This window comes from Podarcis muralis, chromosome 7 (assembly GCF_964188315.1).
Source record: "Podarcis muralis chromosome 7, rPodMur119.hap1.1, whole genome shotgun sequence".
NCBI classification, from domain to species: Eukaryota; Metazoa; Chordata; class Lepidosauria; order Squamata; family Lacertidae; genus Podarcis; species Podarcis muralis.
In genome coordinates, this window is record NC_135661.1 from 7,035,395 (window position 1) to 7,178,021 (window position 142,627).

General features: G+C 48.8%; 1 protein-coding gene and 1 pseudogene across 7 annotated transcripts; one reads left to right on the forward strand and one right to left on the reverse strand.

Annotated features, from left to right (window-relative positions):
- The first annotated feature begins 1,365 nt into the window (after positions 1-1,365).
- Positions 1,366-110,119, forward strand: RAP1GAP (RAP1 GTPase activating protein). Of its 7 annotated transcripts, XM_028741448.2 has the most exons (26): positions 17,013-17,135; positions 26,226-26,261; positions 52,763-52,862; positions 64,663-64,698; positions 66,726-66,773; positions 67,737-67,775; positions 68,833-69,018; positions 74,867-74,970; positions 77,692-77,770; positions 78,676-78,729; positions 79,849-79,932; positions 84,289-84,389; positions 84,542-84,671; positions 84,927-85,082; positions 86,911-86,982; positions 88,159-88,245; positions 88,411-88,551; positions 90,891-91,022; positions 94,802-94,879; positions 97,964-98,073; positions 99,922-100,035; positions 101,093-101,216; positions 102,458-102,560; positions 105,881-105,984; positions 106,860-106,908; positions 108,110-110,119. In XM_028741448.2, exons 1-25 carry the CDS (start codon positions 17,092-17,094, stop codon positions 106,866-106,868), a joined length of 2,271 nt encoding a protein of 756 aa, XP_028597281.2. In that variant the 5' UTR covers positions 17,013-17,091; the 3' UTR covers positions 106,869-106,908; positions 108,110-110,119. The 7 variants fall into 7 exon arrangements, with proteins under 7 accessions (XP_028597283.2, XP_028597282.2, XP_028597277.2 ...); XM_028741450.2 differs by lacking the exons at positions 17,013-17,135; positions 106,860-106,908 and adding an exon at positions 1,366-1,433; XM_028741449.2 differs by lacking the exons at positions 17,013-17,135; positions 106,860-106,908 and adding an exon at positions 1,462-1,522.
- LOC114602797 (iron-sulfur cluster assembly 1 homolog, mitochondrial pseudogene) lies at positions 57,980-58,521 on the reverse strand (annotated as a pseudogene).
- Positions 110,120-142,627: the final 32,508 nt, after the last annotated feature.

Genomic DNA, 142,627 nt, shown 5'->3' on the forward strand with positions numbered 1-142,627 from the left:
TCAAATGTTTAAATGAGAAAGTTTAGAGCGTTTGCATGCTAGATGAAAATGGATTGATTCAAATTGGGCACATTGAGTGTCCCTTCTGGTTTCTTGCCTCAGGTTGCTGTATTTCAGGGGTCAGCAAACTTTTTCAGCAGGGGGCCGGTCCACTGTCCCTCAGACCTCGTGGGGGGCCAGACTATATTTTGAGAAAAGAAAGAAAGAACGGATTCCTATGCCCCACAAATTATCCAGAGATGCATTTTAAATAAAAGGACACATTCTACTCATGTAAAAACACACTGATTCCCAGAACGTCTGGATTGAGAAGGCTATTGGGCCGCATCTGGCCCCCAGGCCTTAGTTCCCTGCCCATGGTTTAGGCACTAGGCAGAACTGAGCTCAGGTCCCCAATAAAATATTTGAGGGGGCCAGGTCCCCCAAAGTTGATGGGCCTTGTTATTCAAATGGTGTCCATGTGCCTCATCATGCGAACGATCGTGCAAGGCAGGGGTTACCCCCCCCCCAATATTTTATTCACGTTGGCAGCCCTCCTGCCGAGCCCACATAGCAGGGCTGCTGTGAAGATTAAATGATGTGGGGAGGGGAGAACCATCTACTCCACGTTGAGTTCCTTGGAGAGAAAAAAGGTGAGGTATCACGGCAGTCACGAAATTAAGAGACGCCTGCTTCTTGGGAGAAAAGCAATGACAAACCTAGGCAGCATCTTAAAAAGCAGAGACATCACCTTGCCGACAAAGGTCCGTATAGTAAAAGCCATGGTTTTCCCAGTAGTTGTGTATGGAAGTGAGAGCTGGACCATCAAGAAGGCTGATCGCCAAATAATTGATGCTTTTGAATTATGGTGCTAGAGGAGACTCTTGAGAGTCCCATGGACTGCAAGAAGATCAAATGCATCCATTCTGAAGGAAATCAGCCCTGAGTGCTCACTGGAAGGACAGATCCTGAAGCTGAGGCTCCAAGACTTTGGCCACCTCATGAGAAGAGAAGACTCCCTGGAAAAGACCCTGAGGTTGGGAAAGATGGAGGGCACAAGGAGAAGGGGACGACAGAGGACGAGATGGTTGGACAGTCTTCTCGAAGGTACCAGCATGAGTTTGACCAAACTGCGGGAGGAAGTGGAAGACAGGAGTGCCTGGCGTGCTCTGGTCCAGGGGGTCATGAAGAGTCAGACATGACTAAACGACTAAACAACAAAATCAGTGCATTCCAATGCAACAAACGTGCGCTGCTGCTGCTGCTGCTCGAAAGTGCGCGCATCTCCTGATTGCCGCCCGCGATCTCGGGATTTGCCTCCCCGCCGCCCTCCTTCCGCGGGCGGCCAATGGGAGCGGCGCACGGGCTGGTGGGCCACGTGACGCCTCGCCTCGCCCGCCGCTCACTCGGCTCGCCAGTGCGGCGGAGGCGAGCAACGGAGAGGCGCCGCTCCGGTAAGCGCATCTCGGAGCGCGGGGGAGGCTCGGACACCTGGGTCCTGCGGTCGAGGCGGCGGCTCGGGTGCCTGTCTCGCTGCGCACAGGTGGGCTGGGGGGCGACCTTGCGGACGAACGGGAGACACCCCTTACCCGGGTCTAGCTAGCTCCGTCGCTGTCCGCGTTCACACGTGCAGTGGCGAGCGCGTCCGCAGTTTCGTGTTTTCTAGGGCGAGCGGGGACTTGCAAGGGGCGCCCCTCCCTCTCTCATCTGGGATGTTTCCCTGCACGCCTCTCCTGGCCTTTGCCAGCGTCACGTCGGAACGCGCGCTGAGCGGGTCCGGTCAAGGAGACAGGCCCGCCGGCCTCTCCCGCAGCCCACTTCCGCGCTGCCTTTGAGCAGAGGAGGGATCCGCTCTGCATCACGGGGCTCATGGTTCCAGGATGGGGTCGGAGGGGGAATTGGGCGAGAGGGTTCCTGAGCTTGTGCCAAGCGCCGCGGTTGGGAAGAGAGAGGAGGGGGGGTGTCTCCGTCCTCGAGGCCAGTGCTGGCAAGGGGTTGCATTCCCCTCCGAGTGGACCTGAGCGAGTCGTGGCTCATTCCCTCCAATAGGTCTACTCTGAGTAGGGCAGGCGTCGGGTGCCACCCAGGGCCTCGCACCCCCCGCCCCTGCTAGCGATGAGCGCTTGGCCGTTTTCCCATTTGCAAAATTGCCGAAAACCAGCTTAAGACAATGTCTTGCGTGCAGAAAGGTCTTTCCGAAGCTGGAAATGCGCCAAATGAATCAAATGGCTGGCTGTGACAATGGAGGGGTTGCTTGGAGAGAATGTTTCTATTCTATGCCCCCCCCCGCCCCATCCTTCCTCGTCCCCCCCCCCCACCTTCAAGTGGTCCTCAAAGTCTGTCAAATCTCGTTAAGGCTGAGGGGAGGCCTTAAGAACGAAAGCTCCCCCCCCCCCAGCCCAGCGCCTTCTAAGCTGCAGTCTCCTTGCTGCAGGGAAGGATGGAGAGAGCTGGGAGGGATGCGTTGGGGGGGGGGGTGAGAAGCTGGCAGGATGGCAAGCACTTCTCCATCCCCTATGGGGGTCCGGGGGGGGGGCCCGACTTCGCCTGACCTTGATTTGCAGGCTGACCTGCCATGCTTTTCCAGACGTCTTTTGCTTGCAGTGGGGGTCGATGCTCAGGGGGAGACGTCTCCTTCTTGGACAGGAAAGCCCCCCCCCCCCCAGTGTGACCTCCCTTTTGTGGGGGGCGGGCAGCTGGTGGACCAAATGGGGTCTGTGACCAGAGAAGAATATTTGTTTTGGGGTGGACGCACCTGTCTTGCATACAGTTTCAATCCCAGGTAGGGGAGAAACTCCCTCCTGGAAACCCAGAGAGATGCTGCCAGTCAGTGTAAGCAGTATTAGGAGGACCCAGTGGCCTGACTCTGTATACGGTAGCTTCCTGTGTTGGGGTGATGATGGGGCAAATGTCAACAGTAGCAGGAGGACTTTATTTGTGGTCTCTAGGTGACAATCTTACTCGGGGAGGGACAACGTCTCTATTCTGCTCGTTCTGCAAAGGACCCTCTTGCTAGTCTTTTAAAGAAATGTATCATATTTCTACCCCACCTTTTCCTCTAAGGCGGCGTATGCTGTCCTCTCCCTCCTTGTTTAAATCTACACAACAACCCTGCGAGGGAGGTTAGGCCGAGAGAGGCAGCGACTGGCCCAAGGTCACACACCCAGCGAGCTTTGTGATAGTGGGGGACTTGAATCCTGCTCTCTCCCAGGTCCTTGTCTGGCACTCTAACCACTATGCCATCCTTCCCTTTAGCTCTTCCAGCTGCTGCGGCTCTTCCAGCTTCTGGTGGCTCTGGAAGGAGGCTGTTGGGTTGCGGAAGCGGCGGGAGTGGCATGCGGGATTCTTGCTGGCTCATCGAAGCCACGTGTGGTTTCTGGTGGTAGCTGCTGGCGCCTCGGGTCTCGTGAGCCTGTGTAGGCCGAGGTGGCAGAGAGGACAAGCAGGGCCAGCTGTACCAGTAGGTCTCTCGCAGCTGATTCTTAGTGTCGTGACTGGGCAGCACAATCAATTCATTCTCGTCATCGTTCGTTGCATTGGCTGCATGGGTGAGACTCCCTAGGGCACCAAGGGAACCTGTGGTGCTGTGCATGCAGAACGACCCAGGTTATCCCCAATGACAGCATCTCCATGCAGGGCTCCTGTGCATGAAACCCTGGCGAGTTGTCGCTGCCAGTCAGTGCCGACAATATTGAGCTTGGTGGACCAATAGGAGGCAGCTTCCTTTCCTCCCATTCTAAGCAGCCCGTTAAAGTTAAAACAAGGATCTAGTCCTCAAGGTTCCGCACAAAGGGCTGATTTTATTAGAAAGCTGGAAGTTGTACCGATAGCTTAGCATCGTCAGCAACAATCTGCAGTGTCTTTCTGGGGTTTGGGGAGGGGTTTTCACCCCAGCCCTACCTGGGGGGGGGGATGCTGCTGGCCCTGTTCACCCCACACCCCTTCAGCAAAGGTCAGGAGTGGCTACTTTCTGCTGCCACGGTTCCCCAAAGAGAGCCGTTTCCATACAGGTCAGGCTGGGAGCAGTATATGCCTCTCGTATCAGGCAGGTAAAGGGCTTTGCTACACGTGTGTGTGTGTCCATTGCATGCGGGCAAGCACACGCCACGGGCATCAAAGCACGTACAGCCTATATTTGGCTTCATTGTTTGGCCTGGGAATGGCAAGAGTCCCCAGTGACTCATGTCTACGACGTGGGCAGGAGTGGGAGACTCAGGGAGGGGGCGGCGTGGCGTTTGTTCGAGCCGATGGCTGTGGATGCAGGAGAGATGGCTCATGTGAAAGAGAACTGTGTCTTCCTCTGTGTGCGTGCGTGTCCCTCCATGTCTGGGTTTGCTCTGCCTTGTGCCACGATTTTCAAGTCCCCTGTCTCCAACAACCCATCATGTACCTCTCCAAGGGCTCAGCTCGCTTTCAGGCCATTGGTTGGAAGGCACAGAGGAGAGGCGCAATAGGTTTGGAGGCCCAAGAGCTCAGACAAAGGTCTGGGCAGAGGCACAGTGCTCCATTTCGAAATGGGGGTTCAGACCTGTGTCAAATCCTGGCAATCTGAGCCAGGGGCCTGATTCTTTAGTTTGCAACACCTTGGGAGGAGGAGGAATTTTTTCAGCAGCAAGGGGGAATGCATTCTGCACATGCACGGAAGCTCTGCCGTTTTTTACTAGGACATGTCATAGGGACTGATCTCGGTGCCGGAATAAGGTTCCCAAACAGCGGGTCTCTGTGTGTGTGCCAGTCAAACAGGAGGCAGTGCTTGGTCATAAGAGTCACAGGATTCTAGAGCTGGAACAGACCTCCAGGGGTCATCTAGTCCAACCCCCTGCAATGCAGGAATCTCAACTGAAGCATCCACGGCAGATGGCCACCCAACCTCTGCTGAAAAACTTCCAAGGAAGGAGAGTCCACAACCTCCCAAGGGAGACCATTCTGCAGTTGAGCAGCTCTGACTGACAGAAAGTTCTTCCTGATGTTTAGCCGGAATCTCCTTTCTTGTAACTTGAAGCCATGGGTTCGAGTCCTACCCTCCAGAGCAGAAGAAAACAAGCGTTTGCTCCATTCAGTTTTGTCTAACGCTCTTTTAAAGCTGGACAAGTTGGTGGCCATCACTGGATCCGGCGGGAAGGAGTTCCATAGTTTAACTAAGTGTTGCGTGAAGAAGTCAAGAAGTTGCTCTCGGTGAGAGCAGTGTTGCAGCCTCGTAAGAATACCGTATTTTTCGCTCTATAAGACGCACCAGACCACAAGACGCACCTGGTTTTTGCAGGAGGAAAACAAGGAAAAAAATATTCTGAATCTCAGAAGCCAGAACAGCAAGAGGGATTGGCTTCTGGGATAGCTGCACATGCCTGCATTCGCTCCATAAGACGTACACACATTTCCTCTTACTTTTTAGGAGGGAAAAAGTGAGTCTTATAGAACAAAAAATACGGTATATCAAGCTGCTTTGGATCAATTACCATCTCAGTGTTGCTCCTTTTCCACAGTTCCAGGCAAAGGAGCCTTTCCTAGACGTACCTGGAAATGCCAGGGCTGGAACCAAGGGCTTTTTGAATACTAAAGATGAGTAATGCTCTTTCCTTTTAAAAATAAACCAAGATTCTAGTCCACATGTTTCTGAACAAAGAGCTGATTTAAAGAGGAACAGGGAAGGTGTGTTAAATTGGGTCACATGACAGACCCACCTAACACAGGGTTGTCTACTGTGATTGGCAGTGGGTTTCAGGCGCAGGGGCCATTTCCAGTCCAGCTGGTGGAGGTGCTCCCAGGGATTGAGCCTACAGCCTTCTGCATGCAAAGCAGGTGTCCTGCCACCAAGTCACAGCGGCACTTTCCTAAAACGTTTTGACATTGTTGCCATTTGTAAGTGTGTGGCAAGTCTACCTGCGTTGTCCCTGGCTCTTGGAAATGACTGATGTCACAAGGCAAGTGGCTCAGATGTGGTGGCTGCCTTTCCCCTCGTTGTGTGACTGGATGGCTCGTTCATTGCAAATGGCTTCTGCTGGAGGGTTGGCCACTCTACAGCATGACTTCATCCTGGCATTCCATCTCCCCTGCCTTTCTGCTGTCTGTTTGTTTATTTCAGCGCTCGGGAGTTAGGTTTTTCTCCCCCTCTGAACTGCACATTGCAACAGCTGATGCTGTAATTAATGGCTGGATCTCTCTCTAGCTCCCAACTCTGCCAGATTCCAGAATCTGGCGTCCGCCTTAGTGCCTTTGCACCTCCCACCCACCATCCTGAGCATGGCAAGATCTCGTTGGCAGGTTTTCTTTTTCGGAGAAGCTGAAATATCTGTGCAAAAGGAATTGATGCGGCACAGTTGCTCTGCTCCGCACGAACAGAGAATGAGTGGCATCTCTCTCTGCACCTCGGTTATTCTCATCTGTGATATGGGAGCGGCAATGCTAGCCTCCTTTGCATCGCTGCTGTGAACGTGTGGAAGGGTCACGCCAGCGTAGCTGGAGAGAGTGGCGATGCTGGTCTTGCATCGCTTTGGCGTTCGCTTGGGGATCCATGCAGACCAGGGGAGATGGCGCTGTATTTGAGGAGGTTAGCAAGGGAAGTAGGTTGAAACTGCTCTCAGGTTTAAGGTGCTGGTTTTAACCTTTAAAGCCCTATACGGCCTAGGACCCTCGTACCTTCAGGACCGCCTCTCCTGGTATGTCCCACGGAGGACCTTACGGTCTTCAAACAAAAACATCTTGGAGGTCCCGGGCCACAGGGAGGTTAGGCTGGCCTCAACCAGAGCCAGGGCTTTTTCGGCCGTGGCCCCGATCTGGTGGAACGCTCTGTCACAAGAGACCAGGGCCCTGCAGAACTTGATATCTTTCCACAGGGCCTGCAAGACAGAGCTGTTCCACCAGGCCTTTGGCCAAGGCACAGTCTGACCCCCTCCTTTGGTAATCCTCCCAGAACTCTAGCCCAATGGTTGCCATTAATTTGATTTTGAATTGATTTTAGAATGAATTGATTTAGAATGTGTTACTTTTATTGTTGTTAGCTGCTGTGAGCCCGGCTTCAGCTGGGGAGGACGGGATATAAATTAATAACAACAACAACAACAACAATTATTACCGTCTGACCGGAGAAACAGCTTGCTATCAGTCCCAGATAGGCTGTGCAAGCACAAATATATATAAAAAGTAGGGGGACCGAGCAGGCAGCAATAAGCAAGGCCACCAATAGCCAGGAAGGGTTGGGTTGGCAGCAAGCCTTGTTAGAGTATGCAATGCCCTTAGTATGCCAGCCTCTGCCTCTGGTCTTCCCTTCCCATCTGGCAATGGATTTAGAGTATGATGCCTTGGCCTGTGGTCTTGGATCAGACCCTCTTTCAAGAGAGCTGAGTTGTCTCTTGATGTTTCCCATACAACGCACATGCTCTGTTAACTTGCACAATATGCATAGGAATGCTCTCTTGTTTTTCACAATGTGGTTCCCTACAGCTAGTGGTTCGAAATTAGCCAGGCGCTAGGCGCATTTTGCAGCTGGCCTTCGACCGTGTGAAGATGCCTGGGTGCCAGGATGGCGCCTGACATCTCCACCATCTGAGGATCATTGGATCTGGCCCGTTTTCACATGCTAATATTCCATCCTGTAGAATTCTATCAGTTATATTTTATCGGAATGAATTTCTGGAACCAAAATGCTTTTTTCCTGTGCAACCTGAGCAGGAGCTATCACCATTAGGAAAAAGATGTTGGAATAGGCCAATAGATATGTGGACTGTCCCTGGATCAAGTGACTCTTCTTCTTTAAGTTCTCAAAGCTCTTAACCTAGCTCAAGGCAGTCATCTGAACGAGCCAGATGTTTAACAGAATCAATCACAGTTAATCCATCATTTGAAAATAAGACTTTAGAGTCATCTTGCCCCCAGATAGCAACTAGACATTCTGTTTTGGCAACTGTAACCTTGTTTTAAGGAGCCATTTGGCGCCTTGGTTATATATCTGAGTTTCTAACACTGCCTCCAGCCCAGCTTTAGATGCATTTTGACTAATTAGCCTTCCATGAAATACTACCCATCTTTCTATGCAAGGTCCTCCATCACAGCTGTTTGCTGGTGCTCGCCAGATATTTTAGACTACACCTACCATCAGCCCCAGCCTGTGTGACTGGGAATTGTGGGAACTGTGGTCCATAACACTTGGAGGCATCTATCAGCGGCTGTACAACTGTTTAGGCAATCATCTTTCCTTGTCTTTTCCCCAGAGATGTAGATGCTTGGACCTCCAGCATGCAAAGCATCTGCTCATCTGCTAAGAACACTCGTACGCTCTGCTGCGTTAAACCTTTGAGTCCATTTGGCTCTGTGTTGTCAGCACTGACTGGCAGCAGCTGCCACTTTCCACTGTCTCAGGCAGGGCCTCTCTTCCCAGCCCTCCCTGGAGAAACTGCATTGGGGATTGATCCTGGGACTTCCTGCAATACAAGCAGGATCCTTCTCTTGAAGATTCTGAGCCAGATGTCTGGTCCATCTAGCCCAATATGGTCTACACTGACTGGCAGCAGTGGATCTTCAGGGTTTCAGGTGTTGCCAGCCCTACCTGGAGTTGAAGCCAGGCTTGAACCTGGGACCTTCTGCCTGCAAAAACAGGTGCTCCAGCACTCGACCCTCCCTTACTGAGAATTCACCTCCTTGTGGCACATAGCATTTGTCCATCTAGCCTGGCACTGCCTGCTCTGAGTGGCAGCAGCTGCCCAGCAGAGAGAGCCCTTCTCCCTCTCCTCCTACCTGAGAATGGGACCCATGCAGCCCCCTCCCCATTAAAAAAGCGGCTTGCTTGGTTTCCTAGTCAACGCGGATGCAACTTGACCTTCCAATATTGGCAGTTGAGCAGATGGTTGCGTTTGGCTTGCCTGTTCTTTTTTCGTCTCTCCCCCCCCCCCCCCCAATCTCTGAGAAATGCCCAGAGTTGCGGCATCACTCATGGAGCCCAAAGAATCTGAGAGGCTGTATGTGTGTTGCGGGGTGGGGGTTCTGTTGGCTGCAAAGTAATCAGGGTTGTGTGTGTCATTGTCTTGTGACTTATTCCAGGAGGTTCAGGCTGTGTGTATGTGTGATATACCCCAGCCATCTGACTGGTTGCCCCATCCTGATCCCCTTTTCTCAGTGGCCCCTCAGATGCCCCATTGGGAAGACCCCCAAGCAGGACATGGGTGCAACCACAATACTCTCCCCTGAAGGATTCAAGTGGCAAGGAAGGAGATTCCAATGAAACATTAGGAATAGCTTTTCTGATAATAATTTTTTTTATCATCATCATCATTTTTAATTTGTACAGTGGTACCTCGGGTTACATACGCTTCAGGTTACAGACGCTTCAGATTACGGACTCTGCTAACCCAGAAATAGTACCTCAGGTTAAGAACTTTGCTTCAGGATGAGAACAGAAATCGTGCGGCGGCAGCAGGAGGCCCCATTAGCTAGAGTGGTGCTTCAGGTTAAGAACAGTTTCAGGATAAGAACGGACCTCCAGAACAAATTAAGTACTTAACCCAAGGTACCACTGTATACCGTCTTTCTATCTTACAGTACTCAAGGCAGTTTACAAGCTGAAGAAACAAAAAAATGTACATCTTAGAACAATCTAATGCAATACAAAAATGTGACAATAAAACATAACTTTAAAATAGGCAACCTTCGTCAAAAAAGTAACATTCAACAATCATTAGAATAGTATTAAATAATAATAATAACATATAAAAGTTAAACAGAAATCCACTCAACCGTTACAATAAATAATTTCTAAACTATAATCAATAAAACAGCAACATAAAATAATATAATGCAAATTGAGAAGCAGAGACTAGAGAATGGGGCAAGGCAGGTGGAAGGAGGCCTTGCCTGACGAAGTCTCTCCCCTTAGTTTTCAATTACAATCCAATAACAGCCTCATTATAACAATACCAATTTATAATACAAATAGTTCAAATACCAAATTATATAATTTAGATAAGGTGGCCCCCCACGTGCTAGAATAGGGGCCTCCTTATCTAAATTATATAATTCAGTATTTGAACTATTGGTAGGAATAGCTTTTCTGAGTGTGAAAGCCATTTGACAGTGGAACAGATCCCCTCAGAAGGTGATGGACTCGCCTTCGTTGGAGGTTTTTTTTTATTCCAAAAAAGGTTGGATGTCACCTGTCATGCATTTTTTAAAATGTTTTGACTCATCCATTGCAGGGTGTTAGACTAGAAGACATTTGGGGTCCCTTCCAGCTCTACAGCTTCTCCCTTCGCCAGAAGCGGCTTAGTCATGCTGGCCACATGACCCAGAAGCTGTACGCTGGCTCCCTTGGCCTATAGAACGAGATGAGCGCCGCAACCCCAGAGTTGGCCACGACTGGACCTAATGGTCAGGGGTCCCTTTACCTTTTACCAGCTCTACAATTCTATCATTCTTATGCATAGCTGTCAACTTTTCCCTTTTCTTGTGAGGAATCCTATTTGGAATAAGGAAATTCCCCTTTAAAAAAGGGAAACGTTGACAGCTATGTTCTTGTGACACCCGCCCCAGCCACAGTGGGCATAGGGTGTGTGTGTGTTTTGCAATCCTAAATTGGGACACAGGTGGCACTGTAGTCTAAATCACTGAGCCTCTCTTGGGCTTGCCAATCGGAAGGTCAGCGGTTCGAATCCCTGCAACGGAGTGAGCTCCCGTTGCTCGGTCCCAGCTCCTGCCAACCTAGCAGTTTGAAAGAACACCAGCACAAGTAGATAAAGTGGTACTGCTGTGGATGGAAGGTAAACTGTGTTTCCGTGCACTCTGGCTTCTGTCACGGTGTCCTGTTGCACCAGAAGCGGTTTAGTCATGCTGGCTGCATGACCCGGAAATGCTGTCTGTGAACAAACGCTGACTCCCTCGGCCTGAAAGCGAGATGAAGCCTGTGAACGTGGGATTCGGCAGGCACCTTTTGCGCCTCCCCTACTCGCGGGGAAACCCGGTTTTGGGGATCCGGAGCGACGTGGGGTGAGCGGCGCGGTGCTTCGAATCGTCTGCTTCTTCCACGGAGCGAAGCCACATAGCTGTTGCCGGAGAGCATTGACTTTTTCCTGTGGACAATTTGACTCCAAAGTAATTACCCGTGAGTAGAGCTGAAGCGGGAGAATTGGATTTTAAACGTTTAATTTGGCATCGAAACGGGGAGGTTCAATACAGGAAGTCCGCCTTCCCTATTTGTAAATAGACTGAGGCAAGGAAGCTGCAAGCTGAAGTCTTGGAAAGCCTTTTGTAAAAGACTAAATTTCCATCGGTAAAGAGCATAAAACCCCCCCTTGGAGGCAGGAGAAGGGGGGGGGGGAGTTGCAGACTGAGTATGCCTGCAGGAGAGAGTGAAGGGAGTTAAAATACCGCCGCTCTGACCCTGGAAACGGGCTGCTAGCAGGACTGACGTTCTGGAATGTTCATTGACAGCACTCAGAACGTTCCTTGACAGCTAGCAAAATAAGAGAGATATATTGTTTCTACTGTCTCCGGCTGCTTCTAAAAAGGAGTAAAAAGTAACTGAAAACTGAAACTAACTTTGGATTGTATGAGTTGCGTTTAAAGGGGACATTGTTGACTATTATAAATAGAAACTGTTTCCCCCTAGTGGAAGTCTCTGAAATTGGTTGCTTTATAAGAGCTGGGCTAGGGGAATTTCCAGCTGCAAGATAAAAAATTGTGAGACTCTGGGATTGACCTTGAATCTCTTAAGTGTTATGGCAAATGGAAAGGAAAAAAACAGACGAAATGTCGACAGAAGAGGCCTTAGAGGTCGCATTAGTGAAAATAAACGATTCGCTGGAACAGCTTCACAGGAAAACAGATGTGATGAATGTGAAAGTGGACGCTGCAAATAATAAAATCGACTTAATTGTAGAAAGTTTAAATAATCCAGGACAAAAGGTGAACACCAACACAGAAACCATCCAGAAATTGATACAGGAATCTACCTTGATATGGCAAACTGCGGATGAAGTCAGGGAGAAAACCCTTGCTGCTGAATGTAAAACAACACAGCTGGAGAGTGAGAGAGTCCCATCCATTCAAAGGCAACTCGACGAACATAAGTTGACATTTGTTATGATGGAACTTAAAGAAAAACAGATGAATTTGAGGACCAGAGCCCTACCTGAATTGGGAAAGGAAAGCTTGACAGAGCTTCAGGAGGAGACAGAACTAACATTGGTTGAGAAAGAGAGGTTTTTGGGGGTCAGTATGACCGCCAAAAATGTGAATTTATTTAAGGGTAATTGTGAAGGACGTTGGATTGAAGAGAAGGGGGACTGGGAAATATGGACAAATCTGAAGTTGTTATTGTTGGGCCGAGTTGTTGTGGTGGGGATGAGGGTTGCTGTGTTGCCGGGGATGTTGCTTTTGTTTCAAACAGTGCAAGTTTTGGATGAAATGGATTGTTTCAGGAGGTGGCAGAGGGATGTTTCTGGATTTGGTTGGCAGGGCAGGAAGCCTCGAGTAAAATTTAAGATATTGACGGATGCCAAAGAAGGAGGTGGACGTGCCCTGCCAGACCCCTAAACTTTGTTGTGAATCATCTGCTTTTTGCTGGCTAAGAGAATGGCTGCTTCTTGAAAGCACTGAAGTGTTGGAGAATGGCAGATGAAGTTGATGGACTAGATGGAATTGGCGGAAAAGACTGGCAAGATCCGAGACCAGGGAGAAGAATCGGTGCAAGAAGACTGGGAAAAGTTTAAAGACTATTTATAGAAATATTGTAAAATTAATGAATGTTAGAAGAATGTTGGAATGAAGTTATATGGCTTCAGTAGAAATGTTATAAGGAATTAAGTATAAATAGATTAATAGAGTATTAAAGGAAAATAAGGTTAAAATGTGTTAAGATAATTATAGGATAGAAAACAGGGGAAGATGGAAAGGAATTGCTGAAATAATTAATAGAAGTGGAATACAAAAAGGGAGGTGTGAGGAGGCCGTGGAACTATGTGAAATAAAGATAAGATATTGGAAGTTTCCCCCCCTCTTTTTTCTTTTCTTTTGATGTGTTTTTAAATTGTTTTTGTCTTGTTTTGTTAATTTTTATGTAGTGTTTTTGTATTGTAATGTACTGTTTTTTCTTTGGTTTTTTTTTGTAAGTGTTTAAATTGTTCTAATAAATATTATTTAAAAAAAAGAAAAAGAAAGAAAGCGAGATGAGTGCCACACTTAACCACCTTAAACGCCCAAGGGTCCTTTAAGGTAAAGGTAAAGGGACCCCTGACCATTAGATCCTGTCGTGGCCGACTCTGGGGTTGTGGCGCTCATCTCGCTTTACTGGCTGAGGGAGCCAGCGTACAGTTTCCGGGTCATGTGGCCAGCATGACTAAGCTGCTTCTGGCAAACCAGAGCAGCGCACGGAAATGCCATTTACCTTCCCACTGGAGCGGTACCTATTTATCTACTTTGATGTGCTTTCGAACTGCTAGGTTGGCAGGAACAGGGACCGAGCAACAGGAGCTCACCCCGTCGCAGGGATTTGAACCGCCAACCTTCTGATCGGCAAGTCCTAGGCTCTGTGGTTTACCTTTACCTTTTTACAGTTCTGTCATTATTGTGTCACCCGCCGCAGCCACAATGGGCATAGGATAGTGTGTGTGTTTTGCAACCCTAAAAGGGGAACTCCCAGGATCGCTGTCCAGGGTGCTGAATGATTCCTGCTGCCTCTTGCCCTGGCGAGGTTCCTGCTGAATGCTGTCCGCAGGGGGCGCTTTCTGACCATGGCTCAACCACCCATCCTCTCCTGACAGACCTCTCTCACCCTACCTGTAAATGAGCAACCAATCCAATAGGCAAAGCTACTTTGGTAATCAACCAGGCATCAACAGGTGCTCATGTGTGTTTGGGGGCTGAATTGGACCACCATTGGTGCGTGATGGCAGATGTTCTTGGCTGTTTGCAAGGCTTGGAGATATCTCTGCCAGTCCACGACGAGCTCAATCCCAAGGAAGATGGTGGCAGTTGAGAGTGGCATCACCTGTTAGGTTTGGCTGATCTTCTTGGCTGCTCAGTTTAGCCGCAGGCTTGAATCAGGACACCTGTTATTATCTCATTTTTGGGTGATGCTCAAAGTTGGTGGCTGGCCCTGATTTCCTGCAATAAGTGGTACAGGGGCTATAGGCTGCTTAGAAGACATGCTGCCTGCCACCATCTAGATCAGGCATCGGCAAACTCGGCCCTCCAGATGTTTTGGGACTACAACTCCCATCATCCCTAGCTAACAGGACCAGTGGTCAGGGATGGTGGGAGTTGTAGTCCCAAAACATCTGGAGGGCCGAGTTTGCCTATGCCTGGTCTAGATGCACCTTTGACAACACTGGGTGCTCTATATATACTTTGGACTGCAGCTGCCATCAGTTTCAGCCAGCACACGAAGGGAGTTATAGAATTGTAGAGGTGGATGGGACACCCGAGGGTCATCTGGTCCAACCCGCTGCATTGGAGGAATCACAGTTGTTGGTAGCCATTCAATGACAGGGAAACACACTTTGTGCATTCTCAGAAAACACTTCTGCCATCTTTCATATGCCTCGATTGAATCCTGGTAGTAAACATGAGCTCTTTGAGCAAAATCCTGATCTCCTCTGACTCCAATTAGGACCTTTATAATGTTGTTTTACTTATTTGTTTATTGCATTTGTATCCCACTTAATTTTTTTAAAAAATATAATTTTCAGGTTTATGCATTTCAATACTTTTACAGTCATTTTAACATTTCAAAACTTGACTTCCTTCCCCCTCTTTCTGCAGCTCCATAAATTTGATTTTAATATCTTCTGCATATCCAAATTAACTTAATTTGCTCATTTATTCATCTTCTTTAAATATATACTCTTATGAAATGGCAGGTTAATACAATAATCATGCCAATGTTCTTATCTGTTTACAATTTGTCTGTAAATATTCAATAAACCATTTCCATTCTTTTATATAAAAAAGGTTGTTATCTTGATTTCTTATTTTTTCTGGTAAGTTTTGGCATTTCTGTATATTCCATAAGTTTTTGTATCCATTCTTCCTTTTCTGGGACCTCTGCTTCTTTCCATTTTTGGGCAAGTAACATTCTTGCCACTGTAGTTGCACACATGAATACGTTTCTGTACGGTTTGGGTAGTTCTGTTCCTTATGATTCCCAAAAGGAAAGCTTCTGGATTTCCCCACAAACGTTACTTTAAGCCTCCTTTTCAATTCATTATATATCATCTCCCAGTAAGCTTTAACATTTGTATCCCACCTTTTGCCCCAAAGGAGCTCCAGGCGGCATCCATGGTTCAAGCCCTCCTCATTTAATCCTAACAACAACCCTGTGAAGTAGGTTTGGCCAAGAGTGAGCGACTGGCCCCATCCAACCAGTGAGCTTCAGGGCCAAGTGGGGGATTTGAGCCCTGGTCTCTCCCAGATCCTAGCCCCACACACTAAGCACTATGCCACACAGTGCCCTAAAAGGTAAAGGTACCCCTGCCCGTACGGGCCAGTCTTGACAGACTCTGGGGTTGTGCGCTCATCTCACTCTATAGGCCGGGGGCCAGCGCTGTCCACAGACACTTCTGGGTCACGTGGCCAGCGTGACAAAGCTGCATCTGGCGAGCCAGCGCAGCACACGGAAACGCTGTTTACCTTTCCGCTGGTAAGCGGTCCCTATTTATCTACTTGCACTCGGAGGTGCTTTCGAACTGCTAGGTTGGCAGGCGCTGGGACTGAACAACGGGAGCGCACCCCGCTGTGGGGATTCGAACCGCGACCTTTCGATCGGCAAGCCCTAGGCGCTGAGGCTTTTACCCACAGCACCACCCGCGTCCCTACACTGTGTCCTATTGGGAATTAATAATAATCACAACTACCTTAATTTTTTTTTAATAGTTTCCCTCCTCCCTGTTTTATCCTCCCAACAACACTGCGAGGCAGACTAGACTGGGAGGCTGAGTGACTAGCCCAAGGTTGAGTGGGGAGATTTGAACCCAGGTCTCTCCCAGCTCTGAGTTCAGCAATCTAACCCACTACACCACCACTGGCTCCTCCTAATTCAGGGGTGCCCAAACTTTTTAAAGGGTTTTATCCCAGGACATTAACTGCCACGGGGGCTGGATTAAATTGACCAGCGGGCCGGATTAGGCCCCTGAAACGGATTTTGGACATGCCTGTCCTAATTGCAATGAATATACTCCGAGTAGAACTTAGTTGGGACGCGGGTGGCGCTGTGGGTTAAACCACAGAGCCTAGGACTTGCCGATCAGAAGGTGGGCGGTTCGAATCCCCGCGACGGGGTGAGCTCCCGTTGCTCGGTCCCTGCTCCTGCCAACCTGGCAGTTCAAAAGCACGTCAAAGTGCAAGTAGATAAATAGGTACCGCTCTGGCGGGAAGGTATACGGTGTTTCCGTGCGCTGCTCTGGTTCGCCAGAAGCGGCTTAGTCATGCTGGCCACATGACCCGGAAGCTGTACGCCGGCTCCCTCGGCCAGTAAAGCGAGATGAGCACCGCAACCCCAGAGTCAGCCACGACTGGACCTAATGGTCAGGGGTCCCTTTACCTTTACCTAGAGCTTAGTTGGATCCACACCCCTTCTTTGCTCTGCACAGATTGCTTTTCTGGGGCGTAGAAAAGAGGCATCATTTTGGTTCGCAAAAGCGACATTTTGGAACATCTCAGTGAAGAGACTCTGCTTCACTGTGCCCACCTGCCTGGCACCTGTTGGCAGGCTGGCACCGTGGCACTAACTAACCTGTCCCCGTGGCGGGCGCTGGCACCAGCACTGAGTGCTTCTCCTTGCGCTGCCCTGCTGCAGATGATAAGGGAGGCTGCCTGGCAGTCAATTTCCTGAGCTGCCCGTGCCAGCTTGTGCCCCTGCAAGACCTACTCGGTTGCTGGGAGCTACCCAAGTGCCCTCTGGGGCCTTGCTGGAGGAGTTTTGCTCCAGCCTGTGCTGGTTGGACAGGTTTGGTGGGGAGGAGGCGGGGAAAATACAGGGCCCCTCCCTCTTTTCCTCCCTCCTTTTCTTCCCAGCCAGATTCTGCATGCTTTTGCTCCAGCCGAGCACTGCCGGGGCATCTGTGTTCCTGCTCCATGGCCGGCCTGATCCGCAGGTGCCTCCTCTGACTTGCCCTGCCCTCTGTTGCTGCCATGGGTTCCAGGAAGCGGAGCTTCACCTTTGGGGCTTATGGAGGGTGAGTGAGTGGCTGGGGGGGGGGGCAGCTTTGAAGGCCAGTGGGAGGAAGCTGGTGTGCGGCTGGGGGCCAGTGCTGTAACTGGGAGAGGATTGGAGCAACACAGTGCAAAAGTGCATTCCAGTGTAACCTGCAGTTTCCTAGTAGTATATATTTAAAGTAGATGGATAAACGAGCAAATTAAGTTCATTTGTATATGCAGAAGATAGTAAAAATAAATTTAAGGAACCACAGAAAGAGTGGGGAGGAAGTCAAGTTTTGAAATGATAAAATTATTGAAAGGTATGAACCTGAAAATCATAAATAATTTTTTTAAAAAAAGTGCATCTCAGTGTGACATGATGGAAACTTGTAAAATGATGCACAGTGGATAGAGGAAAGGTTTCTTTCTCCCTCTCTTTTAATACCAGGACCTCCCGCAAAGCTGAACCGTGGGAGGTTCAGGATATACTTATTAATGCAGTTAAACTGTGGAACTCCCTGCCTCAGGAGGCCAGGATGGCTTTCAAAGAGGATGGGGCAAATTCGCGGAGTATGAGAAGGCCATTGATGGCCACTGCTTGCAATGGCTGTGCTTTCTCACCAGCAGCCCCCTTGCTATCTCAGTTTCTAGTGATAGAATTGTAGAGTTGGGGGGACTCTGAGGGTCATCCAGCCCAACCCCTACAATGCAGGAATGACAGCTCAGTAATTCCTGACAGGTGGCCCTCTAACCTCTGTTTAAAACCCTTCAGTGAAGGAGAGTCCACCCTCTTCTCTTCCACTGTCAAACACACTCCTTCCTTTGTCAGCCTGGAGTGCAAAATTGCTCCAGGTTGCTGGACTAAAAAGAACACTGGGCAACATGTCCCTGTGGAGACTGACCATTTTTTTTGCAGGATGCAGCAGGTGCTATGAATGGGGGCAGGTGTGTGCTCAGGTGCGGCTGTGCTGGGGACTGAGTGCGAGTCATGACCTCCACAGAGTAGTGCCCATCTGCTTGTTCCTCTTTCCAACTACCCTCTGTTTTTGGTGAAATGCAGGGTTGGCCGTGTGAACGAATGAAGACTGCCTTGCGCTGAGTCCGTTGCTTTGGTCCAGTGGAAGGAAACCTGTAGCCCCCACCCCAGGTGTTAGGATCATGGAATTGTGGAGTTGTAAGGGGTCCCCAGTGGTCATCTAGTCTGACCCCAGCAATGCAGGAGTAGAATAATTGAATATGTTGAACTCCAGCTCCCAGCAGCCACTGCGGCCAGTCGTCAGGGGTGGTGGCAGTTGTGGAGAGTCACGTGGTTTTTTTTCTCCGCCCCTTCATTAATGGAAGGCAGAGATTCCTATGATTCTATGAAATATGTTGGCTTTGGATTTGCTGATGAGAGTCAGAGCTGAGGGACTTGGATTGGGGGGGAAGAAGGGGGGTCCTGGGTTCGAATCCCACCTCTTCAATGGTCTCCTTGTGGGGCTTTAAGTGAGGTCTTCTCTCTCGCCTCCATCAGTAAAATAGACTCTCAGCTCACAGCTTCATCACGGTGGTTCTGTTTTGCTCTGTTGCCTTTAGCCTTGACCATGTCTTAGAAACCAGCTTTATACCAAATCTGTCCATCTTGATTTATGTAGTGCAGTCCTATCTACCCTGACTCACAGTAGGGACTTTCCAGGATTCCAGGAAGAGAACGTTCCTCCCTGGAGATGCCATTGGGAATTGAACCTTCTGTATGCCAAGCCGAGACCCTTCCTCCTTTTTTAGGGCAGAGGGGCTATTAATTCTTTTCTGCCAGCCATCCAACAAACGTGTGTGTTATTGCTGGGGTGAGCAGGAGCATCTAAATGCAAACCCCCCCCCTTATTTAAAAATAGAATTTATAAACTGCTTAATTGTCAAAAAGAAAATTCAGAGTGGTTTACAAATAAGAAGAAGAAAGCGATGAAATAAATACAAAGAAAAAAATAACAACAAGCCGTATAAAAAGTTAAAGTAGCAATAGACTAAAGCTCACATCGACCTGACTAAACATCTTTCTAAACGCCCCTCCCACAAGCCTTTCAAAATTGCAAAGAGAGAGACGCATTTTGCAAGCTGAAAGTCTGCATTATTCTCCCTTCTGCCCACCCTCCAAATCTCCCACCTCGGCTCAACTACATCATGGAAACATTCCCCTGTCTCCGCGGCTGCCTTGATCCTTCTGCCCACTGAGTGTGGGTTACACTCAGCTCCTCATCTGTGCCCATGGGCACTGCCTCCCTCCTGTGGCTGCAGTTGCTCCTCCAGGGCAGGGACAAGGCTGCTTCTGTCCCCCTGGCCTTTAGGCTCCCAGCTTAGGTATTTCCCTTGTGGGAGAAGGTTGTGACCTCCATGCTGCTGCAGCAGAGCTGGGAAGGAAAGCCCCCACCGCCTGGGAACCGTGGATGTAGCCGTGTCCTGGGAAGGGGCCAGGAGCGCCTTCGAATGATGGTGTCGGTGCTTCTGCAGCAAAAATCCCTGCATCATGGGGGTTGTAGTATCTTTCCCTTCCAGCTCTGCAACTCTGTAGAGTTGTAGTTTTGTGGCAGAAGAGCACAGGAGGAAGGCAGGGTCCGCATATATAAGCAGCAGCAGCAGCAACAAAGACAAAAGGCAACCATGAAATGAGAGTGATTTATCGGCTGCCGTCCAGGAAATAATTCCCTGGTTTCTGAAGAAGTACAGGGCGAGAGGAGATCTTGTCAATTATCATCGGCATTGTTTTGTAGAAAGCAGGCACAGCTTGGATTAATTCTGCACTCTGTGCATGTAGACCCCCCCCCATCTGTCCCCATGGATGTTTCAATCATCACTTTCATTGTCTCGCAACCTCACTTTGTCTCTCTGCAACTTAGACCTGCAGCCAAAGTCTTCTTCCCTCCAAACGTCAAAATTTTATTTATTTCTTGGTTGCATTTATATCCCACATCCCCCCCGCCCGCCCCCGTGCTGCAAGGAGTCAATCTGCTGTGCGCACAGTTCTCCCCTTCCTCATTTAAACCCCACAACAACAATGAGATTCCTGCAGGGGGTTGGGTGATGCCTTCCAGGGTTCTGTGATTCTACAAAGTGAGACAGATGAGAATGAGTGGCAGCCTCATGGCCCAGTGAGGATTTGAAGCCTGGTCTCTCCCAGGTCCTAGTCCGACGCTCTAACCACAACACCATCAGATCAGAGTTGGATCTTCCGCCTCCTTGCACAGCCATGACATGTGGCTCTCATAGCCTGCTCTGCATTTTAGATTTCATTTGCAGAGAATTGCATGGGGAGAGGGGTTTGTTGTTTTTCTTAGCAGGGGCTGGAAAGAGTGCAGCAAATGTGTCAATAGCATAAAAAGGTAAAGGTACCCCTGCCCGTTCGGGCCAGTCTTGACAGACTCTAGGGTTGTGTGCTCATCTCACTTAAGAGGCCGGGAGCCAGCGCTGTCCGCAGACACTTCCGGGTCACGTGGCCAGCGTGACAAGCTGCATCTGGCGAGCCAGCGCAGCACACGGAAACGCCGTTTACCTTCCCGCCAGTAAGCAGTCCCTATTTATCTACATGCACCCGGAGGTGCTTTCGAACTGCTAGGTTGGCAGGCGCTGGGACTGAGCAACGGGAGCGCACCCCGCCACGGGGATTCGAACCGCGACCTTTCGATCGGCAAGCTCTAGGCGCTGAGGCTTTTACCCACAGCGCCACCCGCGTCCCTGTCAATAGCATAGCTGTCATCTTTTTCCCTTTCTTGCGAGGAATCCTATTTGGAATAAGATAATTTCCCTTAAAAAAGGGGGGGAGTTGACAGCTATGGTCAATAGGCAGGGAGTTCCCTGGGTGCTGCTGCACTAGCAGATCCATCTTGGAGATGCATCACCACCACTGAATCCTTGACTTTCTCAATCTGCGTCGGGTATCCGAAGCCAAGCAGCATCTTGCCACCCTGCCATCGCGCTCGGCTCTAATCGCTAAAACTGCAGCAGGTGGGAAACAAAGAGTCACAGAATGTAGAGTTGGACACGATCCCATTGAGAGAGTGTGTATGTGTGTGTATGTATGGGGGAGAGCTGGGCTCCTTCTGGGCTTCCATGGCCGCTCCTCCTTCCCTCTGCGAGGCTGTTTGTTTAGATGGAATAATTCAATTAGGGGCTGGGCAGTACGTGCCTGGCACCAGGCTGGAGAGAGCCTGGGGAGGAGGAGGTGGGGGGAGCCAGCTTCAGAGCAGCCCCAGCTCAGCAGCTTCCCAGCAAAGACTCCCTTGGCGTGCTCTGATGGTTGAGTCTTCCTCTCCTCTTCGCATCCCTCCTCCGTCTCTCTCCACCTTCTCCCCACCTTCTTCAACACTACTAGCAAGTGGTTAAACTGTGAGACCGACCATCATTGCCCTCCCTGACATTTGCCTTTTGCTGCAGCCATCTTCCTCTCGAGTAAAGATGTAGGAGCCAGCTGGACCTCATCTGGCCTGTGTGACAGCTGTGTGATGTTAAGCCGGGCTCCTCTAAGTGCAGGGAAACCCATGCCTGAAACTTAATTTGCGCTGTGTTTGTGCACTTAAGGGTTTTGTAAATATCGAATTTATTCTGCGATTGCCAAATTGTTGATTTTTTTGGTCCTTTTTGGATTTGCTGGCTGTCATGGGCCGGCTGGATGCAACAGGTGGGGAACCCCCAAGGGAAGAAGGCTCAGAGCCGGGGGATTGGTGATGGGGCAATGATGAGTGGTCACAGGAAGAAGACTGGGAGGAGAAGGAGGTGTCAGAAAGTGCATAGGTAACAGGGTTTAGTGAGCAGGAAGAGGCTGTGGCAGAGAGCAGTCTGGAGACAGAGGCAGTAGCAGAGGCTGGAGAGGAGGGGGACCATGAGGCAGGCTGCTGAAGAAGCCAGGGGGTCTCCCACCCCTGCTGCGAGCAGTTCCGTTTCCCACTGGTCTCTCGGAATGCAAAGAGAAACGAAGAGGGCAGAGCGAGGAGATAAAAGATGAAGGAGCCTGAGACTAGGTTATAAAGACTAGGACTAACCGCCTGAGAAATAGTTTCTACCCAAATGCAATTTTGGTTTTAAACACAGTGTAAGGAGTCTCTGGGACGCGGGTGGCGCTGTGGGTTAAACCACAGAGCCTAGGACTTGCTGATCAGAAGGTCGGCGGTTCAAATCCCCACAATGGGGTGAGCTCCCGTTGCTCGGTCCCTGCTCCTGCCAACCTAGCAGTTCGAAAGCACGTCAAAGTGCAAGTAGATAAATAGGTATTGCTCCTGCGGGAAGGTAAACGGCATTTCCGTGTGCTGCTCTGGTTCGCCAGAAGCGGCTTACATAACATACATGCTGGCCACATGACCCGGAAGCTGTACACCAGCCAATAAAGCGAGATGAGTGCCACAACCCCAGAGTCGGCCACGACTGGACCTAATGGTCAGGGGTCCCTTTACCTTTACCTTAAGGAGTCCCTATGGGAGTATATTGTATTTAAAAATGGGGTATCAGAGTTTGTAGAGGACTAATCAGGTTAGGGTAGCTGGGATAGCGAGCTTGTTGGATTTTGAATGTTTTATGTAGATTTTTCAATTTCGTTGTTCTGTATCGGACAATGACAATAAAGATTATCATATTTTATCATATCGTATTTATTGCTTGGGAAGTGCCCAAGGGAGTAGTAGTCTTGGAGAGCTGTAGGAAACTGCCTCATTGGGGCAAGATCTACTGTGCTCACTAGGCCTGCACTGTTTTGCGTCCTTTGAATAAAGAGTTAACTTCACTGACTCCGGGTCTTTTATTGCTGACCTACTCCAGACTTCGGCTCCTGAAACTGACTTCAAAGCTGGAATCAGCCGGTCTGGACACTAAAAGGTCCCCCAAGCAATTGCGATTAAGAACATGGAACAAGCCATTGTCAGTTAAGCTAAAGAGCGTCCATTTAGCCCCAGTCTCCTGTTTCCAGGAGTGGACAGCCAATGGGGTGTGAAGGCAACAGCCCTCCCCTGTTTTCCCTCCCTGTCCCTTAGTGGCTGGCGTTTGGAGGTAGACTGCAACCATAAAGTGAGGCTCCATTTGGAAGCATCATGGCTAACCCAGGCGTCTCTGATGGATAATAATTATAATAATAATTTATTATTTATACCCCGCCCATCTGGCTGGGTTTCCCCAGCCACTCTGGGCGACTTCCAACTGAACACTAAAATACAATAACCTATTAAACATTAAAAGCTTCCCTAAACAGGGCTGCCTTCAGACGTCTTCTAAAAGTTTGCCACTTGTGTTGGCAGAGGATGTTGTTGTTTAGTCGTTTAGTCGTGTCCGGCTCTTCGTGACCCCCTGGACCAGAGCATGCCAGGCACTCCTGCCTTCCACTGCCTCCCGCAGTTTGGTCAAACTCATGCTGGTAGCTTCAAGAACACTGTCCAACCATTTCGTCCTGTCGTCCCCTTCTCCTTGTGCCCTCCATCTTTCCCAACATCAGGGTCTTTTCCAGGGAGTCTTCTCTTCTCATGAGGTGGCCAAAGTCTTGGAGCCTCAGCTTCAGGATCTGTCCTTCCAGTGAGCACTCAGGGCTGATTTCCTTCAGAATGGAGAGGTTTGATCTTCTTGCAGTCCATGGGACTCTCCAGAGTCTCCTCCAGCACCAGAATGCAAAAGCATCTATTCTTTCGCGATCAGCCTTCTTTATGGTCCAGCTCTCACTTCCGTACATCACTACTGGGAAAACCATAGCTTTCACTAGCATAGGTTCCACAAATTTGTCCCTTTCCACAGGAACCTGATGAATCAGGCAAAAAAATAAATAAATGCTGCAAGCCAACCATCTCATTCAGGGAAGCTCGCAAACTGGCAGCCCTCCCTCTCCCAGCGACTGAGAGGCCGTCTGAGGGCCACCGTCGCCCATCCTCCTGTTCACTGCAGACTAGGGGCTGCTCCCCCTAGAAATGGCAGCATGAGGGCATAGGGGATGGGGGCTTCTTTTGTCCCCTGGAGGGCCTGGAGGAGCTGTGGGCAATGCTGGCTTGACCTCTCTCTCTGGTGACGAAGTGACCTGCTGCACAAGACTTGTTGTTTCAACACCAAACACAGCAACCGGTTCCCCGGCCAGACAGACAGGTTTTGGACGGCACAGGGAGAATCCCAAAACAAGCCTTGTTTTTCAGTTGCTGCTCCTCACATTTGGCCCACTTTGGGGTTGTGGCTGTTTTTGATGGTGGGGAAGGGGGGGAGTTGGAGGCGGGGAGAGGCCGGGGAGGAGCAGAATTGGTAAACAGTAGGCCGGAGCGTTCCAAAGTGTGTCTCCGTGCTCCTCCTGGGGCCAGAAAGGGGCACGTTTAACCTCCTGTTTGCTTGTAAAAGTGAATCGCCGTGTCGCGAAATGATTCACGTCTAAAAAAGCATAGCTGTCAACTTTTCCCTTTTCTTGCGAGGAATCCTATTCGGAATAAGGGAACTTCCCTTAAAGAAAGGGAAACGTTGACAGCTATGCTAAAAAGCGTGTCACCAATATTAAAAGTTTGGAAAGCTCTGCTGCAGGTCTAAATTCAGGACAGATAAGAGAAAGTACTTCTTCGCTCAGCGCAGTTAAACAGTGGGACTCTCTCCCTTTCTGATAAGACTGTTCATGTCTATTTAGAGGTGGAAGGGACCCTGAGGATCATCTAGTCCAGCCCCATGCAATGCAGGAATATGCAGCTGTCCTATGCGAGATCGAACCTGCAACCTTGGCGTTATCAGCACCGTGCTCTAAAAGCTCTTCCCTCTGCAGGAGGCAGGAGACTTGGATGGCTTCGAAAGAGGGGGGATAAGGCTCTCAGTTATGAAGGGCAACTAGTCACAGTTGCAAGGCGGGGCACAAGAGGGGAGAGTACAGTGGTACCTCGGGTTACAGACGCTTCAGCTTACATACGCTTCAGGTTACAGACTCCGCTAACCCAGAAATAGTACCTCGGGTTGAGAACTTTGCTTCAGGATGAGAACAGAAATCGTGCTCCGGTGGCGCAGCGGGAAGCCCCATTAGCTAAAGTGGTGCTTCAGGTTAAGAACAGTTTCAGGTTAAGAACAGGCCTCCAGAACAAATTAAGTACTTAACCCGAGGTACCACTGTATTGCCATTCATTTATTCATTCATTTTATTTGCTGCATTTATCTCTCTCCTTGAACCACAAAGAGTTCAAGAGTGGCCCCCCCTCATTTGATCCCCACAACAACCCTGTGAGGTAGGTGTAGCTGAGACTGAGAGGCAGTGACTGGCCCCCAAGATCCCCCAGTGGAAGCTGCATGGCCGAGTGCGAGGATTTGAACCCCTGGTCTCTCCTGGGTCCTAATCTGAAGCTCTAACCACTATGCAGCACTGTCTCTCCAGGCGGTCCTGTGTGGACCTGGCACTTGGTGTTCCTGCTGGACTAAGATGGGCTGCTTTTGGCTTGCTCCAGCGGCTGCTGAGCCCTTCCGGTATTCTCACCTGTTCACACGCTGCATTTCCTCCCAATGAAAACCCAGGACTGTGTGCAGATGGGGAGAATAACTGGGGGCAATCATATACTGTAGCTCCATACAACTTGGGACCAGTTTACCTATGAAATCGCAGGTATCTCATTTTCATCCGCTCGATTGCTTCGATCGGTTTAACTGGCCCTGTTCCAGGTGCCACAAAATACCCGCTCCACATTTGTAAAAACTCGACTGTTTGGAACTTTGGAACTCCCTGCCCATTGACACCAGGCAGGCGCCTTCACTGTGCTTTTTTGGGTGCTTGCTTAAAAAAATGATTATTATTACTTAGGCAAGCCTATCTTGATGCTTAGAAATTCTGAGGTGGTTTTTAGTGCTTTGACTCTTTGTACGTTTTAAAGTACGGTTGTGATTGTTTCTTGGTTTTTCTTTTTCTGAGTCTTTTTTTTCTTTTTTGCATTCTAGTGGTGTATCCATTTTATGAAATTATATACACACATGCAGAAACACGCACACTTTCAGAAAGACAGCCGGCAGGAATCATGTGGCCACCCACCCCTGTCACCCTTCCCCGAAAGCTCTGACAGAGGCAAAACTGTCTTTAACTGTTGGTGACAAGGTGAGATATGCCTGCCTGGTTACTAATCTGCCCATGTCTTTTCTGTTTCCCCCTTCTCTTCTCCTCTCCTCTCTCTGTCTGTCTCCAGGGTGGACAAGACAACCGTCTATCACCGGAGCCTGCGGTGAGTGCAAATTTTGCCTTTTGCCGGGCGGGGCAGGTTGGGGAGCTTGCCGGTGGAAAGTCACTGCCAGCCAGACTATGCAGAACTGCATGGTCTAACTCAGTCCAAGGCAGCTTAGGTACAGGTAAAGGGACCCCTGACCATTAGGTCCAGTCGTGGCCGACTCTGGGGTTGCGGCGGTCATCTCGCTTTATTGGCCGAGGGAGCCGGCGTACAGCTTCCGGGTCATGTGGCCAGCATGACTAAGCCGCTTCTGGCGAACCAGAGCAGCGCACGGAAACGCCGTTTACCTTCCCACCGGAGCAGTACCTATTTATCTACTTGCACTTAGACGTGCTTTCGAACTGCTAGGTGGGCAGGAGCAGGGACCGAGCAACGGGAGCTCACCCCGTCGCGGGGATTCGAACCACCAACCTTCTGATCGGCAAGTCCTAGGCTCTGTGGTTTAACCCACAGAGCCACCCGCGTCCCTCCAAGGCAGCTACCAACATCTTAAAGGCTGCAGCTTAGTGGCAGGGCACCCGCTTGGCATGCAGAAGGTATTGGGCTTAGTCCCCTCCACTTAGCACCTCCAGGTGGGGCTGGGAGAGACCTCTCTATCAGTCCTTACCCCATATAGTTGAACCAGTGGTCAAACTCATTATGTTTCTGGTTAAACATGAGGACTAGAATCTCAAGCTTTGATGAAGGTGTTGCAGGTCAGCAGGAGAGCAACTGTCTGGCATGTAGAAGGTCCCAGGTTCAGTCCCTGGTGGCAGCATCTCCCAGAATAGAATCAAAGAATTGTGGAGTTGTAGAAATAACCCCCAAGGCTAGTCTACTCCCAACCCCCTGAAATGCAGGAATTGCAACGAAAGTATCCTTAGCAGATGTCCATCCAGCTTTTTGAATGGCCCCTGCCTGAAATCCTGGAGAGCCGTTGCTGCCAGTCAGTGCTGGCAATAGTGAGCTAGGTGAACCACGAAGGTCCGACTCTGTATATAGCAGGTTTCCTATGTTGCTCTGTGTGTGTTTCTGCCACCACCAGGCTGGTCTCTGGAACGGAGGACTCTGCCCCCCTCCTTGGCACATGACCCGTGACTCCTGGGCACCCGGCTGCAAAACAATAGGAGCCACTCAGAGTCCCTCCTGGCACCGTGCCCGCTTTGCTTGCCTCCGCCTGGCGTGCTTGCCAGTCCTGGTCTGAAAGGAGCATTTGTTGGCATGCAGGGCCCTTGTGTCTGGAGGGCTCCCCGCCCTTCCCTCAAGGGCTCTCCCACCCCAAACACTGCCCCGTGTAAATAGCAAGGCAGCAAACCTCCTCCACAGATTTAATTTTGGCCGGCACAATCCAGAATGCTGCTGCGAGAGGCCCCCGCAAAGCCAATGAGCAAGCCAAGCCACGTACTCAGGGAAGGGGAAATGGGGAAGCTTCCAGGGGCAGAGGGACAGTTCCTTCATGGTCACCTATCATAGGATTGTACTTCTGCTCCTGGGACGCGGGTGGCCCTGTGGGTTAAACCACAGAGCCTAGGACTTGCCGATCAGAAGGTCGGCGGTTCAAATCCCCGCAACGGGGTGAGTTCCCGTCAGTGGCGTAGCGTGGGGGGTGCAGGGGGGGCCGGCCGCACCGGGCGCAACATCTGGGGTTAGGGCAAATCCACAGGTTAGGGGGCGCAAATCCACGGGTTAGGGGGTGCAAATCCACGGGTTAGGGGGCGCAAATTACTTGCCTTGCCCCGGGTGCTGACAACCCACGCTACGCCACTGGTTCCCGTTGCTCGGTCCCTGCTCCTGCCAACCTAGCAGTTCGAAAGCACGTCAAAGTGCAAGTAGATAATTAGGTACCGCTCTGGCGGGAAGGTAAACGGCGTTTCCGTGCGCTGCTCTGGTTCGCCAGAAGCGGCTTAGTCATGCTGGCCACATGACCCGGAAGCTGTACGCCGGCTCCCTCGGCCAATAAAGCGAGATGAGCGCCACAACCCCAGAATCGGCCACAACTGGACCTAATGGTCAGGGGTCCCTTTACCTTTACCTTTACTTCTGCTCCTGCCAACCTAGCAGTTCAAAGCATGTCAAAATGCAAGAAGATAAATAGGTACCGCTCCGGTGGGAAGATAAATGGCGTTTCCATGCACTGCTCTGGTTCGCCAGAAGCGGCTTACTCATGCTGGGCACATAACCCAGAAGCTGTACGCCGACTCCCTTGGCTTGTAAAGCGAGATGAGCGCTGCAACCCCAGAGTCGTCTGCGACTGGACCTAATGGTCAGGAGTCCCTTTACCTTTACTTCACCAGATCTTAACCTATTACAGTACAGTCATACCTCATGTTACGTTTGCTTCATGTTACGTTTTTTCAGGTTGTGTCCCGCGGCGACCTGGAAGTACTGGAAAGGGTTACTTCTGGGTTTCGCCGCTCGTGCATGCGCAGAAGTGGTGAATTGCAACCCGCACGTGCACAGACGCGCTGCTGCGGGTTGCATTCTTTTCATGTTGTGAACGGGCCTCCGGAACGGATCCCGTTCGGAACCAGAGGTACCACTGTATTTGTAAGAATGGATTCCAAATATCGTTGGATTTGTCCATGGCAAGTTTGCGTTTATATGCAAGTTGTTCCTATGTTGTGAGTTTGTAGAAGTCTTTTATCCAACTGTAGAAGGGAGACGCATTTTTATTTTTCAGTCTTTTTGCTGTGGCAAGGGCATGGAGAGTCCACTCATAGTGTCCTTTGGTAAGGTTCCATGTGCCAGGTACATACCGTAATTCAAGGTCAAGTACCATAACAACCTTGTGAAATACACAGTTTTGGGTTTCCCCCCACTGCCCTTTGTTTCCCCTTCTGCACAGGTTCTGTTTCTCTCTCTTTCTCTTTCTTTGTTTGCGTCTCACCATGTCTGGTGCACATATCGCTATGTACTTTTCAAACTTTCAATAAAGATGTTAATTTTTTTAAAAAAAGAATTGTAGAGTTGGAAGGGAACCCCAGGGGTCATCTACTCCAGCCCCTGAACTTTTGGCCAGTTCCTGGGTGGGAGTGGAAAAGTGGGTGCAATGAGTCCCTCAGCTCACCTGGAGTTCCAAGGGCAGAGAGGAGCCGCGAAGCCTGTCCTTGGGATGGGAGACTTTACACATATGTGTGACATCCAAATAATAAATAAATTTTTATTTATACCCCGCCCTTCCCGATTCAGAAAACTGGACTCGGGGCAGCTAACAACAAATTCAAAACACTTAATTGATGCAACAAAAAACAGCATAAAATACAGTATAAAACCTGAATAACAATAAATTCAGAATTCAAAAATCAATGTAGGGGGGAAATCAATCCAATAAACATTAGATGATCACCAGGGCTAGCTGGCTAAATTAGTCCTCTGTGTGAGAGTGTAGCTCAGTGGTCAAGCACCTGCTTTGCAGGAGAAACGTCTCAGGATCAGACCCCAGAAGCATCTCCCGGTAGGGCAGGAACCGTCCCCTGTGCTAGAAACCCTGGAGAAATGCTGCCAGTCAGTGCAGACAACACTGAGCTAGGAGGATCCTCAGCAGAAGGCAGCCTCCCATGTTCCTCAAAGGCAGAGAGGGCACCTGGGCCAACTGGATAGTTCGATGCCCAGGTAGGAAACTGCCTTATACCAAGTTGTGAGCCAGGGGAAAGGGGCTCCCTCAGACTCCCTTCATTGGAGGTTTTGAAACCTAGCTTGGAGCGCCATTTGACTGGGATGCTTCAGTTGAGATTCCTGCATTGCAGGGGTTTGGACTAGATGACCCCTGGAGGTCTGTTCCAGCTCTAGAATCCTGTGACTCTTATGACCAAGCACTGCCTCCTGTTTGACTGGCACACACACACAGATGTAGCCCACCCCTGTTTGGGAACCTTATTCCGGCACTGAGATCAGTCCCTATGACATGTCCTAGTAAAAAATGGCAGGGCTTCTGTGCATGTGCAGAATGCATTCCCCCTTGCTGCTGAAAAACTCCTCCTTCCAAGGTGTTGCAAACTAAAGAATCAGGCCCCTGGCTCAGATTGCCAGGATTTGACGCAGGTCTCAACCCACATTTCGAAATGGAGCACTGTGCCTCTGCCCAGACCTTTGTCTGAGCTCTGGAGCCCCCAAACCTATTGAGCCTCCCCTCTGTGCCTTCCAACCAGTGGCCTGAAAGCAAGCTGAGCCCTTGGAGAGGCACATGATGGGTTGTTGGAGACAGGAGAGGGAGGGCAGAGGACAGGGACCCCGCTCTGATGCCCGGAGGCCGGCTGCTGTGAGCAAGAACCTCTTCCTTCTCTAGGGATAAGAATCCTGCCTTTGCAAAGTATGATGCCCTGGGGCTGAGCTTCTGCCTGGGGGCTTCTGCGTGGGGCATTGCCCTCCTTTCAGGCTGGGGAAGGGAGAGTAAAAAAGGCAAAATCCATGCGAGGGATCATTAAGAATGGAATTGAAAATAATTCAGCGTCGTAATGCCATACCTCACTCAGAATAATGCTGAGTGCAATTCTGAATTGTTGTTGTTGTTGTTGTTGTTTAGTCGTTTAGTCGTGTCCGACTCTTCGCGACCCCATGGACCAGAGCACACCAGGCACTCCTGTCTTCCACTGCCTCTCGCAGTTTGGTCAGACTCATGTTTGTAGCTTCGAGAACACTGTCCAACCATCTCGTCCTTTGTCGTCCCCTTCTCCTTGTGCCCTCCATCTTTCCCAACATCAGGGTCTTTTCCAGGGAGTCTCCTCTTCTCATGAGGTGCCAAAGTACTGGAGCCTCAGCTTCAGGATCTGTCCTTCCAGTGAGCACTCAGGGCTGATTTCCTTCAGAATGGAGAGGTTTGATCTTCTTGCAGTCCATGGGACTCTCAAGAGTCTCCTCCAGCACCATAATTCAAAAGCATCAATTCTTCGGCAATCAGCCTTCTTTATGGTCCAGTTCTCACTTCCATACATCACTACTGGGAAAACCATGGCTTTGTCAGCAAGGTGATGTCTCTGAATGCCTCACCTCAAAAAGAGATTGTGGAACTGTAAAGGTTTCCAAAAGGGCAATGGAAATATCAAAGGGGGGGGGTGGATGGACTCCCCTGTGAAGGAAGGTTGCAGCATTTGGGGCTTCTTAGCTTAGAGGAAAAGTGACTCGGAGGAGGCAATACAGAAGTTTATAAAATTGTGGAATGGGAAAAATGGAGAAGAGTTTTTCTCCCTCTCTTCTAATGCTAGAACTTGTGGGCATGCAATGAAGCTAAGTGTTGGAAGATTCAGGACAGATAAAAAGATCTCCTTCTACACAGGGCACATAATCAAATTATAGACCTTGTTCCCGCAGGATGGTTTAAAACATGGGTAGGCAACCTAAAGGGACGCAGCTGGCACTGTGGGTTAAACCACAGAGCCTAGGACTTGCCGATCAGAAGGTCGGTGGTTCGAATCCACACGACGGGGTGAGCTCCCATTGCTTAGTCCCTGCTCCTGCCAACTTAGCAGTTCAAAAGCACATCAAAGTGCAACTAGATAAATAGGTACCACTCCGGCGAGAAGGTAAACGGCGTTTCCGTGCGCTGCTCTGGTTCGCCAGAAGTGGCTTAGTCATACTGCCCACATGACCCGGAAGCTGTATGCCGGCTCCCTCGGCCATAAAGCAAGATGAGCGCCGCAACCCTAGAGTCAGTCACAACTGGACCTATGGTCAGCGGTCCCTTTACCTTTACCTTTTTAGGCAACCTAAGGCCCGGGGTCCGGATCTGGCTCAAGCGCCTTCTAAATCCGGCCCACGGACGGTCCGGGAATCAGCGTGTTTTTACATGAGTAGAATGTGTCCTTTTATTTAAAATGCATCTCTGGGTTATTTCGTTCTTTTTTTTCTTTCAAAATATAGTCCGGCCCCTCACAAGGTCTGAGGGACAGTGGACTGGCCCCCTGCTGAAAAACTTTGCTGACCCCTGGTTTAAAATGAGGTTTAGGCCAATTCATGGGGGAGGACAGCTATTGAGGGCTGCAAGCAACAATGGCTATTCCCTGTGCCTGGAATCAGAGGCAGGAATGCTTTTGAATACCAGTTGCTGGAAATCACATGAGGGGAGAGTTGCACTTGATGGTTTCTCCCAGGCATCTGGGCTGGGCAACATCTGGTTTTCAACAGTGTGATATATCACCAGCTAAACAGCAATATTCTGATGTATTACGATGTCTGAAATAAGGATGGAGCTGTGCAGAGGCAGCGGCTGGCTCTACTTTTTATTTTTATGCCAACGCTGGCTCTTGTGATTTGCTGCTCCCTGCATGAGGCCGGGGAGAGCTGAGCCGACGGGGGCTGCAGGGATCAAGAGAAGCATTGGCTGGCTTCACGCCCCCCCCCCCCATTGTGATAGCACACAAACACACACAATGATTCGTGATATGTTGCCAGGTCAAAAAATATGAAACCGGTATCACGATATGGACTTCAAACCAGTTTGGGGCGGTGTGTCGATATATTGCCCAGCCCTGCTGGTCGGCCAATGTGGGAACAAGATGCTGGATTAGATGGGTCGCTGGTCTGATCCAGCAGCCTCTTCTTATGTTAAAAGGTGACCATTGCATGGCCTGAAATAGGGGCTGTTTTGGGCTCCCCCCCCCCCCCCAATTTGCAAAAATGCACAATCCTTAATGTGCCGGGTCAAGGCCTTTTTGCTAGTTGCCTTCCTGGCTTATGCTTCCTGCCTTTTTGATCAAAGCACCGGTGGCAATTATAACCTGAAACAGCTGTGTGTGTTTGTGTGTGTCTGAGGTTGGCTATCTCAGTACACAGCCAGGTGGCTCCAAAACCAGCTTCCTCTCCCAGGAAGGAACCTAGAAAGCTGCTGTATATATCGAGACAGGTCACTGGCCCACCGAGCTCAGTAATGTCTACACTGACCGGCAGTCAGTGGCTGTCCAGAGCCTGAGACAGCACGGGTCACACCTGGAGATGCTGCTGGAAGTTGAGCCTGGGACCTTCTGCCACTGAACTTCAGCCCTCTAGAAATAAAGTAAGTTCCTAGTCCTCATAGTTCTGAGTAAGGGGCTGATTTAAACGGGCCTTCTAGCAACTCAAAGCATCAGACCATCCAGCCATCCAGTGGGTCCCAGAGAGAGGGTCTTACTTGGAGATGCTGCCAGCCTGAGACCTTCTACATGCCCAGCTGGTGCTTGTATCTACTGAATGGACTCTTGCCCAAAGCTTCTCCACTTCCTGCCCCACCTTGGGCAGGTGCAAAGGAAATGGCCTGGGCAGGGAGGCGTAGGTGGGGTGTCAAATGCTATCTTCAGAACCAAGGACAGCTCCTCTCCCAAGAGTCCCCTGTGTAGCTCATGCAAGCAGCATATACTGTATTTTCGCTCTACAAGACGCACCAGACCACAAGGCGCACCTAGTTTTTGGAGGAGGAAAACAAGAAAAAAGATATTCTGAATCTCAGAAGCCAGAAGAGCAAGAGGGATCGCTGTGCAGCGAAAGCAGGAATCCCTCTTGCTGTTCTGGCTTCTGGGATAGCTGCGCAGCCTGCATTCGCTCCATAAGATGCACACACATTTCCACAGGAGGGGGAAAGTGAGTCTTATAGAGCAAAAAATACAGTATATAAATATATAAAATTTATTGTGTTTCTGTTCTACCTCTTTCTCCAAGGAGACCAAGGTGGCACACATGGTTCTTTCCCTTCTCATTTAATCTCCACAACTGCCCTGTGAGGTAGGCTAAGCCGAGAGATAAGAGTGGCTGGCCCAAGGTCAAACAGTGAGCTTTGTGGCAGAGTCGGGATTTGAACCCTGGTCTTAGTCTGACACTCTAACCACTACACCGTGCTGGTGGTTTGAAGTATTCGGCACCCTTTTGCATGTCCACAGTCCTGAAAACCAACCCTGCAATGTAGGCCAGTGGTATTTATCTCCATGCTGCAGGTGCAGCTCCTCTATGAAAGAAAGGCGGCAGTGTTTAGGAAAAGGCAAGGAAAAGGCCTGTAGAATTATGCACATCGTGGAGAAACTGAATAGAGGAAAGTTTCCTCCCTCTCATAACACTGGAACTCGTCGACAAGTGACAAAGCTGAATGTTAGAAGATTCAGGGCAGTGATGAAAGGAAGTCCTCCTTCGCACAGTGCAGAGTTAAACTGTAAACCAGCTGTATGGCAAGTTGTGCCCTTTACGCATGAGGAGCAGTTGGGATCATTTTCAGATCGGCTCAGTGGGTTCTTGGATGCCAACTTGCATTGTGACACTCTGCCTTTTCGCTTTTGCCGATGCGGGCAATTGGCCGTCCAAGTCTCACTGCCGCGGCCGCCGTGCGACAAAATTGGCCACCCTCTCGTGCTGTTTTGCGTCGCTGGCGCACTCAGGCGCACTGGAACTCGTGTACGTGGGCCAGCCGGGTTTGGCAATGCGCAGGTGCCCTTTTGCTGTCGCTTCCGCTCCCGTGCGCATGCAGGGAGAAGCAGAGGGGGGACCCTGTTGATGCCCCGGTGGCAGCCTTGTGGCCGGGGCCCTGGGCTCGTGCGACAGAGTGGAAAAATTGGCGGCGGCTGCGCTTAGGAAACCGAGGCTCCCCAATGAATTATTCAATGCCAGCATAAATAATGGACGGCTACATGAGTCACTCGGTTTGTTTAATTTTGCAATTTGCTGCCTCGCCTTGGCTGGTTCCTCGACTGCGAGGGGCTCTGAGGCCCAGATCTTTGGCACCCGAGGGTGAGTTTGGAAGCGTGGAGAGTGGGTTCCTTTGCCCTGGGCAAAGCTGGCATAGAGGTCAGGGAGCACTGAATGATGTGAACTTAATTGGTTCAAAGAGGCCTCCTTGGCTGGGGGAGGACACCCCAGGAACAATCTCTCCCGACCCCCCGTCCAAGGTGATTGGTAAGCGTTGGGGTGAAGCCCCACAGGTCGTGAAACCGGAAGATTCACGTAGCACATAGTTAAAACCATGGAACTCTCTGCCACAGGAGGTAATGATGGCTGCCAACTTGGGTGGTTTTAAAAGAGGATTGGACAAATTTGCAGAGGAGACTAGGCCACAAAGGCTCTGCTCTGCCTCCACGGTCAGGGGCAACAATGCTTCTGAATACCACTTGCTGGAAATTGCATGAGGGGAGAGGGCCCTTGTGGTTGGATCCTGCTTCTGGTTGAGAGCTGTGAGAGCAAGATGCTGGACTAGGTGGGCCATTGGCCTGATCCAGTGGGCTCTTCCTATGTGGGTCACAATGTCAGGTGTGCGTGCAGGAGCCAGGCCCTGTGACCAATGGTACTCCGCAGGTCTGAGGCCTTCCTAAGTTTGTTCTGAAGAGGCAAGGAGCAGCCACACAGGTGAGGCTGATTGGTAACTCACAGCACCTGGTGGCAAGAGCCGGGAAGGGATATAAGGTCAGCATTTCCCTCCGGCTCTTTGCCACAGCAACACGTGCCCTGCCTTGCTGCATTTGACTCCTTGCTTCTTGATCCTTGATCCTCGGACCCTTGACTTCGTGACTCCTTGCTTCTTGATCCTCGGATCCTTGACTTCATGACTCCTTGCTTCTTGATCCTCGGATCCTTGACTTAATGACTCCTTGCTTCTTGATCCTGGGACCCTTGACTTCGTGACTCCCAGGTCTCTGACCCTCAGACTCTTGGCTTCCTGACTCCTGGCTTCTGGACTCCAGTTCCTGCTCCCACCCCGCCATCTTGCCCCCATCCCGATGTCCCCAGCCGGGACCTCAATCGCCTGTGAACCGGACCGTAACACACAAGCCCTGTTTTAGGTGCTGCCTTTGACCTGCTATGGGTGCTGCTAGTGCAAAGGGTTTGGCTTCACCCCCAGAGGCGCACTCCATTGTCTCTCGAGACAGATGCCAACAACAAGAGGGAGCTGGGTGCCTGAGGGAGGTGTCTCTCTGCAGCTTGATTTCTGCCTGCACTTGGTTCAGGTTATCAGGCTCCAAGGGCCTCCTGGCAGTTCCCTCCCTGCGAGAAGTGTGGTTACAGGGAACCTGGCAGAGGGCCTTCTCAGTGGTGGCGCCTGCCCTGTGGAACAGCCTCCCATCAGATGTCAAGGAAATAAGCAACCATCTGACTTTTAGAAGACATCTGAAGGCAGCCCTGTTTAGGGAAGTTTTTAATGTTTGAAGTTTTATTGTGTTTTTAATATTCTGTTGATGGACACGGGTGACTCTGTGGGTTAAACCACAGAGCCTAGGGCTTGCCGATCTGAAGGTCAGTGGTTCGAATCCCCATGATGGGGTGAGCTCCCGTTGCTCAGTCCCTGCTCCAACCTAGCAGTTGGAAAGCACCTCAAAGTGCAAGTAGATAAATAGTGTTGGCCACATGACCCGGAAGCTGTATGCTGGCTCCCTCGCCCAATAAAGCGAGATGAGCGCTGCAACCTCAGAGTCGTCCATGACTGGACCTAATGGTCAGGGGTCCCTTTACCTTTTTACTATTCTGTTGAGAGCTGCCCAGAGTGGCTGGGTAGAAATAAATTAATAATAATAATAATAATAATATTTATTAATCCCTCCTCATTTGGAAGCCACACTCCCTCTGGGATTGGGGCTTCTCCAGTGAAGGTGCCCAGCTCCCCCACCTGGGGAACTAGCAATGCTGATTCTCTGCAAGGCTTCAGGAGGACCAGTTAAGACCATCTTACTCTCTGTTGTGTTGTGTTGAAGCAAAGGTAGGGGGGCATCTTTAGATGCTGCTGGGCTGAAACTTTCTGATGATTGGCCGTGCTGGCCAGAGTGGGGGGCTTCTGGGAACCTGCAGATCCAACGTTCAGTCCGTTGACGTCTTGGGCAACAGGAACTTCTCCGACCATTGGTGCACCCAGCCCAACCCATGTCTTCTGATTGGCAGTCACTCTCCAAGGCACGAGAGAGGACTTTTCTAGCTGTGAAGCTGTGACTTCCTGCATGCAAAACCTGGCTGGACTGTGAGAGTGAATATTGGACATTTGCAATGCTTCAATAGAGAAAATAGTGCCTAACAGAATATGACCCTCTCACCCAGAACTAATCTGAATGTGCCATCCTGCCAGTTATTTGTACGGGGGCGGGGAGGGATTTTAACTTCCAAGCCATGAATATATTAGTATAATTAGTATATATACCGTCGTACCTCGGACGTCAAAGACAGGAGTGCCTGACATGCTCTGGTCCATGGGGTCATGAAGAGTCGGACATGACTAAACAACAACTTTGGAAGTCAAACAAAATCCGTTCCAGAAGTCCGTTCGACTTCCATAACATTTGGGAACCAAGGCGCGGCTTCCGATTGGCTGCAGGAAGCTCCTGCAGCCAATCGGAAGCCATGGAACCCACGTCGGACGTTCGGGTTCCAAAGAACGTTCACAAACTGGAACACTCACTTCCAGGTTTGCGGTGTTCGGGAAAACGTTCGTCTCGCAAGGCGTTCGACTTCTGAGGTACGACTGTATTGGTATAATATATAATAGTTGTTAGGGACGCGGATGGCGCTGTGGGTAAAACCTCAGTGCCTAGGACTTGCCGATCGCATGGTCGGCGGTTCGAATCCCCGCGGTGGGGTGCGCTCCCGTCGTTCGGTCCCAGCGCCTGCCAACCTAGCAGTTCGAAAGCCCCCCCTGGTGCAAGTAGATAAATAGGGACCGCTTACCAGCAGGAAGGTAAACGGCGTTCCATGTGCTGCGCTGGCTCGCCAGATGCAGCTTTGTCACGCTGGCCACGTGACCCGGAAGTGTCTGCGGACAGCGCTGGCCCCCAGCCTATAGAGTGAGATGAGCGCACAACCCTAGAGTCTGTCAAGACTGGCCCGTACGGGCAGGGGTACCTTTACCTTTACCTTTATAATAGTTGTTGGGCTAAAGACCTGGGGCTGCGTTTTGCAGACGCCTTGTGAAGACCAAAGGTTACCTTTATCAAGATCACTGGAGGAGGTCAGTGGTTCTTTTGAGCAGAGCTGGTTGGAGGGTTTCCTGCTCTGGAGGGTAGGACTCGAACCCATGGCTTCAAGTGACAAGAAAGGAGATCCTGACAAAGGATCAGGAGGAACTTTCTTAGAGCCAGAGCTGTTCTTCAGTTGAATGGTCTCCCTCCCTCCTTGAAGGTTTTTAAGCAGAGGTTGGGTGGTCATCTGTCAGGGATGCTTTAGCTGAGATTCCCGCAACCCAGGGGGTTGGACTAGATGACCCTTGGGGTCCCTTCCAACTCTACTTTGACCTTTGACCATGACCTTTTCTGGCTTAGCGATCTACAGGTAACCATTACGTATATGAGACTGGTGTCAATTACCCAGGAAGGATATTCTTACTGATTTATATAGCAAGTGGTGGGTTTAAAGAAACAAAATACGTAGAGGAAAAAGCAGGACATTAAAGAAAACATCACCTCACATTAATAATACAGCGACAATCAATACATCCATCTCAGAGCATATAAATCGATACGTATTGCCAAGCGAAAAGTCCGGATAGGCGTTCAAAATAAATGGCCATCTGTAAGAAATGGGCTCAGCCGTAGGAAGGGCAGCAAGTGCACTTGATCTATGGGGTGAGAGAGGTGGGCTGTGTTGTCCTTCCAGGTTCAAGGCAAAAGTCTTGGGGCCACCAGAAGGACTTGCAGCCCCCCCACCACTTCCATTGCCCAGCCCTTATCTCCCAGAACCGCAGGAATATAATTTTAAAAGACGCAGATACTTGCAAATGTCAAGGATTTCTCTTAACGCAAGGATTTATCCTGTAGTCCGTCCCCCACGACATCACCAGGGGCCGCCCCCAGGTCGCATGTCTGGGCCCTGAAAACTTGTGGCTTGGGAGGCTCAACTCTAGTGGTGAGGCCAGTCAGGGTATCTCAGCCTGACCTACCTCTCAGGGTTGTTGTGAGGATCAAATGGCGAGGAGTACAGCCACGTACACTGCCTCTAGTTCCTTGCAGAAAAAGCTGGTGTATCAATCAATCAATCAATCAGTAGTCCTTAGTTTTGGAAGTCTAGCAGCTTTCCATCTGCTGGTCACAACCAAGTTTTTTAAGCTGTTTGCTTTGGTCTTGCTCCTTAATATGGCTTGTTACTCTTCCTTACTTTTTATCATGAGGTTTCCAGAGAATGGAGGTTATTGGGCAGCCTGCGTAACAGCAGCAGCAGCAAAACTATTATTATTATTATTATTATTATTATTATTATTATTATTACCATTTTCATCAACTGGGCAGATAGGTTTTTAGGCTCTCAGATCTTTTTGTCTGGGGTTGTGAGAGTGGCGACGGTGATAGCATCTGATAAATTTAGAAGATGTCTTTGTTGACCATACACGGATCATTTGGGTGACCCCCTCCTCACTGCCTCCCTCCAGGCTCCTGGCTCCTGAGAAGCGATTTCCACCCAAGCGAGGAAATCTCTATCAGTTCTTTAATTGGGGGAAACGGATCTCTTCATTGGGCATTAGGCGCTGCTGCTAAGATGCTATAATATTTAGACCGCAAACGAATGAGTTGGCTGCAGCGATGATAGAAGAGTGAGAATCAGAGAGTTTTTACATTTTTACATGAGTAGAATGTGTGCTTTTATTTAACATGCATCTCTGGGTTATTTGTGGGGCATAGGAATTTGTTCATAATTCCCTCCCCCCAAAAAAATATAGTCCGGCCCCCCACAAGGTCTGAGGGACAGTGGACCGGCCCCCTGCTGAAAAAGTTTGCTGACCCCTGCTCTATCCAATACACTACCACTGCCTCTCTTAAGAACACATGCCAGGAGACACCCCTTCGGGGGGGGGGGGGGGGCCAAGCTGTGGCCTGTTCTTCTGGAGAAGTTACTTCTTTATCATTCCATTAACTTTTTCTCCCAAGAAACTCGGCGCGACGTGCATGATTCTCTCCTTCCCATTTCCCCGCTTTAATCTCACAACAACCCTGTGAGGAAGCTTAGGCTGAGTGACTCTGGCAGGCCCCAGGTCACCCACCGGGCCCTCACAGCCTAGCAGGGGATTTGAACCGGGGTGTCTCCCATGTCCCAGCCCAACCCTCTCTTCCCACTATACAGCACTACCTCTCCATATGCCAGCAGTGCCAACGCAGTGCCCCTTTGCTCTTTGGGAACGGAGAAATCTGCTCTTGGCATTAAGCAGATGATAGATATATCTATCTATCTGCCTCAAAGAGAAGAATGGACTTTACCCTCGTTTCTGGGTAACGTTTGCCAAGAACTGTCCCCCCCCCCGCCCCTGTGGGCAAATGATGATGGTAATTATACAAGATCTGTAGTCATTTCCCGCCGCCCTCGCCCCCCCAAACACACACACAAAGCATGAATTTCTGAAGAAAGTAGGAATTGTGCAAGAAGGCTCCAGGCCTGGATTTGAGATGTTCTGACGGAGCCCATTAAGCCTCGCTGCTTCCCATCCTCTGCACTTCCAAAATCCTTTTAGGTAACTCCTGGAGGGCATGTTTCTAGTCCCCAGAACATCTTCCGTGTCTGTGTCTTGAGATGTGGTGTGTGTGTGTGTGTGTGTGTGTGTGTGTGTGTGTTTATCACCAACTCTGAAATGAAGGCAGCCCTTGCACCAAAGGTGGTTTTTGGCGCAAGAATTGGCGCAATAGGGCACAACTCATGGGCAGTTTGGCTAGCTCCCTTCATCCCGAAATGAATTCTCCTGTTCCCCCTCTGTTCTGGTGGAGCAGCGGGGACAGGAAGCAAGGAGCTGAAATTTCTACAAATACATCATGATTCTCCAACAGCTCTGTTCTGCAATCTCCTTCCACTTGCATAGAAATGTTGGCTTTTCGGCCATTGCTTTTAATAAGTCAAAGGAACTTAGTCCTGTGCAAGAAACTCTTTTTCGGACAAGATCAGAGAATATAACACAGAGAGCCAGAAAACTGGTGGCCCTGTTGATGTCGGTCCGGAATATGAAAAAGGCTTACGTGAATAAATGGTCAAGCTCCAGCGGTTGTATGGTGGAGGAGATCTGGCCAAATTTCCAGAATTCAAATTTCAGGATCCCACACTTGAAGAGGAACAGAAGTGATGTGATAGAAAGTGGGGCCTGCCTTCCCTCTCCCCCTAATTAACCTCCATCTCCAGGGGGGCATTGACCTCCTTGGGGCCTGTGACATCACTACCCTCTTCCCTTCCTCTCTCCCAATTAACCACCTCCCACAGCCCCCCCATAGCATCACCAGGGGCTGCCCCAGGTCTCAGCCCTGAAATCCCAGGGTCTGGGGCGCTCCTGACCTGTCAACCCTAGTGGTGAGCCTTTAAGGAGAGTCAGTGTGGCATAGTGGTTAGAGTGTTGGAGGGACGCAGATGGCACTGTGGTCTAAACCTCCGAGCCTCTTGGGCTTGCCGATCAGAAGGTCGGCGGTTCGAATCCCCGTGATGGGGTGAGCTCCCGTTGCTCAGTCCCTGCTCCTGCCAACATAGCAGTTCAAAAGCACGCCGGTGCAAGTAGATAAATAGGTACCACTAGGTAAACGGCATTCTGGTTTCCGTCATGGTGTCCTGTTGCGCCAGAAGCGGTTTAGTCCTGCTGGCCACATGACCCAGAAAGCTGTCTGTGGACAAATGCCGGCTCCCTCGGCCTGAAGGTCAGCAGTTCGAATCCCCGCAACTGGGTGAGCTCCTGTTGCTCTGTCCCAGCTTCTGCTAACCTAGCACTTCGAAAGCACACCAGTGCAAGTAGATAAATAGGTACAGCTACAGCGGGAAGGTAAATGGCATTTCCATGTGCTCTGGTTTCTGTCACGGTGTTTCGTTGCGCCAGAAGCAGTTTAGTCCTGCTGGCCACATGACCCAGAAAGCTGTCTGTGGACAAACGCCGGCTCCCTCGGCCTGATAGCAAGATGTGTGCTGCTACCCCATAGTCGCTTTTGGCTGGACTTAACTGCCCAGGGGTCCTTTACCTTTACCTTTGACCTAGAGTGTTGGATGATGACCTGAGAGAGACCAGGGTTCAAATCCCTGCTGAGCCATGCCTCTCAGCCCAGTCACTGCCTCTCAGCCAAACCAACCTGACAGGGTTCTTGTGGGAATGAGGAGGAGAGCCACGAACACTGTCTTGAGCTCCTTGGAGGAAGGAGTAGAAGGTAAAGGGACCCCTGACCATTAGGTCCAGTCGTGGCCGACTCTGGGGTTGTGGCGCTCATCTCTCTTTATTGGCCAAGGGAGTCAGCGTACAGCTTCCACATCATGTGGTACAGCATGACTAAGCCGCTTCTGGTGAACCAGAGCAGCGCACAGAAACACCATTTACCTTCCCGCCGGAAGTATTTATCTACTTGCACTTTGATGTGCTTTCGAACTGCTAGGTTGGCAGGAGCAGGGACTGAGCAACAGGAGCTCACCCCGTCACGGAGATTCGAACCACCAACCTTCTGATTGGCAAGTCCTAGGCTCTGTGGTTTAACCCACAGTGCCACCTGCGTCACTTGGAGGAAGGAAGGTGTGATATAATACAGTAAACGAGGGGAATTAAGACTAAGAGAGCTGAGTAGGTGATGCTCGTGTAATCTCACTATATACAAGTTGTACAAGTCACAATAAAGTATTTCAGTTCAATATAAATGCATTAAATGAGGGGGGGCTGTTGATTGATTAATAAATAAGCTGTTAACTGTCTTGCTTTTCCAAAAGGTTTGCTTTCCAGCCAGTCGTGATGGAGGTTCTCCCCCAGAGGGAAGGGCCTTCTCCGAAGGGAGCTGTGCACCACAACACACATCCTGCAACCCTGCGGTGGGTGGGGTTGGTCCCTCTCCACTCCCCTGTCCCTGGGTAAGGCGAAGGCAGGGAGCCTGGGAGCACATGGCCAATGCTGGCTGCTCGGAGCTGCCGTCCAGTGCGTTGCAGGCTTGCCAGAAGGCTGCTGTGTCTCTCAGAGCCAGTGGCTTGGTTCCAACCATGATAACTGCATCTTGGGAGAAGCATCAAGCCGTAGCATGAGAGGCAGAGCAGCCTGGCGGTTAATGCCGGAGGGTCCTGGTTTTATTTTGCTTTTGGCTGAGCAATTGCTGTTGACGTTTTAGAATTCTTTCCCCCAACCTTCAGGTTTGGGGTGGAGGGGCGCCACCTGGTGACCTCTTGTGGTTACTGCAGGTAGTGTTTTTCAGGAGCCGGAAGAGGTTTTGCAGCCGCTGAAGCTTCTGTGGAGTTGCCGGTGTTTATCCTCAGCATCTTAAAAAGCAGAGGCATCACCTTGCCAACAAAGGTCCGTCACCCAGTGGTGATGTATGGAAGTGAGAGCTGGACCATAAAGAAGGCTGATCGCCAAAGAATTGATGCTTTGAATTATGGTGCTGGAGGAGACTCTTGAGAGTCACATGGACTGCAAGAAGATCAAACCTCTCCATTCTGAAGGAAATCAGCCCTGAGTGCTCACTGGAAGGACAGATCCTGAAGCTGAGGCTCCAATACTTTGGCCACCTCATGAGAAGAGAAGACTCCCTGGAAAAGACCCTGATGTTGGGAAAGATGGAGGGCACAAGGAGAAGGGGACGAGAGAGGACGAGGTGGTTGGACAGTGTTCTCGAGGCTACCAGCATGAGTTTGACCCAACTGCGGGAGGCAGTGGAAGACAGGAGTGCCTGGCGTGCTCTGGTCCAGGGGGTCACGAAGAGCGATTAAACGACAACATCCTCTGCCGACATAAGTGGCTCTGGAGTGCGGGCCTTTCAACCCACTGCAAACTTGGCTCTGTTGCCACAGTCAGAGAGAGGCAGCAAGGCTTCCGATTATCAGTTGCTGGAAACTGCAGGAGGGGAGAGTTGCTCTTGAGTTCGAATCCTGCTTGCAGGCTTCCCATAGGTCTCTCGTTGGCCACTGTGAGCAGGAACCTGATTCACCCCAGCCTCTATGCACCAAAGGCTCTGTGCGCCTGCAGATGGAATGCTCTGGTTCAGAGAGAGACAGAGAGAGAAGGGATAAATATAAACCGTCCCAGCTTCCTTGAAGGGCTGTGTCTTGCTGCTTCTCTTTCACTCCTGTCACCAGCTGTAACTAAATGCATCCATCTCTCTGCTTCTCTGCATCCAACATCTTCCTTGCAAATTATAATTCGCCCTCCAGGATCTCTCTCTCTCTCTCTCTCTCTCTCTTTCTCTCTCTCTCTCTCTCTCTCATGTCTTCCAGGGAGCATGCCTGGTCAAGAGGTTCTAGCCACAGCTGTTTGTGGCCTTTGCAGAATTAGCTCCAAATTTGCATGAAATTTGAGTGAGTGAGTTTTATTTAATGCAAATCGAAATTTGCTGTGGCTCCATCAGGCCTTTTACTTGTTGGTCTTTCCACGGGAGGGGAGAATTCGTGATGGTTTCTAAACACATTTCCCACCCCAAGTTCATTTTTTCCTTCATCCTGTGGATTTCTTCTTCTTCTTCAAATCTCCACCACCATTTAAGATCTCATTTCACGTTCAGTTTTATTAATATAGAATCATGATGGAATTCTTGGAAGGGATACAATGCAGAAATAGGGTTTGTTTATTTATTTATTATATACATTATTATTATTATTTTAACATATCAATTCCAACAGTCATACAACATAAGTTCTCTTATACAATATTTTTAGACTTCCGTTAACACCTCTGATGATTTTCTTTATTATGCAATTCTTAATTTCATATTACCTTTAATTGTCCTTAACTAATAATTCTCCTCATTATCTTTCTTGCAATATTTCAAATAATTCACCTTACAAAACTTCTTGCAAACCTACTAGCATAATCTGTTCATCACAGTGGAAAAGGGATTTTTAAAAAAAGAGTTTTAGAGCGATTCATGGAGGAGAGAGCTATTGATGGCTACTAGCCACGATGGCTGCTCTCTGCCTTCACGGTTGCTGGCAACCCCAGGAGGCGAGAGTGGCCTTGTGTTCAAATCCTGCTTGTGGGTTTTCCTTGGGGGCACCTGGTTGGCAGCTGTGAGTAGATGGACCCAATAGTCAAAAAACAAATTAAAACACAGGATTGTCTCCAGCTAAGCTCTTGGGCTAGACCCCTTGAAGTGAATGGACCCAAAGAAATCATGCTTATTAATTTCAGTGGGTCTACTCTGAATGCAATTAACACAACCCACTGCCAATGTAGTTTTTTGGGTGAACATAGCAGCGTGTATATATTTGTTCTATGTTGTATTGTTTTAATTATTACCCGATTAAATTTTATTTCCTTGCTAATGCAAATTGAACTGAAGCCTCCATCGACTGTGGGAGGCGATGGGCAAAATTAATAACCTTCCCAACTCAACACTCTTGCTGTCCAGAGATGCAGGCATTGTCAGAGTTGCGGGTCACCTGGCCAGCAGGTTTAGCTCTGAAGGTGTTCTCCCAATGAATGTACACTCCCCCCCCCCCCGAGATAAGAGAGGCTCTGGGTTCAAGAGGTGCCTTTGCTATGCAGAAACTTTTTGCGGCCATGGGGAGGGGCTGCACTGGGCCTGAATGAGCTCTGGAGTGGGGAAGCAAGGTTATGGGGCAGAAGCCTGGCTCTAGGTGAGGCAAAACTGCCTCTGCCTCTCCTCAGGGACTGAATCTTCAGTGTGTGTGTGTGTGACCATGAGGCTTAAATCACATGATGTCATAGCAGTGTGTCCCTGAGCGCATGCAGATGACCTTTCACAGCCGAGCCTTTATGCTGTGATTCCTACATTGCAGGGGCCTGGACTAGATCAGGGTTCCCCAAACTTGGGTCTCTGGCTGTTTTTGGACTACAACTCCCATCATCCCTAGTGGCCAGGGACGGTGGGAATCATAGTCCAAAAGCAGCCGGAGACCCAAGTTTGGGACCCTCTGGACTTAGATGATCCATTGGGTTCCCTTCTGATTCCATGATTCTTTGGTTCTGTTGATCTGGGACCGAGTGACAAGCTCACACAGACTGGGGCCGTGTGTGCATTGAAAGCACAAGACTTTCACTCCCGGAAGACTCTTGGGAACTGTAGCTTGCTGAGGAAACCGGGCGCTACAGCTCTTGGGGTGTATGTTAAACTACAGTTCCCAGCATCCTTTGTGGGAAGCCACATGCTTGGAAGGGACCCAGAGGGTCACCTCTGCCATTACGCAGCCATTTTCAGGAATTAAAGCAACAGGGGCAGCAATCCCAGCGCGCCAGGATTTGTTTTGATCAGAAGATGCTAAGTGCCTGAGTGAAAGGAGGAAAGGGAAAGGGGCTTGACCGCCTCCCCCTCCGCGGTGCATGATTCTTTGGGAGAAGACGGCCCCATGATGGACAAGAAGGCAGAAACCCAGGAGGCAGTTTAAAAAAGAAAAAGTGTTGTTGTTTTCCAAGGACACCCCTTTGCTCTGGCTGTCACTCTGCCACCCTGACAGTGCGAGCAAAGAAACAAGGCTCCCCTGTCAAGCTCATCTGCATCCGCTGCGGGATTTGATGCTGGGGGGAGTCAGCAGCCCCCAGGAGGAGGGGAGAAGCCCAGCTGGGGAGAGGGAGGTCTCCTGGGAGCAAATTAGGGAGGCAGCCTGGCTGGAGCCGCACACAAATAAATTTCTGCATTCGCTCAGATGATTTTAACAAAAGATCGCAATAATAATAACAACAGGACTCTAAATCAATAACAGTCACATTCGTGCAGGAGGAAGCTACGAGTCAGAATGGCTGTGCCCTCCCTCCGTTGCCAGAGGCAGTGAATGCCAGTCGCTGGAAATCAGAAGCTGGGATCGTGACCATTGCGTTCAGCGCCGCTTGTGGGTTCCTTCCCTTTGGGGCATTGTGAGAACAGGAGGCCAGGCAAGTTGGGCCAGCAGGATCTTAGCTTCCTTTTGATTCCTAAATGGAGCCTCCATGGACAGAGTCAGTCTACCTTACATTGGTGATCGAGAATGAGAGATGGCCCTTGCTTGGGAGCTTCCCAGAATGGACATCTGGTTGGCCACTGTGAGGTCAGGATGCCTTGGATGATATACCATATTTTTCGCCCTATAGGGCGCACCGGCCCATAGGGCGCACCTAGTTTTTTTGGGGGGGAATAAAGGGGGGGAAATTATTATTTTTTTTCCCAGGCACGGGGCTGGGGTGGGGGAAGCCCGAGCTTCCCTCGACCCCAGCCCCCAGAACAGGCTGCTCTCCGCAAGCCAAGGTTTGAGGAGAGCTGCCCGAAGCCCAGGGTGCGCTCCACTGCACTCCCTGGGTTTTGGGCTGCAGGCTGCTGTCCACAAGCCTTGGGAGCCCGGTGGGAACTCCCGCTGGGCTCCCCAGGCTTGCGGATATCTGCCCGAAGCCCTCAGCGCGCCCCAGGCTTCGGGATGCAGGCTGCTATCTGCAAGCCTTGGGAACTCCCGCCGGGCTCCCAAGGCTTGTGCATAGCTTCCTGAAGCCTGGAGAGCGAGAGGGGTCATTGCGCACCAACCCCTCTCACTCTCCAGGCTTCAGCGAAAGCCTGCATTGACCCCATAGGACGCACACACATTTCCCCTTCATTTTTGGAGGGGGGAAAGTGCGTCCTATAGGGCAAAAAATACGGTAATAATAATAATGATAATGATAATTGTGCGGACAAAACTCTGATATCATGTAACTGGGACAGGACAATGGTGGCTGCTTCTGTGCCAACATAGGGTTTTTGGATGTGTCAGAAGCTGGCGACACCCGAGACCTGCAGGTTGGCTTATGCAATGGCGCCTACTGCCTGCCCCTTGGTCTCTGACGCCCGAGGCCTCTGCCTCAGGGTAGTGCCGGCCCTGGTGGTGGGCGACAGGAGCAGCGGGCACCCAGAGCCTTTGGAGGGAGCGGCGGTTCGAGGGCTCCCTCTGGTGGGCACAAGGAGAGCCTGGATTGCCAGGAGAGAGGATTCATATTCGCCTCCTCCCTCCTCTGTGCGGGAGGCTGGAGTTCGGAGCACGATTTGTCACCATAATTACCCGATTACCCGATGGTAATTGCCAATCAATTACTTGAGCCGCCTCCTCCTTGTCCCTCTCTCCCCACCATCCCGTTGCCATGGAAACTCTTGAAGTAGCGTCGTGTGTCTCTCTTCTGCCTTTCTCTGCCACGTAGGCCATGGTTGCTGCTGCTGCTGCTGCAATGCCAGGGGCCTCTTAGGCTTCAGCCGACCTAACCCTGGCCACATGGGCACAGAGGTTGGATCCTGAGCTTCAGAGGGAGGAAGGGAGGGAGAGAGATTTTTGTTTTTTTGTTTTTTTATTCAAAATTAAGACAAAACATATTATCCAAAAACATATCATCCTTATTTCCCCCCCCCCCCATTTTTCCTCCCTCCCCGCCACCCTCCCACACAAAACCCACCTGCCCCCCCGCCCGGCTCCCCTCAGTTCCAGTCTTTGCTTTCTCTGAGACTGCTGTTTTCTGCATGTTGCAAAGTTGTATAGATCCTCAAACTATTTAGCTGGTTATTACCAATAAAAAGTTTGTGAATGTTTATTCAAAGCCAGCCAAGGAGTCCAGTTCACTTTGTTGCGTCTTCAGATACTTTGTAAAGGGTTCCCATTCACCTTTAAAGTCACAGTTATCCTTGTGCCGTAGCTTATATGTCAGTTTTGCCAGTTCTGCATAGTCCGTCAATTTTTCTTGCCATGATTCTTGAGCTGGGGTTTCTTCAGTCTTCCATCCTTGTGCTACCAGAACTCTCGCGGCTGTTGTCTCATACATGAAGATGTTTTTCAGCTTTTTGGGCAGATCTTTCCCTACAATCCCTAACAAAAATGCTTCAGGTTTTTTAACAAACGTTAAATGGAACATTTTCTTCAATCCGTTGTATATCATCTCCCCCCCCCCCAAATTAATTACATTACAATCCCACCACATATGATAAAATGTCTCCTCCTTTTCCTTACACTTCCAACATATATCTGGTTGGACCAGATGATGCTCTGGGTCCGTTCCAGAGTTTTTAGGGGGCTAACCAGGTTGGGATAGCTGGGGTAGCAGGCTTGTTGGGTTTTGAATGTCTTATGTAGATTATGTAGATTTTTCAATTTCGTTGTTCTTTATGGGACAATGACAATAAAGATTATCATATCATATAACTCTGCAATTCTATGGCATGGGTAGGCAACCTAAGGCCCAGGGGCCGGATCCGGCCCAATTGTCTTCTAAATCCAGCCCGTGGACGGTCCAGGAATCAGTGTGTTTTTACATGAGTAGAATGTGTGCTTTTATTTAAAATGCATCTCTGGGTTATTTGTGGGGCATAGGAATGCATTCATATTTTCCTTCCCCCCCAAAAAATATAGTCCAGCCCCCCACGAGGTCTGAGGGACAGTGGACTGGCCCCCTGCTGAAAAAGTTTGCTGACCCCTGTTCTATGGCATGCAGCCTGAACTTTGAATTTCACTGTTGCTTGATGTTTAATGGTGCCACTGGGTGGCGTCCCTTTCCCAGTTAGGAATCTCTGATGAAAATCCAATTAACACAGTAGAAAACCAGTTGAGGTGAGGTGTGAGGACTGGAATAAGGATTGGTGAATTTTGGACACAATGGAGAGGTAAAAGATTTGGATTATCATAAAAGATGAGGAAATCTGGGACCCACAAAAGGGACGAAGGGAGTCCAGGAGACTCTGTGTTGTATGCTGGATATGTGATTGTAAAACTTTAATCTGAAAAACCAAATTAATATTTTTTTTTAAAAAAAGAATTTATCTTAATGTTGCCAGCGTTTTCAGCTGTATACCATTATTTCCCATATATCTCATAAGCGTTTTCCAATCTTCTTTAAATGTATGCTCTTGTTCTTGTTCTCTTGTTCTGTATGTTAAGTTTGCGAGTTGTTCATATTCTGCCAACTTAAGTTGCCGTTCTTCTTTGGTTTGGACCGCGCAAAGATTTAAACCTTGGTGGGGTCCAGTGGCGTAGCTTGGGGGTGCAGGGGGGGCCGGATGCACCGGGCGCAACATCTGGGGTTAGGGCAAATCCACAGATTAGGGGGCGCAAATCCATGGGTTAGGGGGTGCAAATTACTTGCCTTGCCCCGGGTGCTGACAACCCACGCTACGCCACTGGTGGGTTCACATCTGTGTCCCTCCAGATGTTGCTGTATGCCCTGGGTGTCCCTGACCATTGGCTAGGATGGCTGCTATACATTGCAGGAGGGGGTCCTCCAACTTCTGACCCCCCCAGCACTGATCTAAGACCTCGCCAAACTCCACACTGAGAGGCTGTTTCATTATTATTATTCCTGTGGAACACCCTCCCTTCAGATGTGAAGGAAATAAGTACAGCGGTACCTCGGGTTACATACGCTTCAGGTTACATACACTTCAGGTTACTGACTCTCCTAACCCAGAAATAGTGTTTCGGGTTAAGAACTTTGCTTCAGGATGAGAACAGAAATTGTGCTCCGGCGGCGCGGCAGCAGCAGGAGGCCCCATTAGCGAAAGTGGTGCTTCAGGTTAAGAACAGTTTCAGGTTAAGAACGGACCTCTGGGACAAATTAAGTACTTAACCCGAGGTACCACTCTAGCGATATTCTCTTTAAAAGACATCTGAAGGCAGCCCTGTTTAGGGAAGTTTTTAATACTTAATGCTGTATTGTTTTTAACCCTCGAGCCGCTCAGAGTGCCTGGGGAAACTCAGCCAGATGGGCGGGGTATAAATAATAAATTATTATTATTAAATTATTATTTCAAAGCCGGGAACGTCTGACCTGGCAATGGCAGCATGGGCCTGAGCACATGCAGAGTGCCTTCTGCCAAACCCCTGTGAACCCTCCTTCACTCTTCCCATCTCTTCCCATAATACTTTGCCCCAGCTGCAGGCAGGCTCCGGAGGAGCAGCAGCAGCTGCAGCAGCAAAGGATTTTGGGAATATCCTCTTTGCCCAACAGTCAGTGAGGTGGGGTTCATTGAATGGTTCCTTCCCCCATCTCCCCTCTTCCGTTTCCGAATATTGGAAGCCGTTCTAGGTGGCCCACAAAGCGCCTGATTCAGCTTTATAGCTGTCCCAGAGACAAATAGAAGGAAAAAAGGCCAATGTCTCAGTCAAGGGGAAAGGTGATTGGCTGATTGGGACGATTGAATTGCAAGGGGTTGGGCTGGATGACCCTTGGGATCCTTTCAACTATGACTGTCGCAATTCTATGATTACGCTCCCCACTTCCTTCCTCCTTGCGGTGCTTTTAGGAGCCAGGAAGCTTCAAAGAGTTTGGGTGTAATCCTTGACACCTCCCTTTCCATGGAGGCACAGATTACAGCAACAGCCAAGGCGACATTTTTCCACCTTCGCCGCATCAAGCAGTTGGTCCCTTACCTTTCCCGCCCCAACCTGGCCACAGTGATCCATGCGATGGTCACTTCCAGGCTTGACTACTGTAATTCGCTCTACGTGGGGCTGCCCTTGAAGCTGTCCCAGAAACTCCAGCGGGTGCAGAATGCTGCAGCGAGGCTCCTCACGGGGTCTTTGCCATGGGAGCATATTCACCCAGTGCTTTTCCAGCTGCACTGGCTCCCGGTGGAGTACAGGGTCAGATTTAAGGTGCTGCTTTTGACCTTTAAAGCCCTTCACGGCCTAGGACCCTCGTACCTACCGGACCGCCTCTCCCGGTATGCCCCACGGAGAGCCTCAAGGTCCATAAATAGCAACACCCTAGAGGTCCCGGGCCCTAAGGAAGTTAGATTAGCTTCAACCAGAGCCAGGGCCTTCTCAACACTGGCTCCGATCTGGTGGAACGCTCTGCCTCATGAGACCAGGGCCCTGCAGGATCTGATTTCTTTCTGCAGGGCCTGTAAGACAGAGTTGTTCCACCTGACCTTTGGCTTAGAATCAGTTTGATTCCCTCCTCCTCTTTCTTTTCCCTTTCTCCTCCTGTGAAGAGGCTGCATCCTAATGTTTTAATGTTGTATTTTAATCTTGTTTTTTAAATTGTATTTTAATCAACTTGTTTTATTATTGGTTGTTAGCTGCCCTGAGCCCAGTCTTGGCTGGTGAGGGCGAGGTATAAATAATAATAATAATAATAATAATAATAATAATAATAATAATAATAATTTATTATTATTTATTATTAAAGGCTTTAAACCCTGGAGAGCAGCTGCCAGCCAGTGTAGACAATATTGAGGCAGATGAACCCAATGTCTTGGTAGAAGGCACCTTCCTGTGTTTTAAGGGAAGGGCCCTCGCTCAGTGGAAGAGCCCCTGCTTGGCATGCAGAAGGTCCCGGGTTCAATTCCTGCCGGCAGCATCTCTAGCTAGGGCTCCCTACCTGAGACTCTGGAGAGCCACTGCTGCCAGTCAGTGCAGACAGTACTGGGCTGGATGGGCCCAATGGTTTGACTCGATAGAAGGCAGCTTCCTAGGTTTCTATTCAAATCAGCCCTTGATTCAGAACCATGAGGACTGGGATCTTATTTTATTTTTAGAGGACGGACGCTCGTGTGCCTTTGCTTCTAGAAGGTTCCGGGTTCAATCTCTGGGGAAGAGACTCCTTGTCTGAAGCTGTTGCCAGTCATTGTGGGTAATACTGGGTGAGAGGAACCAATAGTCTAGCTGGGTTAAAGGGTTACCTCCACATTCAGATCCTCTCCGGATGGCCTGGACGTTTTCCATCTCTGCTGAACTCGAACCCGCGACCCTTGGGCACCTGGACTCTGTCCCCTCTTCTGACAGGACTTTCTCTCTTTCCCCAGCAAACACAGTGATGGGCCAGCCAGCTTCTCCTTCAGTGGCCCCTTAGAACTGCCTTCTCTCGGCGCCAACCTCCCTCAGGCTGCTCTCCGCCACCCCAAGGTAAGAGTCCCCATCACTTTTCATTTTCGGGGGGAATCGTAGAGTTGGGAGGGACCCCTGAGGTTCATCTAGTCCAACCCCCTGGAATGCAGGGATCTCTTTGCCCAATGTGGTGCTTGAACCCGTGACCCAGAGATTAAGAGTCTTGTGCTCTGCCAACGGAGCCAACGGCCTCGGTCCAGTATACCTGAAGGACCGTATACCTCCACCTCCATCATTCTGCCCAGACACTGAGGTCCAGCACCGAGAAGCCAAGTTACAGGGAACCAGGCAGGGCCTTCTCGGTAGTGGCGCCCTCCCACCAGATGTCAAAGAGAAAAGCAACTGCCAAACTTTTAGAAGACATCTGAAGGCAGCCCTGTTTAGGGAAGCTTTTAATGTTTAAAAGGTTATTGTATTTTAGTGTTCTGTTGGAAGCCGCCCAGAGTGGCTGGGGAAACGCAGCCAGATGGGCGGATAGAAATAAATTATTATTATTATTATTATTATTATTATTATTATTATTATTATTTCACCGGCTCAGCCAAAGTGCCCAAGAGTAGCCTCTGGCAGCCCCTTCGCTGCCCAGCTGTGACACAACACCCCTGCAGGGCTGCCTGTGGGTCTTGTTCTCTGCCACCAACCTGCCGCTTAGGCAACGAACTGCAAGGAGCAATCGGCTTTATTTAAAGCCTCTGCCCTGCTCTGCCCTGCCCTCAAACTGTGGGGCAGGAAGAAGTCTGGTTCTGCAGTGGTTCCCAGTGGGTCATCTAGCCCAGCCCCCTGCTGCGTCACTTGCCAGTCAGCACAGAAGGCCCCAGGTGCCATTCCCTGGTGGCATCTCCAGTCTTTCTGCTGCCAGTCCGTGTAGGCAATACAGAGCTAGGTGGTCTGACTCAGCATGAGACCCCTAGGTATGACGATCAGCCCTTGACTCAATGAGGACTAGAATCTTGCATTATTTTGTGGGCGGAAGACCTGGAGTGCTGTAGGCGGGCACCGAGCGGCTTCTGGTTACGAAGCAACCCCTTGAGGCCCAAAGCAAGCTCCCTTCTCCACAAAGGTGAGTAATGTCAAGGGAAACCAAACCTCTGCATCTCACCCAGCAAGGCAACCCGGAGAAGGTGCCTGCCAACTCCACCTGCCTCTGGTTGCATATTAATAATAATAATAATAATAATAATAATAATAATAATAATAATAATAAATTGTATTTATATCCCACCCTCCCCAGCCAAAGCCGGGCTCAGAGCGGCTAACAACAGTAAAATAATACAGAATAATAATAATAATAATAATAATAATAATAATAATAATTTATTTATACCCCGCCCATCTGGCTAAGTTTCCCCAGCCACTCTGGGCAGCTCCCAATCAAGTGTTAAAACAATACAGCATTAAATATTAAAAACTTCCCTAAACAGGGCTGCCTTCAGATGTCTTTTAAAGATAGGATAGCTGCTTATTTCCTTCACATCTGAAGGGCGGGCGCCACTACCGAGAAGGCCCTCTGTCTGGTTCCCTGTAACATCACTTCTCGCAATGAGGGAACCGCCAGAAGGCCCTCGGCGCTGGATCTCAGTGTCTGGGCTGAACGATAGGGGTGGAGACGCTCCGTCAGGTATACAGGACCGAGGTCGTTTAGGGCTTTAAAGGTCAGCACCAACACTTTGAATTGTGCTCGGAAACGTACTGGGAGCCAATGCAGATATCTCAGAACCGGTGTTATGTGGTCCCGGCGGCCGCCCCCAGTCACCAGTCTAGCTGCCACATTCTGGATTAATTGCAGTTTCCAGGTCACCTTCAAAGGTAGCCCCACGTAGAGCGCATTGCAGTAGTCTAACCGAGAGATAACTAGAACATGCAGCACTCTGGCGAGACAGTCTGCGGGCAGATAGGGTCTCATCCTGCTTACCAGATGGAGCTGGCAGACAGCCGCCCTGGACACAGAATTAACCTGCACCTCCATGGACAGCTGTGAATCCAAAATGACTCCCAGACTGCGCACCTGGTCCTTCAGGGGCACAGTTACCCCATTCAGGACCTGGGAGTCCCCCACACCCACCTGTCGCCTGTCCCCCAAAAACAGTACTTCTGTCTTGTCAGGATTCAAGCTCAATCAGTTCATTATAAAATCAGCTCAAATCAAATTGATGGCAACCATTGGGCTAGAGTTCTGTGAGGATTACCAAAGGAGGGGGTCAGACTGTGCCTTGGCCAAAGGCCTGGTGGAACAGCTCTGTCTTGCGGGCCCTGCAGAAAGATGTCAAGTCCCACAGGGCCCTAGTCTCTTGTGACAGAGCGTTCCACCAGATCGGGGCCACAGCCGAAAAAGCCCTGGCTCTGGTTGAGGCCAGCCTAACCTCCCTGTGGCCCGGGACCTGCAGTTCTGCCCTCTTCCTTCCTTCCTCCTCCCTGCCCACCTCCAGCTCACCCCCCAAGTTGGGGGTCTTGTTACCAGGCAGTTGGGGGAAGGGGCTCGCTGCTTCCTGAGGCTTGCAATGCTTTGAGTCGTCCTCCATGCACAACTCTCCCCCCCCCCCGCCTGCCCGTGTGTGTGATGCATAGCTCCAGCTTGTGGGTGGTCCCCATGGCAACGGAGGCGCCCCCGCAGGTCTCTGGGGTGAGGAGAGCCTGAATCATTAGGGCTCCGGAGGAGGAGGAGGATGCTGTGCCCTTGGCCCAGCGAGGGGCCACTTTGGCATTTGGGGCAGGATTCCTGCTTGCCCTCGGCTGCCTTGCTGCCTGGCAGCGATGGGCACTGTCCCTCCTCTGTTGTTCGAGGCAGATGAGCTGGTGGGCATCCCGTGAAACTGTTTGCAACAGAGAAAGAATGGGGTTTCTGCACACAGCACAGACTTGAACTATGGATGGCTGCCAAACCCAGTAAAGGTAAAGGTAAAAGGACCCCTGACCATTAGGTCCAGTCGTGACCGACTCTGGGGTTGCGGTGCTCATCTCACTTTACTGGCTGAGGGAGCCGGCGTACAGCTTCCGGGTCATATGGCCAGCATGAATAAGCCACTTCTGGCGAACCAGAGCAGTGCCCAGAAACGCCGTTTACCCTCCCGCTGGAGCGGTACCTATTTATCTACTTGCACTTTGATGTGCTTTTGAACTGTTAGGTTGGCAGGAGCAGGGACCGAGCAACGGGAGCTCACCCCGTTGTGGGGATTCGAACCGCCGACCTTCTGATCGGCAAGCCCTAGGCTCTGTGGTTTAGACCACAGCGCCACCCGCGTCCCAGAGAATTGCCCAAACCCACATAAGGCTGTCAGTGGCTACTGGGAGGTACTGATGCTTCTAAAGAACACTTGCTGGGAGCTGCAGAAGGAACAGCTGTTGCTGCTGCCCTCAAGGTCCTGCTTGCAGGGCTGGGCAATTCGCAGGGTTTGGCCCCTGTGAAAACATGAAGCTGGACCAGGTGGGCCGTTGGCCTGATCCAGCAGGTTCCTCTGATGTTCTTAGCATCTTTTCTTCCGTGCACTTGGCACATTTATCCTGCAAGGGTGGTGGGGAGTGCAGAGCAGGAAATTCATAGAATCATAGAGTTGGAAGGGACCCCAAGGGTCATCTAGTCCAACCCCCTACAATGCAGGAATCTCAGCTAAAGCAGCCATGGCAGATGGCCGTCCGACCTCTGCTTTAAAATCTCCAAGGAAGGATAGTCCATTCCCTCCCAGGGGAGACTGTTCCACTGTCAAACGACTCTGACTGTCAGAAAGTTCCTCCTGATGCTTTGTCGAGATCTCCTTTCTTGTAACTTGAAGCCATGGGTTCGAGTCCTACCCACCAGAGCAGGAAACCCTCCAACCAGCCCTGCTCAAAAGAATCACTGACCTCCTCCATCAAGGTGTCTAGAAGCCATGGGTTCGAGTCCTACCCTCCAGAGCAGGAGAAAACAAGCTTGATCCATCTTCCCTTTGACACCCCTTTAGATATTTGAAGATGGCTATCCTATATCCTCTCAGCCTCCTCTTTTCCAGGATAAACATACCTAGCTCCTTCAACCATTCCTCATAAGGCTTGGCTTCTAGACCCTTGATCATCCTAGTTGCCCTCCTCTGCACACATTCCAACTTGTCAATATCCTTCTTAAATTGTGGCACCCTGAACAGCACATAGTATTGTAGGTGTGATCTGACCGAGGCAGAAAAGAGTGGTACTATTACTTTCCTTGATCTGGACACTAGACTTTTGTTGATGCAGCCTAGAATAGCATTCACCTTTTTTGCTGCTGCATCACACTATTGCCTCATGTTAAGCTTGTGGTCCACTAAAACCCCTAAATCTTTTGCACATGTAAGTGTCCCCCATCTTACATTTGTGTGTCTGGTTTTTCTTGCTGAAGAGCAGAACCTTACATTTGTCCCTACTGAAATTCATTTTGAATTTCATTTTGAATCCCAATTCTGTCTTCAGAGGCATTGGCTACCCCTACCCATTTGGTGTCATCTGAAAATTTGATGAGCACCCCCTCAATTCCTTCATCCAAGTCATTTCTAAAGACATTGAACAACAACGGGCCCAGGACAGAAGCCTGCTAACTTTTTTCCCTGGATGACGAGGAACCATTAATGAGTACTCTTTGTGTTCGGTCAGTCAACCAGCTACAAACCCACCTAATAGTTATCTCACCCGGTCCATATTTTACCAGCTTCTCTGCAATAATACCATGGGGGACTTTGTCAAACACCTTACTGAAATCAAGATACACTATGTCCACTGCATTCCTCTGAACCACCAAGCTTGTAACTCCATCAAAAGAAGAAATGAAATGTGTGCGGCATGTCTTCTTTTTGAGAAACCCAAATTATAATTTTAAAAACCACTGAATGGCGTGTGTGTGTGTCTGAGGGTGTACCACTTCAGGGCTTGCCTGCCCGCCCGCCTGCCAAAGCTGTTGCTTCTGAGGCCCATATCCAAATCCTTGTTTTAGACCAGGGGTCAGCAACCCTTTTCAGCCATGGGCTGGTCCACTGTCCCTCAGACCATGTGGTGGGCCGAACTATATTTTAGGGGGGGGTGGATGAATTCCTATGCCCCACAAATAACCCAGAGATGCATTTTAAATAAAAGCACACATTCTACTCATATGAAAACACCAGTCAGGCCCCACAAATAACCCAGAGATGCATTTTTAAATAATTTTTTAAAAAACCACAGTTCTTTTATTCTCCTGGAAAGGCAGCTGTATATTACAAAGCCTAAAGATGTGAAAACACACACACTGAGTGATTACTTCAGAAAGCAGTTTTGTGGTCTTAAAAGTGACAGTCCTGGTGTTTTAAACGTTAAAGCTTTCTCCACAACCACACGTTCCTTTGATGTTTGGGTTATTGAAGACAAATTCACTGGACAGTTTGTCTTCTATATAGTCCATTTCAGTTCCTAGAAGTGTGAGTTGCGCTTTCTTTTCAATAAACACTCTAACACCATCCCGTACTACTTCCTCATCAGAGTCCCCCTTTGATTTTGTGTTTCCTAGTGTATGAGAAAGCCCATTACAGCCTCTTGTACGGACACCAACTTTAACACTTACATGGTCAGCTTTGTCTTTAAGCAGTTGTTTTATCTTCTGCACAGCAGATCGGGTCAGTGTAAGGGCGGCTCTAGTGGCCTGAATCTTCCTCTTGCTAACGGCCAGCCGAACAGTGGCTCTGACCATGGAAGAGGCCATCTCTCCCGCTCTGCCCTTTCAGCCCTGTCCTCTGAGGTTATCCATGGACACGGCGCATGGAGCGACCCAAGAGGTGCATTTTAAATAAAATAGCACATTCTACTCATGCTGGTAGCTTCGAGAACACTGTCCAACCATCTCGTCCTCTGTCGTCCCCTTCTCCTTGTGCCCTCCATCTTTCCCAACATCAGGGTCTTTTCCAGGGAGTCTTCTCTTCTCATGAGGTGGCCAAAGTATTGGAGTCTCAGCTTCAGGATCTGTCCTTCCAGTGAGCACTCAGGGCTGATTTCCTTCAGAATGGATCAGTTTGATCTTCTTGCAGTCCATGGGACTCTCAAGAGTCTCCTCCAGCACCATAATTCAAAAGCATCAATTCTTCGGCGATCAGCCTTCTTGATGGTCCAGCTCTCACTTCCATACATCACTACTGGGAAAACCATAGCTTTAACTATACGGACCTTTGTTGGCAAGTTGATGTCTCTCCTTTTTAAGATGCTGTCTAGGTTTGTCATTGCTTTTCTCCCAAGAAGCAGGCGTCTTTTAATTTCGTGACTGCTGTGATACCTCACCATTTTTCTCCAAGGAACTCAACGTGGAGTAGGTGGTTCTCCCCTCCCCGGGTCATTTAATCTCCAGGCGACTCCCTGGAAAGACTCCCTGGAAATGACCCTGAGGGCACAAGGAGAAGGGGACGACAGAGGACGAGATGGTTGGACAGTGTTCTTGAAGCTACCAGCATGAGTTTGACCAAACTGCGGGAGGCAGTGGAAGACAGGAGTGCCTGGCGTGCTCTGGTCCAGGGGGTCACAAAGAATTGGACACGACTAAACGACTAAACAACTCATGTAAAAACACACTGATCCCGGACTGTTCGCAGGCCAGATTTAGAAGGTGGTTGGGCCGTATCCAGCCGCCGTGCCTTAGGTTGCCTACCCCTGTTTTAGACTCAGTTTCCCTCCTTTTCGAAATGGGGAGAGAAATGGGGTTCAGTCAGTGCTCCATCCCTGCGAGGAAGAGGAGCAGGAGGCAGCCTCTGCAGAGACCCAAAGGCTTGCTTCTCTTCTCCCTTCCTCCCTCCGCCTCTGGGATGCAAATGAGGCACACAGAGAGGTGAAAGGGCTCCTTGTTTGGGGCTCCAAGAGCGGCTGCCAATGTCAATGGAGTAGAGTCCTTCCGCAAAGGAAGTGCCTGCCTGGAATCTCCTGCCCCCCCCCTCCACCTTCCTCCTCTGGGAGAGTGTGGGGCTGGGGGGGGGGGGATAGGCTCATGTGAAAACCACCAGCAGAAATGCAGGGAGGAAACTCCCAGCTCCTGCCGCCTTAGCAAAGTGACTTCCCCAGGGCACAAGCCTGGGCAGTGTGTCTGGAGGTCCTGGGCTGCCCAGATGAAAGGATTCGCTGATGGGGTGCAAAAGAAGCCGAGCAATATGTTTGGCACCATCCCAACAGCAGGAGTCGCTGGAAGGAGGTGTAAAAGCACCTTAGGGACCCCGCTCCAGATTTGTGCAAGTTTTACTCCCGAGCCTTCTTTTGCCTCAAAGATATTTATTGCGTAAGGCAGCAGAGGTTTATCTTCTATTTATTTTTATAGATTTCTTTATTTGGCTTTTCAAATTAAAATGCTACAATCACAAACACGCAACATACAACATAAAAACAAGATTCCACAGAATCTCCCGGACTTGCCTCCTCCCCTTTGTGGGTCCTTCCATGAATCATTTCCTTCATCTTTCATAATAATCCAAATCTTTTACGTCACCGTTATATCCAAAATTCACCATTAAACTACGAGTGTCATTCCAATCCTGCTAACGATTTTAACTGTTTACAATGTTTTTTTTTTTAGGTAAATTATAAATTTCCCCCATTCCTTATTAAAATTTCGGTCTTCCCGATTTTTGATTCTTCAGGTCATTTTTGCTGTTTCGGCATAATCCATCAACTTGATCTGCCATTCTTCTCTAGTCAGGACTTTGTCCTCTTTCCATCTCTGGGCTTAGCGGAGGTTTAAGGTCAGAGTTTTCCTTCTCCTAGATGGGCTACCTTCTCCAGTGGATGAGCCCCACCTGCCCCTCACTTGGCATGTGCCCCTAACACTCCATACACCTTCCCCAGGATTTGAATCTGTGTTTCCTTAGAACCCAGCTTGCCTTTGTTCCAAGCTGGGGGAGCTCAGAGCAGCTGCTTGGCATGCAGAAGGCCCCGGGCTCAATCCCCTGGGAGAGACTCTCCAACTTGAAATCTTGAAGAGCCTTTGCTGCCGGTCCGTGTAGGCAGCACTGAGCTAGATGGACCAATCTCCTGTCTCAGTCTAAGGCAGCTTCCTGCTTAAGCCAGCCCTTCAGAACTGTGAGGACGGGATCTTGATTCATTTTTTAAGGGAAGGACTGCAGCTGCATGGTAGAGACCCTGCTGGGCCTGCAGAAGGAAGGCCCCAGGTTCAGTCCCCGCTGGCAGCATCTCCTGCCTGAATCCCTGGAGAGCCATTGCTGGTGCGAAGCAAGACCTGCCCCTGGGCATTGGCCTAATCAGCACTGGCACGACACCGACATCTCTGTGAAACAGAAGATTTAAGAAATGGGTCCTCAAATGCATGTTTGTTTGGGCTCAACGAAAGGTGGAAGACTCCTAGTATTTAAGACAATATTGCCCTGGAAGACCCGACTGTGCACAAAACACCTTCCTATGTTTGTCTCTGGAGGGCGGCTTTGCTTGCTGGTACTGAGGGAGGCACTCGGCACATGCTCAGAGGGCCATGCCCATCATGGCTCCGTTTGTGCCGGGCTTAAGAATCCCGAAATTTGAAAGAGATTCTGGCCCTTGTGTGTGAGAGAATCAACTCCACTCTGAGAAGAGGGGGAAATGAGAGAGGGAGGGGGTGATCTTGGGCTATCCTCATGAGACCTCCACCCCCTGCCTCAAGGACCTGAGAGTCTATTGAGGATCTGCTGTCCTCACTTTCCCCATATCAATTAAAGGATCAATTAACTGGTTAAAAGAGCACGCTTAATTCTCTCTAATTAACTTGCTTTGATGGCCTTAATTGCAAATACAGACGAGGTGGTTGGGGGCGAGGGGAGGGGGGGAGAAGGAGAGGGTTATTCTTATTTCCTTGGTTCTGCTTTCACAGAGTTATGGCTGGAGGCTGTGTTTGTGTGTGTGTGTGTGTGTGTGTGTGTGTGTCCTGGGTATCTGCGAGATCTTGGATTCCTTAAGAGAGAATGAAAGTCTTTACCTTGAAGAATCATAGAATTGCACCATTATTACCGATAAAACAGAAACGGCTTAAAACATGGGGGAAAGACAGGCATTAGAAAGCAATCCAACCCTAATAAAATCAAAGCACACAAACATATATCAGACTTACCGGTATTCATAAATACACATAATCACAATAAGAACACAGCAGCCTTTCCTTAAAACACAGTTGTAGTGCTGGAAAGGGGACCTAATGGGTTATCTGGTCCAACCTTATTGCAATTTTAGGCCCTTATGCCAAGCATTGCCTTGTTTTATATGTGTGTGTGTATAAACACACACAAAACAACAACATATAAACACACAGTGATGCATTTGCAGCTTATAAGCATGGAAAGAAAATAAAGTCCCGACCAATCGGTTTTCCATTATTGCATCCATCAAAACTTATTTACACTGTTGAATTTATCTTAATGGAACGAAGATAAAGTCCCGACCAGATTAAGTTGATGGATTATGCCGAAATGGCTAAAATGACTGGAAGAATCAGAAATCAGGAAGACTGAAATTTTAATAAGGAATGGGGGAAATTTATGATTTATCTTAAAAGCGACTGCAAACAGTAAAAATCGTTAGTAGCATTGGAATAACACTTGTAGATTAATGGTGAATTCTGGATATAATGGAGAGGTAAAAGGTTTGGATTATTATAAAAGATGCAAGAGGAAAGGACTTAATAGTAGGACCCACAAAGGGGAGGAGGGAAATCCAGGAGATACCTTGGAATCTTGTTTTTATGTTGTATGTTGGATATGTGACTGTAAAACTTTGATTTGAAAAAGCAAATAAATATAAATATCGTCATCGTCATCATACTTCTGAATGGAACAAAAGACCCGCAAACTATGAGCATTTAAATAAAACAATTTCTTAATGCCAAATGATACATTTTGAGAAATGATGGGAGATGCTCCTCCTCCTCCATCCTCTTCTTCGCTGCTGTGAAACTTTGCCTTCTCCAGATGTGAGTCCTGGAGAGAGAAGCTCTTTTTTCCTGTTTGGAGGTGAGGGGAATCCTAGCAGCACGCGCCTCCCCTCCACCTTCCAGGCTCCCTCCCTCCTCCCATTCATCCCCCTCAAGTGTAGGCCAGTTGCCATGGCGACCCCAGTGGTCCAGGCCCCAGCCAGCCAGCTTCCCTCCCTCCCTCCCTGCCTCCCTCCCCCCATCACACACACGCACACACCCGGGAAGGGTTGCATCCGGCTGCAGGGACCTGCCTCTCCTCCGGCAGCACCTGGCTCCACGCCCAAAGAGTACACACAGCGCAGCAGATCCCAGCAGATCCGCCAGGCGGGCAGGGGAGAACCCCTGGAAAGCTTGCCGAGCTGGCTTCCCTCCTCTCCCCGCCGGGCTCCTGCGAGCAAGGAGGCGGAAGGGAGCTTTCGCCATGGAAGCTGCCCATCCCCAGGCAGAGGCACAGAGCCTCCAGCGCCCCGGGCCGGGTGTGGGCAGGATCTGAACCCGAGACCCACGAAACAGCAGCAGGAGAAGGAGGAGGAGTAAGGCTGATGGCCGAGTGGCAAGCTCTCCCGGGGACCCCCGGGCTGCCCCCTCCTCGGAGGAGGGAATCCGTAGAGGATGGCTGGAGCGTGAGTTAACCCCTCTTTGGGGGGCTGTCTCTTGGCTTTAGGGGGTGGTGGTTGCCACAGCCTCTGGGGGGTGTCTGGGGGTCCCTGCTCCTGACGACCCTTGACTTAGGGGAGCAAAGAGAGCAGACCATAAAGGTGTGGGGGGGAGCTGGGGGGGGAGGCAGGAAATGTACAGGAGTTTGGTGGTGCTAGAGCGAGGAAGGGGCTCTATCTGGTGTTAGTCCTACTTAGAGTAGACCCATAGGGTTTCCCACTGCGTGGCCGCAGCTGGGCGTGATCCGGCTCTTCTTGCATTTCCATGGAACTTCCAGGTCCATAAGCAGTCTATCGAGATTCCTAGATTCTTAGGGGTATTTGGCGAGAATGCTGGACTAGATGAGCCTGTTTTCACTCATTCAAGTGGACGTGCAGGGCCGTTGATTTCAGCGGGTCTACTCGGAGTAGCCAGATCCAGGGCAGGCGGAGTGGTGGTGTTTTTTTTGCAAATTCAGAAAGCAGAGTTGTCTTCCCGGGTCCCTCTCTCTTTCTCCCCTGCCAAGCGCTGACCTCCTTCCAAGAAAAGTCATTAAGCCAGCCTTATGAGGAGAGAGCCTGTTAACCCTTTGCGTGCTGCGCTTCTGGGCTCTCTCACCTGCTGCTGCTTTGTGCAAGGGGGGGGGCGGGGGGGCGACACTGAGCCTCTCCTGGGTCCTGGTGAAGCAGCCATGTTTGTGGGCACTGGGTATGCCCAGGACTCCCTGCAGATTTGACAGCCGGGGAGGGGTGAAGGAGGTGCGGCTCTTCTCTTGAACCCTATCTCTGCCGCTGCTGTGGATTTGCTACATAGACCCTCTCTCAGACTCGGTGCCACCTCTGTGGAATGGGAAGAAGGCCAGGCTACCCCGCGGGGTTGTTGTGAAGGACCGTTAACCGCCATCCTTGCCAGGGTTGGTGTTAGGGGGTGGTCTGAACCCTTGGGGTGTTTTTCTGGTTGGCGGACGTTGACTGGGCCCAGATCCACTAAGCCTCTGACCCCCAGTGATGCTCAGACGCACACCCCACCACCTTAATTTTTTCCTGGGTGACCTTGGGGGCCAGTCACTGCCTCTCTCAGCCTAACCTACCTGGGAGGGTTGTTGTGGGAAATTGAGTACCCCTGATTCTTGCATCATTCTCAAGTGCCTGTTTAAAAGTGGATCTTGCCAACTCTCAGGCTGTGTTTAAAGCCTCTTTTTTTGCGGGGGGTGACTATTTCTGACCCCTCCCATGCAGCCAACCATCACCCACTACTTCCTTTCTCCCCAATCTCTTGCAGAACACAGAGCTGTTTGAAATGATTGAGAAGATGCAGGTGAGTCAAATTTACCTGGCAAGACCTGCCTGGACTTGCACCCGGGTCTGACAGAGGTAGACCGGAGGGTGACCAGACACTCGGGGCAGCCTAGGGGGAATGTGGGCAGGGCAGGGTCTCCTTCCTGCCCCAGGGGATAAAGGTGCTTTTAGGACAGGGAGATCTTTGGGCTGGAAGCAAGGAAGGCAGGGCAGGGAGAGGCAGCTTTCAAGAATGGCCTTCCCCGATTTGGCGGGGTTTGTGTGTGTGTGTTTTGGATTACAACCCTCAGCAGACAGCACAGGACATGGTCAGGACTCTGCACTTGTAGAGTCAGAAGGGTACCCTAGCGGTCATCTAGTCCAACCCCATGCAGTGCAGGAATCGCAGCTCAAGAATCCCTGATAGGTGTCCACCCGACCTCCGCAGGGCCTGTAAGACAGAGCTATTCCACCTGGCTTTCAATTTGAACTTAGCCTGATCTTTTATTCCCCTTCCTTCCCTCCCACTCCCCTTTTTATGAAGATTACCCGCTCTGGGATCCCACAGCTGGTCTCCCTGCTGGACCAAATAGGACTAATTTAGCCAGCTAGCCCTGGTGATCATCTAATGTTTATTGGATGGATTTCCCCCTAAAATTGATTTTTGAATTCTGAATTTATTGTTATTCCCGTTTTCTATTGTTTTTTATGCTGTTTTTGTTGCATCAATTAAGTGTTTTAAATTTGTTGTTAGCCGCCCTGAGCCCGGTTTTCTGAACCGGGAAGGGCGGAGTGTAAATAAAAATTTATTATTATTATTATTATTATTATTATTATTATTATTATTTATTAAAAACCTCCAAGGAAGGAGAGCCCAGCGCCTCCCGAGAGAGCCCGTTCCACCGGAGGGGCGTGCGCATATGTGCGTGTGGAAAAAATGCATCTCTTTATGTGACGTGATGCAAATTTATACCATTAGTCATTGCACGAAGACGGTGGATAGACAAAAAAGTGGCTTCTGTGGAAGATGAATGATAGAAGATTCAAGACAGATGAAAGTCCTCCTTCGTGCAGTGCATCGTTAGACTGTGGAACTCCCTCCCACAGGAGTGATGGCTGCCAACCTGGATGGCTTTAAAAAGGAGAATTAGACAGATTCACTAGCCTTGACGGCTATGCTCTGCCTCCTTGCTGGAAACCACAGAAGGAAGGGCGCTGTGATGCTCAGATCCTGCTTACAGGATTCTCATAATATGCACCAGGTTGGCCGCTGTGGGATTAGGATGCTGAAACAGAGGAGCCGCACCCTCCAGCCTGATCCAGGAGGCTCTTCTTACATAAATTCTTTCACAACAAAGCGCCAAATGACTCAACAGGAGCCTGGCTGGTTGTGGGGCAGGACGGGCTGGGGGGCCGGATGGGAGACGACTTTGGTATTGCTCAGTAAACAGAAGAAAGGACCCCGGATCTGTGCATGTGAGAGAGAGAGAATCTACAGTTGCAAAGGGAAGAGACCTCTCGTTTCTCTGCCTCCGTCCACCACCTTTTCAGGGATTTAATCCGCAGGAAAAGGTGGTGTTGGAGGATTCCTGGCCACCTTGAAATCGCAGCTCCCTGGAAACTGTCGCTGAGGCATTGGGGGATCCACGCTCTGTGTATGCTCAGAGGGGATTTTCAGAGAGGGGCTGCCCCAACTGAGAGAGAGAGGCAATCCTTGATGTCGCTTCCGGGCCTGAAATGTGGAGGAGCTTTGACCTGACCCCCCAAACGCCACAGACCTGGCTGTTTTTAAAAGCAGGGAAATGGACATATGGCTTTAATTCCACCTACAGAAGCGTCCTCTCCGAGGGCTCGTTTCAGAGCCGCCTCTCTGTCAACATACTCCTTTGTCCTGCAAACATCATTGTCCCGTTCCGCCTTGCCTGTCCTTGTGCCAAGCAGGATGTGTCGTCGCCGTCCTCCCCGCCCCCCTGCCTGTTCTCCAAAGCAAAGGTGCTCTTGGCTTGCATCCCCCCGGGGGGTGACCATAGCCAGGTGTTGACTCTGTGCCATCCATGTCTCTTACAGGGCAGCAGGATGGATGAACAGAGATGCTCCTTCCCTCCTCCACTGAAGGTATGTCCCTCCTTTCCTCCTCCTCTCGGGTACCCGTTGGGCATTGGGGAGAAGAGGGCAGCCCCAGACAACCTGGCCCTTCCTGAGCGCTGCTCCCCATCTGCTGGGAAATTGGGCCTTGCAGCCTGGAATGGGTTTCTGCAGTGGGTATCCTTTAATAGGCCAGCCTTCCTTTCCGCTCAGGTTTCGGGGGCTCCAACCTGTGCTTCTGCCAAGCTCTGCACGGCTGGCAGAGACCCCTCTGTCCCCTTCCCCTGCTCAACTCTGGGAGGTCCCTCCAGCCAGGAAATGCAGCAATGTTTGCAAGCCGCTGTGTAGGGCTGTCACCCCAGAGAGATCTGTCTTGCCTCGGATACTTCCAAAGAGTGGGGCTCTAACCTTCAGGGTTAGAGCCACTGCACAAGGTCCTGGGCTCGTTCCCCCACTGGCAACATCTTCTGGTAGGACTGCCTGAAATCCTGGAGTGCTGCTGCCAGTCAAGGTAGGCAACACTGAGCCAGATGGCCTAGTGGTCATAAGGCACTTCCTTATTTAAATCAGAAACATGAGGACTAGCATCTTACTTTACTTTGTGGGGAGAGATGCTGCCGGCCAGTGTTGGCATTGCTGAGCTAGATGGACCCAAGGTTCTGTCTTGGCATTAAGGCGGCTGCTTACGTAATGGCATCCTGTTCTCCCCACCCCTGCAACCCGCACGCACGCACACACACACATGGCCTGTGACTTTTACTCTAGGTAGAGCACAGCTGGTACCTCATTCTGCCTCGTTTCACCTCCAGATCCTTGCAGCAAACCCATGTGGCACAAGTCAAGGTGCCCAGCACCCATCCATGTGGCTGGCAGCCATTGAGGCTTCCTTCAAATGTGCAAGGAGCCGTTTCGGTGAATTTTTACACAGACGCGCCCGCCCTGTTTCTCCTTTCCCACAAGTTGGTTAACCCGACTCTACTTTGTGTTTTGCAGACTGAAGAGGACTACATCCCTTATCCCAGCGTCCACGAGGTAAGGAGCAGGCCGTGTCACAGGGAGAGGTTTGTCTTCTGTGGGCTGAGGTGGCTCTTCCACAGGCAGGAGCAGTCTACCTCTGGAAGGGCGATTGCTGGAAGCAAACAGAAATAAGTGAGCAGGTGGGAGCTGTCTCCTTCGTACCCGGAAGCATCGAGTTGGAGTTGGCCGCTTCTGGAGAGTGATGCGTTCTACCCAGCTCAGTTTGGCTCGGAGTAGATTTTGAAGGAACGTCCCTACATTAGTGATGGCCCTTGAGTCTACTCTGAGTCATACTGGTGCCGGATGCTGCCCAGTAAGTGGGGCTTTGGTCTGAAGCAACGGTAGCTCGCTGTGACTTGTCTGCAAAGCGTTTTGAGGATAAAATTGCTTGCATCCACCGGGATCTTGACTTGGGATCTTGTTGCAGCAGATGAATCTCATGGGGTGTCCAGAGCATAGTCTAGTCCTGTTGTGTTGGATGAAGTGATTAATGCCTCTTTGCGAGAGGAGGTGGTCAAGGAACTCTTCCGTCAGCTTCGGCTGGAGGCCCAGCTGTGCCCCTATCTGGACAGGACTTTCTAGGTTAGATTACTGCAAGGTGTTAGACATGAGGCTGCCTCTGAACACCAGAAACTTCAGCTGGTGCAGAAATCAGCGGCCATTTGGCTCACCAGGGCAAGACAGTTTGACAGTATAAGTCCAATCCTGGGCAACTGCACTAGCTGCCAATTAGCTTCTGGTCCCAATTCAAACTGCTTTGAATGGCTCTGCACTGCAATACCTCTCTCCATATGAAGCAACCCAGACCCTGCAATCATCATCTGAGGCCCTTCTCGGAGCCAGAGGGTGGAAACACAAGAACGGGGCCTTTTCAGTGGTGGCTCCCATTTGCGGAATGCTTTCTCCAGGGAGTTGTGTTGCAAACTGCCCTGTGATCCTCAGATGAAGAGTGGCACAGAAAAGTAATTTTAAAAAAATCAAATTAAATAAAGAGGCACTTGAGAGCCAAACCCCCAACAGACCATTCCTGGTTATCTACAGGCACCTCAATCTTCTCTCACCCCTCTTCCAGGTTCTGGGCCGAGAGGGCCCCTTCCCCCTCATCTTGCTGCCCCAGTTTGGGGGCTACTGGATCGAAGGCACCAACCACAAGCTGTCGAGCATCCCTGAGACAGAACTGCTCCAGTCCCCGACCTGCAAGGTGAAGTTGGAGAGCAACCACACAGCCCGGCTCTACCGGAAGCACTTCCTGGGCAAGGCAAGTCTGTGCCCCCTCTCCAGGTGACGACGCCCTCCCTAACTCCTTATGGTTCCCACCCACTTCCTTGACAAAATGCCTGAGCAGTTCCGATTGGCCAGTTTCCATTCCGTTCTACACACACACCATGCATTTAAAGCATGTGACTCCCCACTCCCTGCCCAACAACAACAACAACAACAACAACAACAACAACAACTTATCCCCCCCCCCATCTGGCCTGGCCTCCCCAGCCACTCTGGGCGGCTTCCAACAGAACATTAAAAGCACAATAGAACATCAAACGTTAAAAACTTCTCTAAACAGGGCTGCCTTCAGATGTCTTCTAAAAGTCAGATAGTTGTTTATTTCCTTGACATCTGATGTCCACAGGGCAGGCGCCACTACCGAGAAGGCCCTCTGCCCGGTTTCCTGCAACCTCACTTCTTGCAGGGAGGGAACCACCAAAAGGCCCTCAGCGCTGGACCTCAGAGTCCGGGCAGAACGATGGAGGTGGAGACGCTCCTTCAGGTATACTGGGCTGAGGCCGTTTAGGGCTTTCAAGATCAGCACCAACACTTTGAATTGTGCTTGGAAATCATATTGTTAAAGATGCTAGGAACTGTAGCCACAATTCACCCTAAGGTCCCAGGGCGGGTTTAATACAATATGAAAAACAATTCAAAGCAACTTGCAATTATAAAACCAAGGGGACCCTAAATACCATTTGATTGTAAAATAATAATTCAAAGCAGTTTACAAAGAAATTAAAACATTAACATTTTCAGGAAGAACAATTAAAAAAAAACTTTTTCAAAAATTAAAATCAGCAGTATATTAAGAACAAATTAAAACACACATCAACATTCTACGTGGCTGGACAGGCTTTGCCTAAACTAAAAGGTTTTTAGCAGGTGTCAAAAAGAGCACAGCGAAGGCGGTTTCCTGGTTTCAACAGGCAGGGAGTTCCAAAGTTTTTGCGCTGTCGTACTGAAAGATTGGGACGTGGGTGGCGCTGTGAGTTAAACCACAGAGCCTAGGACTTGCTGATCAGAAGGTTGGCGGTTCGAATCCCCGTGACGGGGTGAGCTCCCGTTGCTCGGTCCCTGCTCCTGCCAACCTAGCAGTTCAAAAGCACATCAAAGTGCAACTAGATAAATAGGTACCGCTCCAGCGGGAAGGTAAACGGTGTTTCTGTGCACTGCTCTGGTTCACCAGAAGCGGCTTAGTCATGCTGGCCACATGACGCAGAAGCTGTACGCCAGCTCCCTCGGCCAGTAAAGCGAGATGAGCGTCGCAACCCCAGAGTCGGCCACAACTGGACCTAATGGTCGGGGTCCCTTTACCTTTACTGAAAGATTGATTCCGGCTTGCAAGCTTCAGTCAGGTGGTCCTCAGCTTGTTTGTGGATTTCTGTCCAAAGACAAGGAGACAGCGCATCCTTTGCATTAAATTATATTGATTTTTAATCGTATTTTTATTGCTGCTTTTAGTTTTAGTTTATTTTATTGCATTGCAACTTAAATTCTGGAATTCAAAATGTTAAATGCAATATATAAGAAATCAAAGGGGCCATTAAAAGCGCAAATAGAAATCCTACAACATTTGGCTCAACGGGTTACAGTTGCTATGACAGGCAGCCAAATTTTTACGTAGTTCGTCAAAACCCTTCATGATTTCCAAGTGGTCCGTGGCCCCTGGGTGTGTGTCCCCAAAGCAGGCAGCGATAGGCGCGCATAGCAATTGGTTAATCTGTGGGGAAAATAAGCAATCTGAGCTAAAAATTCATATCAAAGAAAGATAGCCAGTAACAGAATAAAATAAATTCTTTGATAACCTCTGCACGAACAATCTGACAGCCAGGTGACTGATAAGCGTCAAGGCGAGGAATCTTTAGCACCAAATGAATAAGTTAATGCAATACATAAACGTTTCCATAAATTGACCAAAGTCAAGCGGGGAGATTAGATGCAGAGTCCCACTTGGGGGCCAAAACTAGTTGGGTTGTTTTTTGGGGGGGGCAGGAGGGGGACACCTCAGCTTGGCATCTGGAACCTTCAGCTAAGGCAGGTGTGGGGAAACTTTGCTCCTATGGATGTTGCTGGACTACAACTCCCATCATCCCTGACCACTGCCTGGCCTTCCCCAGAATGATGGGAGTATGTCTGGAGGGCCGCAGGTTCCCCAGCCCCGAAATAGACCATCACACGCCTTCACTGCCCTGGCTACCTTCCCTGGCACTCTGCCTTCTCCTAATGCTCAGATGGGCAACCTGTGACCCTCAGATGGTGCCAGACTCCAGCCCCCATCACCCCTGTTAGCCGTACACCTGGAGGACCAAAAGTTGATCACATCAGAGGTGAGGGTCCTCTTCCTCTTCCTCCTCCTTCTCCATTCCTGTTCCGGTCCCGTTTCCATGTTCTGTTTGCCAACAAATTGTTTTGGAGGGCTTTCAGTGGCAAGCTGGCCGGGGTCATCTTCATGGCCCAGCAGGTCCGTGGCGACATGGGGGTGAGCTCATGAGGGTTGCCCTCCAAGTGGGAACTCTGCCCTCCTCCTCTGGGCATCGCCAAAGTCCTCTGAGCAGGCTGATTTGCATTTCAACCTGTTGTTTTCCTTCTTTTTTCTTTCCTCTTTGCGGTCCTCGCCAAGCGGGAACTGCTCCGTGTGTGCCAAGGGCGGGGCTCTGGGTTGTGCCAGGGACGGCCTGGGTAGCTTTGTGCCACCCTGGGAGGGCAGAGCGTTTATCGCTCCAATTTCCCCTTTTCCTCCTCTCCTCCAGCAAACACAGGTCCCAAAGTTTAAGGCTGATTAGAAAATGCCCACACTGTCAGAGGTAGTAAATGCTTCTGGATATAATAATAATAATATACTACTACTAGAGGGACGCGGGTGGCACTGTGGATTAAACCACAGAGCCTAGGACTTGCCGATCAGAAGGTTGGCGGTTCGAATCCCCAAGACGGGGTGAGCTCCCGTTGCTTGGTCCCTGCTCCTGCCAACCTAGCAGTTCGAAAGCACGTCAAAGTGCAAGTAGATAAATAGGTACTGCTCTGGCGGGAAGGTAAATGGTGTTTCCGTGCGCTGCTCTGGTTCGCCAGAAGCGGCTTAGTCATGCTGGCCACATGACCCGGAAGCTGTATGCCGGCTCCCTCAGCCAATAAAGCGAGATGAGCGCCGCAACCCCAGAGTCAGTCACAACTGGACCTAATGGTCAGGGGTCCCTTTAACTTTACTGCTATTACTACTACTAATAATAATTTATTATTTATACCCCGCACATCTGGCTGGGCTTCCCCAGCCACTCTGGGCGGCTTCCAACAAAATATTAAAATACAGTAATACATCAAACATTAGAAGCTGGAAACCACGGGGGGGGGGGGCTCTGGCGGGTTCCCTTGGGGGGCATCTGGTTGGCCAATTTGAAAACAGGATGTGGTGGGACTTGGTTGCACCCCCTTTGACCCGATCCAGCAGGCTCGTCTTATGTTCTTGGGAGGTTTAATGGAGTCTCTGAATCCTCTTTCGGGTTTGCTGTGCACCCAGGAAAGATGGCAAGGGGTATAAAGGCAATGCTCTGAGGGGAAGATATGGGGGTTCCTTGGGAGGTGGTGGACTCTCCTTCCAGTGTGGTGTAGTGGTTAAGAGCGGTGGACTCGTAATCTGGTGAACTGGGTTTGATTCCCCGCTCCTCCACATGCAGCTGCTGGGTGACCTTGGGCCAGTCACACTTCTCTGAAGTCTCTCAGCCCCACTCACCTCACAGAGTGTTTGTTGTGGGGGAGGAAGGGAAAGGAGAATGTGAGCCGCTTTGAGACTCCTTCGGGTAGTGATAAAGCGGGATATCAAATCCAAACTCTTCTTCTTCCTTCCTTCCTTGTTTTTTTTTTAAAAAATGTTTTATTAACACATTTAGGTTGGAGGGCCACCTTTCAGGAATGCTTTAGTTGTGGTTGCTGCGGCGCAGAGGGTCAGACTAGATGAGCTTTGGGGATCCCTTCCAACTTTACGGTTCCATGGCTCTCTCTTTTCCTCTCACAAAAAACATATCCTTCCTCCCTGCCCTGCTCCCCTCCTCCAGGTTGCCTTTACACAAATCTGTGTGCTGTTCTTTATTATTATTATTATTATTATCAGTAGTATTAGTAGTAGTATTTATTGAATTTCCGGCTGGGGCCTTGTCCATAAAGGGTAACAGAGAGATGGAAAAGTTACCGAAAGGGGCGACTGAAACAATCGAGGGGAAAGTTTGCAGCTTTCGGGGCTTGTAAGATTAGGGGGAAAGGTGGGGGGGCACGAAAGGGTGTTTATAACATTATGTGTATTTTCGGGAGTCACCTTATTTCTGTGACGGCAATGTTTGGTTTTTTTAAAGCTGCTTTTCATATTGCATTTTAATTGCGGCGATTTTTCTCGTTCCACGTGGGGTAAAGAAAGTGGGAGCTGTTCTCCCCCTCCCAAAGCACCAAGACCCCGTGGCCCCATTAACTGAAAGCTGGAAGTTGCTGGGTAGACCAAAAGAGGATCTCCTCTTTTTGTGCTGGTTTTGAACTGTGGAACTCGGAGCCGCAGGACAGGCGCCAACTCCTGGGCGGACAGATTCCAGGGAGAAAAATTTGCCTCTCGCGCATGGAGCCTCCAGGTGCAGGAGCAGTCTACCAGCTGCTTAGGGGAAAGACAGCAAAGGGAGGCTTCCTGCTTTGTCGGCTTTCCCAGGGAGCACCTGGTTGGCCAATAATAATAATTATTAATAATAACAACAACAACAACAACAACAACAATAATAATAATAATAATAATAATAATAATAATTTATTATTTATACCCTATCTGGCTGAGTTTCCCCAGCCACTCTGGGCGGCTTCTAATCAAGTGTTAAAAACAATACAGCATTAAATATTAAAAACTTCCCTAAACAGGGCTGCCTTCAGATGTCTTTTAAAGAGAAGATAGCTGCTTATTTCCTTCACATATGAAGGGAGGGCGTTCCACAGGGCAGGCGCCACTACCGAGAAGGCCCTCTGTCTGGTTCCCTGTAACATCACTTCTCGCAATGAGGGAACCGCCAGAAGGCCCTCAGTGCTGGACCTCAGTGTCCGGGCAGAACGATGGAGGTGGAGACGCTCCTTCAGGTATACAGGACCGAGGCCGTTTAGGGCTTTAAAGGTCAGCACCAACACTTTGAATTATGCTCGGAAATGTACTGGGAGCCAATGCAGATCTCTCAGGACCAGTGTTATATGGTCCCGGTGGCCACTCCCAGTCAACAGTCTAGCTGCCGCATTCTGGATTAATTGCAGTTTCCAGGTCACCTTCAAAGGTAGCCCCACATAGAGCACATTGCAGTAGTCCATGCAGGAGATAACTAGAGCATGCAGCACTCTGGCGAGACAGTCTGCGGGCAGATAGGGTCTCATTCTGCCTACCAGATGGAGCTGGTAGACAGCCGCCCTGGACTCAGAATTAACCTGCGCCTCCATGGACAGCTGTGAGTCCAAAATGACTCCCAGGCTGCGCACCTGGTCCTTCAGGGGCACAGTTACCCCATTCAGGACCAGGGAGTCCCCCACACCCGCCCACCCCTGTCCCCCCAAAACAGTACTTCAGTATGCCTCCAGACACTCACACAAGACCTTCACCGCCTTCACTGGTTCTGATTTAAAAGAGAGGTAGAGCTGGGTATCATCTGCATACTGATGAACACCCAGCCCAAACCCCCTGATGATCTCTCCCAGCGGCTTCATAGAGATGCTAAAAAGCATGGGGGAGAGGACGGAACCCTGAGGCACCACGGAGCTGGGAGCCTGCATTGTGGGGGGGTTTCCCTCCATTCTTATATTCACCTTTTTCCTCCCCACCACCAACCCAGGAGCACTTTAACTACTACTCTGTGGACGCAGCGTTGGGGCACCTCGTCTTCTCCCTCAAGTACGACGTGATTGGAGATCAGGAGCACCTGCGCTTGCTCCTGCGGTGAGTGGGAACAGAGGGGGAGCTGCGAGGGCAGGAAAACCCAAGTCTTGAAACCCAGGGCAGCTGTTGCTTCCACTGAGAACTGAGCTCAATGGACCAAGGGCCAGTGGCGTAGCGTGGGGGGTGCAGGGGGGGCCGGCCGCACCGGGCGCAACATCTGGGGTTAGGGCAAATCCACAGGTTAGGGGGCGCAAATCCACGGGTTAGGGGGCGCAAATTACTTGCCTTGCCCCGGGTGCTGACAACCCACGCTACGCCACTGCCAAGGGCAGCTCCCTCTTTAACTCAGAACTTCATTCGGAATCTTGAGGACTAGAATTTTTAATTTTATTTTTAAGTGTGTTATCTCTTTCTCTCTCTCTCTTTGTTTCTTTCTGGTGAAACTCACTGGGAAAATAATAAATCTAGATAACAAATCTTTTTATAAAAGAACGGAAATGGTTTATTTAACAAACAAGCTGGAAACGGATAAGAACATTGGCAGGAAGTATTTACCACAAAATGGGAAGTCTTTAAAATGTATTTGAAAAACAGCAATGACAGTTTGAAGTCTGTAGCGGCATTTGAGTAACTTCAGTAGGAGTTTTAAATCTGATGGAAAACCTAGGATAGAATAAATAACATTAAAGCCAAAATATGCTATATAATGGCAGTGAATAACGGATGAAAAATAGAAGTAAGGAGTAGATGGGAAGTCAGCTATATAGGAAAAAGTCATTTTTATGTTAAATGTATTGTGAGCAATATTTAATGTATTGATGTTGTTGTTGTTTTTATTTTTATTTTCTTCTTTTTTTAGTTGTTAGGAGGTGATGGATATTTGTGTATCTTCTTTTCTTTTCTTTTTTTTAAAGATATTTATTGAAATTTTCCACTTTAATACATTAAAAAAATCAAAAAACAAAAAACAAAAAAGTTTAAAAACACATAAAGTTCACAATCCTTATTTTTCTATAACATATTTCCCTGACTTCCCCACACCTCCCCTTCTTATATTCCAATTCAAATTGTTAGTTCGACAAGTTCTTATCCCTAATTTTTGACCTTTTTATATTTAGTTCATTTTAAAAAACCAATTTTGCCTTATAGACATCAATATTTATACATCAGTGCTCATTCTTAAAACCATTTTCTAAAGTCGACCTAAATTCCCTTCCACAAATTCCCCAATTTTCATACAAATAACAAAACAAAGTAAAAACAAAAACAGATTGTAATTATGCACCCTTTGGATTCCCAAACTCAAAAGGGTGCATAATCACAATCTTATTTTCTTTTTGTATGTGGTGTATTAAAATGAAATAAAAACTTTTAAAAGAAAGAAAGAAAAGAAAAGAAAAGAACATTGGCAGGATTATTGTAATAACCTGCAGCTTTTCAGAAGAGTATACATTCAAAGTAGATGGACAAACGAGCAAATTAAGTTTATGTGGAGATGCGGAAGATAATTAAAAATAAATTGAAGGAACCGCAGAAAGAGTGGGGAGGTAGTCAGGTTTTGAAATGTTAAATTGATTGTAAAATTAGTGAAATGTATAAACTTGAAAAGTATTTTTAAAAAAATGAAATGAGAAAATAAAATAAAAATCCCCAACTGGCAACTTCTCCTGGTAGGCCTGGGAATTTCCTCTACCTGAAATACGGTGCTCTTCGCCACAATGGCTTCTGAATCTCACTTGCTGGAAACCACAGATGGCAGAGTTCGGTCTTGTGTTTGAATCCTCACTGCTGGTTTCTGACAATGGGCATCTGGTTGGTCACTGTGAGAACAGGAGGCTGGACTGGGTGTTCCTAAGCCAGGGGTCGGCAACCTAAGGCCCATGGGCCGGAAGCAGCCCATGGAGGCCGTTTAACCGGCCCCCGAGCCGCCAACCAAGCCCCCTGCTTGGTGAGTCCCTGCGCACTGCGCTAGACCAGTGCAGCACGGCATGGGGACTTGCTTCCGCGGCTCCAGAAATTGTTTCTGTGCATGTCCGGGGCACCGGAAATCGCTTCTGCGCATGCTCAGATGCCGAAAATTGTGCCTGTGCAGAAGCAATTTTTGGCGTCTGGGCATGCGCAGAAGCGATTTCCGGCGTCATGTTGTGCCGGCCCGGCCCATGGAGGATCTCTGCGGGAGTGATCTGGCCATAGCTGTCAACTTTTCCCTTTTCTTAAGAGGAATCCTATTCAGAATACAGTGGTACCTCTAGATGCGAACGGGATCCCTTCTGGAGCCCCGTTCGCATCTAGAAGCAAACGTAACCCGTGTCCGCGGGTCACGTTTTGGTGCTTCTGCGCATGCACGCAACGTCATTTTGAGCGTCTGCGCATGCGCAAGCGGCAAAACCCGGAAGTAACGCACTCCGTTACTTCCGGGTTGCCGCGGAGCGCAACTCGAACGTGCACATCCCGAAGCACATTCAACCCAAGGTATGACTGTAAGGGAATTTCCCTTTAAAAAAGGGAAACGTTGACAGCTATGGATCCGGCCCATGCCCAGTAAGCCTTGCCAACCCCTGTTCCTAAGCCCTAGAGAGCTGTTCCCAGTAGGTGAAGACAGCGCTGTACTGCACTAGATCAGTGTTTCTCAAACTTGGGTCTCCAGCTGCTAGGGAACTTGTCACTAATGCTGGGGCAAGGCAGAAGGAGGAATTCCCCCTCTCTTCCCTCGATCTTTTCTCGGCGGGTGGGATCTTCTGCCTGGCTTCCTCCCATCTCCTCTGCCCTCTTCCCCCGCAGGACGAAATGTCGGACTTACCACGACGTCATCCCCATCTCCTGCCTGACCGAGTTCCCCAACGTTGTCCAGATGGCAAAGGCAAGTATTGGGGGTGGAAAGGGTGCGATGGGAGGGAGCGAAATGCCCTCGGACCCTTGCCTTGCAAAAGCACTGCTGGTGCGACCCATGGGTGGGCAAACTAAGGTCCGCGGGCTGGATCAGGCCCAATTGCCTTCTGGATCTGGCCTGCGGATGGTCCAGAAATCACTGCGTGGATCGCAAGCGCACACGTTCTTTGCCTCTCCCTCCCACGGCGGCACCTCCCTCCCTCCTCTTGGCTTCTTCCTGCCCTGCCTAGAGGAGGAAGGGGGCTGGGCCTTGTTGGTGCCAGCAGCAGCAGCGATCAAGCGGCTGCCATTTTAAGAAGCCCCTCTCCGGAGCCCTTTAGCGCACCGCTCATTGTCCCGCCGCCGCCACCAGCCCCTGCCACTTGCAAGACACAGCTAAGCAGCTACCAGGGCTTGTGGTGCTCTCGCATCTCCCCCCCCCCAAAAAAAAGTCGAACCCCCCACAACGTCTGAGGGACAGTGGACCGGCTCCCCGCTGAAAAAGTTTGCTGACCCCTGCTGTGACCTGTCAGTCAAGGCAGAGACCCACCCCCCAGGGAGGACAGGGCTTGTGTCTGGACCATTGACGGATTCAGCCTGACAGGAAGGGTGATTCGGAGGGGGGCGACAGTGGGGAACTGCAATCTTATCACACACCCATCAGTTATTGTGGCACTACAATGGCAGAAGCTGCACCTGTTGGACTTCTTCTCTGCCCCAGAAAGGAAAATGGCTGTTCTGTTAGGAGAACGGCGGCAGCAGTGGGCTGGATGGAATTTCCTCTTGTGCCTGTGCAAGAGGAACCAGTTCCTTTTGTGATCCTGGAATCGTAGAATCGTAGAGTTGGGTCCAACCCATTGCGATGTCTTAGTGTCTATATGTCTCTCTTGGCCACAGTTGGTGTGCGAGGACGTCAACGTCGATCGCTTTTACCCCGTGCTGTACCCAAAGGTAGGAGCGGGGAGGAAACTCACTGAAATATGGGTATTTATTCGGTTTCTTGGACGCCTTCTCCTGAAAATCAGTCTTGAGGTAGTACTCAACAACCTGGATGCAGTCTTAAGGGAAGGCTAAAGCATTTTATAGTATTCGGAATTTACTGATCTGATATAAAAGCTCTGTGGCTGCCTCAGAGTTAATTTATAATAAATGTCTCAGGACTGCAATACCTCAGGGACCACCTCTCTCCATATGAACCTACTCAGACCCTGAGATCAAGAGGTCCGGAGGGTGGCAGCGCAAGAACGGGGCCTTTTCTGTGGTGGCTCCCCATTTGTAGAATGCTCTTTCCAGGGAGGCTCACCGGGCACCTTCATTGCATATATTTAGGTGCCAGGCAAAACCGCTCCTCTTTAACCAGGTCTTTGGCTGGCTGGCATCTAATGCCCTTTTAAAATATGTTTTGGAGGGGGGGAGATAATGGGTTCTCTTCGTTTTTGTTTTTATTGCGTATTTTGTACTTTATATTTCCTCAGGAGGTCCATGCCTCACAATCTTTCCATCATATATATATATATATATATATATATATATATATGCAGAAAATATTAAAAATAAATTTGTGGAACCACAGAAAGAGGAGGAAGGAAGTTTTGAAACGTTAAAATGACTGTAAAATTATTGAAACGTATAAAACTGATAACCAGAATTTTAAATTTTCCTTCTCCTCTTTCCTTCCTGCTCTGCAGCTTCAGAAAAACACTGGGTGAAGTGTTTTCTATAAAAAGCAGCATATTCTTACCTAATAAAATACTTCAGCCAGCTTTTCTGAAACTGAAGAGCAGGAAGGAGAGAGGAGAAGGCAAATTTAAAAGCCAAGGAAGAAACACAAAGGAACTTTTGGTGGGGGTGAGATGTGCCGGGAGCCAGAGGCAATGGGGTTTCCTGTGGCCCCCATGTTTCAGGTTCCCCTCCATGTGTGCTGCAGCAGGATCTGGGGGAATCCCTAGTTCCCAGGGAATGTTTGCACCAGGTAGATGTACTTGACACCTGAGGCTCCGCTAGCTGAACTCACCAGTTTTTTCTCTCCATCCCCCCCCCCCCTGCCAACCCGCCCCGCCCCACTTCCAGGCCTCTCGACTCATTGTGACCTTTGATGAACACGTCATCAGCAATAACTTCAAGTTCGGTGTCATCTACCAGAAGCTGGGCCAGGTGAGTACCCTGGCTTCTTGCCAGGGAGGCAGGTGAGATCGGGGGGGGGGGGGGGAGAGAGAAATACCCAGGAGGTCCTGGACCAGAGGAAGGCACCTTCTTTGAGGAGGAAGCAGTGGAAGGAAGACACCAGAACAGATCTGCAGCTGAATCATCCCAAAGGGGACCCATATAGTCTAGCATCCTTCCCTCGCAGTGGCCGGCCAGATGCGGCAAAGGGAACATCTGGCTGCGTTTCCCCAGCCACTCTGGGCGGCTTCCAACAGAACACTAAAAGACACTAAATGAATTGCAACTCATTACCAAACTTAAAACCATGGAGAGACCTGGTCTGAACAAAGACATTGGATTCTTATCTCATTATACATGACAAAGCCATTTTTCACCTTCTCACCCCTTGCTTTTTCCTGTAAGACCTATTGCAGTCATTAAGAGTCGTCAACAAGCTCATCACAGCCATCTGCCAATCACCCATTCCCACCGCCCTTCTGAGTAATACCCCTCCCCACCTTCTCACTATATAGAAGGATCTGGCAACTTCTGTTTCAGTGTATCTGAAGAAGTGTGCATGCACACGAAAGCTCATACCAAGAACTAACTTAGTTGGTCTTTAAGGTGCTACTGGAAGGAATTTTTTTGTTTTCACTAAAAGACAGTAACCTATTAAACATTAAAAGCTTCCCTAAACAGGGCTGCCTTCAGATGTCTTCTAAAAGTCTGGTAGTTGTTGTTCTCTTTGACATCTGGTGGGAGGGCGTTCCACAGGGCGGGTGCCACTACCGAGAAGGCCCTCTGCCTGGTTCCCTGTAACCTCACTTCTCAAATGAGGGAACCGCCAGAAGGCCCTCGGCGCTGGACCTCAGTGTCCGGGCAGAACGATGGGGGTGGAGACGCTCCTTCAGGATGACCCAAGCGCAGCGGCCCTCTCTCCTCCTGTGGCTTCCAGCAACTAGCATTCAGAAGCATCGCCGCAGAGCATAGTCCTTTACTCAGAAACATGGAGGCTGGAATTTTACTTTCTTTTGTATGGAAGTCCCTATAGCTTAGTGGCAGAGCATCCGTCCTGCCTGCGGAAGGTCTCAGGTTTGGTCCTGCGATTCCTGCTTTGCATGGGGTCAGACTAGACGGCTCCTTGGGGTCCGTTCTCTCCCTCTCTTTTTTAAAAAAGTGCTTTTTTTGTACTCATTTTCAGGACGTTCGACTTCCAAAACGTTCAAATTCCAAGCCGCAGCTTCCGATTGGCTGAATGCTAGGCTTTTTTTTGCAGATCGGAAGCCGCGTTGGATGTTTGGGTTTCGAGGAACGTTTAAAAACCGGAACACTTACTTCTTCTTTCCCCCCCCCCCCCCCAAAATTATTGATTTTCCAAAATTTATAAACAAACATAAATCCTAACTGTAATTATTCCACTCTTAATAACATTGTTACGTGACTTCCTCGAACCCCGCTGGCTGAGTTTCAATATATATCATTGTAACAGTTTTCCAAAAATTTCTCATAAAGTTTACATATCAATTAATGTCTTTCTTTCTTTTCATATTAAATTTAAACATGGTATTCTGTAACACCACATATTTAAATCCTAAGCCTATCTGGTGTTTGCAAGTATTTCTATTTAAATTATCCTAGCATATTTAACTAAATAGTCTTTAAATTTCCTCCATTCCTCTTGGTACTCCTCCTCCTTCTGGTTGTGGACTCTTCCGGTCAGGTCGGCTAGCTCCAAAAAGTCCATCATCTTCATCTGCCATTCCTCCACTGTCGGCACTTCTTGTATTTTCCAATTCTTGGCTAACAAAATTCTAGCTGCAGTTGTGGCATACAAAAACAGTCTAACATCTTTCTTGGGCAATTCCAAACCTGTTATTCCAAGAAGAAAGGCCTCTGGTTTCTTAATAAATGTATATTTAAACATTTTTTTCCAATTCATTATAAATCTTCTCCCAGAAGTCTTTCACCTTGGGGCAGGTCCACCACATATGATAAAAGGTACCTTCTTTTTCTTGACATTTCCAACATAGATTATCAGTATTGTGATACGGAAGACTTACTTCTGGGTTTTCGGCGTTCGGGAGCGGAGCGGTTCGAGAACCGAGGTTCCACTGTATTAGTAGCTCCCTGTGGACTGCCCTGCCTCTTGGGTTTGCTGGCTGGAGGGAGCCACTCTGCACCAGTATTGGAGACCCCCCCCTTCTTCCCCCCCTGAACAAACGGCAATACCTCTGCGCTGCTTCAGGGATGCCAGATTCCTCCCCGTTCACCTCCCACCCCACCTGTGGCTCCTTCACACCTGAGAAATCAGCTCGGAAAAGGGGAGGGGTACCCCCCCCCAGGCAGCACACAGCTGCCTCCCCTTCCAGAGCATGCAGGAGGGCCTTTTCTTAAAAAGCTGAGCTAAATTGTGTGCTCCCGTGCCTCCTGCGCAGCTTTTATCTTGAGGAAGTCATGACAAAGCTCTGATCCTTTGGGGTGGGGTAAAAAGGCGCAGTCAATTGACAAGTGATTCTCAGGGGATGAAAAGGGAAAGTGGGGAGGGAGGGAGAGAGACACCATGATCCAGCTTTCACAAAGCCACCCACCAGCTTCTCTATTTAAAATCTTTGCATTTTAAGCCTGTTAAAATGTATGATTTTGCCAGGTGGCGGGAGCTCCATCTAGTGGCCCAGGTTGGGATCGTGGCCTCTTGAAACTAATGGACTGAAGCCGTTTCCCCCGATATAGACACACGTTTTTGCAAGACATTTCCCCCCAGATATTTGCTTGCTATTTTTTTCACTGGTACATGCATTTTATGTCCACTTTCTCCTAATAACCTATACTTTCTCCTAATAACCTATATTTTCCCACCCAACAATTTTATCCCACACCCCTCTTGGAGAGCTGCGTTGCAAAATTTAGAGAACTGAAAGCTTCAAAGGATAGCTGAGTTTGGCATTATTCTTTCAGAGCATAAACTGCCCCTGCTTGATCTATACAGTGGTACCTCGGGTTTAGTACTTAATTCGTTCTGGAGGTCCGTTCTTAACCTGAAACTGTTCTTAACCTGAAGCACCACTTTAGCTAATGGGGCCTCCTGCTGCTGCCGTGCCACCGGAGCACGATTTCTGTTCTCATCCTGAAGCAAAGTTCTTAACCTGAAGCACTATTTCTGGGTTAGTGGAGTCTGTAACCTGAAGCGTATGCAACCCGAGGTACCACTGTAGATTATTTGACCTCTCAGCCCCCCTCAAAAGGGTGCAGCACCCACAGATTCAAACCCAATGAATTACAACCAGCATGACTTCAGATTTGTGGGGGTTTTCCTGCAACCGTGAGACCTACCAACCGGAAAATGAAATGAAACGACAGAGTGTCTTGAACAATTTGGGCATGGGGTTTTTGTTTCCCATTCCAGAGCAGAACTTGAACTGGCCGTTCTTTCGCACTTGCAGGCTGCATTCTTCATCTCAGCACCCTGGCTTGAAACTTGTCGGGGTGGAGAAGGAGACTTATGTTGCTGTTGCGACCCAGTTGGGAGCCTGTGAGAATAGCCCTCCTGCAGATCCCGCAAGATCTACCAGTTGATTCAGATCTACTTTCTGCCCACTCCTGAATAGAGATTGCAGCCTGATACTTTTCTCATTAATATATCTATTTCTATAATTCAGGGGTCAGCAAACTTTTTCAGCGGGGGGCTGTCCCTCAGACCTTGTGGGGGGCTGGACTATATTTTTTTGGGGGGGATGAATGAATTCCTATGCCCCACAAATAACCCAGAGATGCATTTTAAATAAAAGGACACATTCTACTCATGTAAAAACATGCTGATTCCCGGACTGTCCATGGGCCGGATTGAGAAGGCGATTGGGCCAGATCTGGCCCCCAGGCCTTAGTTTGCCTACCCGTGGTCTATAGCATCTCTCTCTAAACTAAAGTAAACTAAAACTGAAGCGCATTCTTCTCCCTAAAAGCAAAAATGGTCCCTCCCCCCAATATGGATGGCTTTAGAAGCCGATTGGTCAAATTCATGGAGGGGAGAGGGCAATCGCTGCAATGCTTTTGAATCCCAGTTCCTGGAAACCACAGGCAGGGAGAGAGCTCTTGTGCTTGGGTCCCATTTCAGTAGCTGCTTGACCACCTGAAGACAGGATGCTGGAGCCCCCATTGGTCGAACCCAACTAGCACAGGAGTCTTCTTAAGTTAACTGGGATGCTAATGGGAGAGGGCTGTAAGCTCTTACCTCTGGCCGGTCCTTTCCCTTTCAAGATGGTCCGGGTTAGGGATGCACAGAGACCTCTCCCCCCCACACCCACTGTGGCTGAAAGCCAAGCCCTCTTTTTGAGCATCAACACACATAACTCTGCCTCTTCTCTGCAGACTTCAGAAGAGGAGCTCTTCAGCACCACGGAGGAGAGCCCAGCATTCGTCGAATTCCTTGAATTCTTGGGCCAGAAAGTCAAGTTGCAGGAATTCAAGGGGTGAGTAGAGTCAAGACAGAGGGAGAATGGGGGGAGGGGGGCTCCTTTACGTCTGCCCCCTCCCCGCAGGGGCACAGTTGTTTTTTGCTCCTAAAAATGCTCAAAGCTGTTGGCAGCACAGGCCTCATACTGCGTCTTTCTGTGGGGTGCAGGTTTCGGGGTGGCCTCGACGTGACCCACGGGCAGACAGGGACAGAGTCGGTCTACTACAACTTCCGAAACAAGGAGATCATGTTCCACGTCTCCACCAAGCTGCCCTACACGGAGGGGGATACCCAGCAGGTAGGGACGCGGCTGCGATGGCGGAGGAAAGCGCAGCCAGGAGGGCAGAGGAAATGTGTAGCCGGCAGTGCACCGGTGGAAGCACCGCCTTATGAGCTGCTGGAGCTCACAGCTTGCCTGGACTTGGTTGTCTCCTGGCCTGAAACCCCCTTTGTGTGTGTGTGTTTTTCCTCTTCCCCCACCTCCCGGGTGAGCAAAAGTGAGTGGGACTGAAACAATGACCCTCTCCTCTCCTCTCTCTCCTCCTGCTCATAGCTGCAGAGGAAGCGGCACATCGGGAACGACATCGTGGCCATCATCTTCCAGGATGAGAACACGCCCTTCGTCCCGGACATGATCGCCTCCAACTTCCTGCACGCCTACATTGTAGTTCAGGCCGAGAATCCCTGTACGGAGAACACACTCTACAAGGTGGCTGGGCTTTTCTCAGAGTCAGTTAGCTCCGGGTGCCGGAACCTGGAATGCCGATGGGTGGTTGGGGGGACTTTACTATTATTACCATTAGCATTATTGATTCAATTGATTACCCACCTTCCACCAGCGGGTACCGTATTTTTCGCTCTATAAGATGCACCAGACCATAAGACACACCTAGTTTTTGGTGGAGGAAAACAAGAAAAAAAATACTCTGAATCCCAGGAGCCAGAACAACAAGAGGGATCTGGCTTCTGGGATAGCCTCTTGCTGTTCTGGCTTCTGGGACAGCCATGTGAAGCCTCTCCCAGGCAGCAGGATGAAGGCTCCCCCTGCCCGGAAGAGGCTGCGTGCGGCTAAGCTGCCCTCTGTCCCTTCCCCCACCTCCCGCAAAAGCCAGCCAAGGGCCGTGCGCTCTTTAAAGGGAGTGCGGCTCTTGGGGGCTTTTCTGGGAGGTGGGGGATAGCCAGGGATAGCCGTGCGAAGCCTCCGCAGGGCAGCGGGATGAAGGCTCCCCGCTGCCCTGCGGAGGCTTCCTGCGGCTAAGCCAAAAGCTAGAACCCTCTCCCTCTCGCTGTTCTGGCTTCTGGGATAGCCGCGCAGCCTGCATTCGCTCCATAAGATGCACACACATTTCCCCTTACTTTTAAGGTGGGGAAAAGTGTGTCTTATAGAGCAAAAAATACGGTAATTGACAGCAATTAAAAACTGAAAACAGTTAAAGCAGGCTACAGTCGCAGAAAGAGGGTGGGCCCTATAAACACCCAGGGCTGTCAGAGGCCAGAGGAAAAAGGTGTGCTGTACAGTGAAGGTGCCCGGCGGACCTCTCTGGGGTGGGAGTTGCACAACATAGGGGGTGCTGGCTTAGAGAAGGCTCTGCCTCAGGCTGCCACCACCCAAACTTCAGAGGGAGGTGGAGCGACAAAGGGGGACCCCGCCTTTGCTGATACTTCACACCCGGAAGGGTCCGTAAAGAAGAACTACTGGGCACTCAGTGTCGCTGTTAAGCACAGAATTATAGAATTGTTGAGTTGGAAGGAGCCTCCCAGGCTCAGCTACTCCAGCCCCCTCTGCAATGCAACTAAAGAACCCCTGACAGGTTCAACCTCGGCTTTAAAATCTCCAACGAAAGAGGGACACACACACACCCTCCTGCAAAGGAGTCCGTCCCACCGTTGTACACCTCTTATGGCTGGAAAGTTCTTACTAATATTTTGTCGGAATCTCCTTTTTCCACCATCTTAATCCACCTGAATTCTCTGCTCAGCTCTCAAAAAGGAGTAGTGCAGACGAGGGCCGAAGGCGTTTTAAAAATAAATTTATTTTTAAAATAAATTTTAAAAATATTAAAATATTTTTAAATAATTTTTTAAAATAAATTTATTTATTTGGTTTTTCAAATTAAAATTTTACAGAGAGATATTAAACATAAATCGTAAAAATGGGATTCTAAGGAATCTCCTGGTCTTCCCTCCTCCCCTTTGTGGGTCCAATTATTAATCATTTCCTCCCGCATCTTTTATGATGATCCAACTCTTTTACATCTCCATTGTATCTATAATTTGCCCTTAAACAGCAAGCGATATTCCAATCCTACTAACCATTTTAGCTATTTACAATGGCCTTTAAGATAAGTTATAAATTTTCCCCATTCCTTGTTAAAATTTTGGTCTTCCTGATTTCTGACTCTTCCGGTCATTTTAGCCATTTCGGCATAATCCATCAATTTCATCTGCCATTCTTCTTTCCATCTCTGGATAACTTCTAGGCAGCTTCTGGAGCTTCCTGGTTGCATCTCTCTCTCTCCCCCACTCCTTCTCTCCAGGTCTCTGTCACTGCCCGGGACGACGTGCCTTTCTTCGGACCTCCGTTGCCCAACCCGGCCGTTTTCCGAAAGGTGAGTTTTCCTGCAGCCGACCAGCTGGGCTTTGACGCTCCTTCCTCCTTCAACTCTAGGCTCTCCTGGTGTCAAGGAAAGTGAAGGGAACTGGGGGTACCTCCCTTATCCCCTGTGAGCATCAGTTGGCACTGCCTGTGGATGAGGCACAGCTGGGTCTCTCCAGACCTCCACCCAACCTGGCCAGTCAAGCTTTGGAAGAGGAATCATGGGCAACCACGGCTAATGTACTGGGCCTGGTGCAGTCATAACAATACCCTCTTCAGTCTGAGATTGTAATTTAATTAGCACATGCAAAATGACCCAGGTTAATTTTATCCAGGGTTATCAGGAGTTGCTTGCAACTTAAAACCTAGGCAGAGAGAGAGAGAGAGGTGTTATGTCTGAATCAGGCCAGAGTGTTTTTCCGCACAGTGTTTTCCAGCTTGGTATTTTCTATCTAGGGGATTAATTTAGGTTGGCTCTGGGCAGGATTCAAATGAGTTTTATTCTTCATGGAACAAGATTCTCCCCTGCCTTTGTGTGTTGCCACAAGCCCTAAATCTACTCTGGAGCACTGGGAGAATTTCCAGCGCAGGTTTGTGGGGTACAGTGAGAAAAGAGGGAGGGAAAGCCCTATTTTTGGGGGGGGGTATTATTGGGTTGCTTTTGTTTTTATTATGTATTTTATATTTTTATATTGTGCTTTTATGTTGTAACCACCCTGAGACCTGCAGGTGTAGGGTGGCATACACATTTAATAAATCATCACCATCATCAGCAGTAGGTCATCATTTGCTTTTACCTGTCGTCAGGGAAGGGGCCATAGCTTGGTTGCAGGAATACTTCCTTTGCCTTTGCAGAAGGTCTATGGCATGGGTAGGCAAACTAAGACCTGGGGGCCGGATCCGGCCCAATCGCCTTCTAAATCCGGCCCGTGGACGGTCCGGGAATCAGCGTGTTTTTACATGAGTAGAATCTATCCTTTTATTTAAAATGCATCTCTGGGTTATTTGTGGGGCATAGGAATTCGTTCATTTTTTTCTTTTCCAAAATATAGTCCAGCCCCCCACAAGGTCTTGAGGGACAGTGGACCGGCCCCCTGCTGAAAAAGTTTGCTGACCCCTGGTCTATGGGCTCAGTCAGGGATGGCAAGAGTTGCGTTCCGTTTCCCATCCTCCCGTTTTCCTTGCTCAGGGCCCCGACTTCCAAGAATTCCTCCTGACGAAGCTGATCAACGCCGAGTACGCCTGCTACAAGGCAGAGAAGTTTGCCAAACTGGAGGTGAGGAGCTGCTCAGCTGGCAGGGGTTCCACTGCTTCCTGCCAACTTCCGGGTGGGGGCGGGATCGGGCTAGTCTACACCTCCCCGCCCGCCTCTCCTCCAAGCTTTCCCCATCCCTCTTTCCGACCAGCCCTAAACCCCACCCCGCTTCCCTCCTGGCTGCAGGAGCGCACGCGAACAGCTCTGTTGGAGACCCTCTACGAGGAGCTACACCTCAACAGCCAGTCCATGATGGGCCTTGGGGGAGATGAGGACAAGATGGAGAACGGCAGCGGGAGCAGCGGGGGCTTCTTCGAGTCCTTCAAGGTGGGTGCGTGTGAGCAGGGGCCGTCCATGAGGTAGATGCCTCGGGTGGTGGAATCCAAGGAGTGGCTCTGTGGGACTCCCCCCCAAAAAAACACCCAGAGAAGAAGCGGCTGCATCAGCTTCTATGTCTGGCAAGATGCCACAAAGGTCTCTCCTCTAGAGAGATCTTGCCGGAAGCCGCAGCTAAATGAAGCTCAGCGGAGGCGGCAAGGGGTGTGCGCATGGCGCATGGCACACGCACAGAGCAGCACTTTACCATGTTGCCCCAAGCTGTGAGACAGGATGCGTCACCCCCACCTGTGCGAGAGAGGTGTGGGGAGCAGGTGACATCACCCAGGGTTGAGAGGCACCCTCCAATGCCTCGCTTGGGGCACGGGGATTTCCACACATGGTCGCTAGCTTTGGCCGGCGGTTCCCAAAATTTTGGGGGCCCCCACTGCCCCCTTGGTTCCATAAGTACGTCCCTATAACCTTCTACCACATCAGAAGCATTATGATAAAATCCAATACAGTCATACCTCGGCTCCCGAACGCCTTGGGAGTTGAGCGTTTTGGCTCCTGAACGATTGAAAACCGGAAGTGAGCGTTGCGGTTTTTGAACGTTCTTTCGGAAGCCAGATGTCCGATGGGGCTTCCGATTGGCTGCAGGAGCTTCCTGCAGCCAATCCGAAGCCGCACTTTGGAAGTTGAATGTTTCGGAAGTCGAATGGACTTCCGGAATGGATTCTGTTCAACTTCCGAGGTACAACTGTACAGTGATGGTTGACTGCATGTGTTTTCCTAATCCAACTATTTGAGTTGATTAATTCAATGCAACCAATCACCTGGTTCCTGTCATACTAGATATTGCGCAATAAATATTTTTGCGCGTTCTTGCTAACCCAAACAAAAGGGCAAAAGAAATTTGTAGCATGAAATTATTGCACGTCAAAGTGCAAGTAGATAAATAGGTACCGCTCCGGCGGGAAGGTAAACGGTATTTTCATGCACTGCTCTGGTTCGCCAGAAGCGGCTTAGTCCTGCTGGCCACATGACCCGGAAGCTGTACGCCGGCTCCCTCGGCCAATAAAGCGAGATGAGCGCCGCAACCCCAGAGTCGGCTACGACTGGACCTAATGGTCAGGGGTCCCTTTACCTTTAAGCTGCAGAAGCTTTCCCTTGCCACAGATGTATGGCAACTACTTTGCAATAAAATCAATAGCTGTTACCAGTCTTCTCACCACTCTGAACCCTTAACAGCATCTTTAGTTAGAGCCAGGGATGTCCCCTACCTGAAACTCTGGCGGGGAGTCATTATAATCTTGAACTAGGTAGACCCAAGGAGGTTGGCACCATACGAGGCAGTGTCCTCTTTACAGCCGCCTTTTTTGTTCACAACCATGAGGACTAGGAACTTGTTGCCTTTTTTCATAGGGGGAGGGAGGATGGGCCACAGCTCAGTGTCAGAACACCTGCTTTGCATGCAGAAGGCCCCAGGTTAACAATCCTCAAAGGTAGCATCTCCAACTAGGGCTGCCTCTGAAAACCCTGACTGGGAGCGGCCGCCGAGACCATAGAACACTGGTCTTGAAAGGCCTACATTGGCTCCCAGTACATTTCCGAGCACAATTCAAAGTGTTGGTGTTGACCTTTAAAGCCCTAAATGGCCTCGGTCCAGTATATCTGAAGGAGCGTCTTCACCCCCATCATTCTGTCCGGACACTGAGGTCCAGTGCCGAGGGCCTTCTGGCAGTTCCCTCACTGCGAGAAGCCAAGTTACAGGGAACCAGGCAGAGGGCCTTCTCGGTAGTGGCACCCGCCTCGTAGAACACCCTCCCACCAGATGTCAAAGAGAAGAGCAACTATCAGACTTTTAGAAGACATCTGAAGGCAGCCCTGTTTAGGGAAGCTTTTAATGTCTGATGTATCACAGTATTTTAATATTTTTTTGGAAGCCGCCCAGAGTGGCCGGGGAAGCCCAGCCAGATGGGCGGGGTATAAATATTATTATTATTATTATTATTATTATTATTATTATTATTATTATTATTATCCGTTGCTGCCGGTCAGTGTAGACAATCCCTGAGCTACATGGGCTCTCCCTATAAAACAGCTCTGTAGGCTGCAGCCTACCTGCGTCACACTGAATTTCATCATAGGATCATAGCACTGCAGCTAAAGAATTACGAAGTTTCGGCGGGCGGGAATATCTGCGCCTGGGCAAAGGCCTCCCACTCCCCCAGCCTGACCCCTCTCAGTTCCCTGCCCCATTGCCCAAGGGCTGTAGGGCCGGGAGCCTGGCTGTGAGGGTGAAGAGGGAGGGGCTCTGGTGACACGACATCCGTTTCCCCCCTTTGCAGCGGGTGATCCGCAGCCGCAGCCAGTCGATGGATGCCATGGGGCTCAGCGGCAAGAGGCAGAACACCGTCTCCACCAGCCACAGCGGGAGTTTCGGCCACAACAACCCCGACATCGCCAAAGCTGCAGGCATAGTGAGTACCCCCCCTCCCCAAATCCCCTGGTTTCCTCCAGAGTCCCTGAATTCCCCACCCCACCCTTCCCCCCTCCCGCCACATCTCCTCCCTAGTAACTCCTGCCCCTTCTTGACCCAGCCGCTCTGGACGCCTCATTCCTCCCCCTCCTTATCTGTGCCCCCCCCCCAATTAAAAGTCATTTCCCGGGTTGACCTTCCCGTCCCCTTGCTTCCTGCGCTGAGCTCCCTCGAAATGAGTTCATTAATAACCGGCGAAGTTTGCCAGCTCCTCACTCATTCAGCAATGCATCACCACTTTGGGGAGTGAAATTGACTGGACCAGATTGCAAACAGGGTTTTCTCCCCACCCTTCCCCTCCCGGAAGTGAAATTGACTGGACCAGGAGCTCCTGGTTATCTGGTCCAGTCAATTTCATTCTTGAAGCGGGAGGGTGGGGAGGAGTTGCTTATGATATGGTCCAGTCAATTTCACACATGTATTTGACCATTATGGACTTCTGTAATGGCCTTGGCTCGGTAGTAGTGCTACCCCAGAGTCACAGAATCATAGATTGTAGAGTTGGAGAGGACCATGAGGGCCATCTAGTCCAACCCCCTGCAAGGCAGGATTTTTTTGCCCAACGTGGGGCTCGAACCCACGACCCCCAGATTAAGAGCCTTGTGCTCTACCGACTGAGCCACCTGCTTTGTGTGCAGAAGGCCCCCAGGTTCAATCCCCTGCAAGCATCTTCAGGTGGGGGGGGGGGAATGTCAAACCCTAGAAAGCTGCTGCCAGTCAGAGCAGACAGTACTGAGCCAGGTGACCCCAAAAGCATGGCTCTGTACCAAGCCATTTCCTATGCAAAGAGCAGCCATTAAGAATGAAGGGGGAGGGGAAGGGACAGACTAATTGTGCTTCTCCTCCCAGCCACCCCTGCATTGGGGTTTCCATAAATCCATTTGGCCCTCCCAAGCAGCCGGTTCTCATTGGGGCTGGCGCCAAAGTCATGGCCAAGACTCTGGGTGCGGTGCTTGCGAGTGGCCAGTAGGTGGCGCTCGCACTCCAGAGCTGGGGCAAAGTTAAGAAATGAAAAGAGCTGGGAGTCTCCAAGCAAGACCATGGTATTTCCATGCGGCACACCACCACCAAAAATAAAATAAAAATGAGCAGGCGGGGGCGGCCTGTTTGGTTCTTATTTTAGATCCAGAGACCTAAGGCTTGCACGTTCCGTTGCTCTGAGCCGATCGGCACGAGATAACCTTAGGCACATTGCAGCCCCCGCCTCCCTTTCATGTACTTGCAATCGCTAACTCAAGTGCGTGTACCTCCGAAAGGGTGCAAAAGTCCAGTTATTCCACCTCCCGTCTGGGCTGCAAGGACGGCAAGCTGCGGGGTGGGCCTGGAGCTATGTGGTCACCGCCACATCCCTCCCCTAGCTGCAGAAGAGGTGGGTACAGGGGGAAAACGCTTGGCACTTTCATCCTACAGTGCCCTGGTTAGGAACGGGGGGGGGGGAGTTTTGACCCTCCAGATGCTGCAGAGCTCCAACTCCCATCATCCCTTGCGGTGGCTCCTCTTCTGCTAGTAAAGTGTGGGTCTTACAGTGGCGCTGGGTGCCCCACTCCTGTCATATTGCAGCGGGGTTGGACGCGGGTGGCACTGTGGTCTAAACCACAGAGCCTAGGGCTTGCCGATCAGAAGGTCGGCGGTTCGAATCCCCACGACGGGGTGAGCTCCCGTTGTTCGGTCCCTGCTCCTGCCAACCTAGCAGTTCGAAAGCACGTCAAAGTGCAAGTAGATAAATAGGTACCACTCCGGCAGGAAGGTAAACGGCGTTTCCGTGTGCTGCGCTGGTTCACCAGAAGCGGCTTGGTCATGCTGGCCACATGACCCGGAAGCTGTCTGCGGACAAACGCCAGCTCCCTCAGCCTATAGAGCGAGATGAGCGTTGCAACCCCAGAGTCGTCCGCGATTGGACTTAACGGTCAGGGGTCCCTTTACCTTTACCTGGACTCTTATTCTTCTTTGGTGATCCCTCATAGCTGGGTAAGATTGTCTTCTATAAACACGGTTTTAACCGCAAGTCCATAAGTGACTGTGGAGGCCAATTCTGGATCCACACATCCTTCCACAGTGCGAACATAGGTTTCCGGGTGGGAGTTGATCATGGTGAGGGTTTGCCAAGCATGCCTTCCTCTTAGCACGTTTCTCCTTAGCATTCTGAGTTTGAGTGTCTTCAAAGCCCATGACGCCTTTGGTAAAGGCTGTTCTCCAATTGGAGCGCTCGCAGGCCAGTGTTCCCCAGTTGTCGGTGTTTATACTACATGTTTTTTAGATTTGCCTTGAGAGAGTCTTTAAACTCCTCAACTCTACAATCTTATGATATATGACCCCAGGCCAGGGACCATGTTGTTTGGAGCTCATGGGAGTTGAGAGTCCAACCTGGAGGGCCAAATCTTCCCCATCCCTCAACTAGACTGTTATTTGACCCTTCACTGCCCAGACCAATTTCCATCACAGCTCTGCCTTCCTCTAATGTAGAGATGGAGAACCTCTGGCTTTTCAGCTGAGCTTTGACTCCCCAGCTGGTGGCAGGGGCTGATGTCAGATGTACCGTATTTTTGGCTCTATAAGACACACTTTTCCCCCTTCAAAAATTAAGGGGAAATGTGTGTGCATCTTATGGAGCAAATGCAGGCTCCTTGGCTTCAGCGATAGCAACGTGAAGACTCCTAAGTGCAGAGGGAGAGCTCTGCCTGAAGCCCCCGGAGCGCAGCGGGAGTTCGCGCTGCGCTCCGCGGGCTTCAGGCAGCTATCCGCAAGCCTTGGGAGCGCAGCAGGAGTTCCCGCTGTGCTCCGAAGGCTTGCGGATAGCTGCCTGAAGCCTGGAGAGCGAGAGGGGTCAGTGCACACCGATCCCTCTTGCTCTCCTGGCTTCGCTTCGCTGGAGAGGTGCTGCAGTTTTCCCTCTCTGCGCAGTGCCCCTTCAGCGAAGCGGGAGGAGAAATGGAAGGGGCTCCGTTTCTCCTGCCGCTTCGCTGAAGGGGCGCTGAGCAGAGAGGGGGAGAATCCCCCCCCCCCCCGTTCTCCCTCTCCTATGGTCCGGTGCGTCCTATAGAGCGAAAAATACGGTACCGGTAGTTCAGCAGCCTCTGGAGGGCCCAAGATTCCCGGCCATTTTCCCCTAGCGGTTGGGGTGGGTGGGTAGCGCAGCTTAGTAGCCGGCCGGAGTCCTACGGAGGCACTGTGAACAAGGGCGCTAGGGTCAGGCGGAAGGCTGGATGGGCACAGATCAGGAGGAGGAGCTTGGCATATGGGGTGGAGAAGCTGCCCTATTCCACACAATACCCGCAGCTGCTCCCCATTGCAGACCGCGGGCAAAATCCAGCCAACGTGAACCCCCCAATTGCTATTCATACCCCAAACTGACCTGCTGTGACCCAACACGGGGTCCCCCCAAATTGCAGCATTTTGCTCCCTGCTTTCTACCCGTGCCATGGCCGATTCCATGCCCACCCCCTCCATCCGGGGACCCCGGCATAGCTGTCAACTTTTCCCTTTTCATGCGAGGAATCCTATTCAGAATAAGGGAATTTCCCTTTAAAAAGGGGGCAAGTTGACAGCTATGGGCCCCAGCCCGCCTTTGAGCTTTAGCCATTGTTATGAGGACCTGGCACCATTTTGTTTTGCATGACCTCTCTCTTTCTTTCTCTTTCTCTCTCATTCCTTTGTTCCCCCTCCCTTTCCTCTCCCTGTCCTTTTTTTCTCTTCTGCGCTCTCTCTGCCCGCTTACCACAGTCATTGCTTGTCCCCGGAAAAACGCCAACTAGGTACGGACGACGAGGCAGCGCCATAGGCATAGGAACCATAGAAGAGGTGGCTAGTTTCTCTCTCTCTTTCTCTCTCTTGGTGTCTCTCTCTCACTGCCTCTTGCCCTGTGGCTGCCCCCTATCCCCCCCCCTGCATGTTGGAGGGGCACACCCAACCCCTAGTACTCCCCATCGTCCCTCTAGACCTCCGGTGGGGGGCTGGGGTGCAGGAGGGAACACCCAAGTTAATAATTCTTCCTCCCTCCTGCAAAAGTATTTTGGTGAAACCGAAAGCTTGCTCACTACTGGGTAGGTTTTCAGTCGGTCCTAATGAAGGAGCACTGCTACCGCTGCTGTTTTGATTTTACTTATGTTTTAATCATCTTTCCGGGGGGGGGGGGGAGCAATTACCGTATTTTTTGCCCCATAGGGCGCACCGGCCCATAGGGCGCACCTAGTTTTTTTGGGGGGGGAATAAAGAAAAATAATTATTTTTTCCCCCCAGGCGCGGGGCTGGGGCGGGGGAAACCCGAGCTTCCCCCGACCCTAGTCCCCAGAACAGGCTGCTATCCGCAAGCCTAGGGAGCCTGGCGGGAAGTCGTGCCGGTCTCCCCAGGCTTGCGGATATCTGCCCGAAGCCCAGGGCGTGCTGAGGTCAGCGCGCCCCGGGCTTCGGGATGCAGGCAGCTCTCCGCAAGCCTTGGGAGCCCGGCGCCACTTCGCACCGGGCTCCCACGACTTGCAGAGAGCTTCCTGAAGCCCGGGGCGCGCTCAGCTGCCGCCCCGGGTTTCAGGATGCAGGCTGCTATCCGCAAGCCTAGGGAGCCCAGCGGGAACTCCCACGAGCTCCCAAGGCTTGCGGATAGCTTCCTGAAGCCTGGAGAGCGAAAGGGGTTGGTGCACACCGACCCCTCTTGCTCTCCAGGCTTCAGCGAAAGCCTGCATTCGCCCCATAGGACACACACACATTCCCCCTTCATTTTTGGAGGGGGAAAAGTGCATCCTATAGGTCAAAAAAAATACAGTAACAATGATTTCTCAAAACAGGATGACAGTACTAAAGCTGTATTGTTATTAGTTGTTGTGGCCATAATTATCCCGCCCTCCTTCTGAATCAGATAAGGGGAACCTTCTCGGGAGGGCCTTCTCGGTGGTGGCACCCACCCTGTGGAACGCCCTCCCACCAGATGTCAAGGAAATAAACAGCTATCAGACTTTTAGAAGACATCTGAAGGCAACCCTGTATCGGGAAATTTTTAATATCTAATGTTTTGCCATTTTTTAATGTGCTGTAAGCCACCCAGAGTGGTATAAAAATATTATTATTATTATTATTATTATTATTATTATTATTATTATTATTATTATTATTATTTGCTGAAACTACAGTTCCCATAGGGATTGCCCACCCTCTGCTAGCGATGGAGAGAGCTGTAGTTCAGCAACATCAGGGTGGACCAAAGGTTCTCCACGCCTGCTGTGTAGGAACCCAGTCTCCCAAGTTTTTCTTGCTAAAAATAAATAACTGAATAAAAGTATTGTGTGAGCTGATGGTGGCGTGAGGAGGATGCCAGCCCCACAGAGCACACTTGTGCCCACCTTGCCATGCTTTTCCATTCACTTGAGCCACACTCACCCCCCATCCGGCCTGACCCTGACCCTTCCTCTTTCCCGCAACCGGGGAGTTCCCCTTTATAAAAGGAGGCACTCTGCTGCGCACAAAGTGAAGTCTTTATCCATCTTGCATGACTCCCTGTTTCCCCACCTCAAAAGTGTCACGGAGGGTGCTAAAAGATTTGTAGCTGCCTTTGCAGATCCTTCTCCGCATATTCTGCACCCTGCATTACCCGTATGCCTTTACTCAAGGATGTTGGGTATATGAAGGGACTAGCCTTCATTGGCCCCGGACTGGCTGAAGCAGACAGAGACAGCCATCAACATTGCAGCCTTAAACAGGTTAAAATTACAGTGGTACCTTGGTTCTCAAACTTAATCCGTTCCGGAAGTCCATTCTGAAACCAAAGCGTTCCAAAACCAAGGCGCGTTTTCCCATAGAAAGTAATGCAAAACGGATTAACCTATTCCAGACTTTTAAAAACAACCCCTAAAGCAGCCATTTAACATGAATTTTACTATCTAACAAGACCATTGATCCATAAAATGAAAGCAATAATCAATGTACAGTGGTACCTCGGGTTACAGACGCTTCAGGTTACAGACGCTTCAGGTTACAGACTCTCTTAACCCAGAAATAGTACCTTGGGTTAAGAACTTTGCTTCAGGGTGAGAACATAAATCGCACGGGGGCAGTGCGGCAGCAGCAGGAGGCCCCATTAGTTAAAGTGGTACCTCAGGTTAAAAACGGACCTCCAGAACAAATTAAGTTCGTAACCCGAGGTACCACTGTACTGTACTATAAAATAAATAAGACAGTATTGTAGATGATAAAAAAAAGTAAAAAAAATTTTTTTACCTGCACTGATGATAGTTATTGTTTGGATGGGGGGCTTTTATCCATTTCCACAGTCACACAATCAATCGATCAGTAGCTGAACTGGGTTCCACACAGTCACAAAAACAAATGAACCGGAAAAGCCTCAAAAAAACAAAAATGCAAAATAAATAGCAAGAACAAAAGCGCCACACTTAATCCATTCCGGAAGTCCGTTTGACTTCCGAAATGTTCGAAAACCAAGGCGCAGCTTCTGATTGGCGCAGGCGCCCCGGAAACAATAGCTGACAGCTGCACCAGAAATTCTGCTTCTGAAAAATGTTCCAAAACCGGAACACTTACTTCCGGGTTTTTGGCGTTTGAGAACCAGGGTACCATTGTAGTTCCCGAAGCTCCCACGCCCACGTGGGAACTGTAGTTCTGGGAGATTACCGTTTTGGGGTCCCTGCTGGTGGTAGTTATCCCTGCCTATGACTCTAGCGTAGAAACACCTGCAAAGGCCTGTGCTGGTGGCACCCTCTTGCCCACAAGCTCCTACCATACCTCCGTTTCTACGGCAGCCATTTTGTGGTGGCCAACTCGGCCCCAGTCGCTTGCCCCTTTTGCACCCTTCTCTGCCAGCGCCCTGCTCCCCTCCTTTTACGAGCGCATTGCCAAGTTTCTCTTTCTCTCTGCCTGATGGGCTTGCCTCTCTTCCAGTCCCTGATAGTCCCTGGAAAGAGCCCGACACGGAAGAAATCGGGGCCCTTCAGCTCCCGGCGGAGCAGCGCCATCGGTATTGAGAACATCCAGGAGGTGCAGGAGAAAAGGTGGGGCGCGGTGGGGGGGGCAAGTGAGGTGGAAGGGATGGAGGTGGGCAGTTTTGCTGCTTCTGTTTTACTAACAGGTTCTTCTCGTCTTAACTGTTTTTCAATCTAAACCTTGAGATTTATTTTTTTGGTCCAAAAATTCATTCAGGTTGCACTTGCGTGGCGAGTTCCCGCCCCCCCCCCCCAAGTAGAAATAAAGACACTTGACACAATTATTAAGGTTAATGGGCTAAATAAGGCCACAACTTTATTGGTTACAGGTGATGAGCAGTATTGGCTTAGGCATTGGTCCTAACCGACTCTATCCGGCTTCAGCCTGTCCGCTTGAAGTCCGGGAAGGGTTAACCACCAGTAGGGGGAGTCCTGCTGATGCACATCAACTAGGAACTCCCCCGGGGTCAGCGATAGGGGGCGTGCCTTAGGCCCTCACCTCCATAGGCTTCAGACAGGGCCACACCCCCCGGAATCCTTTATCGGACTACCCTTCAATATGCGGGGCAGGTGATGGCACTACCTCCTCTCTTCCATCTACAGAACAATACCAATGCCTAACCACCAATACCAATAAAGTTTTGACGATTTGCTACGAGGTAGGTGAAAACCAAGTGGCTGGTGCCAATTTGCCAAGTGGAAAAAATTCCTACCAGGTCTCTTGACGGCGACCAACCAGGGTCCATAGCAAGGTCCAGGAACGAAAACCTTACAGGGCAGGAGGGTGGGAAACAGGAACTGCAGGTAGGCACAAAAGTGGGAGATCCCCGGCTGCGATTGGCTGGCCAGGGGGTGATGTGGCCGGGAATTCCCTCAATCGCATAGGGGCTGGGCTCCAGCCGCCACGCACGTGGTGGGGTCGTGAAGCCCGCAACCCCACCTCCTCTGTAGGACCGAAGTGGCTTTTCCAAAGCAATACGAGAACCGCAACACAAAACCAACATTTAAAATTTAGTTGCGATTCCTGCATTGCAGTGGGTTGGACTAGATGACCCTCCAAGTCCCTTCCAGCTCTGCAAATCTATGAAATCTGCAATTCTCCGCATTTCGCAAGGCAGTTCTCCAGCCAAGTAATGTGTACAGATATATTCTGCATATATACAGAGAACACAGCAGACAAAATTCATTGCGTTAGGAGACGTCCCTTTGCAAAAATGTGTATATTGGGCACAATTGTGTACAAACGTGTGTATTTTAGGAGAAATTCACACTAACTGCTGTGCCAACTTTTAAATGCCCGGTGAAAGCTTTTCTATTGTATACAAGCAATTAAGAATACAGTGGAACCTCAGTTTTCGAACGTAATCCATTCCAGAAGACTGTTCTGAGTTCCGAAACGTTCGAAAACCGAGGCACAAAGGGAAGTTTGCAAATTCAATAGAAAATGGAAGCAATTACTTCTGGGTTTTCCAGCTTCCGAAACGTTCAGCTTCCGAGATGCTTGAAAGCCGATGTTCCACTGTACGTCCTTCCGCAATGTTTAAATTATGCCCTTTTAATAACTTTTTAATACTTTTTTTTATTGCACAGTTTTACAATTTACTGCTGTAAACTGCTACGGTGCTTTTTAATGACGTAGCTGTATAGAAATATTTTTATTTTTTAAAACCCCACAACTTTTCAAAATAATAAAAGTTCCCAAACGTGGAGAAGTGAGCTTAAGAGTGCAAAAAATGAGAAATTGAGGAGGGGTCCCAAAATTGACAGTGACTGTTTGCCTACTGCTAAATCCAGCAATGCTCCCATCAGCACCGCCCCCCCCCCCAGCATCACACATGATCATGGCAACCAAGCCCTCCTCCCCACTCCCAAATTCTTTTGACTTGACCAGCAAAGCCAGCTGTATGTGCCCCACAGGGAAAGCCCCACCGGGACCCAGAAGACTCCGGACAGCGGCCATGTATCTCAGGAACCCAAGTCTGAGAACTCATCCAATCAGAGCTCTCCAGAGATGCCCACCACCAAGAACAGGTTGGCACATGTCTATTGGCATAAGGTTGGCTTGTTGGGGACGACAGGAGTCTTAGTACTTGGGTCTTAGTGGGGACTTCCAGTCAGGGCATCTGAATGGCCACTGCGAGAAAAGGATGCTGGACTAGGTGGGCCATTGGCCTGACCCAGACGGAAGGCTCTTCTGCTGTTCTTAGGTTCTTCATGCAGTGGGACGCAGGTGGCGCTGTGGTCTAAACCACTGAGCCCCTTGGACTTGCCGATCGAAAGGTTGGCGGTTCGAATCCCCGCAACTGGGGGAGCTCCCATTGCTCTGCCCCAGCTCCTGCCAACCTAGCAGTTCAAAAGCACACCAGTGCAAGGAGATACCGTATTTTTCACTCTATAAGATGCACTTTTCCCCTCCTAAAAAGTAAGGGGAAATGTGTGTGCGTCTTATGGAGCGAATGCAGGTGGGAGGCTCTGCTCAGTGCTCCCTTTGAAGAGCCGCGTGGAGCTCTTGGGGGCTTTTCCCCAAGGAGGAAGAAAGGCTGCCCTTCTCCCTCGGCGAAAAGCCCCCAAGAGCCGCACACACACACCCTGCACGCTCTTTAAAGGGAGTGCAGCTCTTAGGGAAGCCTTAGCCGTGCATAGCCTCTCCCGGGCAGCGGAATGAAGGCTCCCCTTGCCCGGGAGAGGCTGCGCGCAGCTTAGCAAGAAGCCAGGACAGCCAGCGGGATCGCAGCTAGGTGCTTCTTATGGTCTGGTGCGTCTTATAGAGCAAAAAATACGGTAAATAGGTACCACTGTGGCGGGAAGGTAAACGGTGTTTCCGTGCGCTCTGGTTTCCGTCACGGTGGCCCATTGCGCCAGAAGCGGTTTAGTCCTGCTGGCCACATGACCCGGAAAGCTGTCTGTGGACAAACGCCGGCTCCCTCGGCCTGAAAGTGAGACAAGCGCCACAACCTCACAGTAATGCTTTGGTACCACTGTGTGAGGGAATTATGCACAGTCAACTTCTGAACCAGATTGCCTTGGCAGATCATGACGGATCACTGTCTTAGTTCTCAGTGGACCTTCTTTCTCTCTCTCCTTGCAGACCAGATCCTGTAGCCCCCAAACCAGACGCCCTGCGCGATTTCTCGCGTTCCTCCTCCAGCGCTAGCAGCTTTGGCAGCGTGGCAGAAGAGCAGGAGGGGGGCCACGACGAAGACACCGGCTTGGTAAGAGGGTCTCACGGGCCAGAGCTCAGTACATGCGGGGAAGCTGCGATGGCGCTCCCAGCTGTTAAGGCTCAACAAAGCCCCACTGCCCCTCCGGCTCATGATGAGACCTTCCTTGGAGCCCGAAGAGGATGTCCTCTTCAGATTTTGGGGTGGGTCTCCTCGCAAGCCACTGGGACTCTCCAGGGGGCTCCCCATCTCAAGGTTCTACTTCTGGGTTCCCGGCACCAGATGCACGCAGTTGCATAATGCATAAGTGCAGAGTTGCTTGGTTTTAAGCACTGTGTACTTATAAAGTTGTCAGTAAGCACTTGATTTACCGTATTGGCCTGAATATAAGCTGCACTCTTTTTTTCCAAATTCCGACCGTGAAGAATTAAAAGGGCGGCTTAAATCCGCGACCTTACGAAAATTGGCTTTTACGATATCGCTGCTGAAACAGACAAGCGGTAAAACGGAACAAAAAAATGTTTTATTGCTGATTTGTGAGCTTGAGACTGCTCATTAGCCATTTATGGGTGCAAGTGCCTGCGGAATTGTAGCAACTGAATAGCGATTTTAGCGATTGTAGGGTAACTTTTGCGGGCTTGCGAGATCAAAGGCTTAAATTACAATTCTACCAACCGCAGCGATTTTCAGCCTGGAACCCAATTTTAAGGGAGCGGCTTATATTCGGGTATTGTCTCCCCCCACCCTTGAATTCTAAAGGTGTGGCTTATTTGCAAGTGCGGCTTATATTCGGACCAATACGGTATATTGTTTATTAAGAATAGTGCAGTAATTTCCCTTCTGTCTCCAGTCAAAGCAGCCGCTATGAAGAAATTATCTTAACACTCTAGACTGAGCTATACCCTGTGGATGGGAGATTAATAACATTTTTCAAGTCTGTTTTGCTGCCATGTGGATAACCGCAGACAAGGCTTAACATCTGTTCATGCATTTATCATGGAAGACAACACTTTGCGATGGGTAATTGTTTTAAGCGTTCATAATAAATGAATAAAAAAGTAAGAACTGAGATCGCAGGGAAATGGACTGGAGAACACACAGGTAGTGAGAATTCTGTTATGACAAGGATGTTTGCAGAATAAATGCCATCGATTACAGGTGATAAAACAATCAGCTTAGCAATGCTTCTCTCCCTCTCCCGTGCCAAGGAAAAAGCCGACACTTGGCTACCCGGCCCCTTCTCCCCCACCCACCAACACTGTGTCTTCCTTTTTGTGTCCACCCCCCCCCAGGAGAGCCAGTCCTCATCAGGCACCCCCCAGAAGCGGGACTCCTTTATCTACAGTACCTGGCTGGATGACAGCCTCAGCAACACCAGCGGGGGCAGCTCACCAGGTACCGGATTCCACTTTAACACCCCTCTCCGTTCTGCCCTGTGCAGTCCTTGCCTTGTCCACTGCAACACCCCTGTGAGGTGGGCCATGCAACCCCCATTTTGCATGCGTCAATCAGCGTTAATCACCACTTAATTATCTCTGTCGACAGAGTCTTGACAGAGACGACTAACCAGCCGTGTTGCCTCCCCGGAAGTCCTTAGTGCTCATATCTTCTAATGTACAGTGGTACCTCGGGTTAAGAACTTAATTCGTTCCGGAGGTCCTTTCTTAACCTGAAACTGTTCTTAACCTGAGGTACCAGTTTAGCTAATGGGACCTCCTGCTGCCGCTGCGCTGCCACCGCACGGTTTCTGTTCTCATCCTGAAGCAAAGTTCTTAACCCAAGGTACTATTTCTGGGTTAGCGGAGTCTGTAACCTGAAGCGTCTGTAACCTGAGGTACCACTATACACATTTCTGGCAAGCTAAATTTTTGGCATTTTTGTCCCAACCCTTCCTCTCAGCCTAGCCTACCTCACAGGATTACTGTGCGGATTAATTGAGCTTTTTCTCCAAGGTGGGATATAAGTGCAATAAATAAAACAAATAAATGAAATTCACATTTGATGCTAGTCCTACTCAAAGGAGACCCATTGAATATGATGGACGTGGCTGACTTTGATTCATTAATTTCTGGGTGTCTGCTCCAAGTAGGACTTATTTGAATGAATTTCCATATGATACATTCATTAATGCCTGTATATTGATGCCCATTTCCCCCAATATATATTGATTTATTCTTTGCATTCATGTCCTACCTTCCCCCCCCCAAAAAAGGAGCTCTTTATTTAATCCCTACAACGACCCTGCAGGTTAGGCTGAGAGGCAATGGCTGGCCCCCAAGGTCACTGAGTGAGTGTGGGTAATTTGAACCCTGGTCTCCCAGGTCCTTCATTACTCTGGCTCTTTGGCTGGAGAGCTGAATTTGGAGAAGAGCAAAACCCAGAGAATAGCTGTGTTTTCCTTTCACGCATTGCTGAATTTGGCAGGCCCGTTCTTACAATGCAAACCAGGCCGAATTCCTCCACTGCTCCCATCCGGCTTTAATTAATCAACGCTAACGAAAAGGAAGCCTACAGGTCTCTCTGTGTGTTATATGTTACCACCAGATGTTAACAGGTCCTGATGCTGCTGTGCTTGCCTCTCCCTTCTTCCCATCTGTTCTTCCTCTCCCTTAAGGCACGGAGCTCATTGGCCTGCGTCATTGCGCTTCCTTTCCCAGGGATGGGGGAAGATGTTCTGATCACGAATCAAAGCATCCTTTGCCTGCCTCTTGCTCTCCTCTTATTCTAAGGTTGCCAGATTTTTTCCCAAAGAATCCAGGGCCACTTTTTTTAAAAAAAGAGGAAAAAAACATTAAAAAAAAACATTTTTTAAAAAAAGTAATATCTTTTCTTCTGTGGTCTCCTCTGTCGCGCTGCCTTCCTCTGGGCCTCAGCCTGTTCTCTTGAAGCTCTAGCTGCCATGGAGTAGGCTCTGGTTGGGCCTGGGCTCAGCCACGTGTCCTTGCCCTCCCGGTGCTCTCCTGCCTCTCCTTCTTGGCGGTGGCAAGGTCAGGGCTCCCCTCTTTTTTCTCCTTCCTCTTTCTCTCTCTTCCTTCTCCTTTCCCCTCCTCCTCCTCCCTGCGTCAGGTCCAGGGGTTTTACTGGCCCCGGAGCACCGCTGGCCAGGTGGCCAGGCGCTCTCTCTCCCTGCTTGATTTGGGTTGCGGGAGAGGAGTCAGCGATTCCCCCAGTTGACGCACCGGGTGTCCCCAGTTCCCTCTTTGCAGTTGCAGCGGCAGTCTCAGCAGCCCAGAGTCAGCCTGGTAGCGCAGTTGGCTCTGGCTGGCATCAGGAGCTGCTCGCTGCCGTGGCACCCGCCATTTTGCCTCGCTGGAAGTCCCCATCTGATGTGTCTTGTGCCGTTGAACCAATCACACAACATTCATTCCCTACTAATAAATCTGCAACACTTAAAATATAAATGCGGGGACATTAAATGAAATCCGGGGACGGATTTTGTCCGGGGACAGATTTGTAAATCCGGTGACTGGCCCCGGGAAACGGGGACGTCTGGTCACCATATCTTATTCTGGAAGATCAATGTCAACTGACCATGCTGGTTTTGCTCTGCTGTCACACTTTAAGGCAGTGATGCTTCTGAATACCCGGAGCTGGAAACCGCAGGAGGAGAGAGTTGCTCTTGCACTCGGGTCCTCTGTGTGGACTTCCAGTAGGGCAGAAGTCTTCAACTTCTTTTAGTCCACAGCTCCCTTGACCAACTACATCCTTTCTGTGGCACCCCAGTGGGGCTCAGGTGCCCAGTTAGGTCACACCTTGCCTCCCGAGCTGCCAGCCTCTTGCCCTTTTTTCAAACACCTTCCCTTGTGGAGTGTTCCCTAGGCCTCCACTCCTGTCCCCTCTCCTTGGGAGTCCTCCAGGCAGCAGCCGCAGCCACCCCAGGTCTCTGAGCCACCTCAGCTCCTGCCAGCCAGCTCTTCTCTCTATTTGGCAATCCCTCGCAGCCGAGTAAGATTGTCTTCCATAAACACGGTTTTAACAGTGAGTCCGTAAGAGACTTTGGAGGCCAGTTCTGGATCCACACGTCCTTCCACGGTGAGGACATAGGTTTCCAGGCAGGAATTGACCACGGCTAGGGTTTGCCAAGCATGCCTTCCTCTTAGCACATTTCTTCCTTTCATCCTGAGTTCAAGCATTTTCAAAGCCCATGACACCTTTGGTAAAGGCTGTTCTCCAATTGGAGCACTCGCAGGCCAGTGTTTCCCAGTTGTTGGTGTTTATCCTACATTTTTAAAAGATTCTTCTTGGGAGAATCTTTAAACCTCTTTTGTTGACCACCAGCGTTACGCTTTCCATTTTTAAGTTCGGAATAGAGCAGTTGCTTTGGAAGACGATAATCAGGCATCCGCACAACATGACCAGTCCAACAAAGTTGATGCTGAAGAATCATGGCTTCGACCGCTGGCCACCCCCAGGGGGACCATTTGCCTGTGGAGCTTGAAGCTGGAGCTGCTGCAACAAGCAGCTGTGCAAGCCTTTGGGAGGCAGAGACGCAAGAGGGCATCCGAGGAGGGAGGGAAGGAAAGAGGGACAGAGGCCAGTGTTGCCTCTGACCATCATTCAAGGCATGCAGCATGGCACACTGGTTAAAAATCACTGCCATAGGGGAATCCGGTTGGCCACTGTGAGAGCACGATGGGCCCCCATTTAGACTCTTCCTGGTAAAGGCTATACTTAAGTTGTTATTTCCTCCCCTGTCCCATTCTCCATCTTTCCAGGCCCTTCTCGCTCTCCGCAGCCAGATCCCAGGAAATCTACGGACCCCTCTTGTCCAGAAATAAAAATCCAGCTGGAACAGTCCGAGCGGCAACCTCCCCACCTGGTGAGTGTGTGTGAGGGCTGGGTTTTGCCACAAACCCAGTCTTCCAGTTGCAGGGCAGAGGAGGAGGCCTGCGAGTGTCTGAAGCCAGGATATGGGAGGAGGCGAATAGGAGGCAGTGGCATAAGGTGGGGGTGTGGATTATTTTCCTGTGGGTGCATTAGGAAAAGGACATCCTTCTGGTGTCTGTGGGACAGAGGCTGATCTTGCAGCTGAAAGCAGGGGCTGACACATACAATTAACACAAAGTTAAACTACGGAACTCCCTCCCACTGGATGCAGTGCTGGCCACCAACCTGAATGGCTTTAAAACAGGGTTAGACAAATTCAAGAGCTATTGATGGCTACCAGCCACAATGGCTCAGCTCTGCCTCCACTGTCTGCGGCAACAGTGCTTCTGAATCCTGGTTGCTGAAAACCACAGGAAGGGAGAGTGTTGCTCTTGCACCTGAATCCCGCTTGCTGGTATTGCATAACGGGCAACTGTTCAACCATTGTGGGAACAGGATGCTGGACAAGTTGGATACAGCAGCCGGGCTTTTTTATGTCCTTATGGAACCTCCGGGTTCAGAGGCAGTCTATCTAGATTTCTAGCTTCTTAGGGGTATTTGGCCACTGTGGCAACAGGCTGCCAGACCAAATGGACCATTGGCCTGATCCAGCAGGACAGTTCTTAAGCAAGGATTGATACAGCCGCTTGTACCCATGGAAAAGTGTGTCAGTGGGCAGAAGGCACGAGGATTAGGGCAGGCTGGGAGGAGGTCGTGGGGCTCTGCCACCGCGGTTTCCCCCTTGCGAGCTGATCCGTTCTGTGGTTTCCCTCGACTCCCCTTGCATGTGGCCTTAATGTTCTCTTCCTTTCTGTGTGTCCCCCGCAGAGCTGCTAGCCCTCCCTGCCCAGCCTCCGTGGATGCCTCTCCCCACAAGGTCAGACCCTCTTTCGCGTCTCGGGGTTCACCCTGGCTCCCAACGCAGTGAGCAAGCCAGCAGGCTTTGGGCAAGTCTTCCCTCTCAGAGCAAGACCTAGATTGCTCCAAGTCGTAAAAGGGGAAGGAGGGCTGCTTCCTCCCTTCCACTTCTTGCCTTGGTGGGGCTGGCATTTCCTGCCCCAAAGAACCCTGCCCCTCCCCAGGGGCACTCCGTAAACACCCAGCCCCTTCCTTTGTGCTACCCTCTTGTGATGACCATGTGCACATAAGGCATGTTCTCTAACTTAACCCTTTTCCTCCATGTTTCCTGCCCTCCACCCCATCCCACCCCCCAAAATAGCTCCAAATAGCTCATTGGTTTTTAAACAGAGGTTGGACGGCCACCTGCCAGGGATTTTTAGCTGTGATCTCTTCATGGCGGGGGGTCAGACTAGATGTCCCTTGGAGCCTCTTCCAGTTCTACAGCCCTGGGATTCTATTACCCTATTCCTTGTGGTCTCCACCCCTCCGCTCCCTTCTCCCCAATTGACCCCCAGTCTTCCAATCCCGTTCCCCATCCTGAAAGGGTGAGGATGCCTTTAGGGGGACAAGTACAGTGGATGCTTGGGTTGTGAACGTGATCTGTGCGGGATGCACGTCCGCAACCTGCGCCTGCGCATCTGAGCACGCACGGGTTGCGATTCGGCACTTCTGCGCATGCGCAAAGCACGATTTAGCGCTTCTGTGCATGTGTGACTGCTGAAACCCGGAAGTAACCCGTTCCAGTACTTCCGGGTTTCAGCAGTCTGCAACCTGAAAAAGGCAACCTGAAGCGGCTGTAACCCGAGGTATGACTGTACAGTGGTGCCCCGCAAGACGAATGCCTCGCAAGACAAAAAACCCGCTAGACGAAAGGGTTTTCCGTTTTTTGAGTCGTTCCGCAAGACGAATTTCCCTATGGGCTTGCTTCGCAAGACGAAATGTCTTGCGAGTTCTTGCGAGTTTGTTTCCTTTTTCTTAAAGCCGCTAAGCCGTTAATAGCCGCTAAGCCGTTAATAGCCGCTAATCCGCTAATAGCCGTGCTTTGCAAGACGAAAAGACCGCAAGACGAAGAGACTCGCGGAACGGATTAATTTCGTCTTGCGAGGGACCACTGTACTGCATTTCCCATCTTTCCCAAACTGACTTCCTCCTCTTCCTCATCTGCCCTTCCCCTACAGCACACGGCGAAGAAGCACAAGCTGAGGGAATTGCGGAAGGCCCCCATCTTCGTCACGGCACAAGACTACTGCCCGGCCAGCAAAGCTGACCTGCCCAAGCCGCCGTCTTAAGCAGCAGCTGCCTCCCCCATCTCTCCTTCCCGTCACTTTTGGCAGGGCAGCAAGGCATGCTGGGACTGGCCAGGCCTTGAGAAGAAGCTCTCGAGGTCCCTGCCTAATCCCCGTCCCTTCCATGAGCTGTGCTCGACACCTCCCTGTCTCACCCCATTATTAGCTCTGGCCCTCTGCGGACGACATCTTGCAGCCAGCAGTGATGCCTACCAGGCCCAACTGTGAAGCCAAGATGAGGACGTGGCGCTCTTTGAATCAAAACACGGACAATCACCCACCCACATCCAGATTCCCCCAGCCCTTTTCTGCGGCGGAGATGTCTGTTCCGCTTGTCTCTAGAAGCAAGGGGCCGCCGGGTGGCTCTGCGGCTCTCGCGTCGCCATCAAACTATCTTGGGAGAGGGAAACCAGCGCAGAAAACGAACCGAGAGCTCAGCAGTCTGGGTGCTTCGAGGGCACCTGAGGGGAGAGCTCTGGATCGGGAGCTTGGCAAGAAAAACGAAACCTTGGGAAGATTCTCCAGCATTTCGGCACACCGGGGGAGCGGAACCGGAGACCCTGTTCCGGAAGCGCTGTGGCCGTGGAGTCTAAGCCGTTTTGTGGTCTGCAAGAGGCTGGGACAGATCAACCACTCCTCTCTCCGTTTGTATAACAGCCATGCTCCCCGTTCCTGTGTATATATCCTGCCATCAGCTGCCAAGCCCATCAGCTGCTCTCCATCAGAAGTGGCACTGTGAATCCCACCCCCCTCTCTCTCTACAGCTGAGCCTTGCTGTTGTGCTCACCCACACAGTCCGAAATCCTTTCTTTCCTAGTGGCACATCTGGCAATAACGGGAGCCAGGGCAGAATCGGAGGCGGCGTCCGGGTAACTTTGCAGAAGGGTTCCCAAATATACGAACCCCCAAGACGGGGTGGATTGGCAGGGTTTGGGAGAACCCTCGTCCTCCCAGGCAACGCGTGACTCTCTCTCTTTCTCTCTCGTTTTTTCTCGAAGTTTATCCCAAAGAATAATTGACAATTGACTCTTTATTTATTTTTTTGTTGCCGCGGGACAGCTGACGTCCAAGGCATTTAGAAGAACAGCCAGTGAACTGCTTCTGTCCCGTTTATCTCTCTTTTTTGGTGGGGGAGCAGCAGCCCATTCCACAATAACACCCTCCTCTTTGCATGCTGCGTGTCGTCTCTTCATCAAGAAAAACCAGATAGAGCCAGACAGAGGTTGCCCTAAACAAAGGGGGGGGAAGTCGGGATACGGGGTAGGGTTTGCATCGCCATATTCCCTAACGGGAGTTTATTACTCGTGGCAGGACACTCCAAGCTGTCTTTGCATTGTTCCCTCCAAACTACGGCCAGTCTGCATCCATGCTGTACAGTTTTTCGGGGTGGGAGTGGGGATGCAATGTTCCCTTTCCTGGCTCTCTTCTCCTGAATCTGCCAATGTGCAGGACCAGAGAAGAACATGTGCCCAGATCCCAAAGTACTTAATTTCAACCCGCCTTCTTGTGACTAGATAAATCCTGTGAACGTCTGGGCCCATTTGCCATCTGTGTCACGTGTGTGTGTGTGTGTGTGTGTGTGTGTGTGTGTGTGTGTCCCCTTCCCTCCCATCCTGCCGTCCTCTGTTTTTGTTACTTTATTTTTTAAAGATGCACAAAAATCCATGAATTAATGTTCAGGAACTAAGGTTTCCTTTTCTCTCTCTCTCTCTCTCTCTCTTAATTTTTAAGCTCCGAGGTTGTGTTGGTGTTTCCAGTGACATATGTATAAAAAAAGAAGAAGACAAAAATGAAAAATCTATTTATCGCTATTGTAAGAAGACTCTATTTGTAAAATGCTTTTTAAGATATACAGGCTGTAAAATAAAATGAGAAATCCGTGCATTTCAATCGCTGACAGAGCTGGCGGCGCCTTTTGCATTCTGTGTGTTTGTGGGGAGAGGGCAGGTGTGGGGAGGGAAACCTACTCATTTATTTTATTTCACCAAAAAAATAACGTGCCGCTTGTTAGTAAAAAAAAAAATTTAAAGTCCTCAAGGTGGTTAACAAAAAAAGAATAAAAACTATGAAATTATCAGTTAAAGACAAGGATTTAAAAGTAGAATTGAAATCATCGATAAGCTAAAAAAAATATTAAAATGCATGCCAACATTCTACGGTGTGTTTGCCTAAGCAAAATTGTTTTTAGCCGACCCTAAAATCACAGCAAAGGCGCTTGCCTAATGTCAATAGGCAGGGAGTTCCAAAGTGAGGCTGCTGCCACACTAAAAGATTGGTTCCTTACAAAGGCAGAATGGGCATTTCATGGCAACTGTTACAGTGCTTTGTTCTGTACTTCCAAAGGGTTTTGCTGGGTTGCCACAAAGAGAGCTTTGTCGCTACAAACCAAAAGCCCCGCTTAGTCAAGCAGCCACCTCTAGAAGTCCCAGGGGGAAGCTGGGGGGTGGCCGCCATTCCCCATGGTTTGTCTTTTGGGGATTATTATTATTATTATTATTATTATTATTATTAATACCCCACCCGTCTGGCTGGGTTTCCCCAGTCACTCTAGGTGGCTCCCAACAGAATATAAAAAAACAGAATAAAACACCAGACATTAAAAACTTCCCTAACCAGGGCTGCCTTCAGATGTCTTCTAAAAGTCAGATAGTTGTTTATTTCCTTGACATCTGACGGGAGGGCGTTCCACAGGGCAGGCGCCACTACCGAGAAGGCCCTCTACCTGGTTCCCTGTTACTTTACTTCTCACAGTGAGGGAGCCACCAGAAGACCCACGGAGCTGGACCTCTGTGTCCGGACTGAATGATGGGGGTGGAGATGCTCCTTCAGGTATACTGGGCCAAGGCAGTTTAGGGCTTTCAAGAACAGCACCAACACTTTGAATTGTGCTTGGAAACATACTGGGAGCCAATGCAGATCTCTCAGGACCAGTGTTATATGGTCTTGGCGGCCACTCCCAGTCACCAGTCTAGCTGCCGCATTCTGGATTAGTTGTAGTTTCCGGGTCACCTTCAAAGGTAGCCCCACGTAGAGCACATTGCAGTAGTCCAAGCGGGAGATAACTAGAGCATGCACCACTCTGGCGAGACTGTCTGCGGGCAGGTAGAAAGAGTGCCTCTGAGCATATGAAGTGTGCGACATCACACACACCTTTAGTATGTATTTATTATGCATTCATACAGAAGACATTACAGTAATGTTCCTTGAACTTGTGTCCTCTTGCACCATCACCCCAGGGGTACAATGGTCCTTTGTGTCCCTTCCATGATACTGTGGTGGTTGTATTCACCTGGGCTGAAGGTGCAAATTGTAGTCCCGAAACAACTGGATGGCAAAGGCTGGTTTGGGAGAGACCAGTTAGCCTTAAGGCAGCAGGAGGTGGCCACCCCCAGGACTGAATCTCAACCAGCCAAGGTGCAAAAAAGCAGATGGAGCCTGCCGAAATTTTCAAACCTTGACAACGAAGCAAGCAATCGAAAGGTGTCACTCAGGTAAGCAATGAGCCCAGCGGTGGGGAACTTTTTTCAGACGGAGGGGCCACATTCCCACCTGGACAGCCTGGGGCTGCATGCCCATAGTGGGTGGGGCTAGGCAAAAGTGTTTCCCCCCCAAAAATTTTTTTATTGATTTTCCAGAATTTTAGACGGACAAACAAACATGCATCTTAACTATACTTAGTCCAATCTTGGTAACATTGTTACGTGACTTCCTCAAATCCCCCTGGCTGAGTTTCATTGTATATCATTGTAACATTTTTCCAAAACAAATGTTCTCATAAAATTAACTTAAACACTTAACATCTTTTTTCCTTTTCCTCTTAACTTTAAACATATTATTCTCTAACATCACATATTTAAATCCTAAGCCTATCGGGTATTTGCAAGATTTTCCAATTAAGATATCCTAGCATAGTTAACTGAAGGGACGCGGGTGGCGCTGTGGGTAAAAGCCTCAGCGCCTAGGGCTTGCCGATCGAAAGGTTGGCGGTTCGAATCCTCGCGGCTGGGTGCGCTCCCGTTGCTCGGTCCCAGCGCCTGCCAACCTAGCAGTTCGAAAGCACCACCAGGTGCAAGTAGATAAATAGGGACCGCTTACAGGCGGGAAGGTAAACGGCGTTTCCGTGTGCTGCGCTGGCTCGCCAGATGCAGCTTTGTCACGCTGGCCACGTGACCCAGAAGTGTCTCCGGACAGCGCTGGCCCCCGGCCTCTTGAGTGAGATGGGCGCACAACCCCAGAGTCTGTCAAGACTGGCCCGTACGGGCAGGAGTACCTTTACCTTTACCTTTAGCATAGACTAATAGTCTTTAAATTCCCTCCATTCCTCCTGGTACTCCTCCTCCTTCTGGTCACGGACTCTTCTGGTCAGGTTGGCTAGCTCCGAAAAGTCCATCATCTTCATCTGCCATCCCTCCACTGTTGGGACTTATTGTGTTTTCCAATTCTTAGCTAAAAAAATTCTAGCTGCTGTTGTGGCATACAAAAACAATCTAACATCTTTCTTGGGCAATTCCAAACCTGTTATTCCAAGAAGAAAGGCCTCTGGTTTCTTAATAAATGTATATCTCAACATTTTCTTCAATTCATTATAAATCTTCTCCCAGAAGTCTTTCACCTTGGGGCAGGTCCACCACATATGAGAAAAGGTACCCTCTTTTTCTTTACATTTCCAGCATAGATTATCACTATTGTGATATATCTTTGCTAATTTTACAGGGGTTAGGTACCATCGTTTTCATAATATTTTCCTTTAACACCGTACATGCAGTAAACTTGACCCCTTTCCTCCACATCATTTCCCAATCTTCAAACATTATGTTGGGTCCCACATCTCTTGCCCAATCTATCATCACAGATTTAACTTGTTCATCCTTTGTATGCCATTCCAACAATAGATTATACATTTTAGACAAATTTTTAACTTTAGAGTCCAACAACTCCGTTTCCAACTTAGTTTCTTCCTAAGCAAAACCATTTTTCTTATCTAGTTTATACAGGGGGCTAGGCAAAAGTGAGTGGGATTTTACCTGTGCAAAGTAGGCTAGTTTATACAGACATCCATCCCTCTCTAACCTCCAAGGAAGGGACATGATCAGAGTTCAGGGGCATGACCCAGTCAGGCAAAAATAATTTTATTTTATTTGAATTTTAAAGTCAGTTTATTTTCAAAACATTCCATCAATACTGATTTATGAATTTTGCACATAACTGAAGGTGCACAGTTTTTCCCCCTTTTAATTATTTTTATTTTGACAAAGTAATAATCACAAATAAACAAGAATAAAAAATGTGCACCCTACCTCCGAGACCATTCCATTGTAACTATCCAACCTCCCAAAATTCCAACACCTCCTGCGATGGTTTGGAACCCTGAAAATCATTCTAAACGAGTTGCTTTATAGATGATTTTGAATGGTTTCCCCGCTTGTCGTTTCCTGTGCTTGGGCTCCCTTGGGTGGGATGTAAATTCAGAGCTGAATTCAAAGTAGCGTTAAAGGGATCCGACTGTCAACACAGAGATTACCCTCTGCTGCTTGCGGAGGGAGTCCCGCTGGACTATTGGAACTGCTGGCTCCTGTTAATGCGACTATTTAGTTGAATTCAGCACTTAATAAATAAGATAAATAATAAATACTTGTGGCTATGACTAGGGAGGCATATGGAGAGTCCCCAAAGGACTGGGCTGGGGAGTGCATTTGACCCTTTCCCCCAACACCTTAGGTTCCCCTCCTAAACTTTGGAACTATTGAGATTAAGCAAGTGCCTTCTATCGATGCTATAAAAGTTCTTGGTTAGATGAGCCTCCCTATATGCTTATAGAGTTGATGTGAGTTTTGTAGAATCATAGTAATGAATTTTAACTTAGTATTTCAACTTTTTGTACATTTTAAACTACTGTTACGTTTTTTTCCTTATTCTTTTATCTCTTTCGTAAACAGCTTTGAGGTTTTCCCCCCTGCAGTATACCTATTATGAACTAATGAATAAATAAATTTCAGCTGGAATTTCAGCCATCCTCCACCCCCACTGCCTTTACTCAGACATGCACAGGAGCCCCTGACCTTCCGTAACCAAGATGAAGTCATGCAGGAGCTCAAGGGGCTTGCTGTTGAATAAGATCGCAAAAGGGTCTTGTGACCATTTCCAAGAAGTTATATGTGTGTTTAACCTGTTGCGGCGAAATCGTGGGCATGGGAAGCTTTTGTGATCAGATGAACTAAATCATGGGTAGGCAAACTAAGGCCCGGGAGCCGGATCTGGCCCAATCAAATTCTAAATCCGGCCTGCGGACGGTCCAGGAATCAGCGTGTTTACATGAGTAGAATGTGTCCTTTTATTTAAAATACATTTCTAGGTTATTTGTGGAGCATAGGAATTCGTTCACACACACCCCCAATATATATACCCCCAATATATACACCCCCAATATATACACCCCCAATATATACGAAAGCAAATATATATATATATATATATATATGGTCCGGCCCCCCACAAGGTCTGAGGGACAGTGGACCAGCCCCCTGCTGAAAACATTTGCTGACCCCTGAACTAAATACTGGCACTGGGAGTTTTGTGGTTTTTGCTGCAGGAGGCAACACTTCTGCTGCTCTGGAAATTCTTAACAATTTATGATAACAGGAGAGAACAATAGAAAGAGGAAGAAACACAGATAGGGTGGTGGGACGTGACGTTCTTTCCTCTGATGACTTCTGCCCCTGTTCTTCCTCTGCTATTTTCCAGGTTAAACATTTTGGCACAAGATTTTCCTTGGGAGTGGGTGCACAGAGCACTTGTCAAAAACTTTGGCGTGCATAGAAAAGAGCAGTGCTATTTTTCTAGAAAAGGGCTCACCGCGAACTTCTCCCTTGTTCTCTTAGAATGGCAATAGCATCCACCCAAGAGGTGCCGGAGGTGAGCTCTGGTGAGCTCCAGCTGGGAGAAAGGGGGGAAAAGCCCCGATTAATCAGTTCATAGAACTGTAGAATTGGAAGGAGCCCCAAAAGTAATCTAGTCCCACTCCCTGGAATCGCATGTTACTGGTTGTTGTTGTTTAGTCGTTTAGTCGTGTCCAACTCTTCGTGACCCCATGGACCAGAGCATGCCAGGCACTCCTGTCTTCCACTGTCTCCTGCAGTTTGGTCAAACTCATGCTGGCAGCTTCGAGAACACTGTCCAACCATCTCGTCCTCTGTCGTCCCCTTCTTCTTGTGCCCTCCATCTTTCCCAACATCAAGGTCTTTTCCAGGGAGTCTTCTCTTCTCATGAGGTGGCCAAAGTCTTGGAGCCTCAGCTTCAGGATCTGTCCTTCCAGTGAGCACTCAGGGCTGATTTCCTTCAGAATGGATCGGTTTGATCTTCTTGCAGTCCATGGGACTCTCAAGAGTCTCCTCCAGCACCATAATTCAAAAGCATCAATTCTTCGGCGATCAGCCAATTAAATGTTACTGGTAGAAACATTTAATATCCGTATTTTTTCGTCTATAAGATGCTCCCTATTTTGGGGGCCACTTACTCGGGCTCGCACCAAAAAACCATTTGCGCATCCCCCCTCAGCACTACCCGTGTATAAGATGAACCTAAATTTTGAACCTCATTTTGGGGTAAAAAAAGCTCTTCTTATACACAGAAAAATACAGTAATAAGTTGGTTGACTGGCTCTTCAGTTGGTCAAGAAACCCAGCACTGGATGTAAATAAGAGGTGGTCGTGGTGTTTTCTTTTAATGTCGCAAACTGATCTGCAAACCAAGACTGCCCCATCATCAGCTGTAGAAAAAAGCTCTTCCTTGCAAACCTTTCCAGAGCTGGTACTGGGAATTTGGGAGGGCCTTTTAGGCGTTGTTTTGAAAGAGGGGTGGGGCATGGATTTGCATAACATTTGCAAGTGCTAATCTCTGTGTAATTCAAATTTATAAATAATTGCCGCTGTTTAAATAAAAGCACGTACATTTCACACACACCCCCACCAAGCAGGGAACAAATCTACCAGGTGAGCTAAATGTCTGTTGAGTGACTTGCCATCCAGGTGCCAATGTTTGGTGGTTGGTTGGTTTCTCTTGTGACTGGTCTCTCTCTTAGGGACTTTCCCTGGACAGGTGCCTTCAAATGGAAGATGCATGAATGAGACTCTCCTCTGACATTCTCTCAAATAGCACTGTCCTCTGTAAAGTACGGTATATGACTACCCCATTAAAGCTAGCATGTGCGAGGTTTCTGTTTTTTAAAAGCAATAGCATTATACATGTAGGGACGCGGATGGCGCTGTGGGTTAAACCACAGTGCCTAGGACTTGCCGATCGTATGGTCGGCGGTTCAAATCCCCGCAGCGGGGTGAGCTCCCGTCTTTCGGTCCCAGCTCCTGCCCACCTAGCAGTTCGAAAGCACCCCTAAGTGCAAGTAGATAAATAGGTACCGCTCTTTAGCGGGAAGGTAAACGGCGTTCCGCGTGCTGCGCTGGCTCGCCAGATGCAGCTTGTCACGCTGGCCATGTGACCCGGAAGTGTCTGCGGACGGCGCTGGCTCCCGGCCTCTAGAGTGAGATGAGCGCACAACCCTAGAGTCTGTCAAGACTGGCCCATACGGGCAGGGGTACCTTTACCTTTACCTTACCTTAGCATTATACATACCCTCCAAGTGCCCCTATTTGCCAGGGACTGTCCCGGAATTATGAAAGCCTGCCCACATGGCTGCCTCCATCTCCCCCACCACCACCACCCTCCTGGCTTCTGTGAGGCTTCCCGACCCTCAGCTAAGTGGTTTAAGAAAGCCCCCCTCCAGCTCACGCAATCAACTGAGGGGCACAGGAATCTGCCCGCCCCTCAGCTGTCCAAGCCCCCATACCGCTTTTGGTTGTGCAAGCCGGAGCAGTATGGAGCTGGGCGATGGATCTCGACTGCTTCATCCTCCCCTAAGGTAGGAAAGCAGCCAAGATGCATTTCGGACATGGTCATATATCAGTGGGGGACGCGGGTGGCGCTGTGGTCTAAACCACTGAGCCTCTTGGGCTTGCTGATTGGAAGGTCGGCGGTTTGAATCTCCATGACGGGGGGAGCTCCCATTGCTCAGTCCCTGCTCCTGCCAACCTAGCAGTTCGAAAGCACGTCAAAGTGCAAGTAGATAAATAGGTACCGCTCTGGCGGGAAGGTAAACGGCGTTTCCGTGCGCTGCTCTGGTTCGCCAGAAGCGGCTTAGTCATGCTAGCCACATGACCCGGAAGCTGTATGCCGGCTCCCTCGGCCAATAAAGCGAGATGAGCACTGCAACCCCAGAGTCGGTCATGACTGGACCTAATGGTCAGGGGTCCCTTTACCTTTACCTTTATATTGCAATGTTAAAAAAACAGATATTGCCCAGCCCTAGTAGCATCTGCAAATTTGATGAGCATCCCCTCAATTCCTTCATTGCAATTGTTTATAAAGGTGTTGGGACCAAAGAGAAACAGCTAAACCCTATTTTTAAAAAGCAATATTTTAAAAATTAAACTAGTAGAATTATTAACTATCTATGGCTATATCTATATCAAACAGGGCATGATTTTTAAACTGTAATTACTTATTGTTTTATTCTAGGTTTTCTGGGCGTTGCTGGACTGGATTTGAGAAAATAACAATACTTAATACTTGCCTTTTGCCATAAAGTCCCAGTGTTGGTGACACGACTATTTAAAATACATTATGCTGCTGTTTTAGTTTTATTTATTTCCATGGGCACAGTGGCACATTATTTTGTGAGCTACTTTGAGAGGACTCTTTCCCTGCTCCAGAAATGTGAGGTAAAAATACTGAAATGAATAAATACTTTGGATTTTGGGCACACAAAATTCATACTTGCTGTTTCTCTCACACACATACTTTATGTGAGCTGCCTTGAGGCATTCCCGAAAAGGCAGCATAAAAAACACCAAAATAAATAAAAGTCCACACACACACATTTTGGGCACAAAAAAATTGCTGTTTTACACCCAAGCAGGTTATCCATGGCTGGGTTCTAATAGGTAACTCCAGATTTGAGAAACACCCTGGTTTTGGGCACAGCTGGGACTAGTTTTCGGCATGTGGTAATGAGGCTCTCTCACTGTTCAAATTTTATGCATGTTTAGCACTTAAACCTTGTTCTGAGAATATATTTTCATCCAGAAGTAATGTTATAGATTGTTTTTGACATATTGGGAGCCACCTTGCGGGGGGCGGGTTTGGAACCATGAAAGGTGTGGACTATAAATTCAGAAAATAAATAAATATGCTTGAGGGGAAAAACTTTCCTGACTAAAGCATAGAAGATTTCTCATCAGACACTGTTTCACCTCCATCCCAGCTTAGCCTGAGGGGAGTGAAAAGAGGCTGATAAAGTGTGAGTTTGGGATGTTGTAGAGGACATGCTGAAGTAACTGCTCAGTTTTCAAAATGCAGGTAAAATTGCAGGGAATGGCTGGAAGATATGAGAAAGTTTCTGCCTCTCTCTCTCTGAACCCCACAAATAAATAAACGACAATGCAAAGTAAAGTCAACCTTCTGTGGTATTTGCCAGGCAAATCAGTGACAAGAAAGAAAAAGCTGGGAATTTTGGGAAGACCCGTGGTTTAGTGCTGGAACACCTGCTTGGCATGCAGAAGGCCTCAGGTTTAATCCCCAGCAACAGCTCCAGGTAGGGCTCGGAAAAGACTCCTTGACTGAAACACTGGAGGAGCTGCTTCCAGTCAGTGCAGACACTACTGGACTTTCCTCCTATTCAAGGCAGCCCTTTCTCAGCGCCATGAGGCCTCGAATCTTCCTTTATTTTTAGTGGGAGGCGGTAACTCTGAGTCAGAGCATCTGCTTTGCATGCAAAAGGTCCCAAGTTCAATCCCTGTCATCTGAGCTAGATAGACCGATGGTCTGCATCCGGCACTTCAGTACAGTGGTACCTTGGTTCTCAAACTTAATGCATTCCGGAAGTCTGTTTCAAAACCAAACCTAGGTGTGCTTTCCCATAGAAAGTAATGCAAAATGGATTCATCCGTTCCAGACTTTTAAAAACAACCCCTAAAACAGCCATTTAACATGAATTTTACTATCTAATGAGACCATTGATCCTTAAAATGAAAGCAACAAACAATGTACTGTAGTCACACACACAATCAATCAATCAATCAATCAATTAGTAGCTGAACTGGGTTCCACACAGTCACACACACAAAAGAGCCGCAAAAATGCAAAATAAATAGCAAAAACAGACAGACCTCAGCATAATACTCAAAACAGAAGCGTAACACTCAAAACAGAGCATGTTTGGCTTTCAAAAAAAGTTCACAAACCAGAACACGCACTTCTGGGTTTTCAGCGTTTGGGTTCTAAGTTGTTTGAGTACCAAGGCGTTTGAGAACCAAGGTACCACTGTACTGGAGCTCAGGATCAGGCTTGGGGTGCTTTTCTGTGAGATAAGTGGCTTTCCAGCAGAATTGTAATCTTTCCCCAGAAGAGAGGGTAACCAACAGGGATGGGGCGCCCTTGAGATCCTATATACTCTTGTCTCATGTGCGCTTCACTGGGGTTGGCTGCAAGTCTTAAGATTTAACTGGAACAGCATAGAAATTGAACGAGGTTTCTTGATTCCTGGCCAGAATCAGCAACAGCTGCGAGCTGAACTGAAGAAGGAATTTTTTTAAATGTTACATTTAATCTCTTCCCAAGGTTTAAGTCTCTCTGAAGCGCAGGGCTCCTTGCCCTCTGACTTCCAGACTCATCAATTGTCTTGTGGAAATTCCTCCCAGCTCCATGAGCAAAACACACTGGGCAGAAAGCAGCCTTTTCTGGGCACATGGACTGGAGAAAATGTGGAAGCAGCATTTTCTCCTAACCACAATTGCTAATTCCCTGAAGCAAAAAATTCCAAAGGAGCCGAATCCATGAGAGAGAGAGAGAGAGAGAGAGAGAGAGAGAGAGAGAGAGAGAGAGAGAGTTATCCCATCTCTTGAAGGCTCTTCCTGCTCCAAGACTTTCCTTCCTTTAATCTAGTTATTTTGCTCATGTTCTGATTAAGCCCACCGGCCACGGGGAAAACCAAAGAGTTTCTTTCCACCAAATCTTCAAAGTTCGAATGAGTCTACCGTCGTCGAGTTGTCAGGGGCCTTTATTTTAGAACCTTAAAACGTACTGAATGTTTTAGAAGAGTTTTGTCAGTTTTTCCAGAACGTCAACTCTACAGCTCCAGATTTTATTTTATTTTTACAGAGTTTATATCCTATAGTTCCAAAGTACGTTGGCAATGGTCTAAATTCTGGTGCAGATCCACCCCCCCATCCTTTTTACCAACGATCAGTGAAAACATGCATTCCAAGCGCACTGCGCAGGCAGAATCATAAACCAAAAGAGATCTGTGACTTCCTCTGGGACTGTGGCTTTGATATTCTATACGTTTCCTTCTCCACCTTCCATCCTTCGGGGCTTTTAGATTTTCTGAATATATTATTCATGCAAATGGAACGTATCCTTGGAAGCTCAAAATTCCCAGCCTTGTGCCCTGTGATCATTCAGTGCAGCTGGAGGTTCATAGATGTTGCTGTGACGCTGGCCAAAGCATCACTCAATCTCTCTCTTTGGCTCCGACACGATGTCCACGCTTCCAGGGCCATTCCACACAGATAACACTCGACTCTCTCATGACAAATGAATTGCAGTTCTTCTTTCACAAGACACAGTTGGGAGGGCAGGAAACGAAAAGCTGCGTTATCACCTTGACACGATGACGTGGGCGTTTTGCAATCCTGATACAGGGACTTTAAAATTAAAATCTGTAACACTGCATGGGGCGATGTGGGACAGCACCTGAGGGAGCACTGGATTTGCTTCTGCCCCTCCTTTCTCCACCACAATCTGAGTATTTGATGAGGCAATTTACCCTACCATCCTAACCCCATGCACCGTTTATTTCTTATTTATTTTGTTGCATCTATATCTCACTTTTTTCTCCCAGGAGCTCAAAGTGTCATCACGTGGTTCTCCCCCATCCTCAGTTAATTCTCTTAACAACAGGCAGAGAGGCTGTGACTGGCGCAACCCTGGTCTCCTGGGTCCTAGTCTAACTCTCTAACCACTACACCGCACTGCCACGCCTCTGAAAACTAAGGTGCGGAAAATGCTGTCCTTGGGTCTGCTGTCAGGGCAAACTGCATTTTAATGCTGTTTTAAAATGATCAGTGCCTCAGGCCACCCAACTAAGCCTTGCAGCAAAATAGCGTTTTGAACCTGGGTCTCCCAGGTCCTAGTCTGACACTCTAACCACTACACCACCAGACCCTCCAGATGTCTCTCATTTCCAGGGGCAGTCCCGGATTTACAGAAGCTGACCCTGTTTCTGACTTGATCCCGGAATGTCCCACTTTCCCCTATTTTCATCAGAGAAATGTTGGAGGGGATGGAGTAGGGATTCGAACCGCCGACCTTCTGATCGGCAAGCCCAAGAGGCTCAGTGGTTTAGACCACAGCGCCACCTGCATCCCTATCCTGAGTTTTGGCAAATGTTGGGGACAAGACCATGCTGCTAAAACAATTTATAGATCTGAAATGAAGAGCTGGTGGTGGTTCATTCTGTGTGTGAGAGCAGAGAATGGACCTTGATTCAGCCATGCATTAATCTAAAATCCCTGTAAACTGGGGAGCGGAAGAGTGTTGGGCTCTGTGCTGTGACAGAGTTCTGGACTGTAGACTTTTGCAGCTGCTTGCTTCTTTGGTCTCATTGCTTTTGGGTGCCTGTGTGTTGTTGCCACTGCCATTTATTTATTATGATCAGTGCCGGATTTACGTATAAACTAAATAAGCTATAGCTTAGGGCCCCACTCTCCTGGGGGCCCCAATAAAACTTACAGGGGAAAAACTGGATGTACATTTCCAAAATACAGTGGTACCTCGGGTTACATACGCTTCAGTTCACAGACTCCGCTAACCCAGAAATAGTGCTTCAGGTTAAGAACTTTGCTTCAGGATGAGAACTGAAATCATGCTCCGGCGGCGCAACAACAGCAGGAGGCCCCATTAGCTAAAGTGGTGCTTCAGGTTAAGAACAGTTTCAGATTAAGAACTTAACCTGAGGTACCACTGTATAAGATAAAAAAGAACTAAAATAAAACCTACATATGGCAACAGTGTTTTGTGTTGTGTAGGCTCCTATGATGGAAGTAATGGGCCTTGCCTGCTAACCTGCTCCCTAAAATATCACTGGTTTGCTCATTTCTATATATAGGGTGCCTACATTCTGCATGTGCAAATGGCTTTAGATACCTATTAGGTCCATCAATTACCATATAGTATATATTCAACACAAAAAACAGCGACAATTTGTTGTTGACCAAGGACAGCTGGACATAGAAAGGGCCCCATTACCTCCGGTAGCTTAGGGCCTCATCAAACCTAAATCCTGCCCTGATTATGATTTATTGCATACATGGATATACAGCTCAATACTTAGAGAAAGTCTCTAAGCTGTTTGCAAAATAACAAAGACGATACAGATCTGTAACATACAATGAAACTAAGACACTGCATATTAAAGCAAAGCTGCACTGCAATGCAAGAAAGCGAGAAAATTCCAAAAGATGAACCAACTTCCCTCTTGCCAAGGCATATCCTGACTCAACACCACGAACACATAAACATCACACCCAATTTCTTCCATTGCATGTACACAAATCATACAATACTTAGTACTACTCATTCAACACCAGCCATCCAGTTCCACTCTTACACCTTGCAAACACCCACCAAATATGCACAAAACACGTACTGGGTTTAAATCCCACTCCGTTTTGGCTTGAAAAAATTTACCATTTGCCCGATAATAAATGTTGGAAATGTAATGAGACTGAAGGTACATTCTTTCACCTTTGGTGGACATGCCCAAGGATTAAGACATTCTGGGAGGTGATTTATAATGAAATGAAAAAGGTATTTAAATATACCTTCCTGAAGAAACCAGAGGCCTTTCTCCTGGGCATGGTCGGCCAATTGGTGTTAAAGAAGGATATAACTTTTTTTATGTATGCAACAACAGCAGCAAGAATACTCATCGCGAAGTATTGGAAGACACAAGATTTACCCACCAGGGAAGAATGGCAGATGAAGTTGATGGACTACATGGAAATGACTGGCAGAATCCGAGACCAGGGAGAAGAGTCGGTGGAAGAAGACTGGAAAAAGTTTAAAGACTATTTACAGAAATATTGTAAAATTAAGGAATGCTAGAAGAATGTTGGAATGAAGTGATATGGCTTTAGTAGAAAGGTTATAAGGAATTAAGTACAAATAGATTAATAGAGTATTAAAGGGAAAATAAGGTCAAAATGTGTTAAAATAATTATAGGATAGAAAACAGGGAAGATGGAAAGGAATTGCTGAAATAATTAATAGAAGTGGAATACAAAAAGGGAGGTGTGAGGAGGCTGTGGAAATATGTGAAAGAAAGATAAGATATTGGAATTTTTTTCTCTTTTTTCTTTTTTTTTATGTGTTTTTAAATTGTTTTTGTTTTGTCTTGTTAGTTTAATGTTTTAGTGTTATGTAGTGTCTTTATATTGTAATGTATTGTTTTTTTGTTTTTCTTTGTAGTGTTTAAATTGTTGTAAAAGTAATAAATATTATTTTAAAAAAAAAAAATCCCACTCAGTTTTGGAAAACATTCAGGGAAGCCATAAATTCATCTCTGCTTTTTCCTCCTTAATGAAAAACAAAAAAAGTTTTCGTGTAAGCACATTTTAAATGCGGCTTTGGAACAGTTTGCTTCCTCTATGGAGAAACTGAACTCCTTATTTTCTGTTGTTTTATTATGGGGGCGTGTGCAGAACATTCTCTTTCCCTGGTATAGGAGAGCTTTTAATCGCAGCGAGAAAGCACATTTCAATTTTAGTGTGGAAGAAGAACCATTGCTTTTGGCAAATCCCAGACATATTGCACTGCCCGAGAACCATATATTTATTGGGATAAAGTAGGTTTCGTTTTTTTAAAAAAAAACAAATATTAAATAGAAAGCAGCTGGCTTGGGAGGCTGGGCCTTCTTGCTCAGGGTGACTTCATAGGTCAGCTTGGGACAGGCAAGTGGTTTATAGGCCAAGCCCATTGTGGTTGATCTGTGGCTTTTCAAGCACACAAAGAGCTTTGCTCCTGCGCTTTGAAGTGGGGGGGGGACACCTCAGCTTTGCCCGCTATTTGCAAGTTCTGTGTGCAAATGGATAAAATAGACTCGGGAGAGTTGAAAACAACTTTTGGAATCGATGCTCAGCGTTCTTCTTGCCATCCACCCCAGAGAACCTAAGAAGAGGTCACTGGATCAGGCCCAAGGCCCATCTCATGCAGCAGTCCTCACAGCAGCCAACCAGTGGCCTATAGGGAGCCCACGAGTGGGACTCGAGCAGAAGAGCCCTCTCCCCGCCTGTGGTCTCCAGCCGTGGTCTTCAATGGCATCACCATCTCCAACCATAGAGGCGGAGCAGAGCCACGATGGTTGGTACCCACTGATAGCCTCAGTGGCGTAGCGTGGGTTGTCAGCACCCGGGGCAAGGCAAGTAATTTGCGCCCCCTAACCCGTGGATTTGCGCCCCCTAACCCGTGGATTTGCGCCCCCTAACCTGTGGATTTTCCCTAACCCCAGATGTTGCGCCCGGTGCGGCCGGCCCCCCCTGCACCCCCCACGCTACGCCACTGGATAGCCTAGCCCTTGAGCACCATTAACCCTTCAATCCAGCTTAATCCTCCTCCTGCACCCTTTTCCGGATGATTTATTTGCCCAGTTTTGCTCATTTTGTTGTATGGATGCTAGGAAGAAAAATGGTAAACATGGTGTTTCTGCTACATGAATAGCACATTCTCTCTCTCTCTCTTTTGTCGGTTTTCATTTTCATTTTGTACTTTTCAAGTTTATACATTTCACTAATTTTATACATTTCACTAATTCGACAATCATTTTGACATTTCAAAACTTGACTTCCTTCCCCCTCTTTCTGCGATTCCTTGAATTTGTTTTTAATATCTCCTGCATATCCAAATTAACTTAATTTGCTCATTTATTCATCTCCTTTAAATATATACTCTTATAAAAACTGCAGGTTGTTACAATGATCCAGCCAGTGTTTTTATCTGTTTATAATTTATCTGTAAATATTCAATAAAACATTTCCATTCTTTTATTTTAAAAATGTCATTGTGATTTCTTATTCTTCCAGTAAGTTTCACCATTTCTGCATGTTCTGTAAATTTCCGGGTCATGTGGCCAGCATGACTAAGCCGCTTCTGGTGAACCAGAGCAGCGCACGGAAATGCCGTTTACCTTCCCGCCGGAGCGGTACCTATTTATCTACTTGCACTTTGACGTGCTTTTGAACTGCTAGATTGGCAGGGGCAGGGACCAAGCAACGGGAGCTCACCCCGTTGTGGGGATTCGAACCACCGACCTTCTGATCGGCAAGTCCTAGGCTCTGTGGTTTAACCCACAGCGCCACCCGCGTCCCTTAGAAGAGAAGATACTACTTCTTAATTATTATTTTTAAATAACTTTTTTCCAATAACTTTTTTTCCCTCTTTTAGAAATAAAAAAGTGTCCCTGGATTCTTTGAAAAAAATCTGGTAACCTTAGTTTAGGGTACACAGGCTGGGGTTCCTTTTTCTTCCTGAGGCGATAACCCCCTTCCAGTTCTAACATTTATTTTACTTTTTTCTATCTGAGTTGCGGTTTCAGACCAGCAGCTGCAGCAACAAAAGTCCACTTCCTCGCCGCCTCTGATCTCCATTCCACCTCTCGGCTGCAGAGGACTCCTGTTCAGCTACTCCCAAATCTGCAATGGGGTGGGTGAACCTCCACCGTGGGGTTTTATTTACTCACTTGCAGCTATTCAGAATTGGCTCGAACAGGGGCAGACACTTAACCGGTTTGGGCAAAAAAATCGCCTGGACAAATAACAACAACAATAATAGCTGGTTTTGTGCATCATCCAGATTCAACAACTGCCAAGCCCGTCAGCCAAAAACCGGCTAGGAACTATTCAGCTGCCACCTACGGTAGGTCTCCGAAATGTGACATCAACTTTGTTACCAGAGCAGCTGAAAAGGAGCGAAGAAGCGGTGGGGAGTGTGAAGAGAGGAAAAGAGGGTTTCTTGTTCGTTCGTTTTTAGAGGGTGATCTGGCAGGAGGAAGGGCTGGCAGAGCCCCTGGCACGACCTTGCTCTAGGCCCGAATCTCGGTGTCCTTAAGATGTCTCTTGTGTTTCCTTTGCGAGGTGGAGAGAGACTAGCCTACTGCCTCTCTCTGCTCACTCAACTCACAGTAACAAGCAATGTTCCTAATCAAGGTCAGAAGGAAGATCCGGACACGGGAAATGCCCAGATCTGACTGTGACAGGACTGTTGATTATTATTTTAAAATTTGAGAAGGCTTTTGAACAGGGCTGGAGAACCTGTACCATGGATGCTGAATGCGGCCCTCCAAGTCTCTCTATCTGGCCCTTGGGACTCTCCCCAGATGTCACTTGGCCCTGAGTGCTGTGGGCAAGAACTCTACAATTCTTGTTGTTGTTGTTTAGTCGTTTAGGCGTGTCCGACTCTTCGTGACCCCATGGACCAGAGCACGCCAGGAACTTCTGTCTTCTACTGTCTCCCGCAGTTTGGTCAGACTCATGTTTGTAGCTTCTAGAACACTGTCCAACCGTCTCGTCCTCTGTCGTCCCCTTCTCCTTGTGCCCTCCATCTTTCCCAACATCAGGGTCTTTTCCAGGGAGTCTTCTCTTCCCATGAGATGGCCAAAGTATTGGAGCCTCAGCTTCAGGATCTGTCCTTCCAGTGAGCACTCAGGGCTGATTTCCTTCAGAATGGAGAGGTTGGATCTACAATTCAATGTTTCTGCAATTCACACTTGCCTGGATGAAGAATCAGAGAGGGTGTGTGAACGGGTACGTTGAAGTCAGCCTGCTGTTTATGGCATGCTGTGCGCTGAAGGAGAACTACAGTGGTACCTTGGGTTACATACGCTTCAGGTTACATACGCTTCAGGTTACAGACTCCGCTAACCCAGAAATAGTGCTTCAGGTTAAGAACTTTGCTTCAGGATGAGAACAGAAATCATGCTCCGGCGGCACGGCGGCAGCAGGAGGCCCCATTAGCTAAAGTGGTGCTTCAGGTTAAGAACAGTTTCAGGTAAAGAACGGACCTCCGGAACGAATTAAGTACTTAACCTGAGGTACCACTGTATATGAAAACGATGTATCGGTGCTATTTAACACCTACAAAATTAGCTAAGATGTACAGAACTGCTTCAAATGTATGTTGGAAATGTAAGGAGAAGGAAGGCACATTCTGTCACATGTGGTGGACGTGCAAGATAACAAAAGCATTCTGGGAGATGATACATAATGAGTTGAAAAAAAACATTTAAAACGTTTGTAGGGAAAAACAGAGGCTTCTTTACTAGGAATTTTAGGTGTGGAGATACCAAAGGAGCAGAGACTATTATTTATGTACACGATGACAGCAGTTGTGGATACTACTGGCCCAGAAGATAAAGCCCCGACCAGAGACGAATGGCTGATGAAGATGATGGACTATGCCGAAATGGCGAAATTGGCCGGGAAAATCAGAAACCAGGAAGAGAAGAACTTTAAGAAGGAATGGGAAAAATTTACATTGTACTTAAGAGAACACTGCGAACAACTAAAAACTTTGGCAGGATTCGAGTAACGTTTGTAATGTACTGAAAACTAAGGTATAATTGGATTATATAAGAAAAATAGAGAAAATAAGTGAAACAGTGGAAAAGGATTGAAAATGGTAACCATGGAAGAGTGGAGGGGAGTCAAAGGACTCAGGGAATGATGATGATGTTTATTGTTTGAATTTAAATTTGATATGTAAAATGTAAAATAAAAGAGATTTTTTTAAAAAAGAAAAGAAACCAGCCTGTTGTATAAAGGTAAAATTGGCTGACATTTGCCTCTGGCCCAACATACCACTGGTCCTCAGAAGGCTGGATGAAAAGAGGCCATCTGCATCCCTGCCTTGGGAACCACAGGGCAACTCACTGTGGCAGAGCAATCAGACTTTGAAGGGGGGTGGTGGCGTTGGTTTAAAAGCTGCCGCAGGGCTGGGGATAAACAGGCATGTTGTTCCACAGCTTCTGACAGAGGAGTTATCCAATCCTTTTCCCACCCCAAGTCTGTTATTATCAGATAAGGGGCAGGCGGAAGAGAGGATGGGAAGGAAGAGGACAGCGCTTAAGGAAAGTAGCAGAACAAAAGGGTTTCTGCGGTGGCAGCTGTTGTGTCTCCTGGTGAATTACATGTCCACATGCTATGATAATCTGCAGCCAAAGTACCCATTAGTTGCAAACTTGATCCATTCGAAGTCAGTCAAAACAATCTCAGGCGGCAGAGAGGGATGCATGGAGGCAGAACAGCCTTCGACTCTCAGGCTGCGAAGAGAAAATTCATCTGGTGGGATTATATCTGGTGGGAAAATGCTTTTGGGGAGGAGTGAGGTGTGCTGAGGTTTTTGAATTTCTGCTGCTGCTGGCTTTATTTGTAATAGGATGCCTGCCTTTTGCGCTGATTTAATTCTATTGTTAATTTTGGTTCAGACCGTGCATTAATCCCATCCTGAGACCTTTGAATGAAGAGTGGATTACAAATGTTTCCAGTAAATATTGCGGCTGTCTTAGTTATCCGCAGAACTGGGAGGGACTTCTCTAGCCCTCCAAGATATGGAGAGGCCTTGTTTTGATTCCTAGAATTATTATTACTATCATTATCTTTTTTGCTGACTTGAATTTTGTGACCGATCTGTGGTGGGTGATGTCTGGAGAACGACAGCCAGGGACCACCCAAAGTTGCTGTTCTCCAGCCAGCGACCTGCTCTTAGAATGTCAATTTTCTGGTTCAATGGTGAGTGGCTCACAGCATCATCGCCCTGCCTTGGTCTGGCTAAGCACTTTGAAATTTAATCTGAATGTTTTTGAGTTAATTCTTTTCTTTTTCTGGTTGGTGTAAAGTATACAGCAAGCAACTAGAAGCGTAAGAACTGACTCCTTTTGGGAAGAAATCATTGCCCAGACCCATGAAAATATTATTCAAACTTTTACTTGCAGAACTCTTCAAAAACAGAATTAAAACATCAAATATGCATCCAAAACACCCATACAATGGCTTGTGCTGTCCAGCAAGGCTCAGCATCTTAGAAATAAAAGATAACTCCAAAAACATGTCTCTCTCTCTCCCCCTGCCCAAGGTTATGAAGTTTTCAGAGAGCCATGACCACATGCTTTTGTCCTCTATCTCGTTCAGAGAAAGACTAACAGTCGCCACCCTTTCGAGATGGCGAATTTGTAACTCAATACCTTTGTCACCTGATCTAAGGTTACAACACTCACTCATGTTAGCTAGCCAAAAACAACAATGAGTTATTTATCAACTCAGCAAGAGCTCAGAGTCTACTTAGAAAACTACTGTGGAAACACACACACACCCCAATGTTAGCGATACACATTTAGCGATTCTCCATTTTAAACCTCCATCAATACACAGGCATTTTCCTTTCAGTGTCAGTTATATCAATTATACTTAACACAGACCTCTCCTCCATGAATTTATTGAATCTTATTTTAAAATCCTGAATCCAGTGGCTGAAAAACACAGGGAGGTTTCCCACAGACATCTGTTTAGCCACTGTGAGAACTGTTGGTGTAAAGCAGAGTTCCGTGCCCAGCGGAAGGATGAGGAGTACGTACTACATACTCAATATTGCTTTATTTACAGTTCAAAGCAGTTATATTACAGAAAGACATCTTGCCTCTGCCGGAGCAGAAAAATGCATCCTCTCTCCTCGACAGCTTGGAGAGAATCACACAGTGAAAAACAGGAAACCAGTGTACGTCACATCCAGTCTCCCTTTCCCGTGAGAAACTCCAACAGTACAGACTGTGGAATGTAAACACCTGTCTCGTGACAAGCCCTTTCGCTGCACAGTGAAGGAAAGCAGAAACCAACATCCTCCCCCTTTCTGTGAACATCACTGGGCAGCGTGTTCGTACAATATCAGTACAAACCCAACTTCTGTACATAGGTACAGTGTTGATCCCTTGATACAATCTTGGACAATACATCAGCAGGAATTTCATTACCTGGCATATAGGACACCGTTACGAGTCCCTTCTGAATACATTCCCTAGCATGCTGCAACTTTAATTGCAAGTGCTTTGTGCTTTGCTTACAACCTTCAGACTTCAGCAAAGCCAAACATGCTTTGTTGTCCTGGTAAACCTGGATTGGACATTTGACAGGAATTTTCATATCTTTGCACAATTGTATCAACCATTCACAATCCTTAAGTGAATAAGACAGTGCATTCAGTTCTGCTTCACAAGTACTTAAGCTAACTGTTGTTTGCTTCTTGCATGACCAATCAAACAGACCCTGATTGTACATGTAGCAAACTCCAGACGTACTTTTCCTGTCTGTAGTGTCACTTCCAAAACTTGCATCTGCAAATATCTCAAGACCACCAGACTTCTGATTGTTAAATCTCAGTCTGTAATGCATAGTGCCTTTCAAATACCGCGCTATGCGTTTCAGAGCTTTCCAATCCTTGACACTAGGATTGTTGACTTGTCTGCTTAGCAAATTACAGCTAACAGCAATGTCTGGTCTTGAACATCTGGCAATGAAGTTTAGCTTGCCTAGCACACTTCTGTACAGTGTAGTGTCAGAAAATGCTTCTTCAGTGTCATCTACCTGATAACCTGTTGTCATCGGTGTGTCTACAGGGTTAGCATCCATCAGGTTTAGTTTGTTTAACACATCAGCAATTTTCCGTGACTGGTGTACTAGAATGTTACCATCTTGATCTCTCTCTATTTCTAGAGATAGGTAGTTGTTTACCTCACCAAGATCTTTCATGTCAAAGTGCTCTTTCAGTTGAGCTAGGGCGTTATTGTACATTGCGACATCTTTCCAAAAGAATAATAAATCATCAACATAAAACAAACAGTACAGTTTCTTTTGCCCCTCCTCTTTGACAAATACACATGGATCAGCTTTCCCTTGCTGAAAACCTAGAGAAAACAATACTTCAGTGAGTTTTGTGTGCCAACACCGTGCACTTTGTTTGAGACCATAAAGGGATTTCTTCAGAGCACAAACAAATCCCTGTTTTACCTGTACGCCATCAGGTGGAAGCATATAAAGTGATTCATCTAGAGATCCGTACAGAAAAGCTGTATTAATATCATGGTGACTAATGTGTAGATTTTCCTCTGCAGCTAGCTTGAGCATAAGCCTAATGCTTTCATACCTCACTGTGGGTGAGTAGGTCTCGTGATAGTCTTCACCTGGTACCTGTGCAAAACCTCTGGCTACCAATCTGGCTTTGTGTCTGACTATCTTGCCATTTTGATCAGTCTTCGCTTTGAAGACCCATTTGCTTCCAAGCAGTTTCATTCCTGGAACTACTGGAACTAGCTCCCATGTTTTGTTCCTTTCTAAGGAATCAAGCTCAGCCTTCATGGCATTTAACCATGGCTCAGCTTCCTTTGAATCCAAACCCTGGATTTCTTGGAAACTTGAAGGTTCAAATACCTTCTTGGAGCTTTTAACAGTTGTTACTGCTATCGTAGCAAACTCATCAGCAAATCTCTTTGGAGGTTTGCCTTTTGTGGCTCTCTGTGACCTACGAATTAGCCTTAAGTCTTCAACACTCTCCTCTTCCTTCTTGGGAGAAAAACGACCTATTGTGAACAATGGTTCCTCCAATTCTTCTCGATCAGAGCTTTCAGAGGGTCGCATAGAGGCTTTCGCACTCTTGAAATCCTCTGAATCACCCGATTCAGTTTCAGATTCAGACTCAGAGCCTTCATCAGTGGGTTGTTGTGGTTGCTTTTGACTATCCTCAGTCTCATCACTGTCATCAGGATAACATTGGAAAATTCCCACATTCTCCCCCCACTTTGCATTGTACTCAACACTTTTCGTGAGCTTAATTGTCTTAGAGTCAGTCATCATTATTCTGTAAGACCCTTTCTGATAACCTAGAAAGATACCATGCAAACCACGCTTGTCTAACTTGGAGTTTTGTGGTGAGTGAATCCACATGTCAGAACCAAAAATTTTCATGTGTTTGATGTATGGCTTCTTGCCAAACATCTTCTCATAGGGGGTACAACCAATCGCTGAAGATAACCTGCGATTGTAACTGTAAACAAAACACGAGAGAGATTCGGCCCAATAACTCTCTGGAAGATTGGCATCATGCAGCAAGGTTTTTAACCCTTGAAGCAATGTCTGATTTGCCCGTTCCGCAAGTCCATTCTGCCATGGCGAGCGAGGACTAGACAAATCGTGTTGAATTCCTTTCTCAGTCAGAAAAGCTTCAAACTGCTGAGAAGTGAATTCTCCCCCGCGATCACTGAAAAGAGTCTTTATCTTCTTACCATGCACATTTTCCAACCAAGCACAGAATTCCTTGAACCTAGGAAAAGCCTCTGATTTCTGCTTGAGATTGTACACAAAAATATATCTCGAAAATGCATCAATGAGAACCATGAAGTACCTATTTCCACCCAAAGAGGGCGCTAGTGGTCCAACCAAATCAGCATGAACAATCTGGTATGGTTCCGTAGCTTGCCTACTAGACACCTTACCTTTCGCAGCCATTTTCACCTTGTTTGCTGCGCATGCTTTGCACTTCATGTGGTACTTGCAGGGTTTAATAGTCATACCTTCAACCAAGGCAGGCATTTTAGATACTGCCTCAAAATGCAAATGACCAAATTTTCGATGAAAATCATGAATACATTCTGCATGCAAACTTTTGTTAGATCCTGCAATGCAACAAGTGTCATCCTGCACAACATCATCATAATACAAAACAAACAAACGATCAACATATTCAGCATGCAATACATAATCATTTTTCTTTGTGATGATGCACTTCTTGTTCTTGAAGGACACGTCAATGTTCCGCTCATTCAACTGTCCTACGCTGAGCAAATTATGTTTGGAATCTGGCACGTAAAGGACATTCTGTATCGATAAGTCCAAACTGTGAAGAACAACAGTTCCGTAGCCTTTACTGGGAATAGTGTGGTCATCCGCCTGGTGAATCGCACCTTCCTGCGGTGTAAAAGACACAAACAGTCTCTTATCGTTGCACATGTGGTGGGTCGCCGCCGAATCAACAACGAAGAAAGATCTAGACGTCTTCTGGACCTCTGCAACCTTTGGAGTGAAGCGTGAAACCATAGCCTTGTGCTGCGTTGTCCTAGACACCGGACCTTTGCCTTTGCCTCGGCTTTTTCCACGCGATGAGCTTTCGCTGCGCTGCTCTGTCTTGGCCTTGGGATATCTGCATTCCCTCTTCATATGGCCTAGACGTCCACACGAGTAGCATTTCACTGCCTTCAAAGCTTTGGCGCCATCTGGTGGTTCCACTGCACTATGGGATGACGTCTGTGAAGACTCCCCCTTGCCCATGCAGCTAGCACCCCGGCGATCTGCTTCATTCTGAATCACGGCAGTAACAAAGTCCACTGTCAGCTGAGCTGTTGGCTGCACAGCAATCTGGGTTGCAACAGACTCCCAACCTGAACCCAAAGATTGTAGTATCATGAAAGAATACACAGCCTCTGGAAAGTTGAGTCCTCTCTGTTGCAGCTCATGTCTCAGATTTTGCATCTCCATCAGATGTAAACGCACATCTCCACCTTCAGCAAGAGCCATATTATGCAGCTTGTTAAAGTAAAACATAGTGGATCCAGCTTCTGTCCTTAAGTGAGCCTCTCTCAAAGAATGCCAAATTTCTCTGGCTGAGGTCTTATCACGCAATAGACAGAGCTCTTCTGGGGATACTATCAATGTAAGCGTTCCCCGTGCTTTGGAATCCTTAGCTTTCCATGCATCTGTAACTGGAGCTGGGGGGGTTTCTGTAATCACCTCAAACAAACCCTCTTTCCGCAGAATTGCCTCTGCATACAGAACCCAGTCCGCATAATTTTTCTTGTTGAGCTTAGGAATCCCACAAGCATCCTGAAGGGCCATCATGACTCTGGCATTAGCCTTCAGCATCATATATGCAGCTTTAAATCTTGCTGCGTCACTGCTGCAGCTGCTTTATTCCAAAAGCGCACTTAAAAGTTACTTTCGATTTCCCCAGCATAGTAACTTGAGCCTGGGAGCCTTTTGCCTATTCCCGGCAAAACGGCTTTAAAAGTTCAAAGTCCAGCCATAAAGCCATTAACTAGAAGCTGGCAGGCTGCCCGGAGCAGTAGCACATACCTCATTAATCATGTTTACGCGCAGAGCAGATTCCGATCCGATCTGTCCCTCTGCATTCCGATCCTTTGCCGGCACTCCGATTCGACCTCTGGGCCCATAACCACGTGTTGGTGTAAAGCAGAGTTCCGTGCCCAGCGGAAGGATGAGGAGTACGTACTACATACTCAATATTGCTTTATTTACAGTTCAAAGCAGTTATATTACAGAAAGACATCTTGCCTCTGCCGGAGCAGAAAAATGCATCCTCTCTCCTCGACAGCTTGGAGAGAATCACACAGTGAAAAACAGGAAACCAGTGTACGTCACATCCAGTCTCCCTTTCCCGTGAGAAACTCCAACAGTACAGACTGTGGAATGTAAACACCTGTCTCGTGACAAGCCCTTTCGCTGCACAGTGAAGGAAAGCAGAAACCAACAAGAACAGGGTGCTGGACCAGTTGGGCCACTGGCTGGATCCAGAAGGCTCTTCTTACATATTTTGGATATTGTCTGCATTAGTGAGCGCCACATCTCTTTCCACTGGCAAAGAGGCCATCCTGACTTGGCCTTAGGGAGGACTGATTTCTCAACCCTCTGGGAGTGCTGGTTGGAAATTCTGGTTTTAATACAGCCGAATTCTGTTTTCTTTTCTTTCAGGATAATGGCACTTCTGGGAAATTCCTTCTGCCCTGCTCCAAATTTGTGAGTCATTACCAAAGAAGACGGGAAAAGCATGGTAGCTTGGAGGTATCAACGTTTCGCACAAGGCTCTCCAACTTGAAACTCATTCCCACTAAATAAAGGGATATAATCTCCATTAAATCCCTAACGCCTCCCTGCCCAACAGGGAGCCCTGTTGCTCCCTCCCATCCCGTTCTCCACCATGTTAAAGGAGAGACTTTAATTTGCTACCGGACCACGATCTAGCAAGTGGTGTGCGTTGTGGGTTTTTTTAGCTGTTTGCTCGGTTATTATGGGATGAAAGAAAACAAGCCTGCTCTCTGTTTTTTCGCATCCTCGGACAAGGTTAGGTCACCCGAAGTGAGATCAATACCTCTTGCTGTGCTGCCAGGGGTGGAAAAAAAGACCAAGAAGGAAAGGGGGAAGGGGAATAAAAAACCACCCAGCTGAGCCCCGGCGCTCGCGACTGTGTGTGCTCCACACACCAGAGCAAGAATTAAGACAGGGCTCACATTTGGCTCAGAGGAGTGCAGAGAAGGAACTGAAGTGTTTTGTAATATCTTTCCCATCTCCTGCCTCGGGTTGCTATTCTTAGCACACAGAGCTGCCTCAGGACAGTCGCTGAGGGAAGAGAAGACGTCCACCTCACAGATCCTTCCTGTGGACAGACTTCTGCCAAAACTCCAAAGCAGAGAGGAAAAGGTGTTGCATACAAACCCCTCTCTATACAGATCTCTTTTTTTGGAAGAAGAAGCAGTTTCCCCCTCTGGCTCTGGTCCACTGGCTAGATAACAATACAGTGGTATCTTGGTTCTCAAACTTCATCCGTTCCAGAAGTCCGCTCCAAAACCAAGGCGTTCCAAAACCAAGGTGCGCTTTCCCATAGAAAGTAATGCAAAACGGATTAATCCGTTCCAGACTTTTAAAAACAACCTCTTTTAACATGAATTTTACTAACGAGACCATTGATCCATAAAATGAAAGCAATAATCCATGTACCTCACTATAAAATAAATAAGACAGTATTGTAGATGATTAAAAATTAAAATTAATTTTTTCCCTTACTTGCACTGATGATAGTCATTGTTGGGATGGGGGGCTTTTATCCATTTCTGCAGTCACTCAATCCATCAATCAGTAGCTGAACTGGGTTCCACACAGTCACAAAAACAAATGAACCGGAAAAGCCTCAAAAAACAAAAATGCAAAATAAAAAGCAAAAACCAAAGTGCCAAACTTAATCCGTTCCGAAAGTCCATTTGACTTCCGAAATGTTCGAATACCAAGGCCCAGCTTCTGATTGGTGCAGGCGCCCCAGAAACAAGAGCCAACAGCTGCATCAGATGTTTGGCTTCCGAAAAACGTTCAAAAACCAGAACACTTACTTCTGGGTTTTCGGCGTTTGAGAACCAAGGCATTTTAGAACCAAGGTACCACTGTATCGAGCATCACCACATAGGGATGGCGAGCAACTCTTCTCCATGCCAGTTTCTCTCACTTCCCAATTTCGCCATTCTGAGGAGCATAGAGTTGAAGGGGACTCCAGGTTCATCTATCCCAACCCCCTGAAATATGGGGTTCACAGCTCAAGAACCTCTGCCTAAAAACCTGCAAGGAAGGAGAGTCCACCACCTTCCAAGCGAGTCCGTTCCACTGTCGAATGGCTCCTACTGCCGGAAAGTTATTTCTAAGGTTTATTATTATTATTTTATTTATGATTTTCAGTTTTATACATTTCAATAGTTTTACAATCATTTTAACATTTCAAAATTCAATGTCCATTCCCCTCTTTTTGTGGTTCCATAGATTTTAAAAAAATATTTTCTGCATATTCCAGATAAACCTACGGTAATTTACTCATCTAGGGACGCAGGTGGCGCTGTGGGTTAAAGCCTCAGCACCTAGGGCTTGCCGATCGAAAGGTCGGCGGTTCGAATCCCTGCGGCGGGGTGCGCTCCTGTCATTCGGTCCCAGCGCCTGCCAACCTAGCAGTTCGAAAGCACCTTCGGGTGCAAGTAGATAAATAGGGACCGCTTACTAGCGGGAAGGTAAACAGTGTTCCGTGTGCTGAGCTGGCTTGCCAGAGCAGCGATGTCACGCTGGCCACGTGACCCGGAAGTGTCTGCGGACAGCGCTGGCTCCCGGCCTATAGAGTGAGATGAGCGCACAACCCTAGAGTCTGGCAAGACTGGCCCGTACGGGCAGGGGTACCTTTACCTTTACCTTTTACTAATTTACTCATCTACTTTAAATATATACTTTTATAAAACTGCAGGTTATTACAATAATCCTGCCAATGTTCTTATCTGTTTGCATTTTGTTTGTAGATATTCAATAAACCCATTTCCACTCTTTTATAAAAAAAAGTTTGCTGTCTTGATTTCTTATTTTTCCAGTAAGTTTCAGCATTTCTGCCTATTCCATAAGTTTTTGTATACCGTACATTCTTCTTTCACTGGGACTACTTCTTCTTTCCACTTTTGGGCAAGTAGCATTTTTGACGCTGTAGTCGCATTATTACATTAATAAATTTCTATACAGTTTGGGTAGTTCTGTCCCTATAATTCCCAAAAGGAAGGCTTCTGGGTTGTTGCGTTTACAAACGTTATCTTAAACATCTTTTTCAATTCATTATATATCATTTCCCAGTAAGCTTTAACCTTACTACAAGACTATCCTAAGGTTTCGCCAGAATCCTTTTTCTTGTCTTTTGAATCTGTCAGTTTGGTTCCTCCCCTCAGGAGCTGGAGAAAACAAGCTTGCTCCATCTTCCATGGGACAGCCCTTCAGATATTTGAAGATGGCTCTCGTATCCCCTCTCAGTATCCTCTTTACCAGGCTAAACATACCCACCTCCTTCAACTGTTCCTCATAAGGCTTGGTTTCCAAACCCTTTATCATCTTGGTCGCCCTCCTCTGCACACGTTCCAGCTTGTCAATGTCCTTCTTAAGTTTATTTTACAGTTTCATATTGTTTCATTTTAAATTATGTGCGGGGGGTGGGGGTCAACATAATATGTTTAGTGCTTGGGGCTTCTGAAGGTCTTAATGCAGACCTGGCAGGCATCACAAAATTGTGTTGTGCGTTCTCATCTTTCCATCCTTTTCCACATTCCTGCAATTTAAAAAAAAATGCTTTCAGGAAAATCCATCAGCGTTATCAGTGCAAATTTCTCCTAATACACAGGTGTTTGTATGCAGTTCTGCTGAACATAGACATTTTTCAGACATTGCCCCCTAATATATTGTATCACCTCCTGGCAAAAAGAAGGGGAAGAAATGGAGGCAGTGAGAGATTTTACTTTCTTGGGCTCCATGATCACTGCAGATGGTGACAGCAGACAAGAAATTAAAAGACGCCTGCTTCTTGGGAGAAAAGCAATGACAAACCTAGACAGCATCTTAAAAAGCAGAGACATCACCTATACGACAAAGGTCCGTATAGTTAAAGCCATGGTTTTCCCAGTAGTGATGTATGGAAGTGAGAGCTGGACCATAAAGAAGGCTGATCGCCAAAGAATTGATGCTTTTGAATTATGGTGCTGGAGGAGACTCTTGAGAGTCCCATGGACTGCAAGAAGATCAAACTGATCCATTCTGAAGGAAATCAGCCCTGAGTGCTCACTGGAAGGACAGATCCTGAAGCTGAGGCTCCAATACTTTGGCCACCTCATGAGAAGAGACGACTCCCTGGAAAAGACCCTGATGTTGGGAAAGATGGAGGGCACAAGGAGAAGGGGACGACAGAGGACGAGATGGTTAGACAGTGTTCTCAAAGCTATGAACATGAGTTTGACCAAACTGCGGGAGGCAGTGGAAGACAGGAGTGCCTGGGGTGCTCTGGTCCATGGGGTCACGAAGAGTCGGACACGACTAAACGACTAAACAACAACAACATATTGTATTTTTGTGTGTTATCTTCACCAATGCATGCATTCTTATGCAAATCGTGTGTGTGTGTGCGCGCGCGCAATACTTGGCTGGAGAACTGCAACATTTGGAGAAGTGTGGATGTGTTTTTGGTTCTCCTATTGTTTGAGGAATCGCAAGTTAAGTTCGCCGTTAAATTCAAACCGGGCCAGATCTCTCCTTTAGCCTTATCACCACCTAATAGCTGCACAGCTTTTCTCAGCGTTGTCCGTTTTAATACGCATGTGTCCTTTGATCAAGAAACACTGGATTCTGGCAGCTTGATGAAATTATGCAGAGCAACGAGGTGTGACTATATTTTCTTAGTCTGCTCTGCACATTTCATCACCCTGCATTTACGAGCCATAGGGAAACTTAACAAATCACAGGAACTCTCAACTGACTCACCTCCAAAAAATTCCCGTTTCTCTACCAATCTCTCTCATCTCTGTTGGCTTTCAACAAACCGCAACTATCGCACGTGCTCCTCTGCAAAGAAATGTTAATCCAAATCCGTCTGCTTAACCTCTAAGTTGAACTGCTGCAATGTGCTCTATATATAAGGCCGCCCTCGAAGTTTGTCTGTAAGCTACTGCAAAAAAGCAGCGGCTCAATTGCTCGCTGTGGGACAGGATATTGCTCCCGCATTACCCTGCTGCTAGAAGAATATTTGCACTGACAACACCAACAGAAAAAGAATGGCAAGAAAAATTATTTGATGACATTGAATTGGCTAGATGCAATTAGGGGTCAGTCTAAAAAATTTCAAAAAGAATGGGGGAAAATACAGAGATTACCGGTACCTTAAGAAACAGTGCCCTCAAATTAATACCTGGCCTTGCTTTGATTAACTTTTGCAAAACAATAATATTTAAATCTTAGAATAGCTTTGGAAGTGGATATAGGATGTAATGTTAGAAGTAGAAGATAATGTATTTTAAAATAGCATTATTTGTAAGGGATAAAATGTAAAGATTTTTAAGTGTGATAAAAAAAATGGTTAAAAATTATGATATACGTAATCTGCTAAAGATGAGTTAAAATGAAAATCAGATAGGGGGGACTTGGGGAAGCTGACCCAACAATGTTTAGGGAGGGGAAAGGATAAGACAAGAATTTGTTTGTAGTGTTTGTTTCTTGTGTTGTAAAATGAATAAAAAATGGGGGGGGGGACTTTTGCAAAACAAATTATGGCGTGAAAGCTAAAAATAGAAAGAAAAGGGGGAGAACGTAGTGAGAAGGAAACAGTTTACTAAATATGAAAAAAGAACCACGCTGAGGACAAAGGAAGTCAACTTGAAGAAAAGAAGAACTGAAATATGGTTACATGTTCATTGTTCATTATTTGTTTCGTACTGGTTTTTGTATTTTCTTTTGAAGTTTTCTTTTCTTTTTCCTTTTTCTTTCTTTTTATGTTTGTTTGTGCTGCAAAATAATAATAAAAGGGGAGGGAGAGAAAAAGTTAGTTACCGGGTGTCAGCGGCTGCCTCCGGTCCCAGCTCACAAAGGACCAACACCAGTTGCTCTTTATAAACAAAAGTCTTTATTGTGGTTCATTGTTGGTTTGACATCCGTGGCGCGCAGCGCTACGTCTGAGTCCTTAGACCGGCGAAGTCCCGTCTGAATCCGCCCCTCCTTTACACCAGTTCAATACCCGAGCTTTGCTCCACCTCTTCCTTTCCTCCCTCTGCTCCTTTCGCCTCCGGGTCCTCCTGCCCTCTGGGGTCCCCACCCTCCTGGACTCTTCAGAGGCGGATTCTTCTGACTCCTCCCCCTGTCTCCGGCGGGCTTTGGGACCTGGCTCCCAATCCGGATTTTCTGCTGTCCCGCGCGCCGCTACATTTGAACTTGGCGCGCGCGCCCAGCCACCCACTTTCCTCCTAACGGCTACACTGCTCCCTTCACTGCTTTCTCCTTCAGGGAGGCTGGCCGGCCCTGCTCTCTCCTCCGCCCCTCCACTCTCTGACGGAGGCGTGGTCAGTCCTGCCTCACTCTCTCTTCCTGCAGGAGGAGGCTTTTGTTCTAATCTGTGGGATTCTTCCCCCCCCCCCCCCCCGCTGCGCTCTGGTGGGGAAGCTAGCCCTGATTTCCAGCTGCCGCTTGGCGACTCCCCACTGGCCCCCCTTGCCCTGACCCTGGGGGCCTCCTTCTGGGAATCTTCTGATTCGCTGGAGAGACTCAGGGAATCTCTCTGGTCACTGTCATATCCTCCTGCGCTCCCCTCCGATTGTTCCCCTTCGCTCTCCATCTCCTCCTTCTCCTGTGGCTCAGTCCCTGAGCCCCTGACACCGGGCTAAGTTCAAGGTGCTGGTTGTGGTGCATAAAGTGCAAAAATTCAGCACACCGAATTTTGGCATCACACTGCTGAAATTTGAGACTTTGAGGTCCGCCACTTATGTACCAAATCAATCACTGCACTCGACAGGTGAGGGCCTCCTGCAGATGTCACCTTGTCAGGAGGTTCATTCCACACATTGCAGGGACAGGGCCTTCAGTGTGGTGGCACCGACCCCTTGGAATTCTCTCCTGTTAAATATCAGACATCAGATATCTGTTGCCTTTTGGGCACCTCCTGAAGACCTTCCTCTTCCAGCAAGCCTTGTAAATAGAGACCTTTATCCCAGCTTCCACCTGCATGTTTTTAGAAGTTTTTAAGGAAGGGCAGGACCAGGGATTGAACCTGGGGCTAGTGGCGTAGCATGGCTTGCTAGCGCAAACAGGTGGAGTACGCATGAACATTCAACTGCCTAATGGCGTCCATGTCATCCAGGAGATCACAGCTGCAGAGATAAGAAAGGAAGAGTCGTTTTGTTGTTTGGAGAGGTCACTTTGTGCCCCTAAGAATTTTGCACCCAGGGGAACCACCCCTGTGGCTGCTCCCCTCTCCCCCACACCTTTTGGGATCCTATTCAGACTGCTGCCTTTTGGATCCTATTCAACTCAGTACATAACAGACAGTGACGATGATAGATATGGGCTTATATGCCCAATCTTGCTTTCTTCTCTGCCCTGCCCGCTAATGTACACACAAGTTTGGAGAATTGTCCCCCTCAAATACTCAGCTGTTACCAGCTGTGTACAAGCCACACATTTAAAGCACATGACCTCCCCCAAAGAATCCTGGGTACTGTAGTTTGCTAAGGGTGCTGGGAACAGTATCTCCATGGGGAGTAAACTACAGCTCCCAGAACTCTTTGTGAGAAACTATGCTTTTTTAAAAATGTGCTTTGAATGTGTAGCGTGGAACCCGTTGGTTCCCTAAGTGAGCACTGGAGGTGTAAATGACTATCAGACTTTGAAAAGCTGGATCAATTTCATTCGTTTTGCTGGATTCATTAAACTACATAGCTTTAACTGGTTTTTAACAAATGCACAATTAATCATTACTGTTTGGCGGTGTTATTATCTTCCTTAGTAGGTCATGCAAGCCACTATTCTGAATTATGCTTTTTGTAGGCTAGGGGGCACTGGGCAGTGTCCCCCCCCAAAAAAAATTGGGAACTGCTGGTGTACACAGCCCCCCGCCACATACTGGTTTTGTTTTGGTTTTTTATAAGCATATTTATTGAAA

What these genes read in the sequence shown, in the direction of transcription:
- RAP1GAP (XM_028741444.2), top strand. Translation starts at nt 17,092, where the DNA reads ATGGGTTCCAGGAAGCGGAGCTTCACCTTTGGGGCTTATGGAGG. An exon ending in CACCTGCGCTTGCTCCTGCG is followed by an intron (nt 74,971 to 77,691) that starts GTGAGTGGGAAC and finishes CTTCCCCCGCAG; the next exon opens with GACGAAATGTCGGACTTACC. An exon ending in TCGCCAAAGCTGCAGGCATA is followed by an intron (nt 91,023 to 94,801) that starts GTGAGTACCCCC and finishes CGCTTACCACAG; the next exon opens with TCATTGCTTGTCCCCGGAAA.